Here is a 144,179-nt window from a genome sequence, read left to right as displayed (position 1 = left end):
CACTGTACGTTGTATAGACCAGCACTGTGTGATCCTGTCCTTATATAGTGGGGAGATCACTGTACGTTGTATAGACCAGCACTGTGTGATCCTGTCCTTATATAGTGGGGGAGATCACTGTACATTGTATAGACCAGCACTGTGTGATCCTGTCCTTATATAGTGGGGAGATCACTGTACATTGTATAGACCAGCACTGTGTGATCCTGTCCTTATATAGTGGGGAGATCACTGTACATTGTATAGACCAGCACTGTGTGATCCTGTCCTTATATAGTGGGGAGATCACTGTACATTGTATAGACCAGCACTGTGTGATCCTGTCCTTATATAGTGGGGAGATCACTGTACGTTGTATAGACCAGCACTGTGTGATCCTGTCCTTATATAGTGGAGAGATCACTGTACATTGTATAGACCAGCACTGTGTGATCCTGTCCTTATATAGTGGGGAGATCACTGTACATTGTATATAATGTACAGTGATCTCCTGACTGTGTATAATGTACAGTGATCTCCTGACTGTATATAATGTACAGTGATCTCCTGACTGTATATACTGTACAGTGATCTCCTGACTGTGTATAATGTACAGTGATCTCCTGACTGTGTATAATGTACAGTGATCTCCTGACTGTGTATAATGCAGTGATCTCCTGGCTGTATATACTGTACAGTGATCTCCTGACTGTGTATAATGTACAGTGATCTCCTGACTGTATATAATGTACAGTGATCTCCTGACTATATATAATGTACAGTGATCTCCTGACTGTATATAATGCACAGTGATCTCCTGACTGTATATAATGCACAGTGATCTCCTGACTGTATATAATGTACAGTGATCTCCTGACTGTATATAATGTACAGTGATCTCCTGACTGTATATAATGTACAGTGATCTCCTGACTGTATATAATGTACAGTGATCTCCTGACTGTGTATAATGTACAGTGATCTCCTGACTGTGTATAATGTGCAGTGATCTCCTGACTGTGTATGTAATGTGCAGTCATCTCCTGACTGTATGTAATGTGCAGTCATCTCCTGACTGTGTATGTAATGTGCAGTCATCTCCTGACTGTATGTAATGTGCAGTCATCTCCTGACTGTGTATGTAATGTGCAGTCATCTCCTGACTGTATGTAATGTGCAGTCATCTCCTGACTGTGTATGTAATGTGCAGTCATCTCCTGACTGTGTATGTAATGTGCAGTCATCTCCTGACTGTGTATGTAATGTGCAGTCATCTCCTGACTGTGTATGTAATGTGCAGTCATCTCCTGACTGTATATGTAATGTGCAGTCATCTCCTGACTGTATATGTAATGTGCAGTCATCTCCTGACTGTGTATATAATGTGCAGTCATCTCCTGACTGTATATAATGTGCAGTCATCTCCTGACTGTGTATGTAATGTGCAGTCATCTCCTGACTGTATATGTAATGTGCAGTCATCTCCTGACTGTATATGTAATGTGCAGTCATCTCCTGACTGTATATGTAATGTGCAGTCATCTCCTGACTGTATATAATGTGCAGTCATCTCCTGACTGTGTATGTAATGTGCAGTCATCTCCTGACTGTATATGTAATGTGCAGTCATCTCCTGACTGTATATGTAATGTGCAGTCATCTCCTGACTGTATATGTAATGTGCGGTCATCTCCTGACTGTATATGTAATGTGCGGTCATCTCCTGACTGTGTATGTGATGTGCGGTCATCTCCTGACTGTGTATGTGATGTGCGGTCATCTCCTGACTGTGTATGTGATGTGCAGTCATCTCCTGACTGTATATGTAATGTGCGGTCATCTCCTGACTGTATATGTAATGTGCGGTCATCTCCTGACTGTATATAATGTGCAGTCATCTCCTGACTGTGTATGTAATGTGCAGTCATCTCCTGACTGTATATGTAATGTGCAGTCATCTCCTGACTGTATATGTAATGTGCAGTCATCTCCTGACTGTATATGTAATGTGCAGTCATCTCCTGACTGTATATAATGTGCAGTGATCTCCTGACTGTATATGTAATGTGCAGTCATCTCCTGACTGTATATGTAATGTGCAGTCATCTCCTGACTGTATATAATGTGCAGTCATCTCCTGACTGTGTATGTAATGTGCAGTCATCTCCTGACTGTGTATGTGATGTGCGGTCATCTCCTGACTGTGTATGTGATGTGCAGTCATCTCCTGACTGTATATGTAATGTGCGGTCATCTCCTGACTGTATATGTAATGTGCGGTCATCTCCTGACTGTATATAATGTGCAGTCATCTCCTGACTGTGTATGTAATGTGCAGTCATCTCCTGACTGTATATGTAATGTGCAGTCATCTCCTGACTGTATATGTAATGTGCAGTCATCTCCTGACTGTATATGTAATGTGCAGTCATCTCCTGACTGTATATGTAATGTGCAGTCATCTCCTGACTGTATATGTAATGTGCAGTCATCTCCTGACTGTATATGTAATGTGCAGTCATCTCCTGACTGTATATGTAATGTGCAGTCATCTCCTGACTGTATATGTAATGTGCAGTCATCTCCTGACTGTATATGTAATGTGCAGTCATCTCCTGACTGTGTATGTAATGTGCAGTCATCTCCTGACTGTATGTAATGTGCAGTCATCTCCTGACTGTATATGTAATGTGCAGTCATCTCCTGACTGTGTATGTGATGTGCAGTCATCTCCTGACTGTATATGTAATGTGCAGTCATCTCCTGACTGTATATGTAATGTGCAGTCATCTCCTGACTGTGTATATAATGTGCAGTCATCTCCTGACTGTATATGTAATGTGCGGTCATCTCCTGACTGTATATGTAATGTGCAGTCATCTCCTGACTGTATATGTAATGTGCAGTCATCTCCTGACTGTATATGTAATGTGCAGTCATCTCCTGACTGTATATGTAATGTGCAGTCATCTCCTGACTGTATGTAATGTGCAGTCATCTCCTGACTGTATATGTAATGTGCAGTCATCTCCTGACTGTGTATATAATGTGCAGTCATCTCCTGACTGTGTATGTAATGTGCAGTCATCTCCTGACTGTATATGTAATGTGCAGTCATCTCCTGACTGTGTATATAATGTGCAGTCATCTCCTGACTGTATGTAATGTGCAGTCATCTCCTGACTGTATATGTAATGTGCAGTCATCTCCTGACTGTGTATGTAATGTGCAGTCATCTCCTGACTGTGTATATAATGTGCAGTCATCTCCTGACTGTGTATGTAATGTGCAGTCATCTCCTGACTGTATATGTAATGTGCAGTCATCTCCTGACTGTATATGTAATGTGCAGTCATCTCCTGACTGTATATGTAATGTGCAGTCATCTCCTGACTGTATATGTAATGCGCAGTCATCTCCTGACTGTATATGTAATGCGCAGTCATCTCCTGACTGTATATGTAATGCGCAGTCATCTCCTGACTGTATATGTAATGCGCAGTCATCTCCTGACTGTATATGTAATGTGCAGTCATCTCCTGACTGTATATGTAATGTGCAGTCATCTCCTGACTGTATATGTAATGTGCAGTCATCTCCTGACTGTATATACAGTCAGGAGATCACTGTACATTATATATACCCAGCACGGTGTGATCCTGTCCTGATAATCTATAGTCAGGAGATCACTGTACATTATATAGAGACCCAGCACTGTGTAAAATTGTTATGACTTGTCTTTTAAAGGGGTACTCCAGTGGAAAACTTTTTTTTTTTTTTTTTATCAACTGGGGCCAGAAAGTTAAACAGATTTGTAAATTACTTCTATATAACAATCCTAATGCTTCCAGTACTTATCAGCTGCTGTATGCTCCACAGGAAGTTCTTTTCTTTTTTAATTTCTTTTATGTCTGACCACAGTGCTCTCTGCTGACACCTCTGTCCGTATCAGGAACTGTCCAGAGTAGGATAGGTTTGCTATGGGGATTTGATCCTACTCTGGACAGTTCCTGCCATGGACAGAGGTGTCAGCAGAGAGCACTGTGGTCAAACAGAAAAGAAATTAAAAAAGAATAGAACTTCCTGTGGAGCATACAGCAGCTGATAAGTACTGGAAGGATTAAGATTTTTAAATAGAAGTAATTTACAAACCTGTTTAACTTTCTGGCACCAGTTGAATAATAATAATAAAAAATAGTTTTCCACTGGAGTACCCCTTTAATTCTTATTCTTTTTATCTTCAGGAAACGAGAGGATGAGAAAAGAAGAGAAGTTCTGAAGAACCCTGTAAAAATGAAGAAGATCAGAGAACTGGTATGTGGGATGCTGTAATAATCCCCATACTATACTATACATTAGGCCTATTACAGGTGGTCTGTACAACCTGCTTTTATTGTTCCTATTCAATGTAAGAAGGGAACAGATGGAAGGGAGTTGAACTGCGGGATCAGCCTGCATCCGTTTAACCCACTCTTATCCATGTTGAAAAACTGAGAGAAAAAAAATTCAAGGGCTATTTAGGGCTGGGCAATATACCGGTTCATACCGAATACTGACATTTTTTTGCTTCACGATATGAATTTTAACCCATACTGCAATACCGGTTTGGCCCCTCCCGCTCGGGAATGAATAAATCAGCCCAGCGCTGCGCTGTTCTGCCCCCCCCCCCCAATTAATTATTAGCCCAGCGCTGTCCCCATCAGGGTACTACTCACATGTCACCCGCTTGCGCTGCCCTCCCCGTGCTGTTTGTTGCAGCCGCCGGCGCTTACACTCTATACCAGTGGTCTCCAACCTGCGGACCTCCAGATGTTGCAAAACTACAACTCCCAGCTTGCCCGGACAGCCGTTGGCTGTCCGGGCATGCTGGGAGTTGTAGTTTTGCAACATCTGGAGGTCCGCAGGTTGGAGACCACTGCTCTATACTGTGCGGTATCCCTATGCCCGGGCTGCAAAAAATAAACAAAATAAACTTTAACTCGCCTCCCATTGGTCCGGTACCGGCTTCGCTTGTTTCCTGGGGACGGGAACGTCGGACCGCTGTCAGCCTATCACCAGCCGCAGCGATGTTCCGCCTCGGCCGGTGATAGGCTGAGCCCACTGTCTTGTAAGAAGCAGGCGGAACATCGCTGCGGCTGGTGATAGGCTGACAGCGGTCAGACGTTCCTGTCCCCAGCGTAAGGCCGACGTAGGTGCGTTAAAGTTTATTTTGTTTACCTTCTGCAGCCCGGGCATAGGGATACCGCACAGTATAGAGTGCCAGCGCCGGCAGCCGCAACAAACAGGACGAGGAGGGCAGCGCTTGCGGGTGACATGTGAGTATTTACCCTGATGGGGGCAGCGCTGGGCTGATAATTAATATTGGGGGGGGGGGGCTAGGAAATACCGTTATATAACGTGAAACCACCAAAATTTTTAAAAATACCGTGATATACACATTTGGCCATACCGCCCAGCCCTAGGGCTATTCTCATCTGGACATTTATGGCATATCTGCTTATAACTGCTGGGAGTGGTCGGGAAGTCAAAATCAGCCAAATCGGGTTGTTTTACACTGTTTTGAGCTTTTGGTGCTGCGCTGTTTACATATCTCTATTAACATTAATGGACGGTATGCAAAAGGCATAAAACAGCCTGCTCAGCTTCTTTACCATCTCCAGCAGCCAAAAGCAGGCTGGAGGGAGCCAATCATCTTGAGATAGATGGGGGGTTCCTAGGTGAGGCCTGTCCATATGGGAATACCCCTTTAGGGTGCATTCACATGTACAGTATACAAGTAATAGAAAAAATATTGTTGTACTCACAGCATGAAGGTTTTCAAATCCGGGTTAACCTTCATGCTGTGTCCCGTGGTGAATGCAATGATATTTTTTCTATTACTTTATATAGCTTTTCACTTCGTTAGCACCTCCACTCCTGCCGGCACACCTGGTCCCCCACAGTGCGGGCGTCGGACATTGTTCTAATTATTTCTGGGGCTTTCTGGTGCCGATTGGCTTGTTTCTATACAGACGCATATCACATGTACAGTATCCTGTGCATATTTTATGCACATTATTTTATGCTGCAGATTTCCAATATCCACAGGATACTGTACATGTGAATAGATCCTTACAGATATTTTATTAAGCGTCACTGTCATTTTAAAGATGCAAAATCATAGAATGTTGCAGACTTTGAATTCCATTTTTATTCTAACAGTATTTTGTACCAAAGAAAGCTTTGAGGGGTCCATTAAGGGAGGACTCCTGAAAGCTTGTTGTTACAAAATACTGTTAGTCCAGTACAACTTTCTTCATCACTGAACTTATATGGAGACTCCAAACTACCGTCATTTAAAAAATGTTCACCCGTTATTAAATGTCTGTTTTCTGTGTAAAAAACGGATGTTTAATAACGGATGAAATAACGGGTGCTAACGGCTGAATAAATAATAATCCGTTAAGACCCGTTATCCCTCATGTATATCCGAACACCTCTGCCTACAGACTCCCACAGCCAGGACTACTACTACTCCCATCATGGACCAGACTTGTTTCCATGATGGGAGTAGTAATTCCCCAGCTGCGGGAGGCTGCGGACAGCTGGGGAGGCTACATTAGTGTTTGTACTACAACCCCCATCATGGAACAGTCTGTCCCATGATGGGGGTTGTAGTACAGGGGCTGAGGGATTGATTGCACCGGGTTTCACTTCTGAGACCCGATGCGATCTGAAGTTATTAAGCAGTGGAGCGGGCGGCATGCTCCACAACCCTGCGATGTATGATGTGTTTTTACTTTCATTTTTGAATCCCCCGCGGGGAGCCCTGAATGGCCGGTACTGAGGAGCCAATCAGGGCTCTCAGAGGGAGATTTAAAAATTAACATTGTGACTAGCAGGGGCCATATCTATATTACAAGTGCTGTGGGGGGCAAGATATATAGCGCTGCAGGGGGGGTAGACATATAGCCTATATATCTAGCCCCCCAGCAGCACATTAGATATGACCCCCGCCGGCGCATTAATAAATATATACCCCCCGCCGGCGCATTAATAAATATATACCCCCCCGCCGGCGCATTAATAAATATATACCCCCCCGCCGGCGCATTAATAAATATATACCCCCCCGCCGCACATGTATAATGTAGCTTCGCAGCCTTTCTATATATCTATGCCACTGCAGCGCTATATGTGAAAAGCATTCTAGCAGCAGCATCGGCCGATGGGGAGCAGATAACGCTATATGTCTGCCCCCCAGCGCTTCTATATAAATATATCCTTGACGCGCTCGTAATGAAAAGTATTTCTATTAGCAGCGCATAATCCTGACACCATGTGCTCCTTATAGAAATACTTTTCATACATAGCGCAGTGCCGGCATATGTATATAGAAGCACTGGGGGGAGGGGGTCAGAGAACGCAATATGTCTGCCCCCCCCCCCGCGCTTCTATATACATATACCCCTGCTGCGCTATGAATGAAAAGTATTTCTATAAGGAGCGCATAGTGCCAGGAGACAGCTGCCGGCACTATGGGCTGCTAGTAGAAATACTTTTCAGTCATAGCGCTGCAGGGGTATATGTATATAGAAGCGCTGGGGGGGGGGGGCAGACATATAGCGTTATCTAACCCCCCCCCCAGTACTTCTATATACATATGCCGGCACTGCGCTATGTATGAAAAGTATTTTGCGCTATGTATGAAAAGTATTTCTATCAGCAGCATAGGGGCGGCTGATGCTGCTGCTAGAATGCTTTTCACATATAGCGCTGCGGTGACATATGTATATAGATGGCTGCGTTGCGAGGCTTCATTATGCATGCGCTGCGGGGGTATATATTTAATGCGCCGGCGGGGAGGTATATATTTAATGCGCCGGCGGGGGGGGTATATATTTATTAATGCGCCGGCGGGGGTCATATCTAATGCGCTACTGGGGGGCTAGATATATAGGCTATGTGTCTGCCCCCCCCCCTGCAGCACTATATATCTTGCCCCCACACTGCTTTTAATATAGATATGGCCCCCTTCTAGTCACAATGTTCATTTTTAAATCTCCCGCTGAGAGCCTGAATGGCTCCTCAGTACCGGCCATTCAGGGCTCCCCGCGGGGGGTTCAAAAATGAAAGTAAAAACACATCATACATCGCAGGGTTGTGGACCATGCCGCCCGCTCCCCTGCTTAATAACTTCAGATCGCATCGGGTCTCAGAAGTGAAACCCGGTGCAATCAATCCCTCATCCCCTGTACTACAACCCCCATCATGGGACAGACTCTGTTCCATGATGGGGGGGTAGTAGTACAAACACTAATGTAGCCTCCCCAGCCACCTGCAGACTCCCGCAACTGGGGAATTACTACTCCCATCATGGAAACAAGTCTGTTTCATGATGGGAGTAGTAGTAGTCCTGGCTGTGGGAGTCTGTAGGCAGAGGTGTTCGGCCATACATGAGGGATAACGGGTCTTAATGGGTGAATATTTATTCAGCCATTAGCACCCGTTATTTTATCTGTTATTAAACGTCTGTTTTTTTTACACAGAAAACAGACGTTTAATAACGGGTGAACTTCATAGTGTGAAAGAAGCCTAAGTCTATGGAGCCTGAATCCTGCAACGAGATGGATAGAGCAGAGAGCCAGGGAGTGAAGTGCTCAGCCACGCGCTTCTCCTGGCTCATTTTAGCGATTAGTGGGGATCTTAACCCAGAACCTGACCGAGCAAAACTTTTTAGGTCTGTTTGGCAAAAAAAAAAAAAAAAAAATGGTATAGTTAGTCGTATATACCCATTCAATGAGGTTTTTATTTTTATTTTTTTTCAAATGGCTGCCAGAGATTCCTCTAAATGAACATAGGGGCCTGATCAGGGAAACCCTTTTTTACCATAATTTGCCATGACAGAACGCATATATCAAAGAAAGCTCTCATTCTGGGGGACCATTGGCCTCTGCATTATTCGGACACACATTAAAATGGAAAGTTCTCGTTGCAAGAAAAGGGAGCTCTCGGCAAAGGATAACAACCGATTGTCTGGTCCGGCAGCTGGGACTCCCTGCCACCATTTAGTCACCAGGGGACTTGTTTAATGAAAAGGGTTGTCTGAAATGGATAAGAAAGGGACTGTGATGGTGTCTTACACTCATAAAGATGATGTGGTTGAGAATAAGTATAAACTCTATGGGTTATTATAATTGATGACTGTTTTATCCAGCTCCAAAGTAGCCTGGATAAAAAGAGCAAGAAGAAGAAGAAGGAAAAAAAGAAGAGGAAGAAGGAGCGACGGTCAAGTTCAAGCAGCAGCAGTGAAGAGAGTGACAGCGATCAGGACGACAGAAGCAGGTTGGCCTTTTATCCAAGTTGCTGGGAATTGTATTGTCTCACACTGTAATACATTGAAGTGCATATTGCTCTGTATTGTCTATATTCGTTTAAAAGTCAACTTTTGTTCCCCCTTCTTTTTTTTAAGGGCTCCCAAACACCGACAACATTCCCCGTCACCTCCACTTCATCAGAGGGCATCAGGCTATGGACTACAGGTATTTCACATGACACTGTTTTGTATACTTGCATGTACAGTATGATTTGGCTCTGGTATTGGATATACAGAACCCTTAGACATCAATGCAAACACACATGCATCGATCATCTATAAAGGCCCTCTACAAACTGGACCCCCAGATGTTGCAAAACTACAACTCCCAGCATGCCCGGACAGCCATTGGCTGTCCGGGCATGCTGAGAGTTGTAGTTTTGCAACATCTGGAGGTCCACAGTTTGGAGACCACTAATCTAGTGACAATAGACTCTGTCGGGGGAAGATACATCAAGCAGCAAGTTAACAGTCAGTTCTAGTAGATGTGAGGTGAAGGTTGTCCTATCTGATCCAAACCCACAAAACGGTTACAGTAGGGCAAATTTCTTGAAAAGATACTGCTGGCGATGGAGTCAGATCACACACGGGGCCTTGTAGTCACAGGCCAATCAGAGGGCCCATGCTGAGCCCTAAGCGCCAACAAAAACAGTATTGTGGAACTATGGTGGGCTGGTCTTTTGAATTACGTTTTCTTTTACACTGTGAATGGCATCTGGGTGCACTATGGGAAGAGAAGACAGTGGAGACAGTGTAATTCTCTGGGAAACCTTAGTTTCTGATGTTCACATGAATATTATGGTGACACAAATCACTTACAAAGTTGTGTCTGCCATGAGGTGAGAGACTCAGACGGATCCCTCCAAGGAACAGCCCAGGATAAAGGCAGCGCACAAGACTTCAAAGGTAAAATGGTTTATTTACCCGGCATGCAACGCGTTTCGCTGGATAACCAGCTTCATCAGGCAACGTGAGAGAAGTATCTGAGGTGAGAGAAGTATCTTGCCTCAAGCAGCATATTGCAGAGTCCCTGAGGGGCCGCACTCTTCTATGGAGATTTTCTTATGGTTTTATGAATCAATGCCTTAGACAGCAGAAAAGGTAGAATCGGCCCTGTTACCTACCTTAAAGAAGATGTCCATAGGTAAGAAATGTATCCCCTGTCCAAGTTTCGTACTCAGCACGTCAGCTGGTGGAATCACGTCCCCTCCATTCATCTCTATGGGAGAGGCAGAGACAGGTGCACGGGTGCAAAACGTCACTTCCTCCATTAGAGCTGAAGATTGCGGGGAGATTGCGGGAGGTCCCAGCGGTCGGACCCCCCGCTATCAGACATTTATCCCCTATCCTGTGGATACAAACAAAGAAAGAATAAGTTGGCCAGCACTATTGATTCCAAATTATTTATATGGACCTGTGGATAGGGATATGTTTCTTACCGCTCGACATCATCTTTAATATTGTAGAGATCAAGCCCCTCCTCATGACAGTAGTATCTCTTAATGGCAGTGGCCTCTCTCAGTATTAATGCCCCCGTCACACTGTAAAATCTGTTCAGGAATTGTTTGAGGGCCAAGAAGAAGATTTTAAGTTGGAAACTTGGCCTCCAAATAAAACTGATAATTTGCGGGATATATAGATATATAGATAGATATATATATATATATATATATATATATATATATATATATATATATGCCAAATTCACTACTCTGTGATCATCCCTGCTTGTCCAGCATAATAAAAGTGATTAAGATTTCTGCACCATAAGGTAATGGGTTAAAGCAGTTCTTTCCACACTGTGAGGCAGGCCTAACCAGCGAGGCGCCCCCTAGTTGTTGGTGATGCAAAGCTGATAAGGCAGTTTTCTCAAAAGTGACTATAGGCTGCCCAGTGCTTTCCCTGCCTGCAAGAATCATTTTGACTTATTTTGTACTTAGTCTCAATGACCCCTTTATTAGGTACATCTGTTTAATTGCTTGTTAAAGGGGAACTCGGGTGTCTGATTATGGGGGTCCAACCTCTGCGGCCCTCCGCCATCTCCTGCACGGTGGCCTGACTCTCCTCGTGCATGGAACGCCCCCTTTTATACATCTCTATCGGAGAGCTGGAGATAAATGAGCGATGTAACTCGTGTATCTCTGGCTCTCCCATACAGAGGCATGGAGGGGGTGAGACCCCACATATCATTGGTCTGTTGGGTGAGGCTCCAGTAGAAAAGGTTTGAGAAGATTTGGATTAAAGGCTGTTTAGATATCATGCCATTATGTCTTTTATGTAAGGCTGCTGTACAAAGGTATCTTAACCCAAAGAAGATGATGCCCAGAACTTTTAAATAACAAGTTCAGCTCGGCTTCATCTATATAAATGCTATGATCTAGGAAAAAGAGAAACGTTTTTTGTTTATTTATTTTTTAACCTTGATCCATTTTGATAGATCCGTGATTCCAGTAAAAGTAATAAAAGGGACGTACCAGCAGAACAGGACAGACACAGAGGTCGCTCAAGAAGTCCTCATCACGACAGAGTGCAGTGAGTATCGGAGTCATCCATTATGGACAGGGGGAATTTATAACAGACCCTGCGTGTTCATCCACGACCAATATGTCTATGGGTATGCCATAGCTAAATGCTGGCACTTGTGTGTTTGGGACTTAGATTTTATATATTAGACTCTTGGCTACTAAAATTGTCATGAAAGTTTATTTATAGCTAGTACCGTGATAGATATGTTTAGGGGTTATCCAGGGTTAGAATACATAACTAATATTCTTCATAAACAGTGCCTCACTTGTCCTCAAGTTGTGTGTAATTTTACAACTTGGCTCCATTCCCTTTAACGAAACTGAGCTGCATTACCACACATAAACTGAAGACTAAGGTGGTGCCATTTCTGGAAGAAAGCAGTTGTAGTTTTCTCTTTTTGGATAAACCCTTAAAAGGAGTACTCCGGGATAGAAAAATGTGTCCGCTATCATAAGGATAGAGGATAAGTGTCAGATTGTAGGGGGGGGGGGGGGGGACCTGACCGCTGGGACCCCCAGCGATCACCCGCACACCAACCCCCCCCCAAGCTCTCCTCCTGAATAGGGTGTGTCAACCACCGCACAAAGCTGTGGTTGACATGCCATCTCCATGCAGCTCTATGGGAAATGGATGAGTGCAGGGCTCTGGCTCTACCATAGAGATGCATGGAGGGGGAGTTTCGGCCACTGCTTTGTGTGGTGGTTTACACGCCCCATTCAGGAGGAGAGCTGGGGGGGCCGTGTGGGTGATTGCGAGGTTCCCAGTGGTCGGATCCCCCCAAATCTGACACTTAGCCCCTATCCCTAAATTTTTATATCCCGGAGTACTCTTTTAAAGGAGAACTCCAGAATATAAAAATTGTCCCCCATATTGCCGGCAGTAAAAAAATAAAGATGTACATACCTTTCTCCGCTCCCCCGGGGCCTCCGGTAACCGGCTCCGGTCTCCACCGCGATCCTCTTCCTGGTTGCTGGTGGTAGGAGAGTCATACTGCGCTCAACCAATCACCGGCCGCAGCGAAGTCCCGACTCGGCCGGCGATAGGCTGAGCAACAGGGTGACATTTTCGGCCCCGGCAGCAGGTGCCGGTGTAGTGAAGGATTTTGTGTCCTGAAGCGTTCTCACACTGCCGCTCAGCCTATCGCCGGCCGAGTTGGGACTTCGCTGCGGCCGGTGATTGGCTGAGCGCAGTTTGACTCTACGACCAACGGCAACCAGGAAGAGGATCGCGGCGGAGACCGGAGCCGGTTACCGGAGGCCCCGGGGGAGCGGAGGAAGGTATGTACATCTTTATTTTTTATTTTTTACTGCCGGCAGTATGGGGGACAATTTTTTTTATTCTGGAGTTCTCCTTTAAGGTTGCTAAGTTCTTGGTGTACTGAAGTCTGTTAATATTTCAGGGAAAAATCTAGGACCGATCGGAAATATAGGCGGAGTCCTTCCCCAAAGAAAGAAGAAAAGTATAGAAGACAGAGAGTATCTGGCTATACAAAGTGAGTACACAATACATGTTGTGGATCCATAAGACGTAATCTATGTTTTGTTTTGGGGTTTTTTTCTCCCCCAAAATGAAATGTCAATTTTTTTTATGTAAAATAAAAGCCATTTTCTTTAAAAACATGGAAGTGTTCCATCTGGAATATATATTGCACAGTTACACATTTGACATGTACCTGCTTAGAGTCACTGTAGATTGGAGTGTGGAGTTACATATGATGCTCAGTATAGCGTGTCTCGTATGGGATTCCTGTGCTTCATGCTGGGAGTTGTAGTTTTGCAACATCTGGAGGTCTGCAAGTTGAAGACCACTGCTATAGAGCTAAATCCTCCTTAACATCATTGACCACCAATTGCTATGCTAGGTAGTATGTGACCATTGATCTTGATGGTTATTTGAATCCAGGTGACATCCCTTAGGCTGGGTTCACACTACGTTTTTGCCATACTATTTTCAATCCGTTTTTCTAAAGAAAACCGTATGGCAAAAAAAACGGATGGAACAGTATGGAAAAAAGTAAACCGTATGTGTTTTTAAACAGTATACTGTTTTTAAAAGTGCATACAGTTCCGGCAGTTTTTATAGAAAAACAACCCATACGTTTTTGAAAATTTTGTCCATTTTTAATGGGAGGGGGTCTTGGGTGGGGACTTTTGGATTCAAATGCGCATGTGCAAAGTAAAAACGTATACGTTTTTCCCGTATGGAACCGTATACATGTGCGTTTCCCATTGACGTCCATGTTTAAAAAAAAAAAAAAAAAAAACGTATGCGGTTGCAGTACGATTTTTAAACCGGAGACAAAATCGTGGTCAACCACGGTTTTGGCTCCGGTTTAAAAACCGTACTGCAACCGCATACGTTTTTTTTTTTAACATGGACGTCAATGGGAAACGCACATGTATACGGTTCCATACGGGAAAAACGTATACGTTTTTACTTTGCACATGCGCATTTGAATCCAAAAGTCCCCACCCAAGACCCCCTCCCATTAAAAATGGACAAAATTTTCAAAAACAAATGTTTTTTTTTCTATAAAAACTGACGGAACTGTATGCACTTTTAAAAACAGTATACTGTTTAAAAACGCATATGGATTACTTTTTTCCATACTGTTCCATCCATTTTTTTGCCATACGGTTTTCTTTAGAAAAACAGATTGAAAACAGTATGGCAAAAACGTGATGTGAACCCAGCCTTAGACAGGACCTAACCATGAGAAAGTGTAGTTGTGGGACAACGGAGATTCAGCCTCAGGCTGCATTCACACCACGTTTTTGCAATACGGTTCCCGGTTTTCTATGTGCAAACCGTACGGAACCGTATAGAAAACCGTATGCATTGACTCTCCATTGAAAACCATATGCCAAACGATGCATCAGGTTGTGTCCCTTTTGCATCCTGTAAGGTTTTGTCAGGTTTTTTTTTTAACCGTACCCAAAACTGTAGTCTACCACGTTTTTTGGTCCGGGTGAAAAACTGTATTAAACCGTATACGTTTTTTTTTTAAACATGGGAGTCAATGGGAACCGTACAGACCTGTATGTGTGTACGGTTCCATCCGGTTTTCACCATACAGTTTTTGACTTTGCACATTTTTTTTTTTTTCTTGGAATTTCAATCAAACCAGTAAAACTTTATTCAAAATTGAGTGAAAAGTTAAAAACGTATACATTTTTTTATTAAAAAAAACGGATGCAACCGGACATCATTTTTTAAAACCGTATACGGTTTTTAACCGTATTCGGGTTGAAATTTGTACACACGTTTTTGATACAGTTTAGTCAGGTTTTGAGGAATCCATTTTTCTTCAAAAACCTGATACGGGAACTGTATTGCAAAAACTTGGTGTGAATGCACCCTTAAAGGGGTACTGCAGTCAGAATTAACTTATCCCCTATTCACAGGATAGGGATTAAGATATCAGACCTCCCGCGATTTGGAGCACTTGTCATCTACCTCTACATGGCACGGGCTCCATTTATTTCTATGGAGCGCGTGACGGCTAGAAGTAGCCAACACGCTTTTGACTGACCGGGATGGGGAGATCTGGAGATTGCAATGGGGGGTTGTAATCCCCCCGCAATCAGCTACTTATCCCCTATCCTGTGGATAGGAGATAAGTTTATTCTGTCTGCAGAGCCCCTTTAACCTCTTAAGGACTCGGCGTACCTGTAGGCCCGATAAAAACTGCAAAAAAATGCAAAAAATGAGCCCTCATACCGCCCCCGTACAAGGAAAAAATTAAAAAGTTATAGGGGTCAGAAGAGGACAATTTTAAACATACTAATTTTGGTTCATGTAGTTTATAATTTTTTTTAAAGTATTAAAATAAAACCTATATAAATGATATCCTTATAACCGTATGGACCTACAGAATAAAGATAAGGTGTCATTATTACCGAAAAGTGCACTGCGTAGAAACAGGTGTCCCAAAAATTTACAAAATGGCGTTTCTTTTTTTTATTTCACCCCACAAATATTTTTTTTTTGTTTGTTTTGTTTTAGTTTGTTGTCAGGAACTGTCCAGAGTAGGAGCAAATCCCCATAGCAACTACTCTGGACAGTTCCTGACACAGAGGTGTCAGCAGAGAGCACTGTGGTCAGACAGAAATTGTTTTTACAAAGAAAATAACTTCCTCTGTAGTACACAGCAGCTGATAAGTACTGGAAGGATTAAAGGGGTATTCCAGGCAAAAATATTTTATCCCCTATTCAAAGGATAGGGGATAAGGTTTCTGATCGCGGGGGGCCCGCTGCTGAGACCCCCCGCGATCTCCCTGTAGCACCCGCATTCTCTGCAGGTGCTGAGTCTCCAGTTTCGTAAACATCCAGGTTTCCGGGACTGGGGAAGTGACGCCACGCCATGTCCCCTCCATTCATGTCTATGGGAGGGGGCGTGACAGCAGTCACGCCCCCTCCCATAGACATGAATGGAGGGGGCGTGGCGTGACGTCACGTCCCCAGTCCCGGAAATCCGGAGGTTTCCAAAACTAGAGACTCATTCCCCGCATAGAATGCAGGGAGATCACGCGGGGGGTCTCAGCAGCGACCCCCCGACCCCCCCCCCCCCCCCCCCCCGCGATAAGACACTTTATCCCCTATCCTTTGAATAGGGGATAAAATGTTTTTGTCCGGAATACCCCTTTTAAGATTTTTTTTTGTAGACGCAATTTACAAATCTGTTTAACTTTCTGTTACCGGTTGATTTAAAAAAAAAATAGTTTTTTCCAGTGGAGTACCTTTTAAGTCTTAAAACTTCAGTTCTTATAGACAGGAATACAATCTATAATATGAAGTAAGGCTTTTATATACTATGGGAATTCATTTTAAAAGTGACACTGTTAGAGACATCTTAAAGTTTTGACTGGTCAGGGTATGGGTGTTCAGACTCCCACTGATAAATAGAACGATGCAGGAGAAGCACATAGCTAAGCACTTCTCCCTTGTCACTGCACAAGACTGGCTACATAGCGGTACTATGGAGTCCAATTTGTGCCACGACAAGTGGGAGAGAAGAGCTTAGCCGTGTGCTTCTCCTGCCTAATTCTAGCGATGAAATAGGAGTCTGAACACAAAGATGCCAACCGATTAAGAAACTTTTGACAAGGCAACAGGTAATGACGTAACCATGAACCTTCTTTTCCGTACTCCAGGAAGCTCTCCGCTGAAGAGCTAGAGAAACGCCGGTTGGAGATGATGGAAGACGCTCGGCAAAGGGAGAGAGAGCGTGAAAGTAATGTACGCAGGTACAAACAAGAGGAGGAGAATGAGGAAAAGAAGGTCCATCACAAAAAAGACAGCAAGTTCATACAGTAAGTATAGGAGGGGTGTGAAAGGGGTACTCCAGCCCCAAGGCATCTTATCCCCTATCCAAAGGCTGGGGACCCCTGCAATCTAGCATGCAGCATCCAGCTGTAAGCACTGCAGGAAGCGCTGGAGGCTCTGTGTAATGCCTCCCGACCACGGGGACGGAGTATTGTGACGTCACCAAAGACCCACCTAAAATATAGCTTTTATTATTTCATTTAAAAAAAACTGATATTTAATTTTTATTCCAAAGTTAAAATTATCAGGTTGTGTGGTGAGGTGCTTTTACTTTCAGCCCACTAGGTGGTGCTGTTGTGTAAGTCTCAGCTCCTGATGCCTATTCGCATCCAGTTATCGGCATATGCGAGTTATTGCTGAGGCTATAGCTTGGCGTCTCATCCCACACTTCCTGTCTAACAACCAGCGTACCCCGCGTTAACATTTCGCTAGACGACCTAGCTTTATCAAAAGGAATTCGGGTAAAGCTAGGTCGTCTAGCGAAACGTTAAAGGGGTACTGCGGTGAAAAAAATTTATTTTTATTTTTAAATCAACTGGTGCCAGAAAGTTAAACAGATTTGTAAATTACTTCTATTAAAAAAATCTTAATCCTTCCTGTACTTATTAGCTGCTGAATACTACAGTGGAAATTCTTTTCTGTTTGAAACACAGAGCTGTCTGCTGAATCACGAGCACAGTGCTCTCTGCTGACATCTCTGTCCATTTTAGGAACTGTCCAAAGTAAAAGGAAACCCCCATAGAAAAGATATGCTGTTCTGGACAGTTCCTAAAATGGACAGAGATGTCAGCAGAGAGCACTGTGCTCATGATTCAGCAGACAGCTCTGTGTTTCAATAGATAGAAGTAATTTACAAATCTGTTTAACTTTCTGGCACCAGTTGATTTAACCCCTTAATGGAACGTCATGTGTCCGCTCCCGATCTATAACGCGGGGCCATGGCGTGGCCCCGCGTCATTGCGGGTTGGGGCTGGCTGGGACCCATGGCTAATAGCGCGCAGCATTGATCGCGGTGCCGCGCGCTATTAACCCTTTTGACGTGGCGTTCAAAGTTGAACGCCGTGTCTAAAGTGAAAGTGAAACCATGCCGGTTAGCTCAGGGAGCTGTTCGGGATAGCCGCGGTGAAATCGCGGCATCCCGAACAGCTTACAGGACAGCAGGAGGGTCCCTACCTGCCTCCTCGCTGTCCGATTGCCGAATGACTGCTCAGTGCCTGAGATCCAGGCATGAGCAGTCAAGCGGCAGAATCATTGATCACTGGTTTCCTATGAGAAACCAGTGATCAATGTAAAAGATCAGTGTGTGCAGTGTTATAGGTCCCTATGGGATAACAATGATCAGTGTGTGCAGTGTTATAGGTCCCTATGGGAGCTATAACGCTGCACAAACAAAGTGAATAAAGATCATTTAACACCTTCCCTAATAAAAGTTTGAATCACCCACTTTTCCCCAGAAAAAAAAAAAACACAGTGTAAATAAAAATAAACATATGTGGTATCGCCGCGTGCGGAAATGTCCGAATTATAAAAATATATTGTTAATTAAACCGCACGGTCAATGGCGTACGCGCAAAAAAATTCCAAAATCCAATAATCAATAAGTCCTATCAATGCATAAATGGTACCATTAAAAACTTCAGATCACGGCGCAAAAAATGAGCCCTCATACCGCCCCATACACGGAAAAATAAAAAAGTTATAGGGGTCAGAAGATGACAATTTTAAACGTATTAATTTTCCTGCATGTAGTTATGATTTTTTCCAGAAGTCCGACAAAATCAAACCTATATAAGTAGGGTATCATTTTAATCATATGAACCTACAGAATAAAGATAAGGTGTCATTTTTACCGAAAAATGTACTACGTAGAAACGGAAGCCCCCAAAAGTTACAAAACGGCATTTTTTTTCAATTTTGTCTCACTGACGTCATTACAAAGTAGAATTGGTGGCGCAAAAAATAAGCCATAATATGGATTTTTAGGTGCAAAATTGGAAGAGTTATGATTGTTTTAAAGGCAAGGAGCAAAAAACGAAAATGCAAAAACGGAAAACCCCCGGTCCTTAACTCCTTGGGGACGGAGTCCATTATAACCCTAAGGACGGGAGCATTTTTTGCAATTCTGACCACTGTCACTTTAAGCATTAATAACTCTGGGATGCTTGTACTTTTCATTCTGATACCGAGATTGTTTTTTCGTGACATATTCTACTTTGTTAGTGGTAAATTTATGTCGATACTTGCATCATTTCTTGGTGAAAAATTCCAAAATTTGATGAAAATTTTTCTAACTTTGAAGCTCTCTGCTTGTAAGGAAAATAAACATTCTAAATAAATAATATTTTGATTCACATATACAATATGTCTACTTTATGTTTGCATCATAAAATTGACATGTTTTTACTTTTGGAAGACACCAGAGGGCTTCAAAGTTCAGAAGCAATTTTCTAATTTTTCACAAAATTTTCAAAATCTGAATTTTTTAGGGACCAGTTCAGTTTTGAAGTGGATTTGAAGGACCTTCATATTAGAAATACCCCATAAATTACCCCATTATAAAAACTGCACCCCTCAAAGTATTCAAAATGATATTCAGTAAGTTTGTTAACCCTTTAGGTGTTTCACAGGAATAGCAGCAAAGTGAAGGAGAAAATTCTAAATCTTAATTTTTTTACACTCGCATGTTCTTGTAGACCCAGTTTTTGAAATTTTACAAGGGGTTAAAAGGAGAAAAACTCCCCCAAAATTTGTAACCAATTTCTCTCGAGTATGGAAATACCTCATATGTGTGTGTCAAGTGTTCGGCGGGCGCAGTAGAGGGCTCAGAAGGGAAGGAGCGACAATGGGATTTTGGAGAGTGAGTTTTGCTGAAATGGTTTTTGGGGGCATGTCGCATTTAGGAAGCCCCTATGGTGCCAGAACAGCAAAAAAAAAAAAAAAAACACATGGCATACTATTTTGGAAACTACACCCCTCAAGGCACGTAACAAGGGGTCTGGTGAGCCTAACACCCCACAGGTGTTCGATGACTTTTCGTTAAATTCGGATGTGTAAATGAAAAAAAAAAAAATTCACTAAAGAGCAGGTTTTTCCCCCAAATTTACCATTTCTACAAAGGGTAATGGGAGAAAAATCCCCCGAAAATGTGTAACGCAATTTCTCCCGAGTACGGAGATACCCCATATGTGGCCCTAAACTGTTGCCTTGAAATACGACAGGGCTCTGAAGTGAGAGAGCGCCATGCCCATTTGAGGCCTGAATAAGGAATTTGCAGTAGTGGTGGACCCAGTTACAAGGATGGGGCTTGTCTCCACAAAAACCCTACAGCAGTGTCTCCCACAGGGTGCCTCCAGCTGTTGCAAGACTCCCAGCCTGCCAAGACAGTCTATGTCTGTCCGGCAACACTGGGAGTTGTGGTTTTGCCACAGCTGGAGGCGCCGTTCAGGAATCACTGCCGTATGAGACGTTTTTCATTTTTATTGGGGGGGGGGCGCGACGTGTAAGGGGGTGTATGTGTAGGGTTTTACTTTTTATTATTTGTTAGTGTAGTGTAGTGTTTTTAGGGTGCATTCACACAGGCAGGGGTTCACAGTAAGTTTCCTTAAAGGAAACCTACTGTACACCCGCACGTGTGAATGTACCCTGTACATTCACATGGGGGGGGGGGGCGCCACCCCAAACCTTCAGCTGTGGCACAATGACAACTCCCAGAATGCACTGACAGACCGTACATTCTGGGAGTTGTAGTTTTACAACAGCTGTAGGCACACTGGTGGGGAACCACTGAGTTAGAAAACAGACTCTAGCTCAGTGATTCCAACCCATGTGCCTCCAGCTGTTGCAAGACTACAACTCCCAGCATGTACGGTCTGTCAGTGCACTCTGGGAGTTGTAGTTTTGCAACAGCTGGAGGCACACGGGTTGGAATCACTGAGTTAGGAAACAGACTCTAGCTCAGTGTTTCCCAACCAGTGTGCCTACAGCTGTTGCAAAACTACAATTCCCAGCATGCCCGTACAGTCAGGGATGCTGGGCGTGTAGTTCTGCAATATCTGGCCCTTCAGATGTTGCAGAACTACAACTCCCAGCATGCCTGGACAGTCTGGGCATGCTAGGAGTTGTAGTTGTGCAACAACTGGGGAAGAACAGTGGCCTCCAAACTGTAGCCCTCCAGATGTTGCAAAACTACAACTCCAAGCATGCCCAGACTGTCCAGGCATGCTGGGCGTTGTAGTTCTGCAACATCTGAAGGGCCAGATATTGCAGAACTACACGCCCAGCATCCCTGACTGTCTGGGCATGCTGGGAGTTGTAGTTTTGCAACATCTGGAGGACCACAGTTTAGAGACCACTACACAGTGGTCTCCAAACTGTGACCCTCCAGATATTGCAAAACTACAACAGCCTTTGGCTGTGTGGACATGCTGGGAGTTGTAGTTTTGCAGCTTTTAGAAGGCCACAGTGAAGATCACTTATCGCGATCTTCACTGCAGCCTTCTCAGCCGCACTTTCCGGCCACCGCTCTTCCTCCTGCCGCCGCTGCTTCGGGATGCCTCCGCAGGTCCAAGTCAAGTAAGCCGGGCCATGTCCCCCCGCCGCCCGTGTTCCCCCCGCTCTGTACCGACTCCTATCGGTGCGCAGAGCGGGGGGAAATGAACTCTAACCCCCCGCCCCCCTCCTGCCATTGGTGGTCAGCCTGACCGACCAATGGCAGGGATTAGGAGGGGGTGGCAACACTGCCACCTCGTTCCTATGCTTTAGGCTGGTCGGAGCCGATCAGTCTTATTTTCCGGGAGATCGGGTCACCAGTGACCCGATTTGGCCGGATCGTGGCAAATCGCAGGTCTGAATTGACCTGCAATTTGCTGCGATCGCCGATATGGGGGGGAGGGGGGGGGGTCCTAGGCATTGCCACGGGATGCCTGCTGATAGATATCAGCAGGCATCCCGGTCCGATCACTGCCCGGCGAGCGGCAGTGATCGGAAATGCCGAGGGCGTATGGATACGCCCTCCGTCCTTAAGTGACGGGACGCGAGGGCGTATGCATACGCCCTTCGTCCCCAAGGAGTTAAGGGGTTTAAAAAAAAAAAAAAAAGGTTTTCACCGGAGTACCCCTTTAATAATCCTGAGACCCACTGGGACACTTTTTTTGAATTGATTGTGACGTCACGACTCCGCCCCGTGTGACATCACGCCCCACCCCCTCAATGCAAGTCCATGGGTGGGGCGTGATGTCACAATACTCTGTCCCCGTGGTCGGGAGGCATTACACAGAGAGCCTCCAGCGCTTCCTGCAGTGCTTACAGGTGAATGCTGTATGTTAGATTGCGGGGGTCCCTTTGGATAGGGGATAAGATGTCTTGGGGCCGGAGAACCCCTTTAAAGCTCCGCCTAGTCCTGTTATTTTTTGCTTGGTCTCCCTTGTCCTGACCTCTCCATCTGTTCTCTCTTATTTCTCCTGTACAGTCAGATGAAGCTGGAGAGCGCAGCCTCCTCCTCGCTGGAGGACAGGGTGAAGCGCAATATTCATGGAATCCAGCGGACCACCGCTTCTCTTGAGAAGAATTTCATGAAAAGATGAAAACTTTGACAGTCTGCCACCTCTGCTATAATTAGTATTTTTTTATTTAACAATCTTCCTTCAGTTTTTTTATATGTACAGTGTTCTATTTTACCATTGACTATCGCAATGTCCTCATCATTGTTTTACTGTATTTGTATGAAATGTTTGAGTATATTATAAATGTCTTCTATATTAAACTGTCCTTTTCCATCACTTGTGACCCATTCAACAATTACTAGGAAACAGCATAATTGGACCGATCAGTCGTGTTTTTTGTGGATCTGTATAGATTATATAGATGAGGCATAAGTGAAGAGCTTTATCATTATGGGGCTCGAATTGATGTATTTTTTTGTGTTTTGTTTTACTATTAAAAGGGGTACTCTGGTGAAAATGATTATTATTTTTTTTTTATCAACTAATGCCAGAAAGTTAAACAGATTTTTAAATTACTTCTATTTAAAAAAAAATAAAAATAAAAAAATCTTAATCCTTCCAGTACTTATTAGTACTTAATACTACAGAGGAAATTATTTTCTTTTTGGATTTCTTTTCTGTCTGTCCACAGTTCTCTCTGCTGACACCTCTGTCCATATCAGGAACTACATAGTTAGTTAGTACGGTCGAAAAAAGACATATGTCCATCAAGTTCAACCAGGGAATTAAGGGGTAGGGGTGTGGCGCGATATTGGGGAAGGGATGGGATTTTATATTTCTTCATAAGCATTAATGTTATTTTGTTCCAGGAATGTATCTAATCCTGTTTTAAAGCTGTTAATTGTTCCTGCTGTGACCAGTTCCTGAGGTAGACCGTTCCATAAATTCACAGTCCTCACGGTAAAGAAGGCGTGTCGCCCCTTGAGACTAAACCTTTTCTTCTCCAGACGGAGGGAGTGCCCCCTCGTCCTTTGGGGGGGTTTAACCTGGAACAGTTTTTCTCCATATTTTTTGTATGGGCCATTAATATACTTATATACGTTTATCATATCCCCCCTTAAACGTCTCTTCTCAAGACTAAACAATTGTAACTCCTTTAATCGCTCCTCATAGCTAAGATGTTCCATGCCCCATATTAGTTTAGTCGCGCGTCTCTGCACCCTTTCCAACTCCGCAGTGTCCCTTTTATGGACAGGTGCCCAAAACTGAACAGCATATTCCAGGTGAGGCCGTACCAATGCTTTATAAAGGGGGAGTATTATGTCCCTGTCCCTTGAGTCCATGCCTCTTTTTATACATGACAATATCCTGCCGGCTTTGGAAGCAGCAGCCTGACATTGCATGCTATTCTGTAGTCTGTGATCTACAAGTACACCCAGATCCTTCTCTACCAGTGACTCTGCCAGTTTAATCCCCCCTAAGACATACGATGCATGCAGGTTATTAGTACCCAGATGCATAACTTTACATTTATCCACATTGAACCTCATTTGCCAAGTGGATGCCCAGACACTTAGTCTATCCAAGTCATCTTGTAACCTATACACATCCTCTATAGACTGTACCGTGCTACAAAGCTTGGTGTCATCTGCAAAGATAGAAACAGAGCTGTTAATACCATCCTCTATATCATTGATAAATAAATTAAACAACAGCGGGCCCAGTACTGAACCTTGGGGTACACCACTAATAACCGGGGACCAATCAGAGTACGAATCATTGACCACCACTCTCTGGGTACGATCCATGAGCCAGTGTTCAATCCAGTTGCAAACTAAAGTTTCCAAACCCAAAGACCTTAACTTACCTGTCAGATGTCTGTGAGGGACAGTATCAAACGCTTTAGCAAAATCCAGAAACACTATATCCACAGCCATTCCTCTATATACAGAGCCCCCCTCTATATACACAGCCCCCCCTCTATATACACAGCCCCCCCCCTCTATATCCACAGCCATTCCTCTGTCAAGGCTTCTACTCACCTCTTCATAAAAGCAAATTAGATTGGTTTGACAACTTCTATCCTTAGTAAACCCATGCTGGCTATCACTTATAATACTATTATCCCCTATGTATTCCTGTATGTAATCCCTTATAAGTCCTTCAAACTATTTACCCACAATGCACGTTAGACTTACCGGTCTATAATTGCCTGGCGAAGACCTAGAGCCCTTCTTGAAGATTGGCACCACATTCGCCTTGCGCCAGTCCCTTGGCACAATACCAGACACCAGAGAATCTCTAAATATCATGAACAGGGGTACAGATATTACTGAACTTACCTCTCTAAGAACTCTTGGGTGTAGTCCATCTGGCCCTGGGGATTTGCTTACATTTATATCACTTAACTTACCTTGTACCATCTCTACATTAAGCCAGTTCAGTACATTACATGATGTGTTACCAGCACTGACCTGGTCAATGTCAGCTCCTTCTTCCCTAGTATATACAGAACTAAAGAACCCATTCAGTAGCTCCGCCTTCTCTTGATCGCCCGTGACAACCACCCCATTATCATTATTAAGGGGTCCTACATGCTCTGTCCTTGGTTTTTTTTGCATTTATATATCTAAAAAAATATTTTGGATTAGTTTTGCTTTCTTTGGCCACCTGTCTCTCATTTTGAATTTTTGCTGTTTTTATTACATTTTTACAGATTTTATTAAGCTCTTTGTACTGTTTAAATGTCCTGTCCTGATCAGGAGAAAATCCCCATAAGCAAACATATGCTGCTCTGGACAGTTCCTAAAATGGACAGAGGTGTCAGCAGAGAGCACTGTGGACGGACAGAAAAGAAATTAAAAAAGAAAAGAATTTCCTCTGTAGTATTAAAGGAGTACTCCTGCACGCACTTTTTTCCTTTTATCCCGTCCGGGCTGCAAAATAAAAGAAAACACACTTTCTCTTACCTGCCAACGAGCCCCCGGAGCTCCGGTACACTCCTGTACAGGTGTTCGGTCCCCGGGCTGTATTCTTCTTACTTCCTGTTAGCCCGACACGTCACACGGAGCTTCAGCCTATCACTGGCCGAGGCGGGACATTGCTGCGGCCTGTGATAGGCTGAAGCTCCGTGTGACGTGCCGGGCTAACAGGAAGTAAGAATAATACAGCCCGCGGACCGAACACCTGTATCGGAGCTCCGGGGGCTCGTTGGCATGTAAGAGAAAGTGTGTTTTCTTTTATTTTGCAGCCCGGACGGGATAAAAGGAAAAAAGTGCGCGCCGGAGTACTCCTTTAAGCAGCTAATAAGTACTGGAAGGATTAAGATTTATTTTTTTTAAATAGAAGTAATTTACAAATCTGTGTGTTTTTCACCGGAGTACCCCTTTAAAGGATGAATGCTCAGTATTTGGGTTATTCCACATGACGCTAGAGCCCTACATCTGCCACATACACAGTTATATACTTCAAATGTATTCACAGGAATCCATTCACCTGAAAACATCCATAGGGTGTATTATTGGGAGTCAGTGGTGATGTATCCCTGTACAGTGCTATACATTGGTCATCACATTCTCCCGCTGTATATGTCAAACATAATATAAGATGTATTGTATAGAAAGGATAGCACTCACCACACCTCTTCTTCTTCTGTACTGTTCTTTATTCAGATATTCACATTAAACAAGGTTTAAAAGCGGGCAGCGGCATGCCGCTGCCCGCTTTTGAACCTTGTTTAATGTGAATATCTGAATAAAGAAAAGTACAGAAGAAGAAGAGGTGTGGTGAGTGCTATCCTTTCTATACAATACATGTTTATGGATCTGCCAATATGTACATTAACTAGCACCCCCCACCGATATGCTTATACCTGCACCAGTTAGGGAATCGATGCACCTGGTGGGATAATAACACAGAGCACAAATAGCGCAGCGGCATACCGCTACTGTTTCTACTACTATATACAGTCATGGCCGTAAATGTTGGCACCCCTGAAATTTTTCTAGAAAATGAAGTATTTCTCACAGAAAAGGATTGCAGTAACACATGTTTTGCTATACACATGTTTATTCCCTTTGTGTGTATTGGAACTAAACCAAAAAAAGGGAGGGAAAAAAGAAAATTGGACATAATGTCACCAAACTCCAAAAATGGGCTGGACAAAATTATTGGCACCCTTTCAAAATTGTGGAAAAATAAGATTTTTTTTTCAAGCATGTGATGCTCCTTTAAACTCACCTGGGGCAAGTAACAGGTGTGGGCAATATAAAAATTACACCTGAAAGCAGATAAAAAGGAGAGAAGTTCACTTAGTCTTTGCATTGTGTGTCTGTGTGCGCCACACTAAGCATGGACAACAGAAAGAGGAGAAGAGAACTGTCTGAGGACTTGAGAACCAAAATTGTGGAAAAATATTAACATTCTCAAGGTTACAAGTCCATCTCCAGAGATCTAGATTTGCCTTTGTCCCAAGTGCGCAACATTATCAAGAAGTTTGCAACCCATGGCACTGTAGCTAATCTCCCTGGGATTGGATGGAAGAGAAAAATTGATGAAAGGTGTCAAAGCAGGATAGTCCGGATGGTGGATAAGCAGCCCCAAACAAGTTCCGAAGATATTCAAGCTGTCCTGCAGGCTCAGGGAGCATCAGGGTCAGCGCAAACTGTCGACATTTAAATGAAATTAAACGCTATGGCAGGAGACCCAGGAGGACCCCCCTGCTGACACAGAGACATAAAAAAGCAAGACTACATTTTGCCAAAATGAACTTGAGTAAGCCAAAATCCTTCTGGGAAAACGTCTTGTGGACAGATGAAACCAAGATAGAGCTTTTTTGGTAAAGCAAATCATTCTGTTTCCGAAAACAGAATGAGGCCTACAAAGAAAAGAACACAGTACCTACAGTGAAATATGGTGGAGGTTCAATGATATTTTTGGGTTGTTTTGTTGCCTCTGGCACTGGGTGCCTTGAATGTGTACAAGGCATCATGAAATCTGAGGATTACCAATGGATTATGGGTCGCACTGTACAGCCTAGTGTCAGAAAGCTGGGTTTGCTTCCGAGATCTTGGGTCTTCCAGCAGGACAATGACCCCAAACATATGTCAAAAAGCCCCCAGAAAACGATGGCAACAAAGTGCTGGTGAGTTTTGAAGTGGCCAGCAAATAGTCTAGATTTTAAAATTGATGTTGGGAAAAGGCGCCTTCCAATAAGAGAGACCTGGAGCAGTTTGCAAAGGAAGAGTGGTCCAACATTCCGGCTGAGAGGTGTAAGAAGCTTATTGATGGTTATAGGAAGTGACTGATTTCAGTTATTTTTTCCAAAGGGTGTGCAACCAAAAATTAAGTTAAGGGTGCCAATAATTTTGTCCAACCCATTTTTGGAGTTTGGTGACATAATGTCCAATTAGCTTTTTTTCCTCCCTTTTTTGGTTTAGTTCCAATACACACAAAGGGAATAAACATGTGTATAGCAAAACATTACTGCAATCCTTTTCTGTGAGAAATACTTCATTTTCTAGAAAAATGTCAGGGATGCCAACATTTACGGCCATGACTGTATATATAAACAGGCACTTCAATTTATGGGGCTTATGGCAAGATGCAGGGTGCACACAGGACACCAGGGACTGTATGCATGCTGTCATTTGGGTGGATTAGGCTATGTTCACAAAGGCGAAATCTGTGCGGAATGTCCACACGAAAAAACAGGTGCGGACATTCCGCATATTTGACTTACTGGTGGGTGCTAGTACCACTTGGAAATGTGCTGTCTCATAGAAGGCAATGCATTTCCTTGTGGGCTCCGCAGAAAGAATAGTTTTGACTATTCTATCTGCAGATAAAGGAATATGAATTTCCGCACCAAAACATCTGGCGCGGAAATTCTGCTGCGTGAATAGTGCCGCAGAATCCCATTGAACTCAATGGGACAAGCGGCAGTGGAATTTCCACACAATTTTTGCCCGTATATACATTTGGACTTTATTATACAGTGTTTATGAATGTGTACATATACCGTATTTTTCGCCGTATAAGATGCACTTTTTCTTCCCCAAAACTGGGGGGAAAAAGTCGGTGCGTCTTATACGGCGAATACACCCCTATCGCGGCGGTCCCTGCGGCCATCAACGGCCGGGACCGGCGGCTAATACAGGACATCACCGATCGCGGTGATGCCCTGTATTAACCCTTCAGACACGGCGATCAAAGCTGACCGCCACGTCTGAAGGGAAAGTGACACTAACCCGGCTGTTCAGTTGGGCTGTTCGGGACCGCCGCGATTTCACCGCGGCGGTCCCGAACAGCCCGACTGAATAGCCGGGTTAGTGCTTACAGGACACCAGGAGGGACCTTACCTGCCTCCTCGGTGTCTTCTCCGTTCAGGGATCCCCTGTATGGCCGGCGCTCTCCTTCCTCGTCATCACGTCGTCGCTTACGTGCGTCGGCGTGCGTAGCGACGTTATGGCGGTGACGGAGAGTGAGGATACCCGGCCGGCAGCAGAGACGTTCCGGAGCGACGGGGACACGGCGACAGCGATGGAGCGACATCCAGGGCAGCGGTGACGGGTCCGGAGCGGCGGGGACACGCGAGTATTCCCTCCTATGCAGTGGTCTTCAATCTGCGGACCTCCAGATGTTGCAAAACTACAACTCCCAGCATGCCCGGACAGCCGACGGCTGTCCGGGCATGCTGGGAGTTGTAGTTTTGCAACATCTGGAGGTCCACAGATTGAAGACCACTATTGGGTTCAAAAGCTTTATTTTTTTAGATTTTGCACCTATAAAATTGGGTGCGTCTTATACGCCGGTGCGCCCTATAGGGCGAAAAATACGGTACTATAAGGACGTCCATCAGGAGATAAGGTATGCACATAACATTGGATGAGACAATGGTGCCTGTACACGCCTCCTTAGGCTGATGTTCACAGGGGGGAGTATTTGCCGAATGCCTGCCCTGAAAAACAAGTGCAGACATTCTGCAAATAGTGGTCATCGGGACAAGGGTTTTTGGAACTTTGGAAATTCCACCGTGTGCGCGATGCGCCAGAATTCCATTGAAAACTGAATTTCAGAGCTGAATTTTCTGCTAGGAACATGGCCATACAGTAGCGTGTCCAAACATTGCTTATAAATCAGTGGTTTGCAACCTCTCCAGCTGTTGCGCTCGCTTCATATCGGGTGAGTACTGCTGCTATCAGCAGCCGGGACTCATCGATATTGGCGGACATCAGTGATCATGCTGATATCTGCCATTAAAGGGGTACTCCGCTGCTCAGTGTTTGGAGAAAACTGTTCCGAACGCTGGATCCGGCAGCTAGTGATGTCATAGCCCGCCCCCTCAATGCAAGTCTATGGGAGGGGGCGTGACTACAGCCACGCCCCCTCCCATAGTCTTGCATCGAGGGGGCGGGGCCATCAGGGGTCAAGTCCTGGGGGAAAAAAGTGCAGGAACTCACCCAAGATTTCCACCGAAAGGCGGAATGGGAACTGTGTTCCTGCTGTGGAAAAAGTGCAGGAACTTAGTTCCCACGCGTTCCTGCAGGACTTGAGCCCTGGAGGCCATGACGTCACGAGCTCCTGGCGGTGGCTCCAGCGTTCGAAATAGTTTGTTCCAAACTCTGAGAAGCGGAGTACCCCTTTAACCCTATAGAGGCCGTGATCAATGCTGATCTCAAAGCTCGGCGCTGGTCCGGTGCTGCAGGACTGTCCGGAGAGGAGGTGGTCCGGTGGGATAGTGGTTCCGGGCTGCTATCTTCACCGGGAGCGCCTCTTATCCGCGCTGCGGGCCCGGAATAGAGGCGTTGCCTTGACAATGACGCAGAAGTACGTTGGCAATGAACGCACCTCTGCGCCGTTGTCATGGCAACGTGACTATTCTGGGGCCGGGCCCGAAGCGCTTAGAAGAGGCGCTCCCGGTGAAGATAGCAGCCCGGAACCACTATCCCACCGGACCACCTCCTCTCCGGACAGTCCTGCAGCACCGGACCAGCACCGAGTGGAGGTGAGTACTGTACAGAACTAAAGGGGGTGAGAGGGGGCTGGATGATGTCGAAGGCCGCAGTGGTCTTCAACCTGCGGACCTCTGGAGGTTTCAAAACTACAACTCCCAGCAAGCCCGGACAGCCGATGGCTGCCCGGGCTTGCTGGGAGTTGTAGTTTTGAAACCTCTGGAGGTCCGCAGGTTGAAGACCACTGCGGGTGGGGGAGTTCACTCGAGTATAAGCCGAGGGGGGTGTTTTCAGCACGAAAAATCGTGCTGAAAAACTCGGCTTATACTCGAGTATATACGGTATAGGGAAAATGAAGATGCCAGTGGGTATGGGGGGCATCCTCAGAACCCCACAGTGTGATTTGGGGGGGGGTCTCTTATACCCCCCCCCCCATGCCATCTAATGATAGCATATAGAAGTCCCTTATGGAGACTTAAAGGGGTACTCCGCCCCTAGACATCTTATCCCCTATCCAAAGGATAGGGGATAAGATGTCAGGTCGCCGGGGTCCCGCTGCTGGGGACCCCGGGGATCGCTGCTGCAGCACCCCACTATCATTACTGCGCAGAGCGAGATCGCTCTGCACGTAATGACGGGCAATACAGGGGCCGGAGCATCGTTACGTCACTGCTCCGCCCCTTGTGACGTCACGGCCCGCCCCCGTCAATTCAAGTCTATGGGAAGGGGGCGTGGCCCCTGCCATAGACTTGCATTAAGGGGACGGGCCGTGATGTCATGAGGGGCGGAGCCATGACGTCACGCTGCTCCGGCCCCTGTATCGCCCGTCATTACGCACAGAGCGAACTCGCTCTGTGCAGTAATGATGGCGGGGTGCCGCAGCGGCGATCCTGGGGGTCCCCAGCAGCGGGACCGCGGCGATCTAACATCTTATCCCCTATCCTTTGGATAGGGGATAAGATGTCTAGGGGCGGAGTACCCCTTTAAAAAGTATAAAATAAATATAAAAAAAAAAGCTTTAAAAAATATGTATAACAGCACATTTTTTTTTTCTTTTAAAAACAATATATTTGGTATCGCCATGTGTGAAAATGTCCGAAATATTAACATATAGGTGGAGATTGAAAGCAGCGATCTGATTGGTTGCTATGGGCAACTCAGCAATTTCCCCTCTGGACAGGTTTTGATAAATCTCCCCATAATGTTTATGATCTTGCACAGTGAACAGCGTAAATGTAAAAAAATTTGGTAGTGTGGATTGTGCTACTGACAGCAATGGGATTCTGCTGCGTTGAAATTTCTAAGCAGAATTACCCTTTGAAATTCCCCAGTCTGAACCACGCCTTAAGCTAGGACCAGACTACGGAATTTCTGCCTGTAATTCCGCTTTGAAATTGCAGGCAGAGATTCTGCTTACTAAAATGTATAGTGTAGTGAATGGGTTTTCCGTTCACCAATTCACACTTTGGAATTTTTGAAGCAGAATTTGTGAACGAAAAATCCTCTTTAAAATGTCCGCCTGAAGAATGGAGTTGCTCATTCTTCAGGCGGATATACTGGCGGAACACATTGCAGTCTATTGGGGACTGTAATGTCAATGTGGTCCTAGCGCTGGCCGCACTCGGAATCTCAAGACGGAAATTTTCCATCTGGAGATTCTGCAGTGTGAGCCTAGCCTTAGGGTCAATTCCGCCTCTAATGGAAGCCCAATAGACTTCTATGGGATTCCACACTTCAGAATTTCCGCACCAATTCCACACAAAATCCGCACACGCCAGAAACCACCCAATGAAGTGGAAGCAGAATTGGTGCGGAAATTCCGCTCGTGTGAATAGATCCTTAATGTTGGCTGAACATCCATGTGTTCTTACCACCTTACTCCTCCCTAGTGGGATCAGTCGACATCCTGCCGAAAACGGGATGCTAACGTATACGGTAAACAGGAGCAGCCCACTCCATTGCCTTCTATGGGGGAACGGAGTCACCAAGTGACTCTGTTCAGGAAAAATGCGCTATTTCATAAGTGAATTGGCCCGCGTATTTGAGTCCAATGAAAATAGTGCATATGGCACTAGGTGAATCTGTACCGCCATAGAAAGCAATGGGGTCCGACGGGATTCCGACAGATCCGACTAACGGGGGCACTGACGTAATGTGAACCTACCCTTACATCCCTTTATTATAGTTTCCATTTGGCAATTTAAAAATTAAATAAATAAAGGCAATTCGCCAAGTCACAAAAAGGTTGCAGGTGCACATGACTTGCATTGAAGTCAATGCTAATAAAGTCGCTGGTGACCTGCGAGGAAAAATTGTCGGGTTATGTCGCAGCACAGCTACAATCACTAGATGACCTGTCACAAAGCAACAGTACGGTCTTCACAAAGTCGCCTTAGCCTAAATCACATTTTAATAACTAACATCCTATCTATCTATATATACATGGCTCAAGTCCTGCAGGAACTCATGGGAATGGAGTTCCTGCACTTTCTCCACAGCAGGAACGCAGTTCCCATTAGCAGGAGTCCTACAGGACCGGTCCTTAAAGGGGTACTTCGCCCCTAGACATCTTATCCCCTATCCAAAGGAATGGGGATAAGATGTCTGAATGCGGGGGTCTCGCCGCTAGGGACCCCTGCGATCTCGGCAGTGGCACCCCAGACCTCCGATGCATGGAGCATGGAGTGAACTTTGCTCCATGCCGAATGACTGGCGAAGGGGGGGGGCAGAGGCTCGTGACATCATGACCATGCCCCCTCAATGCAAGTCTATGGGAGGGGGCGTGACGGCCGTCATGCCCCCTCCCATAGACTTGAATTGAGGGTCTATAGCCGTGACGTCACGAGCCTCCGGCGCTGCACCCAACGCTCTAAACAAATGCCAGGTGCAGCAGGGAGATTGCGGGGGTCCCCAGCGGCGGGGGATAAGATGTCTAGGGGCGGAGTACCCCTTTAAGTGGAAATCTTGGGTGACTTCCCACACTTTTTTCCCAGGACTTGACCCGTGTGTGTGTGTGTGTGTGTATATATATATATATCAAATAGATAAAGACAGCACCTCAGTCGTCCAAAGTAGGAGAAGAAAATAAAAATGGGGTGCCCGCATTCCTGGAACCTGGGTCCACTGGTTCCTCAATCAAGAGAAGTAAAGATGATGCAGCACTCCACAAATATGCAAAAGGTGGTTATTTATTCCAGCATGTGCAAAGACAACGTTTCACCAGTCTCTCACTGGCTTTCTCAAGTAACTGATAGTGACATAGGTGGGTTTAAATAGACCTCCCACTTGGTCATGTGACATAATTAGCAAGACAATTTACATAGGTTAACCAGGTGCATACATAATCAAAAGTGAATATCTTACACATTTCATAACGTATAGAACATCATAGTATATATGCATGTATTACAGTGATCAGATATCAAATACTTATAGTAAACGTGTGTATGTATGTATGTATATATATATATATATATATATAAAATATACACACACAAACTATAAACTAATTAGTTTATTTTTGTCCACAATGATAAGAAATCCACATTAAGGCAGAATTAAGCGGCACTGTCCCCCACATTAGGGCAGAATTAAGCAACGCTGTCCCCCACATTAGGGCAGAATTAAGCAGCACTGTCCCTCACATTAGGGCAGAATTAAGCAGCGCTGTCCCTCACATTAGGGCAGAATTAAGCAACGCTGTCCCCCACATTAGGGCAGAATTAAGCAGCACTGTCCCTCACATTAGGGCAGAATTAAGCAGCGCTGTCCCCCACATTAGGGCAGAATTAAGCAGCACTGTCCCTCACATTAGGGCAGAATTAAGCAGCGCTGTCCCTCACATTAGGGCAGAATTAAGCAACGCTGTCCCCCACATTAGGGCAGAATTAAGCAGCACTGTCCCTCACATTAGGGCAGAATTAAGCAGCGCTGTCCCTCACATTAGGGCAGAATTAAGCAGCGCTGTCCCTCACATTAGGGCAGAATTAAGCAGCGCTGTCCCCCACATTAGGGCAGAATTAAGCAGCACTGTCCCTCACATTAGGGCAGAATTAAGCAGCGCTGTCCCTCACATTAGGGCAGAATTAAGCAGCGCTGTCCCTCACATTAGGGCAGAATTAAGCAGTGCTGTCCCCCACATTAGGGCAGAATTAAGCAGCGCTGTCCCCCACATTAGGGCAGAATTAAGCAGCACTGTCCCTCACATTAGGGCAGAATTAAGCAGCGCTGTCCCCCACATTAGGGCAGAATTAAGCAGCGCTGTCCCCCACATTAGGGCAGAATTAAGCAGCGCTGTCCCTCACATTAGGGCAGAATTAAGCAGCGCTGTCCCTCACATTAGGGCAGAATTAAGCAGCGCTGTCCCCCACATTAGGGCAGAATTAAGCAGCGCTGTCCCCCACATTAGGGCAGAATTAAGCAGCGCTGTCCCCCACATTAGGGCAGAATTAAGCAGCGCTGTCCCCTACATTAGTGCAGAATTAAGCAGCGCTGTCCCCTACATTAGGGCAGAATTAAGCAGCGCTGTCCCTCACATTAGGGCAGAATAAAGCAGCGCTGTCCCCCACATTAGGGCAGAATTAAGCAGCGCTGTCCCCCACATTAGGGCAGAATTAAGCAGCGCTGTCCCTCACATTAGGGCAGAATTAAGCAGCGCTGTCCCCCACATTAGGGCAGAATTAAGCAGCGCTGTCCCCCACATTAGGGCAGAATTGAGCAGTGCTGTCCCTCACATTAGGGCAGAATTAAGCAGCGCTGTCCCTCACATTAGGGCAGAATTAAGCAGCGCTGTCCCCCACATTAGGGCAGAATTGAGCAGTGCTGTCCCTCACATTAGGGCAGAATTAAGCAGCGCTGTCCCCCACATTAGGGCAGAATTAAGCAGCGCTGTCCCCCACATTAGGGCAGAATTAAGCAGCGCTGTCCCCCACATTAGGGCAGAATTAAGCAGCGCTGTCCCTCACATTAGGGCAGAATTAAGCAGCGCTGTCCCTCACATTAGGGCAGAATTAAGCAGCGCTGTCCCTCACATTAGGGCAGAATTAAGCAGCGCTGTCCCCCACATTAGGGCAGAATTAAGCAGCGCTGTCCCTCAGAGCCGCTGTTCACACATATTTCACGTACTCCGCTCAATCTGTCAGTCTCTTCTGGACTGTACCATTGATGTGCTCTGCATGGGGGGAGCTGGATGTGCTGCTGTGATTCCAGGCTCCGTTTCATCCGGTTTACACCGTTTTTCCCTCATTGTTCTAACCGATCAGCCAAGAAAAAAAACGAGGAAGCCTCGATTGTAACGTGAATCGCCCCTTCCCGCCGATATCCGCAGTGCCGGCCATCATGTCCCCCCCTGCTTTTTTCCCCTCAACGTGCTGAGGTCCGCACCGCCCGCTGTAGGCAGCCATCTTGTCCGGAGCCTGGAGAACCGGACCGGCTCTGACCGGGAGCTACGGATCGAGGCTAGACCGGGTCCGGGGGGTGGGATAAGGGTTTCGGGGCGGTCGCCCCTCCCCTGAGATCAGAGTTGTAGATGCCATCGCATATGGCTTACTGCGCCCATCATTGACAGCGCACTGAGAACACCGCAGGAGCTAGCGCCATCTAGCGCACAGTCACATCGCTGCGGCCGGACCGGAAGACTAGGGAAGAACATGAGAGCCTGGTAGCTGGGGCCAATGGCCCCGGAGGGGGATCCCGGTGTCTAGATCTGTGCCAAGCAGCCCCCGGGGGGGTCCCCGCTGAGCTTCCCGAGGAGAGATCCGCGATCATGGCCTCCAACTGCAGCAGCAGCATCGCGGTGGCTGGCAGCGCCAGCAAGACCAAGACCAAGAAGAAGCATTTTGTGTGTCAGAAAGTGAAGCTCTTCCGAGCCAGCGAGCCCCTCCTGAGTGTGCTCATGTGGGGGGTCAACCACACGGTAAGAGCCCCCTATAGGCAGAGGTGGGAGTGGTGCCGGCTGTCAGGGCATGCTGGGGGTTGTAGTTTTGCACCAGCTTGATGCATTGGTATGGTCACTACATACATCCAGTGCATTGTGTGTATATATATATCCTGACATAACGTCTGTGTGCATTATATAATGTATATATGGTACACCGCCCCGTAATACCCAGACACACCTATAGGGCGCCTCCTATCTCTACCTGTTTCCTGTGTTTACCATGGCGACGGAAGCAGCAGATGTGAGCGAGGGATGATGGAGCCGTATGTGTGTGTCTCTGTACTCCCCCCGTGACCCGCCGTCTCTCATAGCAACCAATCAGTGGGAGGGAAGGGTGTTGTTGTGACTGGTTGCTATGGGCATCTCTCTTGCAAGAGAGCGCTCTCTTTTCGCCCCCGCGCTCTCTTGCTCGCTTTTCGCCCCCGCGCTCTCTTGCTCTCTTTTCGCCCCCGCGCTCTCTTGCTCTCTTTTCGCCCCCGCGCTCTCTTGCTCTCTTTTTGCCCCCGCGCTCTCTTGCTCTCTTTTCGCCCCCGCGCTCTCTAGCTCTCTTTTCGCCCCCGCGCTCTCTAGCTCTCTTTTCGCCCCCGCGCTCTCTAGCTCTCTTTTCGCCCCCGGGCTCTCTAGCTCTCTTTTCGCCCCTGCGCTCTCTAGCTCTCTTTTCGCCCCCGCGCTCTCTAGCTCTCTTTTCGCCCCCGCGCTCTCTAGCTCTCTTTTCGCCCCCGCGCTCTCTAGCTCTCTTTTCGCCCCCGCGCTCTCTAGCTCTCTTTTCGCCCCCGCGCTCTCTAGCTCTCTTTTCGCCCCCGCGCTCTCTAGCTCTCTTTTCGCCCCCGCGCTCTCTAGCTCTCTTTTCGCCCCCGCGCTCTCTAGCTCTCTTTTCGCCCCCGCGCTCTCTAGCTCTCTTTTCGCCCCCGCGCTCTCTAGCTCTCTTTTCGCCCCCGCGCTCTCTAGCTCTCTTTTCGCCCCCGCGCTCTCTAGCTCTCTTTTCGCCCCCGCGCTCTCTAGCTCTCTTTTCGCCCCCGCGCTCTCTAGCTCTCTTTTCGCCCCCGCGCTCTCTAGCTCTCTTTTCGCCCCCGCGCTCTCTAGCTCTCTTTTCGCCCCCGCGCTCTCTAGCTCTCTTTTTGCCCCCGCGCTCTCTTTTCGCCCCTGTGCTCTCTTTTCGCCCCTGTGCTCTCTTTTCGCCCCTGTGCTCTCTTTTCGCCCCCGCGCTCTCTTTTCGCCCCCGCGCTCTCTTGCTCTCTTTTCGCCCCCGCGCTCTCTTGCTCTCTTTTCGCCCCCCGCCCCCCGGGCTCTCTTGCTTTCTTTTCGCCCCCCGGGCTCTCTTGCTCTCTTTCCCCCCCCCTCCCCCCGCGCTCTCTTGCTCTCTTTTCGCCCGCACTATGGTGGCTCTCGCTCTTGCCTTCATTTCTTTTAACCGTTAAGTTTTGGTCGCGCCCATTTGCAGGTCGCAACACAACCACAGTCACATTCACTTACTTTAGCTGCCAAGCAATCGTGTCCGGGCCTCAGTCCCCCTGTAGCCCGATCCTAGCAGAACAGATGCCCCCGCACCGCAGTTTTGTCGCAGAACAGATGCCCCCACACCGCAGTTTTGTTGCAGAACAGATGCCCCCACACTGCAGTTTTGTCGCAGAACAGATGCCCCCACACCGCAGTTTTGTTGCAGAACAGATGCCCCCACACCGCAGTTTTGTTGCAGAAATTTCTGCAGTTGTAACATCCATCTGAATTGCACTCTGGGTCCATACACCCTAAAGGTGCCAAAAATTTCTGCAACAAATCTACCACGTGGGAATATAAAGATATAACCAAAATGACGGGGTAAAGAACAATACTGTGTCCTTGTAGCGGAATGTGACCCTCCGAACAGGGACACGGCGAAGAGAGAAAGAGAGCGGGGGGTGGGCAAAAGAAGCTGAGCGCGCTTCGTATCTGCGGGGTCCCGGTTAATACCGGACATCGCCGATTGGATTGAGGTCCGGTATTAACCCTTTAGACACCACGATCAAAGTTGATTGCGGCATCTGAAATGGGAGAATATGCTGCCGGTTTGCTCAGCGGAGCTGTTCGGGACTGCCTCGGTGAAGTCGCGGCGTCCTGAACAGCTGAGAGGACAGCGGGAGGCTCCCTACCTGGCTCCACACTGAGATCCAGGCTTGAGCAATCAAGTAAAGATAACACTGATCAATGCTATCCTATGGCAATGCTTTGATCAGTGCTGACAATCAGTGTATTGCATGTTATAGTCCCCTATGGGGGCTATAACATTGCAAAAACAAAAGTGTAAAAAAAAAAGAGTTAATAAATGTGATTTAAAGGGGTACTCCGCCCCTAGACATCTTATCCCCTATCCAAAGGATAGGGGATAAGATGTCAGATCACCGGGGTCCCGCCGCTGGGGACCCCCGCAATATAGCAAGCAGCACCCACCTGTAACTGCTTCCAGAAGCGCTGGAGGCTCTCAGGCTAATTCCTCCCGACCACGGGGACAGAAGATCGTGATGTCACGACTCCACCCCCGTGTGACGTCACGCCCCCTCCCATAGACTTGCATTGAGGGGGTGGAGCGTGACGTCACATGGGGGTGGAGTCGTGACATCACGATCTTCCGTCCCCGTGGTCGGGAGGAATTAGCCTGAGAGCCTCCAGCGCTTCTGGAAGCACAAAAAATGTACGGTGTAGAAATGGAAGCCCCCAAATTTACAAAAATTGTGTTTTTTCTTCAATTTTGTCGCACAATGATTTTATTTTTTATTTTTTGTAATAATAAACCAAAGTCAGTGGGGGCCCCTCAAAGCGCTATAGTGCAGCGCCCCCTCTAGTGACATAATGTCTGTGACCGTATCCTCTGCACCTTGTGGTGCGTCACACTGGTCGGGTGCTGTTTTCTGCATTCCCAAGTGTAATAATTTAGCGCTGTGACTGTGTCTCTACCCCCATGTGCCACTTCATCAACCCCGTGTGCTGGTGGCTGGTGTTGAATATTTGCCATGAAGTATTTCTCAGAGAAAAGGATTGCAGTAACACGTTTTGCTATACACATGTTTATTCCCTTTGTGTCTATTGGAACTAAACCAAAAAAGGAGGAAAAAAAGCAAATTGGACATAATGTCACCAAACTCCAAAAATGGGCTGGAGTTTATTTGCACCCTTTTCAATATTGTGAAAAAATAAGATTGTTTCAAGCATGTGATGCTCCTTTAACCCCTTAAGGACGCAGGACGTAAATGTACGTCCTGGTGCGGTGGTACTTAACGCACCAGGACGTACATTTACGTCCTGTGCATAACCGCAGGCATCGGAGCGATCCCCGTGTCATGCGCGGCTGATCGCAGCCAGGGACCCGCCGGCAATGGCCGATGCCCGCGATCTCACGGGCGTCCGCCATTAACCCCCTCAGGTGCCGGGATCAATACAGATCCCGGCATCTGCGGCAGTGCGCAATTTCAATGAATGATCGGATCGCCCGCAGCGCTGCTGCGGGGATCCGATCATTCAGAACGCCGCACGGAGGTCCCCTCTCCTTCCTCCGTGCGGCTCCCGGCGTCTCCTGCTCTGGTCTGTGATCGAGCAGACCAGAGCAGAAGATGACCGATAATACTGATCTGTTCTATGTCCTATACATAGAACAGATCAGTATTAGCAATCATAGTATTGCTATGAATAGTCCCCTATGGGGACTATTCAAGTGTAAAAAAATGTAAAAGTGAAAAAAAAGTGAAAAATCCCCTCCCCCCAATAAAAAGTAAACCGTCCGTTTTTTCCTATTTTACCCCCAAAAAGCGTAAAAAAATAAATTTAATAGACATATTTGGTATCGCCGCGTGCGTTAATGTCCGAACTATTAAAATAAAATGTTAATGATCCCGTATGGTAAACGGCGTGAATGTAAAAAAAAAACTTCCAAAATTGCTACTTTTTTTATATATTTTATTTAAAAAAAATTATAAAAAATATGCAAATGTGGTATAGAAAAAAAAAGTACAGATCATGGCGCAAAAAATGAGCCCCCATACCGCCGCTTATACGGAAAAATAAAAAAGTTAGAGGTCATCAAAATAAAGGGATTATAAACGTACTAATTTGGTTAAAAAGTTTGTGATTTTTTTTTTAAGCGCAACAGTCCTTAAGGCCAAAATGGGCTGAGTCATTAAGGGGTTAAACTCACCTGGGATAAAAAAGGAGAGAAGTTCACTTAGTCTTTGCATTGTGTGTCTGTGTGTGCCCCACTAAGCAGGGACAACAGAAAGAGGAGAAGAGAACTGTCTGAGAACTTGAGAACCAAAATTGTGGAAAAATGTCCTGGAGACCCAGGAGGACCCCACTGCTGACACAGAGACATAAAAAAACAAAACTACATTTTGCCAAAATCCTTCTGGGAAAACGTCTTGTGGACAGATGAGACCAAGATAGAGCTTTTTGGTAAAGCACATCATTTTATTGTTTACCGAAAACAGAATGAGGCCTACAAAGAAAAGAAGACAGTACCTACAGTGAAATATGGTGGAGGTTCAATGATGTTTTGGGGTTGTTTTGCTGCCTCTGGCACTGGGGGCCTTGAATGTGTACAAGGAATCATGAAATCTGAGGATTACCAATGCAGAGATGTGGAATTCCTATCGCCCGACACCCGGGACAAGCAGTTTCGGGCGCCGGGCAGGTGAATTTTTCCGGCCCTTAGCCCGGCTTCGGGCAAGCAGGGCCGGTGTGAGGTGAAAAATTCAAACCCGTGAAAAAATCAGACCGCCACTCCCCTTCGCTCTCCGAAGTTTGCCGAAGCGAGGGCAGAGCAGGGAGGAGTGAGGGCAGAGCCATGGGTTTAATTTTTTCACCACACGTCTGCAGGAGATAACACACCGGACCTGACAAGCGCTGCGGCTGTGGAAACATGCGTCCTCCGAAGCAGAGAGGGGAGATGAGAAGCTGTCTCTCCCCTGCTCTGCCTTCTTTCTCTCTGTGCAGACCTGCGTCCTTTGCCTTCGCTCCCCCCAGCTCTCGACCCCCCCCCCCCCCCCCGCAACGCGATCGCGGGGGGAGATCCACTATAGAGGTAGCCGGAGGGCTTACCTCTGCTTCCTCCTGTCCCGGCTCTGTCATTGATAGAGCCTGGTCCAGCCAGGATCTATCAATGGATCACAGAGCACACAGATCAATGGAGTTCAATAGAACTCTATTCATCTGTCTGAGGAATCTAATGATTCCTGCTATAAGTCTAATAAAGTGTAGAAATAAATAAATAAATAAAAAAAAGTTTTAATAAAAGTAAACACACATTAACCCTTCCATGTTAAAAGTTCAAATCACCCCCTTTTCCTATATAAAAACACGTAAACATAATAAAAATAAACATATTTGGTATCGCTTCGTACGTAATTGTACAACCTATTAAAATATAACATTATGTATCCCGTATGGTAAATGTAAAAAAAAATACCAAACCACAGATTTGCAATTTTTATAATATCCCAGAAAAAAAAAAGTTTAAAAAGTGATTAAAAAGTCAGATCAATACCAAAATGGTACCGATACAAAAAAAAAAAAAGATTATGGCGCAAAAAATGAGCCCTCATACAGCCTGGTATGCGGAGAAAAATAAAGCTACAGGGGTTTAAAAATGGCAATTAAAAAAATTCAAAAAAGTTCAGAATTTTTTGTTTAACCTCTTTAGGACCCAGGACGTATGGGTACGTCCTGGGTCCCGGTCCTGCGATATAATGCGGGGTCCCACGGCGACCCTGGATCATATCGCAGCGGGCCCGGCATCATAATGAAGCCGGGACCTGCCACTAATAGCGTGCTATTAACCCTTTAGCCGCGTGCTCAAAGCTGAGCCGCGCAGCTAAAAACGAAAGTAAAAGTGGCCGGCTAGCTCAGGGAGCTGTTCGGGATCGCCGTGGTATAATTGCGGCATCCCGAACAGCTGTAGCACAGGAGGAGGTCTTCTTACCTTCTCCTGCGCTGTCCGATCGCCGAATGAATGCTTCAAGCCTGAGATCCAGGCTTGAGCATTCAATCGCCGAAAACACTGATTGATCCATTCCTATGGAGATGGATCAATCAGTGTAAAAGATCAGTAAATGCAATGTTATAGCGCCCCCTATAGGAGCTATAATATTGCATAAGAAAAGTGTAAAAAAAATTTAAATCATTAACCCTTTCAATTATCCCTTCCCCTAATAAAAGTTTGAATCACCCGGCACTTACAAGAATAAAAATAAACATATGTGGTTTCGCCGCTTGCGGAAATGTCCGTATTATAAAAATATACCGCTTTTTAAACCGCACGTTCAATGGCGTACGCGCAAAAAAATTCAAACGTCCAAAATAGCGTATTTTTGATCACTTTTTATACCACAAAAAAGTTAATAAAAGTGATCAAAAAGTCCGATCAGAACAAAAATGAGCCCTCGTAGCGCCCTGAACACAGAAAAATAAAAAAGTTATAGGGGTCAGAAGATGACCATTTTAAACGTATACATTTTCCTGCATGTAGTTATGATTTTTTTCTGAAGTGATACAAAATCAAACCTATACAAGTAGGGTATCATTTTAACCGTATGGACCTACAGAATAAACATAAGGTGTCATTTTTGCCGAAAAATTTACTGCGTAAAAACGGAAGCCCCCAAAACTTCAAAATAGTGTTTTTTCATCAATTTTGTTGCACATTGATTTTTTTTCCCGTTTCACCGTAGATTTTTGGGTAAAATGACTAATGTCATTACAAAGTAGAATTAGTGACACAAAAAATAATCCATCATATAGAATTTTAGTTGAAAATTTTAGAGTTATGATTTTTTTAAGTTAAGGAGGAAAAATTGAAAATGAAAAAAGCACGGGTCCTTAACGGGTTAAATTTGTAAAACATGATGTAAACTATAGAAATCTGGTATCGCTGTAATCAGGCGCCTAAAGTATTAAACTAACATGTTACCTCAACCACAAGGTAAATGGCGCAGAAAAGAAAACCCCCAAATCTGCTAAATTATCTTTTACTTTTTCAGTTTCACTTCACCTAATATATATTTTTTGGTTCAGAGAATATGTTATTGAAAAATGAAAAGGTGTCATTATAGTAGGTAGTTATCATTATAGTAGGTAGTTATCATTATAGTAGGTAGTTATCATTATAGTAGGTAGTTATGGCTATTATAGGGCGAGGAGGAAAAAATTAGAGCGTAAAAGCGAAAATTGGCCCCGACAAGTGGATCGTCATGAGGGACAAGTAGATTTTGCTCCATTTTAGTCCCGTGGACAAGTAGTTTTTTTTATAAAATTTTCACACCCCTGCAACGGATTTTGGGTCGCACTGTACAGCCCAGTGTCAGAAAGCTGGGTTTGCGTCCGAGATCTTGGGTCTTCCAGCAGGACAATGACCCCAAACATACATCATAAAGCTCCAGAAATGGATGGCAACAAAGTGCTGGAGAGTTCTGAAGTGGCAGCAATGAGTCCAGATCTAAATCCCATTGAACACCTGTGGAGAGATCTTAAAATTGCTGTTGGGAAAAGGCGCCTTCCAATAAGAGACCTGGAGCAGTTTGTAAAGGAAGAGTGGTCCAACATTCCGGCTGAGAGGTGTAAGAAGCTTATTGATGGTTATAGGAAGCCATTGATTTCAGTTCTTTTTTCCAAAGGGTGTGCAACCAAATATTAAGTTAAGGTTGCCAATAATTTTGGCCAGCCCATTTTTGGAGTTTGGTGACATTATGTCCAATTTGCTTTTTTTCCTCCCTTTTTTGGTTTAGTTCCAATACACACAAAGGGAATAAATATGTGTATAGCAAAACATGTGTTACTGAAATCCTTTTCTGTGAGAAATACCGTATTTATCGGCGTATAAAACACACTTTTTAGGCTAAAATTTTTAGCCTAAAGTCTATGTGCGTGTTATACGCCGATACACCCCCAGGAAAGGCAGGGGGAGAGAGGCCGTCGCTGCCCGCTTCTCTCCCCCTGCCTTTCCTGGGGTCTAGAGCGCTGCTGTCGGCCCTTTTCACCCCCTGGTTATCGGCGCCGCTGCCCGTTCTGTCCCCCTGACTATCGGTGCCGGCGCCGATAGCCAGGGAGAGAGAAGCGGCGCCGACAGCCAGGGGGAGAGAAGGGGCAGCGGCACCCATTGCCAGCGCCGCTGCCCCGTTGCCTCCCCCCATCCCCGGTGGCATAATTACCTGAGTCCGGTCCGCGCTGCTCCGCTGCTCCAGGCCTCCGTCGTGCGTCCCCGGCGTCATTGCTATGCGCTGAACGGCGTGGCGCATGACGTCAGAGCGCCGCGCCGTGCATAGCAACGACGCTGGGGACGCACGACGGAGGCCTGGAGCAGCGCGGACCGGACTCAGGTAATTATGCCACCGGGGATGGGGGGAGGCAACGGGGCAGCGGCGCCGGCAATGGGTGCCGCTGCCCCTTCTCTCCCCCTGGCTGTTGGCGCCGCTTCTCTCCCCCTGGCTATCGGCGCCGGCACCGATAGTCAGGGGGACAGAACGGGCAGCGGCGCCGATAACCAGGGGGTGAGAAGGGCCGACAGCAGCGCTCTAGACCCCAGGAAAGGCAGGGGGAGAGAAGCGGGCAGCGACGGCCTCTCTCCCCCTGCCTTTCCTGGGGGTATACACGCGCACACACGCACCCTCATTTTTTCATGGATATTTGGGTAAAAAACTTTTTTTACCCAAATATCCGTGGTAAAATGAGGGTGCGTGTTATAGGCCGGTGCGTGGTATACCCCGATAAATCCGGTACTTCATTTTCATGAAAAATGTCAGGGGTGCCAACATTTACGGCCATTACTGTATGTATATATAATATATATAATTGCGTTATATGTGAAGCTTAGCTCCTATGTTGATGCCCTTAAAGGGGTACTCCAGTGGAAAACAATTGTTTTCAGAAAAGTTAAACAGATTTGTAAATTAATCCTATTAAATCTTAACCCTTCCAGTACTTATCAGCTGCTGTATGCCCCAGAGGAAGTTGAGTTGTTCTTTTCACTCTGACCACAGTGCTCTCTGCTGACACATCTGTCCATGTCAGGAACTGTCCAGAGCAGGAGCAAATCCCCATAGCAAACTTCTCTGGACAGTTCCTAAAATGAACAGACGTGTCACAAGAGAGCATTGTGGTCAGACAGAAAGGAAATTCAAAAAGAAAAGAACTTCCTGTGGATCATACTTCTATTTTTTAATAGAAGTCATTTACAAATCTGTTTAACTTTCTGGCACCAGTTGATTTTTAAAACAATGTTGCTCACTTGGTTTGTCATCCTGTGCTCTGGAGGGGGCGTGTCCTCACTCTGCATGACTCCTCTTTCTCCATGAGTCTGCTGTGCTGTATCTCTTCATCCACTTACTGGACTTTGTTTATGCCTGTAGACAAAGATGATGCTGCAGCCAGACAGGGTTGTGTTCTGGATGGTATAGGGACCCCTAGTGGTAATTTTTATTTTTATTTTTTTTTATTTTTTTAAGCCATTATTTCTATAAAAAGGATTTTTTTTTCAATGAAGTATATTAGAAAGGTTAATGTTTTGCCAAGATGTACAACATGTAGGAAGTTTTTGAATCTGACAGTGTCCATTTAAAGGGGTACTCCAGTGAAAACCTTTTTATTTTTATTTTTTTTATTAAATCAACTGGTGCCAGAAAGTTAAACAGATTTGTAAAGTACTTCTATTAAAAAATCTTAATCCTTCCTGTACTTATTAGCCGCTGAATACTACAGCGGAAATTATTTTCTTTTTGAAACACAGAGCTCTCTGCTGACATCATGAGCACAGTGCTCTCTGCTGACATCTCTGTCCATTTTAGGAACTGTCCAGAACAGCATTTGTTTGCTCTGGGGATTTCCTTTTACTCTGGACAGTTCCTAAAATGGACAGAGATGTCAGCAGAGAGCACTGTGCTCATGATGTCAGCAGAGAGCTCTGTGTTTCAAACGGAAAAGAATTTCCACTGTAGTATTCAGCAGCTAATAAGTACAGGAAGGATTAAGATTTTTTAATAGAAGTAATTTACAAATCTGTTTAACTTTCTGGCACCAGTTGATTAAAAAAAATTAAATACATTTCACCGGAGTACCCCTTTAAGGTGCCAATCCTCATTGTTCTAAGTGTTCCCTTCTTCTGGTCTGTAGATCAATGAGCTGAGTAATGTCCCAGTCCCGGTCATGCTGATGCCAGACGACTTTAAAGCCTACAGCAAGATCAAAGTGGATAACCACCTATTCAACAAGTAAGTGTGGTCCTTGACCTTCCTGGATGGAGGTATCACAGCTTTTTACAAATCTCATGTACATTATACCCAAGCAAACATTTCTCCCCACCGATTATAAGACCAGAGTGCACTACGCATCCACGGCCACCCCTCCATTCATTCAATGTGGGACTTCAAGTCCCATAGACAGTCAATGGAGAGGTGGGGGAGCATGCACGTTGCAGTTTCATTCATTCGATGGACAACTGACCTTTGTGGATTTGGGATAACTTCTTTAAAGGGCTGGTCTGGTGATCCCATGATCTCCTGAACAGGACCTACTCTCTGCGAGGAGCGTGTGCATCAGATGTCACGTGCTCCATTCATTCTCTATGGGAGCGCCAAAGACAGCCAAGTGGTTTACTTGGGCATCTCCAGTGCTCCCATAGAAATGAATGGGGCATGCGCTCCTCACAGAGAGCTGGGTCCTGTTCTGGAGATCACGGAGGGTCCCAATGGTCGATCCCTCTGCAATCAGACACCTATCCCCTATCCTGTGAAGTTGTTTACCTGACCACCCCCTTAACGACCACAGGCATAAATGTATGTCCTGGTGCGTAGGTACTTCGCGCACCAGGACGTACATTTACATCCTGCACATGACCGCGACCATCGGAGCGGTGGTCACATCATAACCCATCTCTTCATCAGGCTGTCTGCTATTGTCTGTTTGCACCCTGTTGGTGGTCTGGATCCAGCTGTTGAGTGTGGGGGCATACTGGGAGTTGTAGTTTTGCAACATCTGGAGAGCCACCGGTTGGGGATCACGTGTTGTTCTGTAATAAGTAACAGCTTGGAGGAGAGGAAAGGTTGAGATCTTAGAAGTGGATGTGGGGGGGGGGTTTCTGCACTTTTCTCTAAATTGCACAATCGTCCAGGGAAACGAACCCAGATGTTAAAAGGGTTAAGAAAACTAGTTTTAGTTTTATATACAACCCAGTAGAGTTAGGCTGCGTTCACACGGCCGTCTAGACCAGTCCCGAGCTTCTCCCGTCAAAAATAAAAACGGACTTAAAAAAAAAAAGGCAGACAATAACAAATGCAAACGGATGTTATCCATTATCCATTATTGTTCAGTTAATAAACCAAAAAACATTTTTTGTTGTTCTGAGCATGCTCAGAAGTAAAAACTGATCAGAAAATGGATTGAAAAGACGGATGCAAACGGATGACATTAAAGGCTCATCCGTTTTCCATAGACTTCAATGTTAAATTTACTGTATCTGTTTTTTCTTCTGTTTATTTGAGGGAAGAAAAAATACTGCATGCGCCGTTTTTTCTGCCGTCAAAAAGACGGAAATAAGTGCAGACGGGTATAAATGGATGTAAATGGATTGTAAAAAAAATCCCATTGACATGAATGTGTTTTTTTTTTTTTTTTTAAACAGTTTTTAATCAGTTTACAGCCTGCAAGAATCGAACCGAAACAGGGATAAAAAAACGGGGACAGACGGCCGTGTGAACACAGCCTTATATAGGAGTGGCCAGAGTTATAAAGAGTGTCTCTCCCTGGTGGACCTGTCCTGTCCTGCATTACACGGCGGGCCATTTTTCAATTTAGCATTTTCGTTATTTCCTCCTCACATTCTAAAAATCGGAACGCTTTCAATTTTGCACCTACGGACCCATATGAGGGCTTTTTATAAAAAAAATTTTTTGCGCCACCAATTTCACTTTATAATGACATCAATTATTTCACCATGAAATCTACGGCGAAACCAGAAAAAAAAATTGTTGTGTGGCAAAATTGAAGAAAAATACGTCATTTTGTAACTTTTGGGGCCTTCCTGTTCTATGCAGTGCACTTTTCGGTAAAAAATAACACCTTATCTTTATTCTGCAATTTTAGAATTTATTTTTTTACGTAAACGCCATTGACCGTGCGGTTTAATTAACGTTATATTTTTATAGTTCGGACATTTGTGCACGTGGCGATAACACATATGTTTTTATTATGTTTACATATTTTTTTATATGGAATTTGGGAAAAGGGGGGTGATTCAAACTTTTAATATGGAAGGGGATAATGGGTGTTTTTATTCAACTTTTTTTTACACTTTATTAGTCCCTTAGGAGGAATCAGTAGATTCCTCACACAGGCCAATGTAGTTCTATAGAACCACATTGATCTGTGTGCTCTGTGCTTGATTGATAAAGCCTGGTTCAGTCAGACTCTATCAATCACAGTCGGGACCAGCGCCAGAGAAGAGGTAAGCCCTCCGGCTACCTCCACAGTGGATCGCCTCCCCCGCAATCATGCTGCGGGGGGGGGGGGGGGCTGGGTGTGGATGGGGGGGGTCACCAGGGACTGATTAAAGGTCCCTATAGACACCGCTGTCAAGTTTGACAGCGGCGATCTAAAGGGTTGATAGCCGCATTTCTGCTTTTAACGGCAGCCCCCAGCTACAAGAATTAGCTTGGGGCTGGCCGGTTTGGCCTGGGCCAGAGTCAGGAGCCCGCGCCATACACCACAAGCCGGCTCTTCCTTAGATGGCAACTGGTTAAAGGGGTTAGGGGTGCTATGACATGAGAAAAAGAGGGCTCTAGCTTTCATTCAGAAATGGCGCCACTCATGGGCTGCATCTGGCATTGGAGCTCCGCCTTATTGACTTAGCTGTAGTACCAGCAGATATTCTTGCCATGAAGTGTCAACTCTCCGTATAGTCAGTGCCGCAGATGCCATGTGGATAGGGAGTGCGCCGCCTTATAAAGTGCGTGGCAGACAAGCAGGATACGATTGCTGCGGCTCATTTTCTGGACGCCAGAGGTGACCTTTAGAGCGCGGACAGCCGACCTCCTGTATCTGCATTGTAATTCAAATGAGGGAGAGCGACACATTGTAACGAAATGGCTTTCCTCCCATTGTTATCCACAGTGATTGATGGAGGAAGACGCTGTAGTCATTCCTGGGCCGTTCTCTCTTATCAGACAGGGTTCTGCCAGTGCTTTTCTGCTGATGTAGTAGGCTTCGTTCCAGGTTGAAGTTTCCTCTCGTCGTATGGCGCATTTTTTTTTCCTTAGAAACTTGCGCTTCCTTTCGGACTGGACATCTCTGCTGAAGTTCCTTTTCTGCAGTATATACACGTATGTTCTATAACCAGACATTCACTTTGTACTGGAAGTCTATGTACAGCTAGTGTTCGGCCAGCTATTTCACCCAGTCGCCCCTTACACGTGCATGCTCAGATCGGCCGAGCATGTGTGCGTTTTGCAATGGAGGGGGTTAAGCCGTCACTAGACTCCTCTGGCAGTGGCTTATCTCATCGAGAACAGTATCTTTCCTGATAATTGCTGTTGGGAGGCCACCGTACACATTAGGCTAAGTTCATACTACCGTTGTGCGCTGACCCATTCTCGGTGCGTTCGGCCACTGATGCAGAACAGGTCAGAGCACAACTGACACAGCTGGGTCCCAACAGATCCCAATGACTTAAATGGTAGGGATCTCCCGATACCAATACTGGTTTAAGGACCAATACTGGACATTTGCTCGAGTACTTGTACTCGCGCAAATGTCCCAGATACCTGCCGGCGGGACTCCCGCCGGCAGGTATCACTGAGGTGTGGTAAGCCGCCTGCACTCTCCGCTCCCGAGCTATGCAGTGTGCTCAGCAGCTGAGCGCACATCATTGCCAGGACTCGCATTAACCCTTTAGATGCCGCAATCAAACTTGATAGCGGCATCTAAAAGTCCTGAAGTTAACTGCCGGTTAGCTCAGGGATGCTGATCGGGATCACCGCAGTATAATCGCGATGTCCCGATCATTTTTGAGGACGGCCGGAGGTCCTTTACCCTGATCCATGCGTCCAATCATTGCTCCTTTACAGCCATTAGTAAAGGAGCACTGATAACACTGATCACTGCTATGCTATGGCAGATCAGTTTATGCAATTTACAGATTGCATGTAATAGTCCCCTGTGGGGACTAAAAAAAGTTAATTATTTTTTAAATAATGTGAATTAACCCCTTCCCAATAAAAAAAAATTTAATCACCCCCCCCCCCTTTTCAAAAAACTTTTGAAAAAAAAAATAAATAAATAAATATATATATATATATATATATATATATATATATATATATATATATATAAAAAAAAAAACACCCCTTTTTCCCATTAAGGATTTGTTCACACGGGCGGATCCACAGCATATTTTTGCCTTTAGATGTGCTCGGAGGGGCAATACGCCGCTACAAGCAGACACACTGAAGCAATGTGCCTGCTCCGAGCAGGCACATCTAAAGGCACCATGTAGCGATCCTTCAGCGGCGGATACGCAGCGTAAAATACGCTAGATCCGCCCGTGTGAACATACCCTTTAGGGGAAAAAAAACCCTGTCACATGACATTGAGAAAAGTATCGGTAATTGGTATCGGCGAGTACTTAAGAAAAAGTATCTGTACTTGTACTCTGTATCGGGACATCCCTATTAAATGGGGTCTGTCAGGAATCCGGTAAAGGAAGAAAAATGAAGGCGTCATCATCATTTATATCATATATATATTTATATCATTAAGGCGTCATCATCATTTATATCATATATATATATTTATATCATTAAGGCATCATCATCATTTATATCATATATATATTTATATCATTAAGGCGTCATCATCATTTATATCAGAGACATAACAAAAGTTTAGAAAACTTGGTGTCTCAGTGCAGAGACCCCCAACAATCACTGAGGATAGCCAGGAGACACTTCTCTCCCCGGCTAGCTGCTCAATTTGGCTCATTACAGCAGTGTTTTTTTGCAAACAGTGTGTCTTCAGCTGTTGCAAAACTACAACTCCCACCATCCCCGGACAGTCCGGGCATGCTGGGAGTTGTAGTTTTGCAACAGCTGGAGACACTGTTTGAAAAACACTGCATTACAGGAAACAAACACCATTATAACTCTAAAGAAAATCATAGAATGTGTCGGCAGATTAGAACCCTTTGGCCCATTTAGTCTGCCCAATATATCTGAATCCTATCAATAGTCCCTGGCCCTATGTTATATAAAGGAGGATAGTCTTATGCCTATCTCTATCTTATATGAAGGATAGCCTTATGCCTATCCCTATCTTATATGAAGGATAGCCTTATGCCTATCCCTATCTTATATGAAGGATAGCCTTATACCTATCTCTATCTTATATGGAGAATAACCTTATACCTATCCCTATCTTATATGAAGGATAGCCTTATACCTATCCCTATCTTATATGAAGAATAGCCTTATACCTATCTCTATCTTATATGAAAGGTAGCCTTATGCCTATCCCTATCTTATATGAAGGATAGCCTTATGCCTATCCCTATCGTATATGAAGGATAGCCTTTATACCTATCCCTATCTTATATGAAGGGTAGCCTTATACCTATCCCTATCTTATATGAAGAATAGCCTTATACCTATCTCTATCTTATATGGAGGATAGCCTTATGCCTATCCCTATCTTATATGAAGTATAGACTTATACCTATCCCTATCTTATATGGAGAATAGCCTTATGCCTATCCCTATCTTATATGGAGAATAGCCTTATGCCTATCCCTATCTTATATGAAGGATAGCCTTATACCTATCCCTATCTTATATGAAGGATAGCCTTATGCTTATCCCTATCTTATATGAAGGATAGCCTTATACCTATCTCTATCTTATATGAAGGATAACCTTATACCTATCTCTATCTTATATGAAGGATAGCCTTATACCTATCTCTATCTTATATGAAGGATAGCCTTATACCTATCCCTATCTTATATGGAGAATAGCCTTATGCCTATCCCTATCTTATATGGAGAATAGCCTTATACCTATCCCTATCTTATATGGAGAATAGCCTTATGCCTATCCCTATCTTATATGAAGGATATCCTTATACCTATCTCTATCTTATATGAAGGATAGCCTTATGCCTATCCCTATCTTATATGAAGGATAGCCTTATGCTTATCCCATACATACTTAAACTCCTTCACTGTATTTGCAGTGACCACTTCTGCAGGAAGGCTATTCCATGCATCCACTACTCTCTCAGTAAAGTAATACTTCCTGATATTACTGCAGAAACCTTTGCCCCTCTAATATAAAACTGTCGTCTTGTGGTAATTTTTCTTCTTTTAAATCTCCTCTCCTCCTTTACCGTGTGGATTCCCTTTATGTATATAAAAGTCTCTATCTTATCCCCTCTGTCTCTTCTTTCTTCTATACATGTTAAGGTCCTTTAACCTTTCCTGGTAAGTTTTATCCTGTAATCCATGTACTAGTTTAGTATCTTCTCTGAACTCTTTCTAGAGATACGGCCTCCAGTACTGCGCACAATACTCCAAGTGAGGTCTCACCAGTGTTCTGTACAGCGGCATGAGCACTTTTCTCTTTCTACTGCTTATACCTCTCCCTATACATCCAAGCATTCTGCTAGTGTTTCCCGCTGCTCTATTACATTGTCTTCCTACCTTTAAGTCTTCTGAAATAATTACTCCTAAATCCCTCTCCTCAGATACTGAGGTCAGGGCTGTGTCACATATTCTATATTCTGCCTGAGGGTTTTTATCCACATTAAATTTCAGTTTCCAGAGTTCATTCTTCCAAGAGCCGTCTTGGACTGAGCGGCAAACTTGGGAGTGAAGTGCACAGCTGTGCGCTTCCACTGGCTACATCCAGTGATTGTTGGAGGTCTCAGCATTGACCGATCTAAACTTTTGACATGTCCGTGTAACATCATTTTAAAAATGGTTTTTAACATGACCTAACACTAGAGGCGCTGTGGTGCTTAGTGAATAGCTGCAACCGTTTTGTGTAGATGACCAGGGGGTGCCAGGCGTCAGACCCTACAAATTGACTATTGAAGACCTATCCAGGAGGATGTCATCAAGTTTGGACAGTGGGATAACCCATTTAAGGCTCTTTTCACACTTGTTTGGTGACATTTAATTGTGCCTCCTGTCACTTTTGTAGCATTATTTTTGCCAACATTACTCCGAGAGGGCCTCACAGTAAGTCAATTGGGCGCATTCTGATTCCTCACAGTGCCATTGGTTTCATCGTAAACAGAAGCCATGACGCCTATGTGAACAGCGGTGAAGAGATATAGGGGTACTCCACTGCTCAGCGTTCGGAACAAACTGTTCCGAACGCTGGAGCCGGCGTCGTGAGCTTGTGACATCATAGCCCCGCCCCCTCATGATGTCACCGCCCCACCCCCTTAATGTAAGTCTATGGGAGGGGGCGTGACAGGGAGGGGGCGGGGTGTGAAGTCATGAGGAGGCGGGGCTATGACGTCACAAGCTCGTGACGCCGGCTCCAGCGTTCGGAACAGTTTGTTCCGAACGCTGAGCAGCAGAGTACCCCTTTAAATATGCCCTAAGGTACAACAATAACCTTGGTCCTTTCATGCCTTGTGAAAGAGTGAATTCTGTTTTCCAGAGAGAACCTGCCAAGCCGCTTTAAATTTAAGGAATATTGTCCCATGGTCTTCCGGAATCTGCGAGAGAGATTTGGTATCGATGACCAGGATTACCAGGTAAATGAGATGTGAGGCCTTTATGGAGATGACTGTATTACCGCTCAATTGTCTATGGGCCCGTACTGTAACATATATACATATAATCTAACTATATTAAGATGATTTACTGAGAGATTTTTCCCTAGGTGGTCTTAGTATATTGTCTGATATGTATATAGTAGTGTATACTGTCTATAGTACATCAGCTGATATGTATATAGTAATGTATACTGTCTATAGTACATCATCTGATATGTATATAGTAATGTATACTGTCTATAGTACATCATCTGATATGTATATAGTAATGTATACTATCTATAGTACATCATCTGATATGTATATAGTAGTGTATACTGTTTATAGTACATTATCTGATATGTATATAGTAATGTATACTGTCTATAGTACATCATCTGATATGTATATAGTAATGTATACTGTCTATAGTACATCATCTGATATGTATATAGTAATGTATACTGTTTAGTACATCATCTGATATGTAAATAGTAATGTATACTGTCTGTATAGTACATCATCTGATATGTATATAGTAATGTATACTGTCTATAGTACATGATCTGATATGTATATAGTAATGTATACTGTCTATAGTACATGATCTGATATGTATATAGTAATGTATACTGTCTATAGTACATAATCTGATATGTATATAGTAATGTATACTGTCTATAGTACATCATCTGATATGTATATTTTAATGTATACTGTTTATAGTACATCATCTGATATGTATATAGTAATGTATACTGTCTATAGTACATCATCTGATATGTATATAGTAATGTATACTGTCTATAGTACATCATCTGATATGTATATAGTAATGTATACTGTCTATAGTACATCATCTGATATGTATATAGTAATGTATACTGTCTCTATAGTACATCATCTGATATGTATATAGTAATGTATACTGTCTATAGTACATCATCTGATATGTATATAGTAATGTATACTGTCTATAGTACATCATCTGATATGTATATTTTAATGTATACTGTTTATAGTACATCATCTGATATGTATATAGTAATGTATACTGTCTATAGTACATCATCTGATATGTATATAGTAATGTATACTGTCTATAGTACATCATCTGATATGTATATAGTAATGTATACTGTCTATAGTACATCATCTGATATGTATATAGTAATGTATACTGTCTCTATAGTACATCATCTGATATGTATATAGTAATGTATACTGTCTCTATAGTACATCATCTGATATGTATATAGTAATGTATACTGTCTATAGTACATCATCTGATATGTATATAGTAATGTATACTGTCTCTATAGTACATCATCTGATATGTATATAGTAATGTATACTGTCTATAGTACATGATCTGATATGTATATAGTAATGTAAACTGTCTATAGTACATCATCCGATATGTATATAGTAATGTATACTGTCTATAGTACGTTATCTGATATGTATATAGTAGTGTATACTGTCTATAGTACATAATCTGATATGTATATAGTAATGTATACTGTCTATAGTACATCATCTGATATGTATATTTTAATGTATACTGTTTATAGTACATCATCTGATATGTATATAGTAATGTATACTGTCTATAGTACATCATCTGATATGTATATAGTAATGTATACTGTCTATAGTACATCATCTGATATGTATATAGTAATGTATACTGTCTATAGTACATCATCTGATATGTATATAGTAATGTATACTGTCTCTATAGTACATCATCTGATATGTATATAGTAATGTATACTGTCTATAGTACATCATCTGATATGTATATAGTAATGTATACTGTCTATAGTACATCATCTGATATGTATATTTTAATGTATACTGTTTATAGTACATCATCTGATATGTATATAGTAATGTATACTGTCTATAGTACATCATCTGATATGTATATAGTAATGTATACTGTCTATAGTACATCATCTGATATGTATATAGTAATGTATACTGTCTATAGTACATCATCTGATATGTATATAGTAATGTATACTGTCTCTATAGTACATCATCTGATATGTATATAGTAATGTATACTGTCTCTATAGTACATCATCTGATATGTATATAGTAATGTATACTGTCTATAGTACATCATCTGATATGTATATAGTAATGTATACTGTCTCTATAGTACATCATCTGATATGTATATAGTAATGTATACTGTCTATAGTACATGATCTGATATGTATATAGTAATGTAAACTGTCTATAGTACATCATCCGATATGTATATAGTAATGTATACTGTCTATAGTACGTTATCTGATATGTATATAGTAGTGTATACTGTCTATAGTACATCATCTGATATGTATATAGTAATGTATACTGTCTAAAGTACATCATCTAATATGTATATAGTAATGTATACTGTCTATAGTACATCATCTGATATGTATATAGTAATGTATACTGTCTATAGTACATCATCTAATATGTATATAGTAATGTATACTGTCTATAGTACATAATCTGATATGTATATAGTAATGTATACTGTCTATAGTACATCATCTGATATGTATATAGTAATGTATACTGTCTCTATAGCACATGATTTGATGCCTTTACCATGTACATTAGGCCTTGATGTTCTATAGAGGGAATTTTGACTCCTTTATCACTTAGAATTTCCTGTTTTCTTTCTAGAACTCTTTGACCCGCAGCGCCCCTGTGAACAGTGAGAACCAGGGACGCTTTGGATCGCGATTTCTCATCACATTTGACCGTCGATTTGTCATCAAGACGATATCAGGTGAAGATGTGGCCGAGATGCACAATATTCTGAAGAAATACCACCAGGTAGCTACTCCTATAGTTAACTACATGCACCAATCCGCATGTCCTCATTATATCCCGCTCTTAGGTTTGAGGTGGACCTGTCACAACAGCGGGGACAGAACCTCTCTGAATAAATTCATAAAAGGCTGTAAAAGCACCTCCTGGTTGGGTTCTGTTCACACAGGTGTCATGGTGTCCACTTATTTATTTTCAATGGATACCAGTAAGTCGTGACAGACATCATTGACTTTAATAGGACCATTTGGGTTCAGTATTGTTGAGAGGGAGAAATGCACTGTGCACTGCTCTTTGCGGTTACATGAAAAGGCCAAAGGAAACCCCTTAAAGGGGGCATTCCCAACTCAAAAAGTTATCCCTGCACATGGAACTGCAATGAAGGCTGGAAACAATTTATATAAAAGAGTACCTATCACCATCTAAACTTTCCCTAATCCCCCTGCCCATCTGTCTCTGACCCTGACTAACTCTATCCCTGTATTTATTTTGCTTTAAAACCCCTTAAAACTACCTCTTTTCTGTGCTCTCCAGTAGCTCAATTCAACTACAATGCAAAGGAGGTTGTCATAGCAGCTGCAAGTCCATGGAGAGAGCAGATAAGCAGTGCATATATAATTAGCCATGTGGAAAGTGGATAGAGGGGAGAGGAACTGAGAAAAAGAGAAGAGGGAATGTATCCTCTCTGTTTGCTCCCTGCTTGTGTATGAGCTGAGTGCTCCCCCTCCCTCCTGCCTGTCTGACAGGCTGGGTGCTGCACAGAGCCGATTTCAGACTCACTGAGTCTGAAATGCTTGCTGACAGGATTGCTAGGGAGACCCGTGGTGGAGAAATTTTTAAAATAAAAAAAAAACATGAAAGAAAGAAATTTTTTTTAATAAAAGCTATTAAAAAGTTATTCAGTAGGGCTTTATCTTTAATATATAAAATGTTTGTTTCATGAGAGGTACACTTTAAGGAATTTAGAGAGCAGTTTTGTACACTGGTCTATTTTAGGTTGCATATATCAAAGATTCTTGGTTCAGAGCACATGCTGCAGATTTTTGATGTGGGTTCAGCCTTAAAGGGGTACTCAGGTGGAAAAAAAAATCTTTTAAAATCAACTGTTGCCAGGAAGTGAAACAGATTTGTAAATTACTTCTATTAAAAAAATCCTAATCCTTACAGTACTTATTAGCTGCTGTACACTACATTCTTTTTCTTTTCTTTTTTCTTTCATTTTTGTCTGACCACACTGCTCTCTGTTGACACCTCTGTCCAGAGCAGGAGAAAATCCCCATAGCAAACCTATCCTGCTCTGGACAGTTCCTGACAAGGACAGAGGTGTCAGCAGAGAGCACTGTCGTCAGACAGAAAATAAATTCAAAAAGAAAATAATTTCTTCTCTATTATACATCAGCTAATAAGTACTGGAAGGATTAAGATTTTTTTTTAATAGAAGTAATTTACAAATCTGTTCAACTTTCTGGCACCCGTTGCTTTAACAAAAAATGTTTTCCACCAGAGTACCCCTTTTTAAAAATTTGCACTTAACATGTCACAGGGCAGGTATTAAGGGATTCCAGATTCCCTTCACAAAAAAAGAGCACTTTTTACTACAAGCTGATGTCCCCCTTCCTCCAAACATTAGGTCAGTGTTTCCCAACCAGGATGCCTCCAGCTGTTGCAAAACTGCAACTCCCAGCATGCCCGGACAGCCTTCGGCTGTCCGGGTATGCTGGGAGTTGTAGTTTTGCAACAGCTGGAGGCACTCTGGTTGGGAAACGCTGCATTAGGTCAAGGAATCTCAGCCATGTGGCTCACCAGCTGTTGTGACTCTTCATATCCCAGCAGGTTCTGTCTGCTTGTAGACATGCAGGCATTTGTAGTTCCACAGCAGAAGGGGAGGATGCAGGTTTCTCAGCGCTGCGTCATTTACCATTTAACCTCTAATATCCAGGCCAATTTGGCCTTCTTGCAAGAATAAGCTGCTTCAAAAAGAAGCAGAATGTAGAAGAAAAATGGAGCTCCGATAAGCCGCGTCATGTGACGTGCGACACCCTGGTGGCTCCTAACTTTAGTCTAGCCCTGACTTAGTAGACCATGCTGGATTCAGGGCCTGATAATATGTTGGTTTTACACGAATATACTACAGAACAGAAGTACTTTGATGCACTCCGAATGCAGAGAGGAAAACACTTAAAACGACTCTTTCCTCTAGGTCTGAAATAGCCGCGTCCTCAAGGGGTAAATTGACCTTTGCCCAGAATGCTGTGTCAGATTTCCAGTAACAGGAATCTCTAATCAATGCCATCCTCACTAAATTACAATATTTTCATAAACCTAGCGTCCTGTGCCTTTTCCATAGCCATTTATTTGTAGACTAAGTATGTTTTTTTTACCTGTTTATTCATCTTATACTGATATAATTATAATATCGCTGCATCATTACACTTTGACCATGAGTTTTGTCTTTTTTTGTCCATTCAACTTATCTAAATTCTAGCACAAAGGGCTGTTTTTGGCACCAATTGTGCCAGTTCTCCCACTTGAAAAGATGAGAGGCCTGTAATTTTCATCATAGCTATACCTCAACTATGAGAGACAGAATGGGAGGAAAGGATACAGGAAATCACATTGTAGGAGTTCTAATGAATTAATTGGTAAATTCCTCGGTAAAATAAGTATTTGGTCACCTACAAACAAGCAAGATTTCTGGCTCTCACAGACCTGTAACTTCTTCTTTAAGAGTCTCCTCTGTCCTCCACTCATTACCTGTATTAATTGCTCCTGTTTGAACTTGTTATCAGTATAAAAGACACCTGTCCACAACCTCAAACAGTCACACTTCAAACTCCACTATGGCCAAGACGACAGAGCTGTCGAAGGACACCAGAAACAAAATTGGAGACCTGCACCAGGCTGGAAAGACTGAATCTGCTATAGGCAAGCAGCTTGGTGTGAAGAAATCAACTAAGGGAGCAATTATTAGAAAATGAAAGACATAAAAGACACTGATAATCTCCCTCGATCTAGGGCTCCATGTGGTGTCAAAATGATCGCAAGAACGGTGAGCAAAAATTCCAGAATCACACGCGGTGACTTAGTGAATGACCTGCAGAGAGCTGGGACCAAAGTAACAAAGGCTACCATCAGTAACACACTACACCGCCAGGGACTCAAATCATACAGTGCAAGACGTGTCCCCCTGCTTAAGCCAGTACATGTCCGGCCTGTCTGAAGTTTGCTAGAGAGCATTTGGATGATCCAGAAGAGGATTGGGAGAATGTCATATGGTCTGATGAAACCAAAGTAGAACTTTGTGTTTGGAGGAGAAAGAATGCTGAGTCGCATCCAAAGAACACCATACCTACTGTGAAGCATGGGGGTGGAAACATCATGCTTTGGGGACCAGGACGACTGATCTGTGTAAAGGAAAGAATGAATAGGGCCATGTATCGTGAGATTTTGAGTGAAAACCTCCTTCAGCAAGGGCATTGAAGATGAAAGGTGGCTGGGTCTTTCAGCATGACAATGATCCCAAACACACCGCCTAAGCAACAAAGGAGTGGCTTTGTAAGAAGCATTTCAAGGTCCTAGAGTAGCCTAGCCAGTCTCCAGATCTAAACCCCATAGAAAACCTTTGTTGGGAGTTGAAAGTCTGTGTTGCCCAGCAACAGCCCCAAAACATCTCTAGAGGAGATCTGCATGGAGTAATGTATACAAAATACCAGCAACAGTGTGTGAAAACCTTGTGAAGACTTACAGAAAACGTTTGACCTCTGTCATTGCCAACAAAGGGGATATAACAAAGTATTGAGATGAACTTTTGTTATTGACCAAATACTTATTTTCCACCATAATTTACAAATATATTCTTTAAAAATCAGACATTGTGATTTTATGGATTTTTTTTTTTCTTATTATGTCTCTCATAGTTGAGGTTATAACCTATGATGAAAATTACAGGCCTCTCTTACCTTTTTAAAGGACATCTGCAGCGTTACAAACACTTATCCCCTATCCTCAAGATAGGGGATAAGTGTTTGATCGCGGGGGGGGTCCGAACGCTGGGGCCCCCGGCGATCTCCTGTACGGGGCCGCAGCTCTCCCGTGCAGGGGGCGTGCCAGCCGCAGCATGACGTTGCGGCCGGCACGCCTCCTCCATACATCTCTATGGGAGAGGCGGGGAGGCAGCATTCGTGCCTCCCCGCATCCCCTATAGAACTGTATGGGGATGGGGAGGAGACGGGCATCACAGTCGACCTCTAGGTCGACGCTACGCGCCTTAGCGCTCACCATGAGCGCTTATGGCGGCGCCCCTTCCTTCATAATAAGGACTTACACTTGTATGCAGAGCTGTTTTAGTTTTTATACAGAGGTCTGCTTTTTCTTACCGCATTGACCAGTTCTAATCCCAGCGGGGCGCTTCAGACAGTTCAGTTCAGTCCTGTTCGGTCCACGATGAAGCTCGATCTGTCTCCCATCCCCCTCTGACCGGACTCTCTCGTGTTTATGGACTGAGACCAGGGCTGACTTTCGGAGCGCTCACCCGCAGCTGCACGTACTGAAAGGTCTTTCCCTGCAGTATTTCCCTTTCCCTGCAGCCCAGTATTTTTGCGGCTTGCGATGTGAATTTTGGCTTTATTTTTTATTATTTAGTGTTACATTGATGTCTAAGATTTTAACACTTTGAACTATATAGATATTCTTTTATTGTATCAGAATGTTATTTATTTGATTGTCAATATCATTGTCGGTGTATGATTTTTGTGGGCTTGGGTGTATATATAAAGGACGTCACACCCAGCCTCTAATCAGAGGACCTGACGAAGAGGGTGTCCTGGCCCTCGAAACGCGTTGTTCGTTTGCACATGTATAGCTATTAAATCTTTTGTTTGTTATTTTAACAAGTCCATTTCATGTTGGTTACTTGCTAAAGCTAAGTGCACCTGAAGAACTGAGCGGAGAGGGACGTTCACAACACCTTTTCATTGGGGGAAGATTTCTTTCTTTTCCCATCACCATAATCGGTGACAAAGGGATAGAAATGTCTTTTATCCAGCCTTTTCATGAAGGAAACCAGTGCTGCTCGGAGATGAGACTTAACCATTGTGGTGTATGTGTCCTATCAGATCCGTTGGAATGAATTTCTCTTTTAAGAAGGTAACAATGTTGGTGGCTCTTGTGACCACTCACTGTAGAATTCTCTTTCTTTGCAGTTTATTGTGGAGTGTCACGGTAACACTCTTCTCCCTCAGTTCCTTGGTATGTACCGGCTTACAGTAGACGGAGTAGAGACCTACATGGTGGTCACCAGGAACGTGTTTAGCCACCGTCTCGGAGTCCACCGCAAGTATGACTTAAAAGTAGGTGCCTTTCATTATTCTAGGAGGAGTTTAATGTGGTTGTAGTAGTCATGTGTTCATATGTTTCTATGGTTTTCCTCCCAGGGTTCTACTGTGTGCCGAGAAGCCAGTGACAAAGAAAAGGTGAGCAGCAATATTGGTACTGTAACCATAAAGATAAAAAGGTCCAGATTACAAATGATCCATTCTAACTAAGATGCATGATGATACTGATTAAAGGAATTCTCCGGGACTTAAAGGGAAACAAAATCAGCAGATTTTAGCATCTATATAACACTTGGCAATGCATTTTATATAGTGTGTTTGTGTGTGTGTGTGTGTGTGTATATCTATCTATCTATCTATCTATCTATCTATATATATATATATTTATATATATTTATATATATATATATATATATATATATATATATATATATATATATATATGCTAAAATCCTTATCCTCACCATCCCCGTAATGCTTGTGCCCCCAGGGATGGTGAAGATACTAAGTTAGAAAGTACCCCCTGGCCGCTCGGCGAGTAGTCCCTTGGGCGGGGACTTTTACATGCCAACACCCATTACTCCGGCCGTGGCCCCGCCCTGCCAGCTTGAATGACTGCTGGTGTCATCGCTCTGTTCCCTAAGCAGACAGAGCGGCGACGCGAGACGTCATTGAAGCCGCCGGGGCCACGGCCGCAGAAAACGGAGCTGGTAAGTAAAAGTCCCTGCCCAGTTGAGTTGACCACTGGGGACGGGGGGGGGGGGGGGGGCTTTATGACTTAATATCTTCACCATCCTTGGGGGCACAAATGTCCCCCGGGGATGGTGAGGATAACGATTTTAGCATATATAACACTTTGCCAAGCACTATATATGCTAAAATCTGCTGATTGGTTCCCTTTAAAGGAGTTGGCCCGCTAACATCTTAGATTACCTTTCTACAGCATAGGCGATAAGGTCACACTGCGGAATTGCGCAGAAAAAACGGACATTCCACTACAGCAGAGTCTCATTGATTCAATGGGATTCTCCTGCACTGTTAAACGGTAAGAATTTCTGACGTGGAAATTTCGATCCGGTGTCCACAGAAAGAATAGGCAAGAATTCCGCAAGAAAATGCATTGCTGTCTATAAGACAGCGCATTTCCGAGTGGTCCTAGTGCCGGCATGTTAGTGTCAGTGCGGACATTCCACCATGTGAACATAGCCTAAATGTATGATCACTGGCAGCCCAACTGCTGGGATCCCCATTGATCTTGAATGCATGCCCCTTGTGAATGAAGTGGTAGTGCACCTATGTGATTGCCGTACCATTTATTGTGTGAGATTGACAGGGTTATCCTCCCCCTATCTCTGTGCATTCCATAGTTGTCAATTGAGAAGCATTTACACAGGCGACACTCCCACTCCTGGGGATCGTGGCGGTCAGACCTGAAGCTATCATACGTTATACATACACAGTGGTCCCTCAACATACGATGGTAATCCGTTCCAAATGGACCATCGTTTGTTGAAACCATCATATGTTGAGGGATCCGTGCAATGTAAAGTATAGGACAGTGGTCTTGAACCTGCGGACCTCCAGATGTTGCAAAACTACAACACCCAGCATGCCCGGACAGCCAACGGCTGTCCGGGCATGCTGGGAGTTGTAGTTTTACAACATCTGTAGGTCCGCAGGTTGAAGACCACTGGTAGAGGAAGTTGTACTCACCTGTCCCCGCCGCTCCGGACCGTCACCGCTGCCCTGGATGTCGCCTTCCATCGCTGTCGCCGCGTCCCCGGGGTGTCCCCGCCGCTCCGGCAAGGCCTCTGCTTCCCCGGTATCCTCGTTCTCCATCGCCGCCATCACGTCCCTACGCACACCACTCCTATTGGATGACTGGACGGCATCTGCAGCGACATGATGACGTCAATGGAGAGCGCCGACGATGCAGGGAATCCTGAAGAGGACGCACCGGAGCCCCGAGGACAGGTAAGTGATCGTCAGCGGACCACACGGGGCACCGTAAACGGCTATCCGGTGGCAGCTGAAGCAGTCTGCGCTGCCAGATAGCCGTTTATGCGATGGCCCCGACATACAAAAGCATCGTATGTTGATGCTGCCTTCAACATGCGATGGCCTCTGAGAGGCCATCGCATGTTGAAATGATCGTATGTCAGGACCATCGTAGGTCGGGGGGTGGGGGTCACTATATAGTTTATTACTAAGCTGTTTTCTTAGAAAAATGATGCTTCAATCCCCAATCCCCCTCCTCACTCCACAGGCGAAGGATCTACCCACGTTAAAAGACAACGATTTCTTGAATGAAGGGCAGAAGTTGCATGTGGGCGAGGAGAACAAGAAGATTTTCCTTGAGAAGCTGAAAAGAGATGTGGAGGTGAGAGCGAGCAAAAGGCCCAAAATGCGTCTGGGATCTCGTAATAACATTCTTTGTTTCTGTTTTCTTTTTACAGTTTAATTTGTCTTTGTTATTTCAAAAAAACTTTTGACATTTTACAGAAACATGTCAAAAGTTTTGATCGTCCGGGGTCTCCTTGCTGAGACCCCTCCCACTGATAAAAAAGAATAAGCAGGGGGAACGCAGCACTCCCCAGCTCACAGTGATCTCCTTCTAGCGGCCTCTTAGATTTATAATCTTTCCGCTCTTTCTCCTGATCGGTGGTGGTCTCGGGTTATTGAAATGTCAGGGACACTAAATCTATATAAATAAGTCTGATATTCCAGTAAGGCTGCATTCACACCTCCGTTTTCAGCCTACGGCTGGGGGAGGGGGAAAACCGGGCGCTCCCGTACGCCAGCCTGATCGGCGCTGAAATCCATTCCCTTTAATGAGCCGACCGGAGTCAAATGTTATCTCCGTTCGGCAAATTTTTGACCCGTATCCGGTTTTGTGACCGGACCTATGTGACCTTTGTGACCTAAAACCGAAGTATGTTGTATATGTAGGTTTTAGGTCCGGTCAGGAAACCGGATACAGGTCAAAAATAAAGTAAATGGATTTCAGCGCCGATCTGGCCGGGGTACGGGAGCGCCTGGTTTTCCCCTCCCCCAGCCGGATCCGGCAACCGTAGGCTGAAAACGAGGTGTGAATGCAGCCTAAGTGTGAGAAGGCGCAGGACTCCAAGTAAACCTGCAGGGGGGGGGGGGGAGGGAAGGAGGAAGATGGCCGCTTACCAAAGTTGGTTGTGTAACATACACAACAATGTAAAGCAAGTGTCAAACAAGTTCCATCTGCAGCCGTCCTGTGGAGCAATGTATGTGACAGAGAGGACTTCGGAGTTATACAGGATCACCCGGCGCTGATCGGAACAGGAAGAGCAGGACAACAGAGCCTTTAGGTGAGTAACTTTATTGGTCCAGCATGCAACGCGATTCGCTGCGCAGGCGCAGCGAAACGCGTTGCGTGCTGGACCAATAAAGTTTCTCACCTGAAGGCTCCGTTGTCCTGCTCTTCCTGTTCCGATCAGCGCCGGGTGATCCTGTATAAGGCTTCATTCACACCACGTTTTTGCAATACAGTTCCAGTACCAGGTTTTTGATAAAAAAAAAAGAGATTCCTCAAAACCTGACTAAACTGTATCAAGACGTGTGTACAAATTTTAACCTGTTTACGGTTTGAAAAATGATGTCCGATTGCATCTGTTTTTTTAAGAAAAAACGTATACATTTTTAACTTTTCATTCCATTATGAATAAAGTTTCATTTGTTTGATTTGAAATTCCAAGAAAAAAACTGTGCAAAGTCAAAAACTGTACATGGTGAAAACCGGATGGAATCGTACGGGTCTCTACGGTTCCCATTGACTCCCATGTTAAAATAAATAAATAAATAAATAAATAAACAAATGGTTTCAATACAGTTTTTCAACCGGATTCATCGTTTGTCATACGGTTTTCAATGGGGAGTCAATGCATACGGTTTTCAATACGGTTCCGTACAGTTTTCAAATTGAAAAAGTATACGGGAACGGTATTGCAAAAACGTGGCGTGAATGCACCTAAACTCCGAAGTCCTCTCTGTCACATTCCAGTAAGTGTGGTAGGGACATGGAATCCATTATCAAGTCAAGAGATTTCCTGTTGCGCGTTTTACTTTGTAATGTATGATGGTAGTTTGCCGTCCTAGCAGTGAAAGTGTACCCGTCATCCCAAAAAAAAATGTTTTTTAATATATCACTCAGTACCTAATCCTGACTATGTACATCTAATTTTTATGTGTCTAGCACCTTTATTTATTTTTTTAGTTTAGCTCACTAGTCTGAATTCCTCTCAAAGGGAGGGGGCGTGGCCTCACTGTGCAGGTCTCCACCCCCTCCCTCAGTATGCTGTCTGCTCACATCTCCTCTAGCATTAGCAAAACTACAACTCCCAGCTTGTCCTCACTGACAGTAGCGGGACACAAGATGACAGTGGGAGGATTTTTCCTCCAGCTGTGACCTGCACTCACAGCTGTCAATCAAGGAAGTGTCCATGACATAGGTGATGACTCATGGACACAGCAGGACTAGTATGTGTTCAAGCAGGCAGGGGGGGTGGGGGGCAGTAGATTGACTGGCTTTTTTCAGTATGAAATACTGAAAATTTTCTAATGAAAGTAATGGCAAAACCTATTGGTTATACATGCTTTACAACATATCAAAAGTTTTTGTATCTGACAGTGCCCATTTAAGGGGTGGGATTTGTCTGCTTTGGCATAGGACATATCCTTTTAGCAACTCCATCAGAGATATGTGGTTCCAGCCAGAGAATCCAGTTGATAAAGAAGTTGTCCAAGATTAGAAAAAAGTGTCGGGTGAGCCATGGTTTTTGGAAGAACATGGCCAAGGTTGGGTGAGGAATTACAGCTCAGTCTCAGTTACTGCAGTTTATGTTGTTTATAAAAGCAGTATATTCTGCTGCTCTGTGCAGAAATAACCATTCACATTAAAGGGGTACTCAGCTGCTCAGCGTTTGGAACAAACTGTTCCTAACACTGGAGCCGGTGTCGGGAGCTCGTGACTTCATAGCCCCACCCCCTCATGATGTCACACCCCGCCCCCTCAATGCAAGTTTATGGCAGGGGGCGGGGTGGGATGTCATCTGTCATGCCCCCTCTCATAGACTTGCATTGAGGGGGCAGGGCGTGACATCATGAGGGGGCGGGGCTATGACGTCACGAGCTCCTGGCGCCGGCTCCAGTGTTAGGAACAGTTTATTCCAAACGCTGAGCAGCTGAGTACCCCTTTAATACCCTCCATCCTGACATGAGGTTGAGTCTGGCCTTTCACCTTTTTTTGTCTCCAATAACTATTAGTGTCCCTGTCACTTTAAAAAAAACATTTTTTTATAAAATTTACCTATCACACAGACAAAAGTTTTGATCAGTCGGGATGATTAGACCACCTTACTGATCTTCAATTGCCTATTTATCTCACTGCAGAAGACATGCTCCCTTTAAAAAAGCACTTTGCAAATTTTATATTTAAATTTTTTTTTTGCTTATATAGTGCAGCATAGTGTATCACCCACACTAACCTGTCATACAGCCGTGTAGTGCAGGTGATACTGATCACAATGATACTTATGGCGCCCCGAACCGTCGCCTCGTTCCGCCTTAATCCATCTTTTTTGGTATATGCAAATTAGTTGCTTGGGGCATGGGCAGAGCTATGAACCCTGCTTCGGGCTCTGTGACATCATGTTCGCCGGGTGGGCATATGCATAATCCCCCCTCCCTGCTCTCTCTGCCTGTACTGCGCATGCACTTCTTCCTGGGTACACCTGGAAGCGGTGTTCAGCTGAGATTGGCTCCCGACAAAGATGACGTCATGAGGGACAACATAACACAATATTATATTAATATCAATATAATATTGTGTTATGTTGTCCCTCATCCCCCTAGAAATAGGAGGTCTATATTGATGAGGCAGGGATTTCTGTAGAGTACTCGCCTCTACCTTTTTCCCTTTCCCTTGGCATCTAATGGTGCTGTTTTCTATTCTTTTTGTGTGCTAACACTTTGTATCCGTTTTATGTTCTATTCAAGTAAAAGCTAAGTTTTAACATATCTTGAGCCCAAATTGGTCATTTTCTAATAAACTGGATCAATTCATATTAGTCACCAAGGGACCTATATACCATTTGGGACCTGGATACCCTTGACTCATTTCCAGAGATTGTTATTAATATCATTAATTGAGCATTATTGGTTGAGCACAACCCTGACCTATCACAGTTCAGCAGATCTCAGGATCATTGACAGATCTGCCCCAGCATGTTCCGGTCATAGCTGAGAAACAGGTTTTGACACTATGGAAATCCACCCCAGATATCATTGATCTTAATTGCAGTAATATTTGAAGGGGTACTCCGCTGCTCAGCGTATGGAACAAACTGTTCCGAACGCTGGAGCCGGGAGCTCGTGATATCATAGCCCCGCCCCCTCATGATGTCACTTCCCCTCCCATAGAATTGCATTGAGGGGCGGGGCAATGGCGTCACAAGCTCCCGGCTCCAGCGTTCGGAACAGTTAGTTCCAAACGCTGAGCAGCGGAGTACCCCTTTAAAGGAGTTCTCCGGTGAAAATTGACTTATCCCCTATCCACAGGATAGGGGTAAGTAACCGATTGTGGGGGGTCCGACCGCACACGCTCCATTTATTTCTATGAGAGCCCTGAAAACACTAGAGTACAGCTCTCGGGCACCATCGATGCTCCCATAGAAATGAATGGAGCACGTGCTGTCTACTGGTAGACGACACGCGCTCCTCACTGACCACCGGCAATCAGCTACTTATTCCCTATTACTGTGGATAGAGGATAAGTTGATATTCACGGAGTCCTCCTTTTAAAATGTCTTGACATGGAATTCCTTGCGGTTTCTAAGATCTCTACTTGCTCGAAGTTAATTTAATGGGGAACTCCGGTACTAGACCTCTTATCCCCTATCCACAGTGTCTGATAAGTGTCTGATTGCGGTGGGGGGGGGGGGGGTGTCTGGCTTCTGAGATCTCCCCTGCAATCTCTTGCCCAACACCCCGGTAATCCGCATTCACAGAGCGATCTCCCTGGAGATCTGGATTACTGTGTGGACCACAGCCCGAAGCGCTGGTTGACACTCCCCTTCAGATATCTCTATGGGACATCCGGAGATACACAAATCCTGTATCCACATTACTTCCGTAGACATGAATGGAGGGAGCTTGTCGACCACAGACGCCCGAAGCCTAGCACAGCCGGCGTTTTAAACATAAATGCTCAGAACGCCAGGGGGGCGTGTCGCCGATCGCGGGAGTCCCAGCAGTCGTACACCCGCGTTCAGACATCTTATCCCCTATCCTGTGGGATAAGATGTCTAGTACCGGAGTTCCCCTTTAAGCCTCTGTGACCACTATTACCCATGTACTTTTCTGGCTATTACATTGTTCATAGCAGCCATGTCTATACGCTTTCCCTGCAGTTCCTCGCTATACTTAAGATCATGGATTACAGTCTCTTGGTCGGCTTACACGACGTGGACCGGGCAGAGCAGGAAGAGATGGAAGTGGAAGAACGGGCGGATGAAGAAGAGTGCGAAGATGGCACTGGCAACCCCTTATGTTCCTATGGCACTCCCCCAGATAGTCCAGGGAACCTGCTGAACTGCCCTCGCTTCTTTGGGCCTGGTGAATTTGACCCGTCCGTGGATGTTTATGCAATGAAGAGCCATGACAGTGAGTTCGACTATTCTAGTGCATTTATTTCTGTTATAACTAGGGATGTCCTGAAACCATTTTATTCCCCTTATTAGGTAGAAACCCCCAGAAGATATATATATTGGTAGAAATGCCACGTATTAGGTAGAAGCCCCCAGAAGATAGGTAGGTAGGGAATCCCCCTAAAAGGTAGAAACTCCCAGAAGATTATTATGTAGGGAATCTCCCTATTGGGTAGAAGCCCCATCAGGTAGGGAATCTCCTATTAGGTAGAAGCCCCCAGAAGATAGGTAGGTAGGGAATTCCCCTAAAAGGTACAAACTCCCAGAAGATTACTAGGTAGGGAATCTCCCTATTGGGTAGAAGCCCCGTCAGGTAGGGAATCTCCCTATTAGGTAGAATCCCCCAGAAGATAGGTAGGTAGGGAATCCCCCTAAAAGGTAGAAACTCCCAGAAGATTACTAGGTAGGGAATCTCCCTATTGGGTAGAAGCCCCGTCAGGTAGGGAATCTCCCTATTAGGTAGAAGCCCCCAGAAGTTAGGTAGGTAGGGAATCCCCCTAAAAGGTAGAAACTCCCAGAAGATTATTAGGTAGGGAATCTCCCTATTGGGTAGAAGCCCCGTCAGGTAGGGAATCTCCTATTAGGTAGATTACCCCATTTAGTACTTTCCCCCCAATAAGTCCCCTCTAAAAGAAAATTATAAAAAAAATCCAGTATTACAGTACATCCCTAGTTATTACCCTAGGGCAGTTGTCTCGAAAGCGCAGACCTTAGGATGGTGCAAAACTACAACTGCCAGCATGCCCAGACAGCCGTTGGCTGTCTGGGCATGCCGGGAGTTGTAGTTTTGCACCATCCGAAGGTCTGCACTTTCGAGACCACTGCCCTAGGCACTTCCCACACAAAGTTTATTCTCCATCCAAGGTTCTATGATGTCTTTAATACACCCTCTTTGAAATCCAGAGCTGGGTGACCCTGCCCTTTATATAGGTGGCACTAGAATCAGCTTTGGGGAGAGCTAGCGTACATAATTTTTTTGCATGGCGATCTCCACACTCTACCCCTCAGACCTACTGTCCTATGAATGTCCTATTCCGTAACTCGCCAAGTTTGCTTGGCATTTTTCTTGATCCCTCTGCCCATGCAGTTTCCATTGTGAGTCAATGGGTACATTGATGGTTTTTCTCTAAATCAATTGGTGCCAGAAACTTAAACAGATTTGTAAATTACTTCTATTTAAAAATCTTAATCCTTCCAGTACTTATCAGTTGCTGTATGCTCCACAGGAAGTTCTTTTCTTTTTTTTCTGTCTGACCACAGTGCTCTCTGCTGACACCTCTGTCCATATCAGGAACTGTCCACTAGTTCTGGGTTGTATACCGGTTCATACCGAATACCGGTGTGTGTTTTTTTGCAGGATATAAATTTTTTCCTATGAATGAACTATCAGCGCTGTCCCCACATCGGGGGACTAATCATGTTACCCGCAGGCGCTGCTCTCCTTCTCCTGTCAGCCGTGGCGCTGGAAATGAATGAGTTGTGAGCCGCGGTTGCAGGACGGAGAACGAAAGCTGTCACCTCCCCCTGCAAGCGCTGAAAGCCAGTGTGCCGCGGGCGCTGCAGAAGTTCTGATCTGAAGCTCAGCAGCGCCCGCGGCCCACTGGCTTTCTGCGCTTGCAGGGGGAGGTGACAGCTTTTGTTCTCCAAACAGAAGTCCTGCGCCCACGGCTCACAGGAGGAGAAGGAGAGCAGCGCCTGCGGGTAACATGATCAGTCCCCCGACGTGGGGACAGCGCTGCATCGCGGGGGGGGAGGTGCCCGACCGGTATTGTGGTAAAAGGAAAAATTCATATCCTACAGAAAAAACATTCAGTATGAACCGGTATACCGCCCAGAACTAATGGACAGTTCCTGATATGGACAGAGGTGTCAGCAGAGAGCACTGTGGTCAGACAGAAAATAAATTCAAAAAGAACAGAACTTCCTGTGGATCAATACAGCAGCTGATAATTACTGGAAGGATTAAGATTTTTTAATAGAAGTAATTTACAAATCTGTTTAACTTTCTGGAGCCAGTTGATATGAGGGGGAAAAAAAAAAGTTTTTTCACTGGAATACCCCTTTAAGAGTGTCAGTGAAGACCTAAGGCAGTGTTTCGCAACCAGGCTGCCTCCAGCTGTTGCAAAACTACAACTCCCAGCATGCCCGGACAGCCAAAGGCTGTCCGGGCATGCTGGGAGTTGTTGTTTTGCAACAACTGGAGGCACTCTGGTTGGGAAACACTGACCTAAGGATTCACATGGTCTAGAGCCCCCATTGCTGTCACATGACATTAGCAAAGAGAAAAGTATCGCCAACAACTTCTCCCAAATCAGAAGACTGACAGCACGGACCAGGTAAAAGGAACTCTGCGTGTTAAAGAAATACCTACATATTGTAGTTACCCGACGCGTTTCCAGGTCGGTCTGAACTTTTCATCAGGTGAATGCGCTGTCAGTTTCCTGAGTTGGGAGAAGTTGGTTTGTTGCATGTCCACAGGACATCAGGAGAAGCTGCACCCAGAGTGGTGTCTAGCCTTGCCTACTTAAACCGGTTTTGTTTTTAGGTTTTTAAGGTAAAATGTATGGGAAGTGTGTAATACGTTTATCTCTCATGTGGCAGCGCTGCAAGCCATAGCCTGGATGTCCCTCTCTCTGATCCGGAGTGGAATTAGGCTCCTGTCCTACACTCTGTATACATAAGGCTGCGTTCATACAGCCGTCTAGACCCGCCCCGTTCTTCTCCCGTCAAAAATAAAAACTTACTTTAAATTATTTTATTTTTTTAAATAACAATAATGGATGCAAACGGATGTTATCAGTTTGGATCAGTTATTGTTCAGTTAATAAACCAAAAAATAAAAATAATAAAATATTTTTGTTCTGAGCATGCTCAGAAGTCAAAACGGATGCGAACAGGTGACATTAAAGGCTCATCCGTTTTCCATAGACTTTTTAATGTTAAATTTACTGTATCCGTTTTTTTTCTTCCGTTTTTTTGACGGGAGAAAAAAAAAAAAAGTCTTTTCTCCCATAATAATAAAAACGGAGAAATGAGCGCAGACGGATGTAAACTGACTGTAAAAAAAATAAAAATAAAATCCCATTGACATCGATGGGTTTATTCTACAACCATTTGTGATCTGTTTATAAGCAGCAACAACGGAACCTAAATAGGGGGGGGGGGGGAACGGGGACAGACGGCCGTGTGAACGCACCTTTACACGTTGCGAGTTTTTATTGACACTTGTATAACTTGCTTTCTGTCTCCTGAAAGATGCCCCGAAGAAAGAAGTCTACTTTATGGCAATCATTGATATCCTGACGCCATACGATGCCAAGAAGAAAGCCGCGCATGCCGCTAAAACAGTCAAACATGGGGTAAGCTGGGGAAGACATTTTTCAAGCTAAACTCAAGGATTTTTTTTTTTTTTTATTTTTTTTTTTTTTGCCCCTCAACCACTTTTTCCATCAAATGTTTTCTTGTGTCTTACAGGCCGGAGCAGAAATCTCCACGGTGAATCCGGAGCAGTATTCCAAACGCTTCATCGAGTTTATGTCCAACATCCTTGCCTAGCTCTCTGCACTTTCCCAATACGTGTGCCCAGAGAGATTAGCCACATGCTCCTGGTGTGTCTGTATGTGAGTGTGTGTGTGTGTGTCCAAGCGTCTGCATGAGTGTGAGTGAGCTGGTCTGTGCTGCATGCCCCCATCCTATTTGTACTTCCTCCCATTTTGCTAAAAGATCAAGTGTCTTTATCCTCCTCCTCCTTCTCAGTTATAACTTTGTTATACTGAATTTTAAGGGGTACTCCACTGCAACATTTTGTTCCGAACGGTGGGTGTGGGCGGCGGGGGGCGTGACGTTTAGACCACACCGCCTCGTGATGTCATGCCACGCCCCCTCAATTCAAGTCTATGGGAGGGGGCGTGGCCCCCTCCCATAGACTTGCATTGAGGGGGCGTGGTTCGACGTCACAACCCCCGCAGTCCACATCCAGCGTTCGAAACAAAATGTCCCGAACGCTGGGGCAGTGGAATACCCCTCTAGAGGGGTACTCCGGTGTAAAACTTTGGGTGCCTGAAAGTTAAACAGATTTGTAAATTACTTAAATTAAAAAAATCTTAATCCTTCCAGTACTTATTAGCTGCTGAATACTACATAGGAAATTATTTTCTTTTTGGAACACAGAGCTCTCTGCTGACATCATGACCACAGTGCTCTCTGCTGACATCTGTCCATTTTAGGAACTGTCCAGAGCAGCATATGTTTGCTATGGGGATTTTCTCCTACTCTGGATGTCAGCAGAGAGCACCGTGTTCCAAAAAGAAAAGAATTTCCTCTGAAGTATTTAGCAGCTAATATGTACTAGAAGGATTAAGATTTTTTTAATAGAAGTAATTTACAAATCTGTTTAATTTTCTGGCACCAGCTGATTAAAAAAAAAAAAATTCCACTGGAGTACCCCTTTAAAGGGCAACTGTCATGAGGTTTGGGGGATATAACCTAACCACAGTGTGTATGGTGTGTAAAATATGTCTGCAGCCTTACTTTTATCCCCCTTATTACAGCTTTTATTCGCTCAAAAACACTTTTATATGCAGCCACTGACAGTCGGATAGACGCGGCCAGGGGTCTGCTATGCCCCGCGGCCGCCACGCCTATCCCCCGTACACCAGCGCTGGGACCACTGTGTGATTGACACACAGGTCCCAGCGCGTGCGCCCCTTATCTTTCATATGTAAGCGCCGACCGACATTTCTATACAGTTCGAGCGCCCTGTCTGACACCTCCGTGCGCCCGGGCAATACAAGAGGCAGAGAGTGAGCGCCCTGTCTGACACCTCCGTGAGCCCGGGCAATACTAGAGGCAGAGAGTGAGCGCCCTGTCTGACACCTCCGTGCGCCCTGGCTATACTAGAGGCAGAGAGTGAGCGCCCTGTCTGACACCTCCGTGAGCCCGGGCAATACTAGAGGCAGAGAGTGAGCGCCCTGTCTGACACCTCCGTGCGCCCTGGCTATACTAGAGGCAGAGAGTGAGCGCCCTGTCTGACACCTCCGTGTGCCCGGGCAATACAAGAGGCAGAGAGTGAGCGCCCTGTCTGACACCTCCGTGTGCCCGGGCAATACTAGAGGCAGAGAGTGAGCGCCCTGTCTGACACCTCCGTGTGCCCGGGCAATACAAGAGGCAGAGAGTGAGCGCCCTGTCTGACACCTCCGTGTGCCCGGGCAATACAAGAGGCAGAGAGTGAGCGCCCTGTCTGACACCTCCGTGTGCCCGGGCAATACAAGAGGCAGAGAGTGAGCGCCCTGTCTGACACCTCCGTGTGCCCGGGCAATACAAGAGGCAGAGAGTGAGCGCCCTGTCTGACACCTCCGTGTGCCCGGGCAATACAAGAGGCAGAGAGTGAGCGCCCTGTCTGACACCTCCGTGAGCCCGGGCAATACTAGAGGCAGAGAGTGAGCGCCCTGTCTGACACCTCCGTGCGCCCTGGCTATACTAGAGGCAGAGAGTGAGCGCCCTGTCTGACACCTCCGTGAGCCCGGGCAATACTAGAGGCAGAGAGTGAGCGCCCTGTCTGACACCTCCGTGCGCCCTGGCTATACTAGAGGCAGAGAGTGAGCGCCCTGTCTGACACCTCCGTGTGCCCGGGCAATACAAGAGGCAGAGAGTGAGCGCCCTGTCTGACACCTCCGTGTGCCCGGGCAATACTAGAGGCAGAGAGTGAGCGCCCTGTCTGACACCTCCGTGTGCCCGGGCAATACAAGAGGCAGAGAGTGAGCGCCCTGTCTGACACCTCCGTGTGCCCGGGCAATACAAGAGGCAGAGAGTGAGCGCCCTGTCTGACACCTCCGTGTGCCCGGGCAATACAAGAGGCAGAGAGTGAGCGCCCTGTCTGACACCTCCGTGCGCCCGGGCAATACAAGAGGCAGAGAGTGAGCGCCCTGTCTGACACCTCTGTGTGCCCAGGCAATATAGAGGCAGAGAGTGAGCGCCCTGTCTGACACCTCCGTGTGCCCGGGCAATACTAGAGGCAGAGAGTGAGCGCCCTGTCTGACACCTCCGTGTGCCCGGGCAATACTAGAGGCAGAGAGTGAGCGCCCTGTCTGACACCTCCTTGCGCCCGGGCAATACTAGAGGCAGAGAGTGAGCGCCCTGTCTGACACCTCCGTGCGCCCGGACAATACTAGAGGCAGAGAGTGAGCGCCCTGTCTGACACCTCTGTGTGCCCGGGCAATACTAGAGGCAGAGAGTGAGCGCCCTGTCTGACACCTCTGTGTGCCCGGGCAATACTAGAGGCAGAGAGTGAGCGCCCTGTCTGACACCTTCGTGCGCCCTGGCTATACTAGAGGCAGAGAGCGAGCGCGCCCTCTGCCTCTAATGAATGCAGAAGAGCCGCACAGAGACGTCAGAAAGTGGAAGCGAGTGCTCTGTAAAGAAATGTCGGTCGGCGCTTACATATGAAAGATAAGGGGCGCACGCGCTGGGACCTGTGTCAATCATGCAGCGGTCCCAGCGCTGGTGTACGGTAGATAGGCGTGGTGGCCGCGGGGCATAAGCGAACCCCTGGCCGCGTCTATACGACTGTCAGTGGCTGCATATAAAAGTGTTTTTTGAGCTAATAAAGGGATTTTACACCCCATAAACACACTGTGGTTAGGTTATACGCCCCAAACCTCATGACAGTTGCCCTTTAAAGGTCACAGACAGGCTGGTTACTGAGATGTCTTGGTGAATGTCAAGTTGAAGTGCCCCCCCACCCCTACCCAAAACCTTACACCCCTTTAAGTATTTTGTACTGCGCTCCTGCTCGGTGAGCGGTACACGTCCTCGCTGTTACAGAGCTCTTTCCATGAGCTGCCATTCTGGTATTACGGGCTTCAGCATTAATGCACTATTTATTACCATGAAGGTTGGACGTCCCCTCTATAAGACTATAGTAGGATCAGATTGCGCGTGTCCATGTGCAAAAGTTAAAACTACTATGTTTGGTTTCCACTGCCTCACGATTGAGCCTGAAGCAGAGTTTCCCAACCAGGGTGCCTCCAGCTGTTGCAAAACTACAACTCCCAGCATGCCCGGACAGCCGTTGGCTGTCCGGGCATGCTGGGAGCTGTAGTTTTGCAACAGCTGGAGGCACCCTGGTTGGGAAACTCTGGCCTGGAGTCTTGAAAGATAAAGGTAGGGAATCCATCACCAGAAAGAAGCACTGTAGGTGGCGGTGCCAGGCGGCGACACTTTTGTTTTTAACTTGTGCATATAGCAGTATTGTGTAACCACTGTGCAAGGCCTCTCCTGCCGGGGCGGTTGCTATGGGTTACAGCACATGTTCTGCTTATACTGCCTTTTTATTGATATGAATTTAATCTGGGCCAGGATCACGATATAGACAAGTATTTTACCACGATCCGCGTTCTCTGCAGCCAAAGAAACACAATTTACTGAGCCAAAATCCCATACGCTTCAGAAGCCTCCACAAGTCTTCACTAGGGTCCAGAACACTCGTGCAAACAGCGGGATCGGGCCACTATGGTGCAGAACACACACTCGTGCAAGCAGCGTATTGCCGCTCCGAGCAGGCACATGTAAAGGCAGCACACAGCGGTACTTCAGCGGCGGATCCGCAGCTAAATACGCCTGGAAAATCCGCTCGTCTGAACGTGCAGTGTTTCCCAACCAGTGTGCCTCCAGCTGTTGGAAAACTACAACTCCCAGAATGGCAGGACGGTCCCGGCATTCTGGGAGTTGTAGTTTGGCAACTGCATGAGGCACACTGCCTTAATGTTTAGGCTGCTTAAAAATATGTCAGGTTTTTTTAAGGGCTTTTCCCAAGATTACCAATAAAGAAGAACACTTTGGTTATGACAACCATTTTTTTTAATCAGTTGTGCTCAGACCCTGAGTGATCACAAGAACGGCCGTACGCCTCTCTCCCTGCTCTGTAAGAGCAAGATGACCCCATAGACTTGCATTAGAAGACTGTCTGATGCCCCCCCCACCCCCCCCCCATTATGACAATAGGGATCTCATGAGGACTAGAGCAGCAGCCATTTACATTTACTCTCTAGGACCGCTGAAGAGACTCTTGTCAGTCCCATAGAGGGTTAATAAATTGGCAGTGTGTATGGATGACGGCTGTTCTTCACAATGGGGGGGGGGGGGGGGGGATATGAGGCCCCTGTTTGTGATTAGTGGGGGTCTCAATGGTCCTTCTGCCACCAATCAAAGACTTATTCCCTACGCTGTGTTCAAGGTGTATTCTTTGGATAACCCCCTTAAATCAGTAAAGGGGTACTCCGCTACTACGCTGGAGCCGGGAGCTCGTGACGTCATAGCCCCACCCCCTCATTAAGTCATGCCCTGCTCCTCAATGCAAAACTTTCATTGAGGGGGTGGGGACATCATGAGGGGGCGGGGCTATGGCATCACGAGCTCCCTGCGCCGGCTCCTGGGTTCGGAACAGTTTGTTCCAAACGCTGAGGAGCAGACTACCCCTTTAACTTGGTACAGTCTTGTGTCTGTACTGTCTGGCAGACTGTCCACAGCGTCTACCATGAGGGGAAACCATTCATAGAAATTGGATTTTAACCCTTCGGATAGTGTGCATGCCAGGCTATCCTATTCTTGGCATAGGCATCTTTGGTTGAGGTCATGGCATATGATCCATGGGTATTCAGAGTTGGTAGGTAATACCCACCTTAGTGCATAGAACAGAGGCCTTCAGCCTGGACTGGAAATGTGTGGATAAGTGAGGTGTCACTTGTTTGCATGGAAGCCAAGATGGGGATTTACATAATTGAAAGGGGCCGGTCTGTGTCCGAAATCTGCGCATAAGATAGTGAAATACTTCTCAAAGATCCAGAGCAGACCCTTGGCTTTCTGTCATGTCATCTAAAGCGGTGGCCTCCAAACTGTGGACATCCTGTTGGGGCAAAACTGCAACTCCCAGCAAGCTCATAGTTTTGTATCATTTGGAGGTCCACAGATTAAAGACCACTGCTCTAAGGGGTACAAATGCATGGAAGTGAATGGGGTCACGTTGCGACCTACAAATAGCCACAACCTGGCAGCTGCAAAGAAATCTCTCAGGACTGTCGGGATACAGTTGCGGCCACTTTTAAGTCACATCGTGACCCAATTAACTTACATTGGCTGCCATGCACCTAGCTTGGCAATATGCAATTCATGTGTCAGCCAAAATCAATAGCCTAAATCAATGTTTACACATCTTCATACAATAGCAACTCTGTATGGCAGTGTTTTCCAACCAGTGTGCCCCCAGCTGCTGCAAAACTACAACTCTGGAGATGTAGTTTTGCAACAGCTGGAGGCACACTGGTTGGAAAACACTGCTGTATGGGGTTACCCTCTATGAACAACCCCTTGTCTTTGGGCAGCTTCACCCTGTAGAGGCCACTAGTTCTCTGATAGTTTCCTAGCCTAAACACAAGCCATTCAAAGCCAATAGACATCAGTTTACGGATAAAGATGGCCTTAGGCCGGGTTCACACCACGTTTTTGCAATACCGTTACCGTATACTTTTTCAATTTGAAAACTGTACAGTACCGTATTGAAAACCGTATGCATTGACTCTCCATTGAAAACCGGAAGCCAAACAATGCATCAGGTTGTGTCCGTTTTGCATCCTGTACAGTTTTGTCAGTTTTTTTCCCTGTACCCAAAACCGTAGCCTACAACGGTTTTTGGTCTGGGTGAAAAACTGTATTGAAACGTATAAGTGTTTTTCCTTTTTTACCATGGGAGTCAATGGGAACTGTATGTGTGTGTATGGTTCCATCCGGTTTTCCACTTTGATTGAAATTCCAAGAAAAAAAACTGTGCAAACAAGTGAAACTTTATTCATAATGGAGTGAAAAGTTAAAAACGTATACTTTTTTTCTTAAACGGCTGCAACCGGACATCATTTTTCAAACCGTATACGGATTAAAATTTGAACACACTAATACAGTTTAGGCTGCATTCACACTTCGTTTTTACATTACGGGTGCCGGATCCGGCTGGGGGAGGGGCAAACTGGGCTCTCTTGTACCCCAGCCAGACCAGCGCTGAACTCCATTTACTTTAAAGGGAACCAATCATCAGATTTTACCCTATATAACGCTTGGCAAAGATAATGAAGTTATAAACTAGTCACCGCCGCCGCCGTAAGTAGTCACCTGGGCGGGAAGCTCTTCTCATCTACTCCCGTTCTTCGGCCGGGAGCGATGCCCCCTCCGCTTGATTGATGGGCCGCGTCATTGTTCCGCTCACTGAACAGACAGAGCAGAGTGATGACGCGGCCCATCAATCAAGCGGAGGGGGCGTCGCTGCCGGCCGAAGAACAGGAGTAGGTGAGAAGAGCTCCCCCCCCCCGCCCAGGTGATTACTTACGGCGGCGGCGGTGGTGACTAGTTTATAACTTCATATCTTCACCTTCCCTGGGGCAGGAGCGTCCCCCGGAAATGGTGAAAATAAAGATTTTACCCTATATAAACGTTTTGCCAAGCGTTATATAGGGTAAAATCTGATGACTGGTTCCCTTTAATGAGCCAACAGGAGTCAAACAGTGACTCATTTTTACCCGTATCCCGTTTTGTGACCGGACCTAAAACCGTATTATACTAAGGTTTTAGGTCCGGTCAGGAAACCGCATACGGGTCAAAAAGGAGTCGACCGGAGTCACCATTTGACTCCGGTCGGCTCATTAAAAATTAAATGGATTTATGGGCTGATCCGGCTGGGGTACGGGAGACCCCGGTTTGCCCATCCCACAGCCGGATCCGGCACCGTTAATGTAAAAACGAAGTGTGAATGCAGCGTAAGTGAGGTTTTCAGGAAACCGTTTTTTTAAATTAAAATAAAAAACCTGATACAGGAACTGTATTGCAAAAACGTGGTGTGAACCCGGCCTTAGAGAGGCTTATAACAGCACCACACCGCCTGACTAGGGATGAGCGAACTTACAGTAAATTCGATTCGTCATGAACTTCTCGGCTCGGCAGTTGGTCTTTTCCTGCATAAATGAGTTCATCTTTCAGGTGCTCCGGTGGCCTGGAAAAGGTGGATACAGTCCTAGGAGACTCTTTCCTAGGAATGTATCCACCTTTTCCAGCCCACCGGAGCACCTGAAGGCTGAACTAATTTACGCAGGAAAAGTCATCAACTGCCGAGCCGAGAAGTTCGCGATGAATCGAATTTACTGTAAGTTCGCTCATCTCTACGGCTGACCTATACAGACCCCTATAAACTGCATATAATAGAGTGGACCCTAGTGGAGCGTGGTTCATGACTGCAGAAGAACATGCAATCCTGGGCTGCACTTGGTCAATGCATAATAGATTCTAAAACAAAAATTACTTCAGTCACATAGTAGTACAGCAGTGTTTCCCAACTAGGGTGCCTCCAGCTGTGGCCAAACTTCAACTCCCAGCATGCCCGGACAGCCGAAGGCTGTCCGGGCATGCTGGGAGTTGTAGTTTGGCCACAGCTGGAGCCACCCTAGTTGGGAAACACTGTAGTACAGTTTCTTACCATTGCTAGTGTGGTTGCCGGTGATCCATTTTTAACCTGCCTGGCAGCTAAGCGAAGTTAACCCTACTCTTGCCATAACCCCACCCCCACCCCTCGACTTGTTTGTCTTCTAGCGCCCCCCGCTCCCCGACACCCAGATCTAGAACTGGTTTAATAGAAGTGTTCTGTAATCTGTTTACATATGAGGTAGCATTCTGTTACAAATGCTAAATTGTTTTGACAGTATTGTTTTATTAATGCAATTTTTTTTTTTTTTTTGTTTATATATATTTTTTTTTTATTACGGTATTTTTAAAGTAAAGAAAATTAAAAAAGGGATTTTCTTTTTCTGGTCAATTTCTCTCCTAGCTATATAGGAGTTTGACAGCCTATGGTTCCCATTTGCCGCTGCACTACAACCCCCACAGTGTTCTGCCCTGCAGGGTTGGGGGGGAGCCGAGGCTTGTCAGACCCTGTTAGGTCATCTTTTCTTCATGAAATTATCTGTATTTAAAGAATATTACTCATGATATATATGGTTGTCTGACTTTTTATTTTTTATGATCTGTGGTTTGAATGCCAGTGTCCTCCTTAGCATTGTTTTAGACATTTGGGGGGGGGGGGAGCAAAAAAAAAAAAAAAGTACACAGACGATTTTACAGTTGCTTAAATAAACAAACTGACTGGAGATTATTGGGAATACCTCCTGAACCGACTGAGTCACGTCTTCACAGGGAAGGGGTTAATATTCCCACAGACAGAGTTTTGCCAAATTTTTGTTTTCTTTCATCAAATGTAAAACTTGTCAATAAAAGTGAGTGTTCTTGGTTAATCTTGTATCTTGTTTTACTTCTTAAACAGATTTAATTCCTGGTCAACACCTTTTTTTTTAGAACTAACCCAGTAGGTTGTGTGTGGTATTACAGCTCTTCTCCATTCCTGTGAACAACCCCTTTAAGCATGCTGTTCACACCATTTATTCATTTGCCTCTTTTTTTTTTTTTTTTTTTTAAGTCAAGAATACCACTGTTTGCCCCCCCCCCCTTTCCGAACTGTTAGCACGTGTCAAGACCAGTGATGTGAAGGTGGAGCTGGTATTACTACATTAGATAAGGCAGCAGGGAGTCTGTTCTAATGGAAACTACTGGAAGCTCCAGTCAGCATTACAGCACCCCCCCCCCCCCATCTCACTATAGGGATGGAACAGACTGTTTTCAGAGCCTCTGATGTGATGTCACAGTGCTCAGGTATCTCCATCACTCCATTTCAAGTCACTGTTTCAGATCAAGGAGATCCCACACGTCGGACCCCCTGCCATCACACTTATCCTGTGGACAGAGGATAAGTTTTTAGGGTCTGGAACACAGCGGAACTTCCACCTGAAATTAAAGCCCAATACACTTCTCTAGGATTCCGCACTCCCGTTGACACTTCTCCGAAGTGTCAATGGGAATGCGGAATCCCATAAAAGTGTATATTATAAGGCAGACATCACAAGCTTGGTATTAAAGGGGTACTCCGGCGCTAAGACATCTCCTTTGGATAGGGGATAAGATGTCAAATCGCCGGGGTCCCACTGCTGGGGACCCGCAGGATCTAGCGGCTTCCGGAACCGCTGGAGGGCCTCAGGCTGAGTCCAAATCCATCTCGACCACGAGGACGGAGCATAGTGACGTCACGCTCCACCCCCTCAATGCAAGTCTGTTGGAGGGGCGTGACAGTCTATTGGAGGGCCGTCCAGTAATCAGACCCGGAGCGAACACGCTCCGGGGACTGATTCTAATGGGGTCCCCCGCGATCAGGCATCTTATCCCCTATCCTTTTGGATAGAGGATAAGATGTCTTAGCGCCGGAGTACCCCTTTAAAAGGTTTCTTTACATGTGCAGGTTTTTAATACAAACCCAGGAATGGATTTAAAAAAAAAAAAAAAAGAGGAACCCCACTGTTTTCTTTTAAATGTCCTTCATTTATGATTTGTTAAAAACCTAGACGTGAAAAACACTCAAAAGTAGCCAGCCACATCCAAAGAACAATAGTTTCAGCAGGATGGTTATCAGTTATCTGGGTTGGGGGTAACTTGGAACACCCCTATACCAATTTGATATAAGTGAAGGGTGAGGGTAAGGCATGTTAAGATGCAAAACATCTACATGCACGCTCATCTAAACTGAGCATACATGTGTACAGATGGGTCAAGAGGAACAGCTGTCAGCCAAACAAGGGTTGTCTTTAATGCTGGGAGCTGAAAGAGATGGAGGATACCGTAACCATAAATAGGCTTTTGTGATGGATACTGTGTACCCCAGGGGCCTGTGTAGGTGGTTGGGGTTTTTATTATTGGAATACATTAATTCCCATGAAACATGTATCATTTAGCACTGAGAGGTTTTAGGCTTTGATGAAGAACATCTTTCAAAATGACAAGTGTCTCTGATTAGACTGACACAGAACCACCTTTATGGAAGTCTTTTTGGGTATTTGGCCTCAGCCATGTAAGATTGGATCCTGAAGGGGAGGACAAGTATAAAGAAAAGCCTTGTCCTACCTTTCGTATCAGTGCTGGTTTGGGTCTCCTCCAGTCTAACCTGTTGATTTCAGCAGACTATGTAGAAGGGCCTTCCCTGGCACAGGGTGCAGAAAACCATTCTTTTTGGAACACAGAGCTCTCTGCTGACATCATGGCCACAGTGCTCTCTGCTGACATCTCTGTCCAGAGCAGCATATGTTTGCTATGAGGTTTTTTTCCCCCTACACTTGACAGTTCTTAAAATGGACAGAGATGTCAGCAGAGAGCACTGTGGTCATTATGTCAGCAGAGAGCTCTGGGTTCCAAAAAGAAAATCATTTCCTCTGTAGTATTCAGCAGCTAATAAGTACTGGAAGGATTAAGATTTTTTTTTTTTTAATAGAAGTAATTTACAAATCTGTTTAACTTTCTGGTGCCAGTTTTACACGGTAGTACCCCTTTAAGGGTAGGGTTACATGTGCCATATTTTGGCGCTGCAGACAATACAGCACGTGACCCTCCCCTAAAGCTACAACACAATTATGCACATACCCAATCGTAAATCAATGACATGCCACATGAGAGTATATATTTTCCTTTTTTTTTCTCTTTAATTTAAAAAAGTCATATTGATCATCCCAGGGGTCCACAGTCAGCAAAAGTTAATCCATACGCGCCTTCAGTGTCCGGGTGGTAATTTTATCCTTTTCTCTGGAAACACAAGAGTTGACAATTACAAATCTCATGTAGATCACAACAGGTTAAGAAGCAAACAAAGCCTTGATGGCATCTGCTGCCGCCCAGTTCATCTAGTTTACCATCTGCCACTTCTTCCCCGAGCCGCCATTATTATACTGAAAATGAGGATAATCCAGACATGGAAACTCCAAGTGAAACCACCAGATTAGTTCTTACACACCTACAGTAAGCCTGTATTATGTGAAGTTTAACTATATGGACCACTAGAGATGAGCGAACTTACAGTAAATTCGATTCGTCACGAACTTCTCGGCTCGGCAGTTGATACCTTATCCTGCATAAATTAGTTCAGCCTCCAGGTGCTCCGGTGGGCTGGAAAAGGTGGATACAGTCCTAGGAAAGAGTCTCCTAGGACTGTATCCACCTTTTCCAGCCCACCGGAGCACTGGAAAGCTGAACTCATTTATGCAGGAAAAGTCATCAACTGCCGAGCCGAGAAGTTCGTGACGAATCGAATTTACTGTAAGTTCGCTCATCTCTATGGACCACCCAAAACTCATGTTAACCCCTTGGGGCAGCGGTCTTCAAACTGTGGCCCTCCAGCTGTTGCAAAACTACAATTCCCAGCATGACCGGACAGCCAACGGCTGTCCGGGCATGCTGGGAGTTGTAGTTTCGCAACAGCTGGAGGGCCACAGTTTGAAGACCGCTGCCTTAAGGACACGGCCCATTTTATTTTTGCATTTTCGTTTTTTTCCTCCTAGCCTATATAACTCATATTTTAATCCACAGACTAGTATGAGGGCTTGTATTTTGCGCGACAAGTTGTCCTTTGTAATGACATGACTTTACCTTAAAAAATGTATGGCAAAATAAAAATTACTATATGTGGGGAAATTGAAAAGAAAACCGCAATTTTGCTAATTTTGGAAGGTTTCGTTTTCACGCTGTACAATTTATGGTAAAAATGACGTGTGTTCTTTATTCTGTGGGTCAATACAATTAAAATGATCCCCATGATTGCATATTTGTCTATTATTGTACCGCTTTAAAAAAAAAAATCTCACTTTTAAAATCCCTTTATTTTGACGACCTATAAACTTTTTCATTTTTCAGGTATGAGGGCTCATTTTTTGCGCCGTGATTATTATATATATATATATATATATATATATATATATATATATATATATAATAATTTTTTTTTTTTTATTTAACACTTTCTGGGGGTAAAATGGGGAAAAAAAAAATGATAATTTACATTTTTATTGGGGGAGAGGATTTTATTTTTTATGTCCCCATAGGAGACTATTTACAGCAATCACTTGATTGCTAATACTGTTTAGTGATATGAATAGGGCATAGCACTGATCAGTGTTATCGGTCATTTCTGCTCTAGTCTGCTCGATCTCAGATCAGAGCAGAAGACCACCGGAGTCTCTCAGTTTTGTAGGTCCAGTCGGGAAACCGTATACGGGGCAAAACGGAGCCGACCGGAGGCAGCGTTTCACTCCGGTCGCTCATTGAAATACATTAGATAGGCATGCGGTTGCCCCGCCCCCGACTCTCCCCGCCCCCTCTCCCCAGCCGTATACGGTTCAAAACGTAGGGAAAACGTGGTGTGCATGTAGCCTTAGTCAGGTTTTTTTTTTTCCCCAATTCTGGCACAAATTCTGGTGCACAACCACACAAAACATGGCGGGTTAACAATAGTAAATCAGGGCCAGCTGACTGCTGGAACCCTTTGCAATCTCCTGCATGGCACCCCGGCAGTCCCCAGAAAGGGGACCTTTGGGTATTTCCGTCTCTCCCAGAGATACATGAAGGGAGTATGTCGGCCAGCGTGCCCCCTTCCTGGAGAATGCCGGGGTGAAGTGCAGGAGATCGGAGGGTCCCAATGGTCGAAGCTTTTGATAGGGGATAATTGTTCCTGCACTGGAGTATTTTTTTATTTTGTATGTCAGAAGCGCATTCTACTTACTGAGAAGACAGGATCTGAACACTCAGACTCGGACAGATTAGTAGAACGCACTGGGAGAAGTGCACATTTAGCCTGTTTCTGGCTGTGTGGCACATAACCAGGACAGCCTCACATTAAAAGTATATGGACGCATCCTACTCACAGACACCGAGCGAGGAGAGCAGCGCGCGGCAGCATGGTTCTCTCCCCACACATTCTACTAACAAGTCGGAGTCTGAACACTTAGACCCCGACCCATAAACCTTTTGACAAATCTTAAGGACATGTCAAACGTTTTTATTAAGCCAGGTACAAATTTAACAATATTTCCATCTTAAAAGGGGTACTCCGCTGCCCAGCGTTTGGAACAAACTGTTCCAAACACCGGAGCCAGCAGCTCGTGATGTCATAGCCCCGCCCCCTCATGACAGCCATCACGCCCCCCTCCCATAGACTTGCATTGAGGGGGCGGGGACATGACATCATATGAGGGGGGGGGCTATGACGTAACAGTTTGTTCCAAATGCTGAGGAGAGGAGTAATCCTTTAAGCATTCATTGTATATCCAATTCACATATAGGTGCATGGCCTTGCATACTATATGGTCTCTATGTAGACAGTGGACACGTAAATAATCGTGAATTAAAGGGGATATTCAGTGCTGAAAAACGTTTCCCCTATCCTAAGGATAGAGGAGGAGTTTCAGATCGGGGGGGTCCAACCGCTGGGGCCCCCTGCGATCTCCTGTACGGGGAACCTGCAGCCTGCGGGAAGGGGGAGTGTTTACCATCGTGGGAAGCTGCGGCTGATACATCTCTATGGCAGAGCAGGAGCGCTGCCTTCGGCAATCTCCGACTCTACCATAGCGATGTATTGAGAGGGCGTGTCAGCCGCCGCTTCGTGCGGTGGTAGACACGCGCTATCTGGCCAGTGAGCTGGGGCCCCATACAGGAGATCCTGTGGGGCCCTAGCGAGCTCACCCACCGGGGATAAGTTTTTCAGCACTGGATATCACCTTTAACGGAGACTACTAATGGTGGATTGATATGGGGGTATTAAAGCCGCAAGTCCAGGCCAAACTATGCTTCGGATGACTGACAGCCACCCTATTCAGGTCAGTAGAAGCACGGTTTGACCAGGACTTGTAATACACCCATATAAAAACCATCCTATGGCTGAGTGTGATCTTTTACCATCTTCTTTCCCTCCCTACAGTGCGGCTGCTACATATGATGCCATGAGGGGCATAGTCACTGCACCCAATACCTCCACTAGAGATGAGCGAACTTACAGTAAATTCGATTCGTCACGAACTTCTCGGCTCGGCAGTTGATGACTTATCCTGCATAAATTAGTTCAGCTTTCCGGTGCTCCGGTGGGCTGGAAAAGGTGGATACAGTCTAGGAGATTCTTTCCTAGGACTGTATCCACCTTTTCCAGCCCACCGGAGCACCTGAAGGCTGAACTAATTTACGCAGGAAAAGTCATCAATTACCGAGCCGAGAAGTTAGTGACGAATCGAATTTACTGTAAGTTCGCTCATCTCTAACCTCCACCTTAAAGGCCCATCTGATGGATTCCCCAATGTAGTCGTGGGTCTCTGGCAGATTCTCTTTACAGTAAATGGGATATAGACCACAACATTTACTTACATGATGTGTACAACAACACCCATTCCAGAAATAGCGTCTCTGTCCACAGCATTTAGCATGGCCTGGGAAATGGTTTCAAACAAGTCTTCTGGTTCCTGTACCGGGAGGGGAAAGAAAGTGTAGATAGTAAGTGACACTTTAATACCTGATAAAACATTTATTTCAATAAATTATGGATACTATAAATGGTCTCTCGATAACACGTGCCTTATCAGAGGTTGTTCCCCTGCTTTGGACCCCTTTTAAAAATGCAGTTTCTAGAGATGAGCGAACTTACAGTAAATTTGATTCGTCAAAAACTTCTCAGCTCGGCGGTTGCTGACTTTTCCTGCATAAATTAGTTCAGCTTTCCGGTGGGCTGGAAAAGGTGGATACAGTCCTAGGAAAGAGTCTCCTAGGACTGTATCCACCTTTTCCAGCCCACCGGAGCACCTGAAAGCTGAACTCATTTATGCAGGATAAGTCATCAACTGCCGAGCCGAGAAGTTCGTGACGAATCGAATTTACTGTAAGTTCGCTCATCTCTAGCAGTTTCACACAAGTGTGAAGTTTGTGTTTGTATGACATGTTCTGGCCTGACTGTGGGTCATCAGAAACTAATATGAACACAAAAACACATGTAATGTACTTACTAAGTCAGTGTTCCCCAACCAGGATGCCTCCAGCTGTTGCACAACTACAACTCCCAGCATGCCTGGACAGCCGAAGGCTGTCCAGGCATGCTGGGAGTTGTAGTTGTGCAACAGCTGGAGGCACCCTGGTTGGGAAACACTGGAATAACTCCTCTGCACATGGCTGCAATGTGAAAAAGGTTTCATCAAAGCAGCTTATGACAGATGGGAGGAGACCGGGAACCCCAGTACATACAGACATGTTCCTTGTAGTTATGAGATGCCAATGTATAGTAGTGACTCTACAGGGAGACTGAAAACTCTTCATCTGTATAAGCTGTACCTGACTTAAAAAAAAGGGGTTGTCCAGGAATTGAAAAATAGAGCTAATTTCTTCCAAAAACAGTCCTTGTGTAGTCCAGATGTGTACAGAATTGTTGGTGTCCTTCCCTTATAGGCTGAAAACACTCACAAGGCTCCCTGAAAGAACTAGAAACTGACAAACGAATAGACGTTTACAGAAACTTTTACTGATGAGAATCAGACATTGCTTTTTATTTGTGGTTCAATGAATCATTATGAAAAAAAACAAAATAATGAACCTGTCCTGGGACAGAAATGATGGTCCCCAACTTATTTTGTTGCACAACCTTTTGAGGCAGTTCCTACACTGAAGCGATTTCTGTAATTCTCAATGAGACTTCTGCACTTGTCTCCAGGTATCTTGGTTCCACTCCTCATAAGATCCTGCTCCAGCTGTCTCAGGTGTGAGGGTGTCTTCTCCAAACTGCAGGTATCTTGGCCCACTCCTCATAAGATCCTGCTCCAGCTGTCTCAGGGGTGAGGGTGTCTTGTCCAGACTGCAGGTATCTTGGTTCCACTTCTCATAAGATCCTTCTCCAGCTGTCTCAGGGGTGAGGGTGTCTTCTCCAGACTGCAGGTATCTTGGTCCACTCCTCATAAGATCCTGCTCCAGCTGTCTCAGGTGTGAAGGTGTCTTCTCCAAACTGCAGGTATGTTGGCCCACTTCTCGTAAGATCCTGCTCCAGATGTCTCAGGGGTGAGGGTGTCTTCTCCAGACTGCAGGTATCTTGGTCCACTCCTCATAAGATCCTGCTCCAGCTGTCTCAGGGGTGAGGGTGTCTTCTCCAGACTGAAGGTATCTTGGCCCACTCCTCATAAGATCCTGCTCCAGCTGTCTCAGGGGTGAGGGTGTCTTCTCCAGACTGCAGGAATCTTGGTTCCACTCCTCATAAGATCCTGCTCCAGCTGTCTCAGGTGTGAAGGTGTCTTCTCCAAACTGCAGGTATGTTGGCCCACTTCTCATAAGATCCTGCTCCAGCTGTCTCAGGGGTGAGGGTGTCTTGTCCAGACTGCAGGTATCTTGGTTCCACTTCTCATAAGATCCTTCTCCAGCTGTCTCAGGGGTGAGGGTGTCTTCTCCAGACGGCAGGTTTCAGCTCCTTCCACAGATGATCGATCAGGGCTCATAGAAGCCACTTAAGTGGCTCTTCATTATTCTGTTGCAGAGCCCATGACACTCTTCATATACCACTAACACCATCAGCTATTGTAAAAGGGGACCTGGATATATATATATATATATATATATATATATATATATATATATATATATATAGTTGCATCACATCTCTGGCATAATCAGGAGAATATACACAACTTCTGGAACTATTGTCACAATATCCCTGTGCCACCAGGGTAAAAGTGGGACCAAAAGCAATAGGGAGACTCCAGTGCTGCATAGCACACCTGCCCGACACTTACATCCGATCCCCATCTTACTCAAGATAGTCATTGCACACAGCCCTGTGCCGTCAGGGTACAGTGGGACTAAATCAGGGGGACTACAGCACTACTGAGCACACCTGCCGGCAACCACTGACTTAAATCTCTTGTCTGTAATATGGCATGGGGCTGACCGAGCCATTGCATTGCAATAACGCTGCCCCATCGCAATCAAACATTATAGTGAAAATACATCTTTCTGTTACTACATATGGTGGAAGGACTTTACATTCACATCTCCAGCCCTCCTAGGGAGACCTTATGCCAATGGGAAGCAATCTCCCATACAATTTTTTATTTACTTTTTAGTAATACTTTTCATTTACTATCCTATGTCTGATGCAGGGGACCTGCAGAAGACTTTATACTGTATAAACTGTAATTTATTGGACATATTTTCTCTCTTCTCATTTTTCATCTTCTCTTAACCTCAACCTAGCAGGACTGTTACAATTTTTTGGGTTTTCTTGTACGCTTAGATTTAATCTAGATTGTCTTAGATTTCATTGTGCCCTCTACAGATTCACTTTAAAGAAAAGAGAGAAAGAAATGAACCAGAGTGAGTGCACACCAACCGCTGTATTAATTCAATTGAATAAAATGAATCTTTATTAACAAACGACAAAGAAGGAGGGGGGTACAAATATACCATAAAAACACTTAAAAACATACACAAAAAAAATACATAGAGCCTAGGAACATAACCCCATCTCTGTCCCCTTACTCATGCAAAAAATAGCAACTCGGGTGAATCAAATAGTATAAATATCAGTCCACCAAAAAATATCTATAGATATAACTAAAATTGTAGAAAAAAAGCAGGAAAGGAGCACTCCAGTGTGAAAAAAGGGGTGCACGGGTGCCTACTGTGTTAAGTCTAGGTTGGGGACCCCTCCAAGATATAAAGCAAAAATAGACAGTGGCACACCGGGTATCAAAAAATGAAAAAGTGATTTATTCAAAAAACGTGTAGGCAACGTTTCAGCTGGCTCACATGGCTGGGTGAGCCAGCTGAAACGTTGCCTACACGTTTTTTTAATAAATCACTTTTTAATTTTTTGATACCCGGTGTGCCACTGTCTATTTTTGCTTTATAGATATAACTATAAATCTGAACCAGAACCCTGATATTAGCAGCAATAAACAGCAACAAGCCTATGTAAAGTGCTACGTGCCTACCAAAGAATACCCAATGAAGTCTACCAAATTAGTGCTCTATAGCAATGAAGTCTAAATGTGCAAAACACCAATATAAATACCTACAATACATGTGTGACAACCAAGAGATAAAATCCCTCATGTGAATATTGCAAAAAGATCCCGGCCACAAAAAGTATAAGCTATACAAATGTGCAATAGGACATGAACTAGATATCACCCAGAGTCAGGGGACCCGCTTGCTCCACGCGTTCCGCCACCCTCACCGGTGGCTTCCTCAGGAATCACAGATTCACGACTCCCTATGCCAGAGGCAGAAAAGCTGCCCCAAAACATATCAGACCAAGTCTCCAAGTTGAATACACTGGTGTCCTCCCGGTAAGGAGAGACGCATCTTGTACACCTGCACCAACGATGTTTGAAAAATAAAAGCCTCTGCTGAACTACAAGATTGGCGAGTTGCCCTCTAGCAAGTTTTCTGTCCGTGCTTTGGTTTCCAAAACATACGAGAGCCTCCTCCATGCCTTTCAGTAGGTACAGTGAGCTTTTCTCTGTAGGCTTCATTTTTGCATCTGAACATAGGGGGAGGTCAAAACCTGCGTAGAGGAAAAGTTGCCCAGTTGTCCATAGCGACCAATCAGCTTGTTTCTTTTATTTTTAAAAGGGCCTCTCAAAAATGAAAGAAGCGATCCGATTGGTTGTTATGGGCAACTCGTCATCTTTACTTTTCCTCTGTACAGGTTTTGATAAATCTCCCCCATAAAGCTGATGTGACTTGTCAAAAAGCTCCAGTTTGTCTCATCTGTCCAAAAGGACAAGCCCCAAAGCTTTTGGACAGATAAGACAAAACTTGAGAACAGTGGTGGTTCTGTTTTTAGAAGAAATCTGCAGGTTTTTGTTTTTTTGTTTTTTTTAAGCCTGGCTAAACCCTAGAAGCATTCATTGTCTTGTTTCATCTATTGTGCCATGTACAAATTGGAGGGTTAAAAGGCAATAGCATTTCACACTATACTCACCAGGTCTGGTTCCCAGAGAGACTCGCACATGCCATACATCTGCTCTGAACATGTTCCACTCACTACAAAGTCTTCAGTCACCATGGGACATCCAATCAGGTCCAGAGAGCAGATAAATGGCTCAAAGGTCTTAGGGTCCAGTCCAGCAATAACCGGTTCAATATAGTAAGGGCCAAACCTTAAAAAAGGAAAAAAAAAAAATAGTATATCAATGAATCATCTATGTCTAAATTTGTTTTCTATTGTCAAAAAATAAAGCACTTATCTATTTCTATTTGTCAGTTTAAGTAAAAACTTACAATACCCATTAAAGTTTTCCTGTGCCTGTGAAAAGTAAGACAACTTTTGTCTAGAGATGAGCGAACTTACAGTAAATTTGATTCGTCACGGACTTCTCAGCTCGGCAGTTGATGACTTATCCTGCATAAATGAGTTCAGCTTTCAGGTGCTCCGGCGGGCTGGAAAAGATGGATACATTCCTAGGAGACTCTTTCCTAAGACTGTATCCACCTTTTCCAGCCCACCGGAGCGCCGGAAAGCTGAACTAATATATGCAGGATAAGTCATCAACTGCCGAGCCGAGAAGTTCGTGACAAATCGAATTTACTGTAAGTTCGCTCATCTCTACTTTTGTCCTGGATACATGTCAAAAGTTTTAATGGATTGGGGTCTGAGACCCTGACTGATTCATAATTTTAGCATTTTTTTTTTTCCTCCTAGTCTTTTACAAATCTTCAAATGTTTCACCTACAGGGCCATATGAGGGCTTGTTTTGTGGTGAGCAATTTATTTTTGTAATGACATCTTTCATTTAACCACATAATCTATGGTAAAACTAAAAAGAGAATTATTTGTGGGGCAAAATTGAACACATGGGGGGGGGGGTTGACTTCTACACAAAGCACTTTACAGTTAAAAAGAGATTCTCTAGGTCCATAAGATTACATAGATATCCAATTTATATAGGTTTTATATTACTATAAAAAAAAAAAATTTTTTAAAAGGTGGAATTTTTTGTAAGAAAGCAAGTATGGTTACAAATGTCCTCTTCTGACCCCTATAACACTTATTTTTCCTTATATGGGGCTGTATGAGGGCCCAAATTTTTTGCACAGTGCTCTGTAGTTTTTAGAAGTTATAGTTTAGGTGTTTATGAGACTTTAATTCCTTTATTATTTTTCTGGCAGATGAAGTGATCAAAAATAGGCAATTCTGCAAAACACAAGAAGAAACTATAAACCTAATATTTCATAATAAACGTACAAAAAGAAACTATAAACCTAATATTTCATAATAAACGTACAAAAAGAAACTATAAACCTAATATTTCATAATAAACGTACAAAAAGAAACTATAAACCTAAAAATCAGCAATTCTGGAATTCTTTATTTTATTTCTACTATTCACCATGCGGTTTTATTAACATTATATTTTTAATAGTTTGGACATTTCTGCATGTAGCGATACCAAATATGTTTATTTACATTGTCTTATTTGAAAAACGGGGGTAAATGTATTAGGGGACAGGCTTATTTCCATGTATTAATATTTTTACATTTTTTCTTTACTTTATTATAGTCCCCAAAGGAAACTGTTACTACATGTAAACGTTCGATTGCAAGAACTGAACAATGATAGCATTAGCATTTATCAGTGCAGAAGCAGGCTGGAGAAATAGAAAGAATAATCGGACAGCACAGAGTGAGGTAAGGACCGTCCGGCCATCATGCAGGCTGATTGAGCCGGAGGTCCCATTCGCCTTCCTCTGAGGACACATTTGTAACCACTTTACATGCATCTGAAGGGTTAAAGCATTACTCCACTCCAACGTCCGGAACTCAATGTTCTGAACGGTATGGGCTTCCGTGTTCACGCCCGCCCCCCTCGTGACGTCCCGCCCCGTGACGTCACGTCCCGCCCCCCTCAATGCAAGTCTACGGGAGGGGGCGTCACGCCCCCTCCCATAGACTTGCATTGAGGGGGGCGGGACATGACATCACGGGGCGGGACGTCACGAGGGGGCGGGCGTGAACACGGAAGCCCGCACCCAGCGTTCGGAACATTGAGTTCCGGACGCTGGGGAGCGGAGTAACCCTTTAATGCTGGTGATCAGTATGTCACGGCTACGAAGCGCGCTCAGCTTGTAAGAGCGTTTCATACTCCCTAAGCATGAACGATCTGTGTCATCTAAGGGTTAAGCCAATTTAATAATTTTACTTAATAAAAGCACCTCTCACCTTCTCTCATACAACAGATTTGACACCATGCTCATAAAAGTCTTCGGTTTAATCTGACGTCCTTCCTTCAGCTCATACAGATTCAACCTAAACTTCAGACGCTGGGACCTGTAAAAAAATATATAAATAATAAAAATAATAATGATAGCAGGTTGGACACAAAAACAGGTTAACACAATGTTAGACACCAGCTGCAGATCTGCACCTGTACAATGGTGGGCTGCATTGTGTCCTGCCCTGTTTTAACACACGGATTAAAAAACTTAGGGCCCTGTCTAGGGCCAAAAGAGAAAATCTCCAAATCCCTGTGTCATACACCACCATATACCGGGCCCGAGCGGACAAGCATCTAGTTTAGAAAAATTCCGGCAATAACAACTCAGGTAAGTATATCTCCCTGCCCAGGGGATTAATTACGGGGTGATCGTATCCTCACCATTCTCTGGGGGCAGCCCCAATCAGAGATTCATTAAAACCTTTGTAGAAGAAAAGTTGCCGAGTTGCCCATGGCAACCAGATTGCTTCTTTCATTTTTCACAGGTCTCTTTAAAAAAGAAAGAAGCGATCTGATTGGTTGCCATTGGCAACTGCACCACTCGTCCTCTGCACAGGAAAATGCTTTTATTCTCTGTTGCTAAGTGTCAAAGAGGCGTTCCAAGCCCCTGAAGTGCTGAGGTCTGGAACACCACCACACCCCCTCCCATCCGTTTGATTGACAGCCCGATGAGGGTGAGCTCCGTTTCTAAATCACGTTTGTGTGCTGTGCATAAAGTGTTTGCTCCGTTGTGAGATACGGAATCTGGGCTCAGCTTCCAGGTGACTGTCATTCAAGTAGGTACAGGGATGAATGGAAGAAAATACTCTAGCCCTCGGCAATTCAATGGCTTGGTAACGCAACTTTTACTTTTTGTACCAGAGAATAAAAGCATTTTTGTTAAGTTATAGAAGCAATAGACAGATATGGAGGGTCAATAGTTCAAGACTGAAGCTGTAAACCATTGGAAAAACTGCTGCCATTCAGCTAAGGCTATAAATACTTGTAAACCCAGATTGTTAGCTTAAACTTTAAACATGACTATGGGATTCTACAAGGGAAATCATGTTTTATAATAAATGCCCCTTCCTGGATTCTCCCACTGCCACTATCTTCAGCAGCAGATCAGCACACAAAAAGGAGAAGGCAGCAGCTTCTGCCCAACTACTTCTCTCTGCCAGAAGAGCTTAGAAGAACTAAGAACAGCTTCTTGGATTCAACTGTAAGTGTTTATAAATACATTCGCATATTAATACAGAGGAGTCGGAAGTACAAAAAACTGTGGAGCTGGAGTATTTATCTACTGACTCCACAGCCCTGATAAAATCACATGCGCACTGGACTTAATACTTGTAGGGCCTTAACAATAACTACAATGTTTTGCAACATAAAAAAAAAAAAGTGTGTAACAACTAGTTAACCTGAGGTTAACCGAAGAAAGACAGCAACACCCAAAGGTGTTTAACCCCTTAACGACGCAGGACGTACATTTAAGTCCTGTACATGACTGCGATCACTGGGCGGGTGCTCACGTCATGCATGGCAGGTCCCAGCTGCTATCAGCAGCCAGGGACCCGCCGGTAATGGCACACATCAGTAATCGCATTGATGTGTGCCATTAACCCCTCAGATGCCATGATCTATACAGATCACGGCATCTGTGGCAGTGCGGTCACTAAAATGGATGATCGGATTGTCCGCAGCGTTGCCGTGGGGATCTGACCATCCAGAACGGCAGACGGAGGTCCCCTCACCTGCCTCCGCTGCCTTCCTTGACCAATAATACTGATCAGTGCTCTGTCCTATGCATAGCACTGTTCAGTACCTGCAATCAAGTGATTGCAATAAATAGTCCCCTACAGCAACATAAAAAGTGTAAAAAAAATAAATATAAAAAGGAACACTTAAAGGGGTTCTCCGGTGCTTAAACATCTTATCCCCTATCCAAAGGATAGGGCATAAGATGCCTGATCGCGGGAGTCCCGCCGCTGGGGACCCCCGGGATCATGCACGTGGCACCCCGTTTGTAATCAGTCCCCGGAGCGTGTTCGCTCCGGGTCCGATTACGGGCTACTACAGGGCGGGCGGCGTGTGACGTCACGCCGGCGTGTGACGTCACGCTCCGCCCCGCAATGCAAGCCTACAGGAGGGGGCGTGATAGCTATCACTCCCCCTCCCGTAGGCTTGCATTGAGGGGCGGAGCGTGACGTCACACGCCGCCCGCCCTGTAGTCGCCGGTAATCAGTCCCGGAGCGAACACACTCCGGGGACTGATTACAAACGGGGTGCCGCGTGCATGATCCCGGGGGTCCCCAGCGGCGGGACTCCCGCGATCAGGCATCTTATCCCCTATCCTTTGGATAGGGGATAAGATGTTTAAGCACCGGAGAACCCCTTTAAACATCACAATGTAACTCCAAGTCAATGACACTTCTGTGAAATCACACTGTCCACTCAGGAAGCAACACTGATTGACAATCAATTTCACATACTGTTGTGCAAATGGAACAGACAACAGGTGGAAATTATACGCAATTAACAAGACACCCCCAATAAAGGAGTGGTTCTGCAGGTGGTGGCCACAGACCACTTCTCAGTTCCTATGCTTCCTGACTGATGTTTTGGTCACTTTTGAATGCTGCCGATGCGTTCAATCTATTGGTAGCATGAGACTGAGTCTACTACCCACACAAGTGGCTCAGGTAGTGCAGCTCATCCAGGATGGCACATCAATGCGAGCTGTGGCAAGAAGGTTTGCTGTGTCTGTCAGCGTAGTGCCCAAAGCATGGAGGCGCTACCAGGAGACAGGCCAGTACATCAGGAGACATGGAGGAGGCCGTAGGAGGACAACAACCCAGCAGCAGGACCGCTACCTCTGCCTTTGTGCAAGGAGGAGCAGGAGGAGCACTGCCAGAGCTCTGCAAAATGATCTCCAGCAAGCCACAAATGTGCATGTGTCCACTCAAACGGTCAGAAAGAGACTCCTTGAGGGCCCGACGTCCACAGGTGGGGGCTGTGCTTACAGCCCAACACCGTGCAGTATGTTTGGCATTTGCCAGAGAACACCAAGATTGGCAAATTCACCATTGTCACCCTGTGCTCTTCACAGATGAAAGCAGGTTCACACTGTGCCTTGCCAGAGATAGCCTGACTGCCATTAGGTACCAAGATGAGATCCTCAGACCCCTCGTGAGACCATATGCTGGTGCGGTTGGCCCTGGGTTCCTCCTAATGCAAGACAATGCTAGACCTCATGTGGCTGGAGAGTGTCAGCAGTTCCTGGAAGAGGAAGGCATTGATGCTATGGACTGACCCGCCCGTTCCCAATTGATGCAGTAGGGATGGAAAAAGATGTACCCGACAATAATAAAAATGTAGAAAAGGGTCCATTTAAATGTAAAAATATTATATTTTTTTTTATACATTTTGTTAAAATTTTCTCATTAGTAATTTTTTCATTAGTTTCTGTATTAATAGACAGATCGCCCCGGGTGTCACTCCTGACACCCGATGTCATCGTCCCATCTATTGCAGAGATGCGGAGTGGCTCTATACAGCGCTCGTATTTCTGCTCTGTACTTCGGCCAGTGATTTGAATAGAACATCACTCATTCATATTTTCCACCCAGAGTGGGGATTGGCCGGATGGTTGCAGCCAATCACCGCTCTCAGAGGGAAATATCAATCAGTGATGTGAATTTATATTCACATCACTGGCCGGCTGGAGTACTGAGCAGAGATGCGGAGCGCAGGAAAAAGCTGCTCCGCTTCTCAGGGATGAAAAATGATCGCAGCAGGTGTCAGGAGTGATACCCACTGTGATCTGTCCTTAACTGCAGGTACTACTGCTCCCAACATTGAGTACACTCTGCTCCATGCTGGGAGCTGTAGTACCTGCATTAATAGACAGATCGCAGCGAGTCACTTCTGACACCTGTTGCAATCTGTCTATTAATACAGGTACTACAGCTCCCAGCATGGAGCAGAGTGTGCTCCATGTTGGGAGCAGTAGTACCTGCAGTTAAGGAAAGATCACAATGGGTGTCACTTCTGACACCCGCTGTGATCCTCCTGTATAGATGTGGCCGGCCGCTCTTCTATGGTCCCCTGCACTGACGTTTATATACATCCATTCATATTTCCCAGAGAGTTGTGATTGGCTGGAACCATCTGGGTGTATACACCTATAGGTGTATATATACACACGTCAGTGCAGGGGACCATAGAAGAGCGGCCGGCCGCATCTATACTTTATACAGAGGGATCGCAACAGAGTCGGGGCCCCGTACAGGAGATCGCGGGGGGCCCCCATTGGTCAGACCGCCCGCGATCTGAAACTTACCCCCTATCCTTAGGATAGGGGATAAGTTTTTCAGCACTGGACTACCCCTTTAAATGGACCCTTTCTAAATTTTTATTATTGTCGGCTACATTATTAGTTCCCCACCTGCCCACCCACATAAATTGATCCCTGTTTAAAAATTAATAATTATTCCGTTATAAAAAAGAAAAATTTTGTTGAATACAATTTCCATCACTTCTGTATCTTTTTTTAAATTTAAAAAAAAAATAAAAAAAATTTTAATGGTACCCTACGAAATTTTATTAAAAAAAAAAAAAAAAAAAAAGTGTATCTCCATCACTTTTTTGGATCGCTAAAGTCCAAAAAAAATAAAAATAAAAACCGCCGGCAAAAACGCCAAAATTAAAGCCCACATGGCGTTTTTTCACTCCCATAGACTTCTATGGGAGGAAAATGCCAAGATTTTCCTTTAAAAAAAAATAAATAAAAAAAAAAAAAGAAGAAAAAAAATAACTGCCGAGGAGCCAAAAATAGCTGAAAAACGCCAAAAGGATTTAAATAAAAAAATTCAAAACAAACTGAAAAATGCCAAGTGCATATGGCATTTTGCAGTTCCCCATTGACTTACAGCAAATATCTGGCCGCAGCATATTTTTCACCAAAAAATGCAATGCGGCAGAATGGGCGCTTTTTTATTGGCGTTTTCGGCAAAAAAAAAAGTGGAAACCTTGCCTTTAGGACATTACATAAAGTTGGATCAGCCTGTAGTGGGGTTTTCCACTTTTATTTTGAGTGTGACTCCATATCCAGACCTCCATGGGTTGATAAATTTGATTTCCATTGATAATTTTTGTGTGATTTCATTGTCAGCGCATTCAACTATGTAAAGAGGAAAGTATTTCATACGATTAGTTCATTCAGATCTAGGATGTGTTATCTCAGTGTTCCCTTTATTTTTTTGAGCAGCGTATAAAAGAATTTGTGATTTGCTGTAACTATTGTTAAGTTAATTCAATTGTGATAAGGGATCCATTTGGAACCTTATGACCTTAGAGGACCACTACCTTCCTTTTTTCTTTTATATAATAGTTTTAAAACATGTTAAAAGGGGTACTCTGGTGAAGTGTTTTTTTTGTTTTTTTTTAATCAACTGGTGCCGGAAAGCTAAACAGATTTGTAAATTAATTCTATTAAAAATTCTTAATCCTTCCAGTAATTATTAGCGTCTGTATACTACAGAGGAAATTATTTTCTTTTTGGATTTCTTTTCTGTCACAACCACAGTTCTCTCTGCTGACACCTCTGTCCATTTTAGGGACTGTCCAGAGCAGCATATATTAGTTATGGGGATTTTCTCCTGCTCTAGACAGTTCCTGACGTGGACAGAGGTGTCAGCAGAGAGCACTGTGGTCGTGACAAAAGAAATCCAAAAAGAAAATAATTTCCTCCGTAGTATACAGCCGCTAATAAGTACTGGAGGGATTAAGATTTTTTTAATAGAAGTCATTTACAAATCTTTTAAAACTTTCGGGCACCAGTTGGTTTAAAATAAAAAAGTTTTCCACCGGAGTACCCCTTTAATGTTCAGAGTTCGGAGGGCACTGAATTACAGTAAAATATAAACCGTACACAGTCTGCACGTCTGTCGCTAGCCCGGCCAATCCGATGTACAAGCGATCCCCCATGGGAAAGATTTTCTGGAAGTCAGTGGTGACCATCTGGGCTTGGACTCCAAAGCGTCTATCAGCGGCGATGGCCACGCAGTTCTTCCCTCTCATGGCCATGACGGCCCCACCGTTATACGACATAATAGACTGTGCAAGAAAGAGAAGAACAAAAGTCAAGACCAAGGAATAAGCAGCAACAGCCACATTTACATTATCGGATGATGCGGTCAGGTAACCACGGAGCATGATGGCCGTGTAGGGTTGCTAAGGGTTATATATATATATATATATATATATATATATATATATATATATATATTTTTTTTTTAATTTATATTACAGTCCACCAGAGGAGAGTATACCAGATATATATATATATATATAAAATACAGTCTAGAGGAGAGTATACCAGTCACAGCTATATATAGCTACCGTATTTTTCACCGTATAAGATGCACTTTTTCTGGGGGGGGGGGGGGGGGGGAGTTGATGGGTCTTTTACGGCAAATACACATTAAAACCGGCGGTCCCTGCGGCCATCAACGGCCGGGACCTACGGCTAATACAGGACATCACCAATCGCGGTGATGCCCTGTATTAACCCTTCAGACGCGCCGATCAAAGCTGACTGCCGCTTCTGAAGCCAAAGTGACACTAACCCGGCTGCTCAGTCGGGCTGTTCGGGACCGCTTACCTGCCTCCTCGGTGTCTGCTCCGTGCCGGGATCCCCTGCATGGCCAGCACTCTCCTTCGTTGTCATCACGTCGTCGCGCACGCCGTCCCGTCATCCAATAGGAGCGGTGCGCATAGCGACGTGATGGCGGCGACTTTGAGCGAGGATACCGGGCAGCAGAGACGTTCCGGAGCGACGGGGACACCCCGGGGACGTGGCAACAGCAATGGAGGGCGACTCCCAGGGCAGCGGTGACGGTCCGGAGGGGAGGGGACACGTGAGTATTACCTCCAATACCAGTGGTCTTCAACCTGCGGACCTCCAGATGTTGCAAAACTACAACTCCCAGCATGCCCGGACAGCCGTTGGCTGTCCGGGCATGCTGGGAGTTGTAGTTTTGCAACATCTGAAGGTCCGCAGGTTGAAGACCACTGTCCTATACTTTACATTGTATTTGGTTTGGAATCTTTATTTTCTAGATTTTTATGCTTTAAAATTGTGTCATATATATATATATATATATATATATATATATATATATATATTTATATAATAACATAATGACTGGTATACTCTCCTCTGGTGGGCTGTATGAGATGGTGGACTGAACACAGACTCTGGTGGACTGTGCATATATACACAGTCCACTATATACACACACACACACACACACACACAGTCCACTATATATATATATATATATATATATATATATATATATATATACACATACACACACACACACCACTATATATATATATATATATATATATATATATATATATATATACACATATACACACACACACACACAGTCCACCAGAGGAGAGTATACCAGTCATATCTATCTATAATACAGCCCACCAGAGGGGGCGCCACCCTTCCTACACGAATAGGGCACATAGACACTGGGGGCGCCTTCCTCTAAATGATTTCTTTCCATCTACAATAATCTTCCCTCTGAGTGAAGTGGCTGATAACAGGGAACAATAGACATTCTTCTCTCATGTAACACCAGGCTGGCTGTAATTTCATTCCCCCCACACAATGACCTGTAACAGCCCATATACACCCATACAGCCCTCGGTTCATCTCACCATCCTGGCTCCGGTTACGTCGTCTCGTTATTCAAAAACCGAAAGCAGCACCGGGTTCCTGCAGTGCCGCGGTTAGATACGCCCACCTAATGCGGATAGGCGGCTGCGCCTGACAATCCGTGCGCTGATTGGCTCAATGTCCTGTCAGTCATCGACCATTGGTTCAGTCGCCTGAAGGGGAGGGGACAAGAAGAAATAAGCGAAGTCATAGAGCGCCGCAATGCATCATGGGTACAGGGAGGACCGGGGGAAAAAAAAGAACTGGTGCATTGTGGGACACAGTTGGGTAGAGCGGCGGAAATGAGGGCATGATGGGGTGCTGGTTGATTGGTTGCTATGGCAACAAACTACAAGAAAGATGGATTAAAATTAAGAGCAAATTATATTCTCACTATATGAAAGCTATTGTTCCCTGCTGTCTGCCATTTCACACTGTAGTGATAAATAAGGGAAAATATCTGCCCAAATGGTCACAACTTTACATTACACCCCCTAAGTCCTGAGAGGCTCCTGGGTCACCAGCAGGAATTACATTGGAATTAGAGATGAGCGAACTTACAGTAAATTCGATTCGTCACGAACTTCTCGGCTCGGCAGTTGATAACTTTTCCTGCATAAATTAGTTCAGCTTTCAGGTGCTCCTGTGGGCTGGAAAAGGTGGATACAGTCCTAGGAGACTCTTTCCTAGGAATGTATCCACCTTTTCCAGTCCACCGGAGCACCTGAAAGCTGAACTAATTTATGCAGGATAAGTCATCAACTGCCGAGCCGAGAAGTTCGTGACGAATGGAATTTACTGTAAGTTCGCTCATCTCTAATTGGAATAGTCGCAGATTGCCTAACATACATGAGGAAAACTAACTAAAAAACCTAAAACTACTTACAGGGAGCAGGTTAACTATAGGGGGGGGGGGGTCCTAAAACTACTTACAGGGAGCAGGCCAACTATAGGGGGGGTCCTAAAACTACTTACAGAGAGCAGGCCAACTATAGGGGGGGTCCTAAAACTACTTACAGGGAGCAAGCTAACTATAGGGGGGTCCTAAAACTACTTACAGGGAGCAGGCCAACTATAGGGGGGGTCCTAAAACTACTTAGAGGGAGCAGGCCAACTATAGGGGGGGGTCCTAAAACTACTTACAGGGAGCAGGCTAACTATAGGGGGGTCCTAAAACTAACCAAAAGGAAGCAGATAATGAAATGTTTCACCAAACAAGGTGGCTAATTTTTAAGTTGGCCATTTTGTACGGCCTACGAGTGATTCCATAAATATCAAAATGGCCCATGGCAGAAAAAAAGGGTTTCCAACTTCTGACTTACCAGAATGGGGGACCAACCCCACGTCAGGTTGAATGAAAGGGGTATTCTGGGATTTTTTGTTGTTTAAAAAGAAGACAGGGGCTGCAAAGTTAGTCTAGTTACTAATATACAGTGACCCCCCCCCCCCCCGACCTACGATGGCCCCGACATATGATACTTTCAACATGCGATGGTCTCTCAGAGGCCATCGCATGTTGAAGGCAGCATCAACATACGATGCTTTTGTATGTCAGGGCCATCGCATAAACAACTATCCGGCAGCGCAGACTGCTTCAGCTGCCACTGGATAGCCGTTTACAGTGCCCCGTGTGGTCCGCTGACGATCACTTACCTGTCCTCGGGGCTCCGGCGCATCCTCTTGGGGATCCCCTGCATCGTCGGCGCTCTCCATCGTCGTCATCACGTCGCTGGGCACGCCGTCCCGTCATCCAATAGGAGCGGCGTGCGTAGCGACGTGATGGTGGCGACGGAGAGCGCGGATGCCGGGGAAGCAGAGGCCTTGCCGGAGCATCGGGGACACCTCGGGGAAGAGGCGACCGCGATGGAAGGCGACATCCAGGGCAGCGGTGACGAGCGGTGATGGTCCGGAGCAGCGGGGACAGATGAGTACAACTTCCTATACCAACTTCCTATCTTCAACCTGCGGACCTCCAGATGTTGCCGTTGGCTGTCCGGGCATGCTGGGAGTTGTAGTTTTGCAACATCTGGAGGTCCGCAGGTTGAAGATAGGAAGTTGGTATAGGAAGTTGTACTCATCTGTCCCCGCTGCTCCAGACCATCACCGCTCGTCACCGCTGCCCTGGATGTCGCCTTCCATCGCTGTTGCCGCGTCCCCGGGGTGTCCCCGATGCTCCGGCAAGGCCTCTGCTTCCCCGGCATCCGCGCTCTCCGTCGCCACCATCACGTCGCTACGCACGCCGCTTCTATTGGATGACGGGACGGCGTGCGCAGCGACGTGATGACGACGATGGAGAGCACCGACGATGCAGGGGATCCCGAAGAGGATGCGCCGGAGCCCCGAGGACAGGTAAGTGATCGTCAGCGGACCACACGGGGCACTGTAAACGGCTATCCAGTGGCAGCTGAAGTAGTCTGCTGTTGGCTGTCCGGGAATGCTGGGTGTTGTAGTTTTGCACCATCTGGAGGTCCGCAGGTTGTAGACCACTGTCCTATACTTTACATTGCACGGATCCCTCAACATACGATGGTTTCGACAAACGATGGTCCGTTTGGAACAGATTACCATCGTATGTTGAGGGACCACTGTACTTTACTTACCTGTGGCTGGTATCCAAATTCTTTGTCTTTCTTTTCCCTGGAAGTTCATTCTCAAATGAGTGTTGTCAAGGACCTTTCCCAGCTTGCTGTGTGGCCCGAGACAATACATCACAAGTTAGGTGCTGAAAGGGGGCTTGACTGCTTTGTCTGTTGTGTGGAAGGGAAATATGTCACCTTCCACCTTGAAACCAAAGATCCTGGGAATTGTAGTCTGAGAAAAGCCACAGAAACAGGAAGTAGCCAGTTCCCAAAAACAAGCCAGCAGTGTGATGGGGGACACAGGACATGGCCATTTACCACCAACACAAGCACAAATCCTTGGTAAGCATGTCCATTACTGTATGACACTTAAAATGTACCTGTTGTTAGCAAAAACTTTTTATATAATGTAGAAAATACCATTATATGTATATTTGTCATATACATTGGTTAAAAAAATGTGTATATTTAAATGCTTTCCCAGCAGCTATTGCCTGTGTGTGTCTCTGTGAAGAGACCAAATACCGGGAGTAAGTGCAGGACAAGCATCATACTGCTGTGTGTGAGATGGGAGTATGTCACAGAGCCTCACTGCACAGAGCCTTGCTTGTCCTCACTGCACAGAGCCCTGCTTGTTCTCAGTGTACAGATCCCTGCTTGTCCTCACTGCACAGAGCCCTGCTTGTCCTCAGTGTACAGAGCTCTGCTTGTCCTCACTGCACAGAGCCCTGCTGGTCCTCAGTGTACAGAGCCCTGCTTGTCCTCAGTGTACAGAGCCCTGCTTATCCTCAGTGCACAGAGCCCTGCTTGTCCTCACTGCACAGAGCCCTGCTTGTCCTCAGTGTACATAGCCCTGCTTGTCCTCACTGAACAGAGCCCTGCTTGTCCTCAGTGTACAGAGCCCTGCTTGTCCTCAGTGTACAGAGCCCTGCTTGTCCTCACTGTACAGAGCCCTGCTTGTCGTCAGTGTACAGAGCCCTGCTTGTCCTCAGTGTACAGAGCTCTGCTTATCCTCACTGCACAGAGCCCTGCTTGTCCTCAGTGTACAGAGCCCTGCTGGTCCTCACTGTACAGAGGCCTGCTTGTCGTCAGTGTACAGAGCCCTGCTTGTCCTCAGTGTACAGAGCCCTGCTTGTCCTCACTGCACAGAGCCCTGCTTGTCGTCAGTGTACAGAGCCCTGCTTGTCCTCAGTGTACAGAGCCCTGCTTGTCCTCAGTGTACAGAGCCCTGCTTATCCTCAGTGCACAGAGCCCTGCTTGTCCTCGCTGCACAGAGCCCTGCTTGTCCTCAGTGTACAGAGCCCTGCTTGTCCTCACTGCACAGAGCCCTGCTTGTCCTCAGTGTACAGAGCCCTGCTTGTCCTCAGTGTACAGAGCTCTGCTTGTCCTCACTGCACAGAGCCCTGCTTGTCCTCAGTGTACAGAGCCCTGCTTGTCCTCACTGTACAGAGCCCTGCTTGTCGTCAGTGTACAGAGCCCTGCTTGTCCTCAGTGTACAGAGCCCTGCTTGTCCTCACTGCACAGAGCCCTGCTTGTCCTCAGGGTACAGAGCCCTGCTTGTCCTTAGTGTACAGAGCCCTGCTTGTCCTCAGTGTACAGAGCCCTGTTTGTCCTCAGTGTACAGAGCCCTGCTTATCCTCAGTGCACAGAGCCCTGCTTGTCCTCACTGCACAGAGCCCTGCTTGTCCTCAGTGTACATAGCTCTGCTTGTCCTCACTGCACAGAGCCCTGCTTGTCCTCAGTGTACAGAGCCCTGCTTGTCTTCAGTGTACAGAGCCCTCCTTTTCCTCAGTGTACAGAGCCCTGCTTGTCCTCAGTGTGCAGAGCCCTGCTTGTCCTCAGTGTACAGAGCCCTGCTTGTCCTCAGTGTACAGAGCTCTGCCTGTCCTCAGTGTACAGAGCCCTGCTTGTCCTAAGTGTACAGAGCGCTGCTTGTCCTCAGTGTACAGAGCCCTGCTTGTCCTCAGTGTACAGAGCCCTGCTTGTCCTCACTGCACAGAGCCCTGCTTGTCCTCAGTGTACAGAGCCCTGCATATCCTCACTGCACAGAGCCCTGCTTGTCCTCAGTGTACAGAGCCCTGCTTGTCCTCAGTGTACAGAGCTCTGCCTGTCCTCAGTGTACAGAGCCCTGCTTGTCCTAAGTGTACAGAGCCCTGCTTGTCCTCAGTGTACAGAGCTCTGCTTGTCCTCACTGCACAGAGCCCTGCTTGTCCTCAGTGTACAGAGCACTGATTGTCCTCACTGTACAGAGCCCTGCTTGTCGTCAGTGTACAGAGACCTGCTTGTTCTCAGTGTACAGAGCCCTGCTTGTCCTCACTGCACAGAGCCCTGCTTGTCCTCAGGGTACAGAGCCCTGCTTGTCCTTAGTGTACAGAGCCCTGCTTGTCCTCAGTGTACAGAGCCCTGTTTGTCCTCAGTGTACAGAGCCCTGCTTATCCTCAGTGCACAGAGCCCTGCTTGTCCTCACTGCACAGAGCCCTGCTTGTCCTCAGTGTACATAGCTCTGCTTGTCCTCACTGCACAGAGCCCTGCTTGTCCTCAGTGTACAGAGCCCTGCTTGTCTTCAGTGTACAGAGCCCTCCTTTTCCTCAGTGTACAGAGCCCTGCTTGTCCTCAGTGTACAGAGCCCTGCTTGTCCTCAGTGTACATAGCTCTGCCTGTCCTCAGTGTACAGAGCCCTGCTTGTCCTAAGTGTACAGATCGCTGCTTGTCCTCAGTGTACAGAGCCCTGCTTTTCCTCAGTGTACAGAGCCCTGTTTGTCCTCACTGCACAGAGCCCTGCTTGTCCTCAGTGTACAGAGCCCTGCTTGTCCTCAGTGTACAGAGCCTTGCTTGTCCTCAGTGCACAGAGCACTGCTTGTCCTCAGTGTACAGAGCCCTGCTTGTCCTCACTTCACAGAGCCCTGCTTGTCCTAAGTGTACAGAGCCCTGCTTGTCCTCAGTGTACAGAGCCCTGCTTGTCCTCACTGCACAGAGCCCTGCTTGTCCTCAGTGTACAGAGCCCTGCTTGTCTTCAGTGTACAGATTCCTGCTTGTCTTCAGTGTACAGAGCCCTGCTTGTCCTCAGTGTACAGAGCCCTGCTTGTCCTCAGTGTACAGAGCCGTGCTTGTCCTCAGTGTACAGAGCCCTGTTTGTCCTCAGTGTACACAGCCCTGCTTGTCCTCACTGCACAGAGCCCTGCTTGTCCTCAGTGCACAGAACCCTGCTTGTCCTCAGTGCACAGAGCCCACCTTTTCCTCAGTATACAGAGCCCTGCTTGTCCTCAGTGTACAGAGCCCTGCTTGTCCTCAGTGTACAGAGCTCTGCTTGTCCTCAGTGTACAGAGCCCAACTTGTCCTAAGTGTACAGAGCCCTGCTTGTCCTCAATGTACAGAGCCCTGCTTGTCCTCAGTGTACAGAGCTCTGCTTGTCCTCAGTGTACAGAGCCCTGCTTGTCCTAAGTGTACAGAGCCGTGCTTGTCCTCAGTGTACAGAGCCCTGCTTGTCCTCAGTGTACAGAGCCCTGCTTGTCCTCAGTGTACAGAGCCCTGCTTGTCCTCACTGCACAGAGCCCTGCTTGTCCTAAGTGTACAGAGCCCTGCTTGTCCTCAGTGCACAGAGCCCTGCTTGTCCTCGGTGCACAGAGCCCTGCTTGTTCTCAGTGTACAGAGCCCTGCTTGTCCTCAGTGTACAGAGCTCTGCTTGTCCTCAGTGTACAGAGCCCTGCTTATTCTCAGTGTATAGAGCTTGCTTGTCCTCAGTGTAAAGAGCCCTGCTTGTCCTCAGTATACAGACCCCTGCTTGTCCTCAGTGTACAGACCCCTGCCTGTCCTCAGTGCACAGAGCCCTGCTTGTCCTCAGTGTACAGAGCCCTGCTTATCCTCAGTGCACAGAGCCCTGCTTGTCCTCAGTGTACAGAGCCCTGCTTATCCTCAGTGCACAGAACCCTGTGTGGTAACGGGGTGTGATGAGGGCAGATGTTGTTACCCTAGGGGCAGATTGCATTAACCCCTTGTATTCGTGACGCCAGGGCGTGGTTTATCCTCGATACCACCACAGGGGCAATAATGACTCCGACGCCAGGTCACGGATAACGGTAGCTTTACTGAGGGTAGACAGATGGTAAAGTCTATACCGTTCAGCCAGGGCCCACCGAGGTGACCAGTGACTCAGAGACCTTAACCCCTTAAGGACCAAGCCTATTTTCACCTTAAAGGGGTACTCCGGTGGAAACTTTTTTTCTTTTAAATGAAATGGTGCCAGAAAGTTGAACAGATTTGTAAATTACTTCTATTAAAAAAAATCTTTTTTTTTTGTCCACAGTGCTCTCTGCTGACACCTCTGTCCATGTCAGGAACTTTCCACAGCAGCATAGGTTTGCTATGGAGATTTTCTCCTGCTCTGGACAGTTCCTGATATGGGCATCAGGTGTCAGCAGAGAGCACTGTGGACAAGACTAAAAAAGGAATTTAAAAAAAATAGAATTTCCTCTGTAGCATACAGCTGCTAAGTACTGGAAGGGTAAAGTCCTGATCGGGTCAGTATACCTCCTATATAAATTGCCATGAACTGTACACTGTACACCGTGCCATTTTTGTACAAACATATTATATACATTTCATTACAGCACACCACAAATATTACAGTACACTTACATGAATACCGTATATCCCGGCGTATAAGACGACTTTTTAACCCCAAATTTTCTTCTGAAAAGTCGGGGGTCGTCTTATACGCCGGGTATTGAGGTCCGGGATAGGAAAACTTCTGATTATCTGCCCAGGCCGGCTCCCGTGTGTCTCTGCAAGCAGGGGCCGGCCAGAGCAAGTATATAGATATATTATTCTTTTTGTTCCTAGTACCGCTCCACAGTTCCGGTACACTTTATAGTTTTTTGTAAACAATCACGGCTAAAAGGCGGGCACATACACTTACGCAAATAATTACAAATAAACTTCTTGACAAGTTCATCAGGCACTTCTTCTTAAACGTTGCATAACCTGTAGACAACAAAAGTACTTCACAAAGTAAAGTTAGTGACACTGTCAGGATCCGGAGTGGTATGCAGCGAGGACACTGGAGGTGGATCCTTGTTACGCCGAGCGCTCCGGGTCCCCGCTCCTCCCCGGAGCGCTCGCAACTTCCTCGCATTTGCAGCGCCCCGGTCAGACCTGCTGACCGGGTGCGCTGCAATGTCTCTCTCAGCCGGGATGCGATTCGCGATGCGGGAGGCGCCCGCTCGCGATGCGCATCCCGGCTCCCGTACCTGACTCGCTCCCCGTCGGTCTTGTCCCGGCGCGCGCGGCCCCGCTCCTTAGGGCGCGCGCGCGCCGGGTCTCTGCAATTTAAAGGGCCACTGCGCCACTGATTGGCGCAGCAGGCTTAATTAGTGTGTTCACCTGTGCACTCCCTATTTATACATCACTTCCCCTGCACTCCCTTGCCGGATCTTGTTGCCATTGTGCCAGTGAAAGCGTTTCCTTGTGTGTTCCTAGCCTGTGTTCCAGACCTCCTGCCGTTGCCCCTGACTACGATCCTTGCTGCCTGCCCTGACCTTCTGCTACGTCCGACCTTGCTCTTGTCTACTCCCTTGTACCGCGCCTATCTTCAGCAGTCAGAGAGGTTGAGCCGTTGCTGGTTAATACGACCTGGTTGCTACCGCCGCTGCAAGACCATCCCGCTTTGCGGCGGGCTCTGGTGAATACCAGTAGCAACTTAGAACCGGTCCACCAACACGGTCCACGCCAATCCCTCTCTGGCACAGAGGATCCACCTCCAGCCAGCCGAATCGTGACAGTAGATCCGGCCATGGATCCCGCTGAAGTCCCACTGCCAGTTGTCGCCGACCTCACCACGGTGGTCGCCCAGCAATCGCAACAGATAGCGCAACAAGGCCACCAGCTGTCTCAACTGACCGTGATGCTACAGCAGCTATTACCACAACTCCAGCAACAATCTCCTTCGCCAGCTCCTGCACCTCCTCCGCAGCGAGTGGCCGCTTCCGGCCTACGATTATCCTTGCCGGATAAATTTGATGGGGACTCTAAGTTTTGCCGTGGCTTTCTTTCACAATGTTCCCTGCACTTGGAGATGATGTCGGACCAGTTTCCTACTGAAAGGTCTAAGGTGGCTTTCGTAGTCAGCCTTCTGTCTGGGAAAGCTCTGTCATGGGCCACACCGCTCTGGGACCGCAATGACCCTGTCACTGCCTCTGTACACTCCTTCTTCACGGAGATTCAAAGTGTCTTTGAGGAACCTGCCCGAGCCTCTTCTGCTGAGACTGCCCTGCTGAACCTGGTCCAGGGTAATTCTTCTGTTGGCGAGTACGCCATCCAATTTCGTACTCTTGCCTCCAAATTATCCTGGAATAATGAGGCCCTCTGCGCGACCTTTAAAAAAGGCCTATCCAGCAACATTAAAGATGTGCTGGCCGCACAAGAAATTCCTGCTAACCTGCATGAACTTATTCATCTGGCCACCCGCATTGACATGCGTTTTTCCGAAAGGCGTCAGGAGCTCCGCCAGGATATGGACTTTGTTCGCACGAGGCGGTTTCTCTCCCCGGCTCCTCTCTCCTCTGGTCCTCTGCAATCCGTTCCTGTGCCTCCCGCCGTGGAGGCTATGCAAGTTGACCGGTCTCGCTTGACACCTCAAGAGAGGACACGACGCCGCATGGAGAATCTGTGCCTGTACTGTGCCAGTACCGAACACTTCTTGAAGGATTGTCCTATCCGTCCTCCCCGCCTGGAAAGACGTCCGCTGATTCCGCACAAAGGTGAAACAGTTTTTGATGTCAACTCTGCTTCTCCACGCCTTACTGTGCCTGTGCGGATATCTTCCTCTACCTTCTCCTTATCTGCCATGGCCTTCCTGGATTCCGGATCTGCAGGAAATTTTATTTTGGCCTCTCTCATCAACAGGTTCAACATCCCGGTGATCAGTCTCGCCAGACCCCTCTACATCAATTCTGTTAACAATGAAAGATTGGACTGCACCGTGCGTTACCGCACGGAACCTCTCCTAATGTGCATCGGACCTCATCACGAAAAAATTGAATTTTTGGTCCTCTCCAACTGCACTTCTGAAATTCTTCTTGGATTACCGTGGCTTCAACGCCATTCCCCAACCCTTGATTGGTCCACAGGAGAAATCAAGAACTGGGGTACTTCTTGTCTCAAGGACTGTCTTAAACCGGTTCCCAGTACTCCCTGCCGTGACCCTGTGGTTCCCCCTGTATCCGGTCTTCCTAAGGCTTAAATGGACTATGCTGACGTCTTTTGCAAGAAGCAAGCTGAGACTTTACCCCCTCACAGGCCTTATGACTGTCCTATTGACCTCCTCCCGGGTACTACTCCACCCCGAGGCAGAATCTATCCTCTGTCTGCTCCAGAGACTCTTGCCATGTCAGAGTACATCCAGGAAAATTTAAAAAAGGGCTTTATCCGCAAATCCTCCTCTCCTGCCGGAGCTGGATTTTTTTTTGTGTCCAAAAAAGATGGCTCCCTACGCCCTTGCATTGACTACCGCGGACTTAATAAAATCACGGTAAAAAACCGCTACCCCTTACCTCTTATCTCGGAACTCTTTGATCGCCTACAAGGTGCCCACATCTTTACCAAACTGGACTTAAGGGGGGCTTATAATCTCATCCGCATCAGGGAGGGGGACGAATGGAAGACTGCATTTAACACCAGAGATGGACACTTTGAGTATCTGGTCATGCCCTTTGGCCTGTGCAACGCCCCTGCCGTCTTCCAAGACTTTGTTAATGAAATTTTTCGTGATCTCTTATATTCCTGTGTTGTGGTTTATCTGGACGATATTCTGATTTTTTCTGCCAACTTAGAAGAACACCGCCAGCATGTCCGCATGGTTCTTCAGAGACTTCGGGACAATCAACTTTATGCCAAAATGGAGAAATGTCTCTTTGAATGTCAATCTCTTCCTTTCCTAGGATACTTGGTCTCTGGCCAGGGACTACAAATGGATCCAGATAAACTCTCTGCCGTCTTAGATTGGCCACGCCCCTCCGGACTCCGTGCTATCCAACGTTTTTTGGGGTTTGCCAATTATTACAGACAATTTATTCCACACTTTTCCACTATTGTGGCTCCTATCGTGGCTTTAACCAAGAAAAATGCCAATCCCAAGTCCTGGTCTCCACAAGCGGAAGACGCATTTAAACATCTCAAGTCTGCCTTTTCTTCTGCTCCCGTACTCTCCAGACCTGACCCATCTAAACCCTTCCTATTGGAGGTAGATGCCTCCTCAGTGGGAGCTGGAGCTGTCCTTCTACAAAAAAAATTCTTCCGGGCATGCTGTTACATGTGGTTTTTTTTCTAGGACCTTCTCTCCAGCGGAGAGAAATTACTCCATCGGGGATCGAGAACTACTGGCCATTAAATTGGCGCTTGAGGAATGGAGGCATCTGCTGGAGGGATCAAAATTTCCAGTTATCATATACACTGATCACAAGAATCTCTCCTATCTCCAGTCTGCCCAACGACTGAACCCTCGCCAGGCCAGGTGGTCGTTGTTCTTTGCCCGTTTTAACTTTGAAATTCATTTTCGCCCTGCTGACAAGAACATTAGGGCCGATGCCCTCTCTCGTTCTTCTGATGCCTCTGAAGTAGAGGTCTCTCCGCAACACATCATTCCTCCGGACTGTCTGATCTCCACTTCTCCAGCCTCCATCAGGCAAACTCCTCCAGGGAAGACCTTCGTTTCTCCACGCCAGCGTCTCGGGATTCTCAAATGGGGACACTCCTCCCATCTCGCAGGCCATGCGGGCATCAAAAAATCCTTGCAACTCATCTCTCGTTTTTATTGGTGGCCGACTCTGGAGACGGATGTTGTTGATTTTGTGCGGGCCTGTACTGTCTGTGCCCGGGATAAGACTCCTCGCCAGAAGCCTGCTGGCCTCCTTCATTCTCTGCCCGTTCCCGAACAGCCTTGGTCACAGATTGGTATGGACTTTATTACAGACTTGCCCTCATCCCGTGGCAACACAGTTGTTTGGGTGGTCGTTGATCGATTTTCCAAGATGGCACATTTTATTCCTCTTCCTGGTCTTCCTTCAGCGCCTCAGTTGGCAAAGCAATTTTTTGTACACATTTTTCGCCTTCATGGATTGCCCACGCATATCGTCTCGGATAGAGGCGTCCAATTCGTGTCTAAATTCTGGAGGGCCCTCTGTAAACAGCTCAAGATTAAATTAAACTTCTCTTCTTCTTATCATCCCCAATCCAATGGGCAAGTAGAAAGAATTAATCAGGTCCTGGGTGACTATTTACGGCATTTTGTTTCCTCCCGCCAGGATGACTGGGCAGATCTTCTACCATGGGCCGAATTCTCATACAACTTCAGAGTCTCCGAATCTTCCGCTAAGTCCCCATTTTTCGTGGTGTACGGCCGTCACCCTCTTCCCCCCCTCCCTACTCCCTTGCCCTCTGGTTTGCCCGCTGTGTATGAAGTGACTCGTGATCTCTCCACCATATGGAAAGAGACCCAAAATTCTCTTTTACAGGCTTCATCCCGGATGAAAAGATTTGCCGATAAGAAAAGAAGAACTCCCCCCATTTTTGCTCCCGGAGACAAGGTATGGCTCTCTGCTAAATATGTCCGCTTTCGTGTCCCCAGTTACAAACTGGGACCACGCTATCTTGGTCCTTTCAAAGTCTTGTGCCAGATCAACCCTGTCTCTTACAAACTCCTCCTTCCTCCTTCTCTTCGTATTCCCAATGCCTTCCATGTCTCTCTCCTTAAACCACTCATCATTAACCACTTCTCTCCCAAACTTGTTTCTCCCACTCCTGTATCCGGCTCTTCTGACGTCTTCTCCGTGAAGGAGATTCTGGCCTCCAAGACGGTCAGAGGAAAACATTTTTTTTGGGTGGATTGGGAATGCTGTGGTCCAGAAGAGAGATCCTGGGAACCTGAGGACAACATCCTAGACAAAAGTCTTATTCTCAGGTTCTCAGGCTCCAAGAAGAGGGGGAGACCCAAGGGGGGGGGGTACTGTTACGCCGAGCGCTCCGGGTCCCCGCTCCTCCCCGGAGCGCTCGCAACTTCCTCGCATTTGCAGCGCCCCGGTCAGACCTGCTGACCGGGTGCGCTGCAATGTCTCTCTCAGCCGGGATGCGATTCGCGATGCGGGAGGCGCCCGCTCGCGATGCGCATCCCGGCTCCCGTACCTGACTCGCTCCCCGTCGGTCTTGTCCCGGCGCGCGCGGCCCCGCTCCTTAGGGCGCGCGCGCGCCGGGTCTCTGCAATTTAAAGGGCCACTGCGCCACTGATTGGCGCAGCAGGCTTAATTAGTGTGTTCACCTGTGCACTCCCTATTTATACATCACTTCCCCTGCACTCCCTTGCCGGATCTTGTTGCCATTGTGCCAGTGAAAGCGTTTCCTTGTGTGTTCCTAGCCTGTGTTCCAGACCTCCTGCCGTTGCCCCTGACTACGATCCTTGCTGCCTGCCCTGACCTTCTGCTACGTCCGACCTTGCTCTTGTCTACTCCTTTGTACCGCGCCTATCTTCAGCAGTCAGAGAGGTTGAGCCGTTGCTGGTGGATACGACCTGGTTGCTACCGCCGCTGCAAGACCATCCCGCTTTGCGGCGGGCTCTGGTGAATACCAGTAGCAACTTAGAACCGGTCCACCAACACGGTCCACGCCAATCCCTCTCTGGCACAGAGGATCCACCTCCAGCCAGCCGAATCGTGACAATCCTCTGTGTCAGTGGGGTGATGGCGTGGGCTGTACCAAGGGAACGGAGTCTAAGGGGTTACTTGCAGGATGGACTTGCAGTGGCAGGTAACCCCCAGGTCGTTCCACCCGATAGCGACTCAACCCCAACTGACACCTGAGACAGGCGCGGTACACAGGGTCAAGGCAAGAGCAAGGTCGGACGTAGCAGAAGGTCAGGGCAGGCAGCAAGAGTCGTAGTCAAAGGCAACAGCAGAAGGTCTGGGTACACAGGCTTGGGAACACACTAAACGCTTTCACAGGGCACTAAGGCAACAAGATCCGGCAAGGACAGGAAGGGGAAGTGGGTTTTTATTCACAAGGAGCAGGTGGGAGCTAATTAGGAAGATTGGGCTAGGCACCAATTAACGGTGCGCTGGCCCTTTAAATCTGAGAGCCCGGCGCGCGCACGCCCTAGAGAGCGGGGCCGCGCGCATCGGGACCCAGCAGGAGATCGGGACAGGTGAGTGGAACCGGGTGCGATCCGCGAGCGGGGACGTCCCGCTAGGCGGATCGCATCCCCGCCGGGCACAACAGAGCAGCGTCTCCGGTCAGCACTGCCGACCGGAGCGCTGCAGGGCAGAAGACGCCGTGAGCGCTCTGGAGGAGGAGGAGGAGCCGAAACGCTCGGCGTAACAGTACCCCCCCCCTTAGGTCTCCCCCTCTTTTTGGAGCCCAGGAACCTATGGATGAGTTCCTTGTCGAGGATATTGTCCTTGGGCTCCCAAGACCTCTCTTCGGGGCCACAATTCTCCCAGTCAACGAGAATTTTTTTTTTTTACCTCTGACAAGCTTGGAGGCGATGATTTCTTTTACCGTGAAGACATCAGAGGAGCCAGAGACAGGAGCAGGAACAGTGACCTTGGGGGAAAAGCGGTTAAGAACGAGAGGTTTGAGAAGGGAAACATGAAAGGAGTTAGGAATGCGAAGAGAAGTAGGAAGATGAAGCTTGTAGGAGACAGAATTTATTTGACTTTTGACTTTAAATGGTCCAAGGTAACGTGGACCCAGCTTGTAGCTAGAAACACGAAACCGTATATATTTGTCAGAGAGCCACACTTTGTCCCCAGGAGCGAAGACAGGAGGAGTTCTTCTCTTCTTATCTGCATGTCTCTTCATACGAGACGAGGCTAGTAGGAGCGACTTTTGAGTCTCCTTCCAGATAACAGAGAAGTCCCAGGTTACTTCATATACGGCAGGAACTCCAGAAGAAGTGGGAGTGTGGAGGGGGGGCAGAGGATGATGGCGTACACCACAAAGAATAGGGATTTGGCAGAGGATTCCAAATTTTTGAAATTGTACGAGAATTCAGCCCAGGGCAGAAGGTCAACCCAATCGTCTTGGCGGGAGGAGACAAAATGTCGCAAGTAGTCACCAAGAATCTGGTTTACTCTCTCTACTTGTCCATTGGATTGGGGGTGATAGGAGGACAAGAAATTTAATTTGATCTTTAATTGGTTACAGAGAGCTCTCCAAAATTTCGACACAAATTGAACGCCTCTATCCGAGACGATATGCGTGGGAAGCCTGTGAAGGCGAAAAATGTGCAGAAAAAATTGCTTCGCCGATGGTGGCGCAGAAGGAAGACCTGGAAGCGGAATGAAGTGAGCCATTTTGGAAAAACGATCAACGACCACCCAGATGACGGCATTGCCATGGGATCAGTAATGAAATCCATGGCAATTTGGGACCATGGTTGCTCAGGGACGGGCAAAGGAAGGATGAGTCCAGCAGGCTTCTGGCGAGGGGTTTAATCCCGGGCACAAATAGTACAAAATCAGTAACGTCACCCTCTAGTGTAGGCCACCAATACAGACGGGGAAATGAGCTGAATGGACTTTTTAATGCCAGCATGATCAGCCAGGTGTTAGAGGAATGCCCCGATTTGAGGATCTTGAGGCGAAGGCGTGGAGGAACAAAAGTCTTTCCAGGGGGGGGGTTTCCCAGTGAGGCTGGAGCAGAGGAGACCAGGTACTCAGGCGGTACGATATGCTGCAGAGGGGTTTCAGATTCGGAGGCATCAGAGGAACGAGAATGGGCATCAGCTCTGACATTCTTGTCAGCGGGACAGAAGTATATCTCGAAGTTAAAGCGGGCAAAAAACAATGACCATCTAGCCTGGCGAGGATTCAGACGTTGAGCGGACTGGAGGGACGAGAGATTCTTGTTGTCAGTGTAAATGACAATGGGGTGTTTGGAACCCTCCAATAGATGCCTCCACTCCTCAAGTGCTAACTTGATGGCCAGAAGTTCACGATCTCCAATGGAGTAATTCTTTTCTGCCGGAGAGAAAGTTTTTGAGAAAAAAACACAAGTAATGTTACGTCCGGTAGCGTTTTTTTGAAGAAGTATGGCTCCGGCTCCGACTGAGGAAGCGTTAACTTCCAGGAAGAATGGCTTCAAAGGATCAGGTCTGGACAGCACTGGTGCAGAGGCGAAGGCAGTTTTGAGACGATTGAAGGCCTCATCTGCTTGAGGAGGCCACTATTTAGGATTAGCCATAGGGGCCACTATGGTGGAGAAGTGGGGAATAAACTGTCGGTAATAGTTGGCAAATCCCAGGAAGCGTTGGATAGCGTGGAGTCCAGAAGGGCATGGCCAATCCAAAACCGCTGACAGTTTATCTGGATCCACTTGAAGCCCTTGGCCAGAGACTAGGTAACCTAGGAAAGGAAGACTGTTGCATTCAAAGAGACATTTTTCAAATTTAGCATACAGGTGGTTTTCACAAAGTCTTTGGAGTACTTGACGGACATGACGACGGTGTTCCTCTAAGTTAGAGGAAAAAATCAGGATGTCGTCCAAGTAAACCACAACACAGGTATACAATAAGTCCCGAAAGATCTCATTAACGAAGTCCTGCAAGACTGCAGGGGCGTTGCAGAGCCCAAAGGGCATAACTAGATATTCAAAATGTCCATCTCTGGTATTGAAAGCGGTCTTCCACTCATCACCTTTCCGGATGCGAATAAGATTATACGCGCCCCTTAAGTCCAATTTAGTGAAGATATTTGCTCCGCGAAGACGGTCAAAGAGTTCAGAGATCAAAGGCAGGGGATAGCGGTTTTTGATGGTCATTTTATTTAAACCGCGGTAGTCAATACATGGTCGTAAGGATCCATCCTTTTTAGAAACAAAGAAGAACCCCGCTCCAGCAGGGGATGAGGACTTCCGAATAAAACCTCTCTTTAGGTTCTCTTGGATATACTCAGACATGGCTTGAGTCTCTGGGGCTGACAGAGGGTAAATCCTGCCACGGGGCGGAGTGGTACCAGGAAGGAGGTCAATGGGACAATCATAAGGCCTATGAGGTGGTAAGATCTCTGCTTGCTTTTTGCAGAAAACATCTGAAAAGTCCTGGTAAGCCTTGGGAAGGCTCGGTAAAGGTGGAGCCTCAGGGGTTTGACAAGTGGGAGCAGATGTGAGGCATCGTTTGTGACAAGAAGGACCCCAACTTCAGAGGTGCAGTTGGGCAGGACGAAAAATTAAATTTTTTTCATGGTGCAGTCCAATGCTCATGGGCAGGGGTTCTGTGCGGTAGCGCACAGTGCAGTCCAATTTTTCTCCGTTAACAGAAGAGATATAGAGCGGTTTGACAAGACGGGTTACTGGGATGCTGAACCTATTAACGAAAGAGGCCAAAATAAAGTTTCCTGCAGAACCTGAGTCCAAGAAGGCCACTGCAGAGAAGGAGGAGTTGGCGGAAGGAGAAATCTGCACAGGTACAGTCAGACGTGGAGAGACAGAATTCACACCAAGAGTCGTCTCACCCTTGTGAAGTAAGTGAGTGCGTTTCTCCTGATGTGGAGGGCGGATAGGACAGTCTTTTAGGAAGTGTTCGGTACTAGCACAGTACAGGCACAGATTCTCATTACGGCGGTGAGTCCTCTCTTGTTTGGTCAGGCGGGACCGATCCACTTTCATAGCCTCCTCGGCGGAAGGCACAGGAACAGATTGCAAAGGACTTTGGAAGAGAGGAGAGAAATCGAGAGAAATCGCCTGGTGCAAACAAGATCCTTTTCCTGTCGAAGTTCCTGGCGTCTTTCCGAGAAACGCGTGTCGATGTGGGTGGCCAAATGGATAAGTTCAGACAGATTTGCAGGAATTTCTCGTGCAGCCAGGACATCTTTGATGTTACTGGATAAGCCTTTCTTGAAGGTCGCACAGAGGGCCTCATTGTTCCAGGATAGCTCAGAGACGAGGGTACGGAATTGGATGGCGTATTCGCCCACAGAAGAACTCCCTTGGACGAGGTTCAGCAAAGCAGTCTCGGCTGAGGAGGCCGGGGCTGGCTCCTCAAAGACACTACGTACTTCTGAGAAGAAGGACTGGATAGTAGCAGTGGCGGGATCGTTGCGGTCCCAGAGCGGTGTGGCCCATGACATGGCCTTTCCAGACAGGAGGCTGACCACGAAAGCCACCTTAGACCATTCAGTAGGGAATTGGTCCGACATCATCTCCAGGTGTAGGGAACGCTGGGACAGGAATCCACGGCACTGTTTAGCGTCCCCATCAAACTTGTCCGGTAGAGACAGGTGGAAGCTGGGAGCAGCCACTCGCTGCGGAGGAGATGCAGAAGCTGGCGGAGGAGATAATTGCTGTAGTTGCGGCAGAAGCTGTTGCAGCATAACGGTCAGTTGAGTCAGCTGCTGTCCTTGTTGCACGATCTGTTGTGATTCCTGGGCGACCACCGTGGTTAGGTCAGCGACACTAGGCAACGGGACCTCAGCGGGATCCATGGCCGGATCTACTGTCAGGATCCGGAGTGGTATGCAGCGAGGACACTGGAGGTGGATCCTCTGTGTCAGTGGGGTGATGGCGTGGGCCGTACCAAGGAAACGAAGTCTAAGGGGTTACTGGTTTTCACCAGAGCCCGCCGCAAAGTGGGATGGACTTGCAGTGGCAGGTAACCCCCAGGTTGTTCCACCCGATAGCGACTCAACCCCAACTGACACCTGAGACAGGCGCGGTACACAGGGACAAGGCAAGAGCAAGGTCGGACGTAGCAGAAGGTCAGGGCAGGCAGCAAGAGTCGTAGTCAGGGGCAACAGCAGAAGGTCTGGGTACACAGGCTTGGGAACACACTAAACACTTTCACAGGGCACTAAGGCAACAAGACACGGCAAGGACAGGAAGGGGAAGTGGGTTTTTATTCACAAGGAGCAGGTGGGAGCTAATTAGGAAGATTGGGCCTGGCACCAATTAGCGGTGCGCTGGCCCTTTAAATCTGAGAGCCCCGGCGCGCACGCGCCCTAGAGAGCGGGGCCGCACGCACCAGGACCCAGCAGGAGATCGGGACAGGTGAGTGGAACGGGGTGCGATCCGCGAGCGGGCACGTCCCGCTAGGCGGATCGCATCCCCGCCGGGCACAACAGAGCAGCGTCTCCGGTCAGCACTGCCGACTGGAGCGCTGCAGGGTAGAAGACGCCGCGAGTGCTACGGAGGAGGAGGAGGAGCCGGAGCACTCGGCGTAACAGACACATAGCAGAATTATCACTGGTAGGCTTCTTTAACTTGGGAACTTGTCATCCCAGCCTCACTGGTCGAACTGCTTCTGAGGCTGGGACATGTAGCGGGGTCCACTGGACTGTTCCCCCTCTAATGGACTCACTCGGATGTTCCAGTTCACCCGGGACAAAGTAGACTCTGTAATGGTGGGGCTGATGGTGACCACCATTTGTAATGCAGCGGCTTGCGTCACTGGGGGAATAGCAGTTGGTGCCTGTTGGGCCAGCCAAACCTCCTCTGCGGGAGTAGGCTGAGGCACTTCAGTTAGTGCCCGCTGGTTAGGCCAAACCTCGTCGACCACAGAAGTAGGCCTGGGCACATTCACAGACGACTTTGGCAGGTACTTCGGTGCCATGATAGGCACATCGGGCATGTAGACATCCTTCTCCTGGACTGTACCTCTGACTTTAGGCAACAGCAATCCAAAGGGATCAGCATCCCAGTCGTCTGATGGGAAGTATGCAAACAGAATCTGGGTTGGGTTCTTTGGACGGATCACCGCAGCCGCCCACTCTCCTCTCAAGCTCTGTACAGTAGTATACTTCACAATCTCCCTGCGCTCTAGAGAATGCAGTGGGACTGGGGGATGTGACTTCCCTGGCAAGGGAAGAAGGTGCTCCCTCATATATTGTATTAGTTCAGGCTCTGCGCCAAACAACCACTTTGGTAAAGGTGGGGAAAGGGGACGTGCTGCAGACTTCTGGGCCTGGGGGGTTTGCTCTGGGCCAGGGGTGGAAGGAGGGTTAGAGAAAGTGGCCTCAGCCGGGGTGCTCACTTCTGACTCCTCGGTGTGAATTTTGGCCCAGGACCACCAGGTCCAGTGGTGAGGGGACAGCCTCACCGGCGATGATGCACGAGAAGATGACGGCGTTCCTTCCACCAGGGTCGGTGGCCAGTCTCCATCATCCTCGGGCAGCGAGACTTGATAGCAGGCCTCTTCAGCCCCGATGGAGATCCTCTGGAGACGATCAGCTGACCCTTGAAACAGGTGCGCCGCGGCAACTTTCTGGGCCTACGGCACCATCTTGGGACTCTCTGCATGTGTGTTTTTCTGTTCCGCCATATTGCTCCACTTGCTGACTTCTGGCAAACTGGAAGGATCCCAGGGCTTCAAGAAAATGGCCGCTGGCCGGAAGTGCATCAGTGGTGCAGCGCTGACTTCCGCTCCCCAGGCAACAAGGTGTTACGCCGAGTGCTCCGGGTTCCCGCTCCTCCCCGGAGCGCTCACGGCGTCTCTCTCCCTGCAGCGCCCCGGTCAGTCCCGCTGACCGGGAGCGCTGCACTGACATGGCCGTCGGGGATGCGATTCGCACAGCGGGACGCGCCCGCTCGCGAATCGCGTCCCAAGTCACTTACCTGTCCCGGTCCCCGGCTGTCATGCTCTGGCGCGCGCGGCTCCGCTCTCTAGGGCGCGCGCGCGCCAGCTCTCTAGATTTAAAGGGCCAGTGCACCAATGATGGTGCCTGGCCAAATCTTCCCAATTAGCTTGATTAGTTTCCACCTGTGCACTCCCTACTTATACCTCACTTCCCTGCACTCCCTTGCCGGATCTTGTTGCCCTTGTGCCTAGTGAAAGCGTTCCCTTGTGTGTTCCTAGCCTGTGTTCCAGACCTCCTGCCGTTGCCCCTGACTACGATCCTTGCTGCCTGCCCTGACCTTCTGCTACGTCCGACCTTGCTCTTGCCTTATCCCTTGTACCGCGCCTATCTCAGCAGTCAGAGAGGTTGAGCCGTTGCCGGTGGATACGACCTGGTTGCTACCGCCGCTGCAAGACCATCCCGCTTTGCGGCGGGCTCTGGTGAAAACCAGTAGCTACTTAGAACCGGTCCACCAACACGGTCCACGCCAAACCCTCTCTGACACAGAGGATCCACCTCCAGCCTGCCGAATCGTGACAGTAGATCCGGCCATGGATTCCGCTGAGGTGCCGCTGTCAAGTCTTGCCGACATTTCCACGGTGATTGCCCAGCAATCCCTAATGATCACCCAACGTAATCACCAGCTGGCATACTTGACCACCGTGACACAGCAACTTCAGTCACAGATACAGCAGCTGCTGCCGCAGATACAGCAACTTCAGTCACAGACACAGCAGCTGCAACAGCAACAACCATCTCCTCCGCCGGCTCCTGCAACTCCTCCGCAGCGACCGGCCGCTCCTAACCCCTGCTTGTCCCTGCCGGACAAATTTGATGGGGACTCTAGACTCTGCCGTGGTCTCCTGCCTGGCAAGGCCCTGCCATGTGCCACACCGCTCGGAGCACCTCTCTCACAGTATCCTTTGCAATCCACCCCTGTGCCTCCCGCCGAGGAGGCTATGCAAGTGGATCGGTCTCGCCTGACCCCTGAAGAGAGGACTCGCCGCAGAAAGAAAGAAGACTTACTTCTATACTGCACTGTGCGTTACCGCACAGAACCCCTGCTCTTGAGCATGGAACTTTTTGTTTTGCCCAAATGCTCCTCTGAAGTCCTCCTCGGTCTGCCATGGCTCCAACGCCACTCCTCTACCCTTGTCTGGACCACCGGGGAGATCATGAGCTGGGGTGCTTCTTGCCACAGAAAATGCCTCACGTCTGCTCCCAGTCCCGTCAGTCAAACCTCTGTGTCTCCTCCTTTACCTGGTCTCCCCAAGGCCTACCTGGACTATGCTGTGTCTCCTCCTCACAGCCCCCGTCCTGTTAACACTCTGCCCCGTGCCAAGCTTGACCCTCTTCCCTCCCTCCCCACCCCCACGCCTTCTTGTGTGCCCGCTGTTGATGTGGTTTCCCGGGGCTTCGCCACCATCTGGAAAAAGACTCTAAAGTCCCTCATACTAGCCTCATCCCGGGTAAAGAGGCTTGCCGAAGAAAAAAGAAGAACTCCTCCTGTTTTTGTGTGGCTCTCCACCAAGTATATCCGCTTCCGTGTCCCCAGTTTTAATCTCGGACCACGTTATCTTGGACCCTTTGTACTTGAGTGCTCAGAGGAGAGATCTTGGGAACCTGAGGACAACATCCTGGACAAAAGTCTTATCCTCAGGTTCTCAGGCTCCAAGAAGAGGGGGAGACCCAAGGGGGGGGGGGTACTGTTACGCCGAGCGCTCCGGGTTCCCGCTCCTCCCCGGAGCGCTCACGGCGTCTCTCTCCCTGCAGCGCCCCGGTCAGTCCCGCTGACCGGGAGCGCTGCACTGACATGGCCGTCGGGGATGCGATTCGCACAGCGGGACGCGCCCGCTCGCGAATCGCGTCCCAAGTCACTTACCTGTCCCGGTCCCCGGCTGTCATGCTCTGGCGCGCGCGGCTCCGCTCTCTAGGGCGCGCGCGCGCCAGCTCTCTAGATTTAAAGGGCCAGTGCACCAATGATGGTGCCTGGCCCAATCTTCCCAATTAGCTTGATTAGTTTCCACCTGTGCACTCCCTACTTATACCTCACTTCCCTGCACTCCCTTGCCGGATCTTGTTGCCCTTGTGCCTAGTGAAAGCGTTCCCTTGTGTGTTCCTAGCCTGTGTTCCAGACCTCCTGCCGTTGCCCCTGACTACGATCCTTGCTGCCTGCCCTGACCTTCTGCTACGTCCGACCTTGCTCTTGCCTTATCCCTTGTACCGCGCCTATCTCAGCAGTCAGAGAGGTTGAGCCGTTGCCGGTGGATACGACCTGGTTGCTACCGCCGCTGCAAGACCATCCCGCTTTGCGGCAGGCTCTGGTGAAAACCAGTAGCTACTTAGAACCGGTCCACCAACACGGTCCACGCCAAACCCTCTCTGACACAGAGGATCCACCTCCAGCCTGCCGAATCGTGACACAAGGGGTGGATCTTTACAGTTCCACTTTGGCATCGATACATCAACATGGTTTCCACACCCGGGGCGGGACGCTGACCAGCATGGGACATTTTGGCGCGCTTCTCGGGCACATATTTATGCCTTGTAGGTACAGGCAATACTTGACAACGTAACATAGCTTCTGATCTGATTTTTCACATGATGGATACAGTACTTAAACGTTTCACAATGGCAGACAACAGTTTTTTCTTCACCTCCCCTTCTATTTCACAAGCACCTCGGGTATAACACTTTCCACTGATAAAGTCCCGTACACTTTCTAGCACTATTTTATAATATTATCATTTTATAAGTGGTGTAAATGCTCACTGCACCCCTCATTAAATTCTGTGAGGGGTGTAGTTTCCAAAATAGGGTCACATGTGGGGGGGTCTACTGTTCTGGGACCACGAGGGGCTGTTACGCCGAGCGCTCCGGGTCCCCGCTCCTCCCCGGAGCGCTCGCTTCTCTCTCGCTACCGCAGCGCTTCGGGCAGCTCCACTGACCCGGTGCGCTGCGATACCGTCTCCAGCCGGGATGCGATTCGCGATGCGGGTAGCGCCCGCTCGCGATGCGCACCCCGGCTCCCGTACCTGACTCGCTCTCCGTCTGTCCTGTCCCGGCGCGCGCGGCCCCGCTCCCTAGGGCGCGCGCGCGCCGGGTCTCTGCGATTTAAAGGGCCACTGCGCCGCTGATTGGCGCAGTGGTTCCAATTAGTGTGTTCACCTGTGCACTCCCTATTTATACTTCACTTCCCCTTCACTCCCTCGCCGGATCTTGTTGCCATTGTGCCAGTGAAAGCGTTTCCTTGTGTGTTCCTAGCCTGTGTTCCAGACCTCCTGCCGTTGCCCCCGACTACGATCCTTGCTGCCTGCCCCGACCTTCTGCTACGTCCGACCTTGCTTCTGTCTACTCCCTTGTACCGCGCCTATCTTCAGCAGTCAGAGAGGTTGAGCCGTTGCTAGTGGATACGACCTGGTCACTACCGCCGCAGCAAGACCATCCCGCTTTGCGGCGGGCTCTGGTGAATACCAGTAGTGACTTAGAACCGATCCACTAGCACGGTCCACGCCAATCCCTCTCTGGCACAGAGGATCCACTACCTGCCAGCCGGCATCGTGACAGGGGCTTTGTAAACGCACATGGCCCCTGACTTCTATTCCAACAAAATTCTCTCTTCAAAAGCCCAATGGCGCTCCTTTTCTTCTGAGCATTGTAGTGTACCCGCAGAGCACTTTACATCCACATATGGGGTATTTCCTTACTCAGAAGAAATGGTGTTACAAATTTTGGGGGGCATTTTCTCCTATTCTCCCTTGTAAAAATGAAAAATTTGGGATAACACCAGCATTTTAGTGAATTTTTTTTCTTCATTTATACGTCCAACTTTAGCAGAAATTCGTCAAACACCTGTGGGGTGTAAAGGCTCACTGTACACTTGTTACATGCCTTGAGGGGTGTAGTTTCCAAAATAGTATGCCATTTTGCTGTTCTGGCACCATGGGGGCTTCCTAAATGTGACATGCCCCCAAAAACCATTTCAGCTAAATTTGCTTTCCAAAAGCCTAATGTGACTCTTTCCCTTCTGAGCCCTCTAGTGCACCCACATATCACTTTACATCCACATATTAGGTATTTCCTTACTCGAGAGAAATTGAGTTACAAATTTTAGGGTGATTTCTCTCCTTTTACCCCTTGTAAAAATTCAAAAACTGGGTCTACAAGAACATGCGAGTGTAAAAAATGAAGATTTTGAATTTTCTCCTTCACTTTGCTGCTATTCCTGTGAAACACCTAAAGGGTTAACACACTTACTAAATGTCATTTTGAATACTTTGAGGGGTGCAGTTTTTATAATGGGGTCATTAATGGGGTATTTCTAATATGAAGACCCTTCAAATCCACTTCAAACCATAACTGGTCCCTGAAAAATTCAGATTTTGAAAATGTTGTGAAAAATTGGAAAATTGCTGCTGAACTTTGAAGCCCTCTGGTGTCTTCCAAAAGTCAAAACATGGCAACTTTATAATGCAAACATAAAGTAGACATATTGTATTAGTGAATCAATATAACATTTATTTGAGATGTTCATTTTCCTTATATGCAGAGAGTTTCAAAGTAAAAAAAAAAAAGCAAAATTTTCAAATTCTTAATACAATTTTGGAACTTTTCACCAAGAAATGATGCAAGTATCGACAAAAATTTACCACTAACGGACAGTTCCTAAAATGGACAGCAGAGATCAGCAGAGAGCACTGTGGTCGTGACAGAAGAGAAATCCAAAAAGAAAAGCATTTCCTCTGTAGTATGCAGCCTCTAAAAAGTACTGGAAGGATTAAGATTTTTTTAATAGAAGTAATTTACAAATCTGTTTAACTTTCTGGCACCAATTGATTTAAAAGGAAAAAAAAGTGTTCCACAGGAGTACCCCTTTAAGTCCCCCAAACTTGTTATCCTTTCTAATACTCTCCAATTGACTCTCTTTTTCCCCTCTCCATATACAGCATGTAGCTATAAATAGCATACAATTGCACAATGTTTTCTCCCGATGTCTGAAATAACTTTGATCAGGAGTCTTCTATAATAGTAAAGATTATATATGTCCTGTATTAATTAGTGCAAAGTAACGATGAGTAAGGAAGGAAACTGGTTTATCTGGGTTAGCGGCATCTTCTGGAACGGATCCTAGATGTTCAGGTGCTTGATATTTACTCACGTCTGCCTCCTAGAATTAATGTAACTCGCTGCATTTATGTCACTTGCCAATCTTTCTACATTGCTTGGAGCCCAACACATAGGAGACTTTGCCCTGGGTACTGTTTGCTTTTAACATGGTTAATGCCTCTTCCTCTACGTGTCACCTGAAGACTGGAAATATATAACTAACAGATGTTTGGATTGTCTTTGTCTGCTGCTTAAGGTATTGTAGGCACTTTTTTTTATTATTATAACCACATAACTGTACAGTGACCCCCCCCGACCTACGATGGCCCAGACATACGATCATTTCAACATACGATGACCTCTCATAGGCCATTGCATGTTGAAGGCAGCATCAACATACGATGCTTTTGTATGTCGGGGCCATCGCATAAACAGCGCAGACTGCTTCAGCTTCCACCGGATAGCCGTTTATGGTGCCCCGTGTGGTCTGGTGATGACCACTTACCTGTCCTCGGGGCTCCGGCGCGTCCTCTTTGGAATCCGCTCCATCGTCGGCGCTCTCCATCGTCGTCATCATGTCGCTGCGCACGCCGTCCCGTCATCCAATAGGAGCGTTGTGCGTAGCGACGTGATGGCGGCGACGGAACGGAGAGCGAGGATGCCGGGGAAGCAGAGGCCTTGCCGGAGCGTAGGGGGCGCGGCGACAGCGATGGAGGGCGACATCCAGGGCGGCAGTGACGAGCGGTGGCGGTCCGGAGCGGCGGGGGACAGGTGAGTACAACTTCCTATACCAGTGGTCTTCAACCTGCGGACCTTCAGATGTTGCAAAACTACAACTCCCAGCATGCCCGGACAGCCAACGGCTGTCCGGGCATGCTGGGTGTTGTAGTTTTGCAACATCTGGAGGTCCGCAGGTTATAGACCACTGTCCTATACTTTACATTGCACGGATCCCTCAACATACGATGGTTTCAACAAACGATGGTCCATTTGGAACGGATTATCATCGTATGTTGAGGGACCACTGTATATCAGATCCATTAAGATGAGAAGGCAATCTGAGTTAAAGAGGTATTCCGTAAAAATAAGTTCACAACAATAGGTGCCCTGAATATACAGTATATAGTTTTGTAATTTACCTTTATTTTAATATATAATCACGGATTTGCTGGACTTTGTTCACCTGCACGCCCAAGGGGAAGTTCTGTAGTCCAGGTCACTTTAGCACATTCTACAAGCCAAACAACAAAGGAAGAATCTGTACAGCTTACAATGACGGGAACTGTATACCGAGGCTATTGTTGCACACTACCCTATGTGGCCGATATTGAATAAGTTATACAAAAATCTAAATACAGTCTGACTAGGTATACAAGGGATAGGGGAAGTGTGCTGTGGGGTGATAAAGAAATTAAAGGGGTACTCCGCTGAAAACCTTTTTTCTTTAAAATCAACTGGTGGCAGAAAGTTAAACATATTTGTAAATTACTTCTATTAAAAAATCTTAATCCTTCCTGTACTTATTAGCTGCTGAATACTACAGAGGAAATTCTTTTCTTTTTGGAATGCTCTCTGATGACATCACGAGCACAGTTCCAGCAAGGCAGCAGTGCTAACCACTGAGCCACCATGCTGCCCTTAGCATACATCTGCTATGCATCTGCTATGCATGGTTGCTAAAATGGACAGAGATGTCAGCAGAGAGCACTGTGCTCGTGATGTCATCAGTGTTCCAAAAAGAAAGGAATTTCCTCTGTAGCATTCAGCAGCTAATAAGTACTGGAAGGATTAAGATTTTTTAATAGAAGTAATTTACAAATATGTTTAACTTTCTGCCACCAGTTGATTTAAAAGAAAAAAGGTTTTCACCGGAGTACCCCTTTAACATGAGTGAAAAAATAAATATAGAATTTTTATAGAATGCAAAAAAAGTTAATTTATTTACGCCTCCATCTCACAGCACACTTCCCCTATTCTCTGTACACCTAGTAGGACTGTATTCAGATTTGTGTACTATTTATTGACACTCTACATGCCGCCCCCTAGTGTTCGTGTCGAGAAAGCAGGGACAGAAGGGCAAAGAGGTTTGGCAATCAGTGTAATACAACGGAGGACGTCCAGCTGTTGCAAAACTACAACTCCCAGCATGCCAGGACAGCCAACAGTCTTTGGCTGTCCAGGTATTCTGGGAGTTTTAGTTTTGCAACAGCTGGAGGCACTCTGGTTGGGAAACACTGCCCTAAACCAAAGCATGGATTTCCAAACAGCTTTGGAGAGCACTGCTGTACAGTTTGTAGTTGTAGATGCTTTCTCTTATCCGCCCCTAAATGTAGTGCCTGTATAGGAAGGCTTGTTCATCCTGAGCTCCCTGCTTCACAAATAGGATACCAGTAACACACAGATGCTGCAGAAGAAATAAATGAAAAGAGTAGGGGGTGTTATTCCGCATATCCATGCAGAGTTAAAGGGGTTGTCCTGCAATAGAAAAGCAGAATTAATTTCTCCAAAAACAGCACCACACCTGTCCTCAGGTTGTGTGTGGTATTACAACTTAGCTCCATTTAAATCAGACGAACTGAGCTGCAATAACACAAACAAACAGCTGTGGTGCTGTTGTTTGAAGAAGTGAGCTTTGGTTTTCTAAGGGTGCATTCACTCCATGTTATGAGGACACGGCAGCCGTATCTGGCAGGAAAATTAAATAATTTGTCAGTTGCCGCATCCCTGCTCCGCACCCCATTTATTTGAATGAGCCAGATGGAGTCAGATAGTGAGTCTGGTCACTAAATTTTTGGACTGTATTCGGTGGTCTGCCACGGTTTTCAGTCTGGCAATAAAACTGATACAGTTCAAAACTGAGCCGACCGGAGTCACTATCTGACTCCATCCAGCTCATTCAAATGAAAGTTTATTGAAAGAGCTTGGGTAACCATTCATTTGTCATTACAAATGATACAATTACAATCATCCATAGCAGGACAGTACAATATACAGTACAGGTTCCCTACTCTATACACTATACCACATGCTGCACTAACATTCCGCTCCATCACTCATTATCAAAGGAATAAAGTAAAAAACCAAAAAAAAACAATGCATTACAATCTGTGATCAGGAAGGGGTGTGGGGTCTATGGGGGGCGGATCACAGGGCCAAATTACTCAGCAAATGTATGGGGAGGTGGGGAAGTAGAGGGGCTTTAGTCCTCTTCTTCATCGACGTCTGAACTGTCCAAGATGGAATAGTCTCTCAGCAGACTGCGGATGAACCTACGGCAGTCCCGGACAGGCATGTCCTCCCTGTTGAAGATGAGGCGGTTCCTGGCCAGCTATATAGCGTCCTTATAACAGTTCATAAGGCACCAGGCCTCCTGGATGGCCTCCACGTCGTGAACCCCAGGATAAAGTCCATAAAGCACCGAATGGTACCATAAGTCATTCCTGGGTAACGAGTCTCTAAGTTTAAGTTCCAGGGCACTCAATAGACCCTGTGCAAAGGGGCACTGCCAAAAGACGTGCATAGATGTTTCCTCCACATAGGGGCACCTGGAGCAGTACCTGGTTCTGCTAAGGCCACGGGCATGCATGAATGACCTCAGAGACAGATTTCCCTGAATGGCCATCCACGACAAGTCTTTATGTCCATTGGTAAGCTTTGCGGAGGCCACAATGTCCCAAACAGTCTCTGCAGTGGCCTTGGGGAGCCATGGAATGGGCTCCAGTGAGTCCTTAGCTCTGATGAGCTTGTAAGCAGTCTTAGGCTTCCACAGGTCGGGCTCGAGTCTCTCCAGTTGATGTTCCCTTATGAACCTGACGACATCCCTGTAAAACCAAGGAGTGTACCGGTTATAAGGGATGGAGCTGTCCCACTTGTCCCAGCCAAGCCTCTTCCAGAGGGGCAGGAGAGACAGGCGAGACATGGACCTGCCCGCAGAGTCCTCTGCACTCTGACACATGCAAAAGAGGCCCACAGCAGAGTGGGAATACCGGGGATGCCCTTTCCACCCTTGCTGGGTTCCTTGTACATCAAAGTCCGCTTAACTCTGTCCATTTTTCCCCAGATGAAGCGAAACACAGTCCGGGTGATCGCCCTGCAAACGGTCGTATGGGGGGGGGGCCTGCGCGGCGTACTGTGCTTTGCCCTCGATCGAGAGCTGTCTGGCACTCCAAAGTGCAATCTTTGAGTTCATCTTAGCCATTCGGTCTTGCCAGGACTTGAGGGCCGTGCCTTCCTTTCCGAACCAGACTTAGATGATCAGGATGAAGTCTGGTTTAACTGTGAAGGGGAAGGGGGCGGAAGAAGCCAGGTGCCATTCCCCGAAGAGCATAGCTGAGGCGGGGATACGGCAATGGCCTGTGTTATCGATTCTCCTGCCGGATCCGGCTGCTGTATCCACAATACGTAGTGTGAATGCACCCTAATCCTGGACAACCCCTTTTATTGGTTTGTTCAGCACAGAGCTATAAGGAGCGGAGGGGCACAGGGGTCAGCGGTGGGATTACCCTGTTATTATCATTACTCGGTGGAACGTTCTGTTTCTTTAGGGCACCCGGGTGAGCTGCCCGCATGGTAACGCTAACCCAACCGCTAACTACTGCTCGGCTTATTACTTCTTCTGCTTAGATACATGGAGAATATTCACAATCTGCTATTACAGCTTACGGGGTTTAGGCTGTGTTCACATTAGGAGCCTCTTTTTTATGGCTAAAATAGAACAGAATGGAGCAGTAAACAATGGAAACCAATGTGTACTTGCAATGTGTATCCGTCATGTCAGTGTTCCCAACCAGGGTGCCTCCAGCTGTTGCAAATCTACAACTCCCAGCATGCCCGGACAGCCGAAGGCTGTCCGGGCATGCTGGGAGTTGTAGTTTTGCAACAGCTGGAGGCACACCATTTGAAGTCCACTGTTGCAGTATATGCATTGTAGTAAAAGTATATACGCCATGCTCTTTCGCATCCAGCCCAGTAAAGTGAGAGGCAATGTATACAGTGCTCTGTGCTTTTAATGTGCAGCTGACCATGGGTAAAAGTAATGTGTAGCACCAATTATTTGGTAGCACAATCATAGAGAATAATAATGGTCAGGTTATAGTGCCATATGGTGAAAATGTATAGTGTCCCAACAAATATATCTGGAGTACAGCCTACCCCAGTCTTGGCACGCCGCAACGCGTTTCAGGTCCAAATCGGACCTTTCATCATGCCTCGGTTCGGACCTGAAACGCATTGCACCGTTACAATACTGTACCAGTTTTATTGTCTTAAAAAAATAAGAAAAAAGCCTTTTATAGGAGAAGTGCCTAAGTCGAGGTCCTTTTTTGCGACTACTATTGTCTTCCTGAAAGATGAATGTGTCACTTTGTCCTTGCACCAAGCCGTAAGATCTGCCCAGGTGTGGCCATGTAAAGAATTACAATGAATATACTCCACCTAATAGAGGCTACCGAAACATAACATACTCCAGGCGGGTCTAACCTTATAATCGTGGGTGTGTGCCAGACGCCATGACAATTATAACCTGCATTGTGAATAATGGGGAATCGTCTTTGTGTCTCTTTATACTCCAGAATATAAAATCAACATGTACGCTAAGCAAGTGAGTGTATATTTATGGAGGGCGGAGGAGGTAGTTTGTGTATGGTTAGCGCTACTTTACACCAATACCAATAATATGTGCACATTTGTAGGGCTCCATTCCATTTGTGTATACAGCTCCTATATAGTCCTGTGTGTCTCCATGGTAACTACAATCAGCGTCCATCTCTTTTTCCTTCGAGATGATGTGTAAAGTTGTCACTATAGGCGTAATGCTAAAAAAAAAACAACAAAAAAAAAAAAAACTCTATGGAGTGTGTCTCCATCATGTGACACAGAGTAAGGAGAGGACCGTGCGGCAGTGCAGACTTCTCCCGCCTCATTCTCCTGATCGGTGGAGGTCTGAAAACGAAGACCTCCACCGATCAGCCCTATTTTTCAATTTTTAAGCCTGAAAATAATACAACTTTTTTTTCTTTTTTGACTTATTTTAGCCATTTATTGGGTTGTAGAAAAACATATAGCACCAAAACTTCTATTTCATTGGCGATGAATTGTACGTCTTTTTATAAATTTACATCAAGTACATCGCAAAATACATGCCAAAATATGGTTGTATAAATTACCGTATTTATCGGGGTATACCACGCACCGGCCTATAACACGCACCCTCATTTTACCAAGGATATTTGGGTAAAAAAAGTTTTTTACCCAAATATCCATGGTAAAATGAGGGTGCGTGTGTGCGCGTGTATACCCCGATACACCCCCAGGAAAGGCAGGGGGAGAGAGGCCGTCGCTGCCGGCTTCTCTCCCCCTGCCTTTCCTGGGGTCTAGAGCCCTGCTGCCGGCCCTTCTCTCCCCCTGGCTATCGGCGCCGCTGCCCGTTCTGTCCCCCTGACTATCGGTGCCGGCGCCGATAGCCAGGGGGAGAGAAGCGGCGCCGACAGCCAGGGGGAGAGAAGGGGCAGCGGCACCCATTGCCGGCGCCGCTGCCCCGTTGCCTCCCCCCATCCCCGGTGGCATAATTACCTGGGTCGGGTCCGCGCTGCTGCAGGCCTCCGGCGCGCGTCCCCTGCGTCGTTGCTATGCACGGCGCGGCGCACTGACGTCATGCGCCGCGCCGTGCAGCGCATAGCAACGACGCCGATACCGATAGTCAAGGGGACAGAACGGGCAGCGGCACCGATAGCCAGGGGGAGAGAAGGGCCGGCAGCAGGGCTCTAGACCCCAGGAAAGGCAGGGGGAGAGAAGCGGGCAGCGACGGCCTCTCTCCCCCTGCCTTTCCTGGGGGTGTATCGGCGTATAACACGCACATAGATTTAGGCTAAAAATTTTAGCCTAAAAAGTGCGTGTTATACGCCGATAAATACGGTACACACTGATTTTTGGGATTTATTTTTTTTTAATATTGAACTATATGTTAAAACATCAGTTTTTTTTCACACAACAGAATTTCCACTTGAGGAATTTTGCAAGCGAAAATTCAGAAGTGTGAATGGGAGTGTGGAATCTCATGGAAGTTTATGGGCTTTAATTTGAGGCGGAATTACGCAAGCGGAAATTCTGTCGTGTAAATAGACCCTAAGGCTAGGTTCACACTGCAGAAACTCCGGGCAGAATGAGTAACACCATTCTTTAGGCGGAAATTTAAAAGCGGATTTTCCGTTCACAAATTCCGATTCACAAATTCCGAAGTGTGAATTTGTGAACAGAAAACCCATTCACTACACTATACATTTTAGTAAGCAGAATTTCTGCCTGCAATTTCAAAGGGGAATTGCACGCGGAAATTCCGTAGTGTGAACCTAGCTAAAAAGAAAGGTGATCAAGAACCCAATGGCCACTCTGAACAGGGCTGTCTTTATGACTAGACCCTGGGCAGGCATTTTTTTTTATTTTTTTGCCTGTGGATAGGGGATACATTTTTTACTGCTGAACATCTTCTTTAGAGAGGTATTCTCACCTCAAATAACATAGTTAGGCTAAGTTTCCACTAGTTTTTTTCTCTGGCAGTTTTTGGAATACTGCCACTGCAGTTTTTGAGCCAAAGTCAGAAGTGGATCCATAAGGGAGGAGAAGTATAAGTTCTTACTTTATATGTCCAATTCCTTTTGAATACATTTCTGGCTTTGGCTCAAAAACTGCAGTGGCAGTATTCCAAAAACTGCCGGAAAAAAAAAACAAGTGGAAACTTAGCCTTAAACTGGTAGAGAACGTCAAGTTAAATATTTCTGAGAATTTATGCCGGCACTAGGACCGCACAGAAATGTGCTGTCTCATAGCCGGCTATGCATTCCATGCGGACTCCGCACAAAGAATAAATGTATTCATTCTTTGTACCGACACAGAAAATGGAATTTCCGTGCCGGAAAGATGTGGCACGGAAATTCCGCCATGTGCACAGAGCAGCAGAATCCTATTGAATTCAATGGGACTCTGCTGCAGCGAAATCCAATGCGGAATCCGGCACGGAAATTCTGCCGTGTGAACAGGGTATGGTGCACACTGAGGAATATCCGCACAGAGGAGGCGCTGCTGAATGAATCGGTGCTATGACCATGCGGACCTACCCTGTCTACATTGACGCCAATGCAACCCACACAGTATTCCCTGAAAAAATGAACATGGAGTCCAGAATTTGCACAGTGCAACAGAATTTAAAGGGTACCTCTCATCAAATAAACTTTTGATATATTTTAGATTAATGAATGTTGAATAACTTTCCAATAGCATGTTAATGAAAAATATGCTTCTGTCTATTGTGTTTTTCCCGATCAGTCCTGTCAGCAAGCATTTCTGACTCATGCTGGAGTCCTAAACACTCAGAGCTGCCAGCCTGCTTTGTTCACAGCCAAACAGGTTGTGAACAAAGCAGGCTGGCAGCTCTGAGTGTTCTCCTTTGTGAACAAAGCAGACTGGCAGCTCGTAGTGTTTAGGACTCCAGCATGAGTCTGAAATGCTTGCTGCCAGGACTGGTAGGGAGACCCCTAGTGGTCATTTCTTCATAGTGGAAAATTAAATAGAAAAGCATATTTTTTAATAACATGCAATTGTAAAGTTATTCTGCATACATTAATCTATAATATATCAAAAGTTTTTTTGATGAGAGGTACCCTTTAATTGAAGACTTTTTGGTCTCTGTCTGGAATAAGTCTGTATACCACAAAAAATAATACATAGAGTAGCACAGTAGACTATTCCTTTAGTTAGCCATATGCATTAGACACATGACTGTCCTGTGTCAAATTTACTATGAGGGTACGTTCACACGAGCGGATTTGCAGTGTATTTTACGCTGCAGATCCGCCGCTGAAGGATCCTCTGTATGCTGCCTTTACATGTGCCTGCTCAGAGCGGCAATACGCCGCCACGAGCAGACACAGTGCGATGTGCAAGTCACAGTATACTCGCACTTCGCGGCAGCTCTCGGCCTAGCTCATTGAGCAGGGGGAGCGGCCGCTATGTGTGCGAGTACACCGCGCATGCGCGGCGACTCATACATCACTTCAGTGTGTCTACATGTAGCGGCGTATTGCCGTTCCGAGCAGGCACATGTGAAGGCAGAATACAGAGGATCCTTCAGCGGCGGATCCGCAGCGAAATCTGCTCGTCTGAACGTACCCTAAAGGTGCACGACCTTAAAGGGGTACTCTGCTGCCCCAGCGTTCGGAACATTTTATCCTGAATGCTTTGAGAAGGCATCGGGGGACCTGATGTCACGGCCACACTTCCTTGTGACATCATGGCCACACTCCTCAATGCAAGTCTATGGGAGGGGGCATGGTCGTGACGTCACGAGGGGCCGTGGCCGTGATGTCACGACCCCCGCTGCCCGCAGCCAGCATTCTAAAGAAAAGCTGAGTGCTGCACAGAGATCGCAGCTGGGCCCCCCGCGATCAGACATCTTATCCCCTATCCTTTGGATGGGCAACTCAGTAACTTTCCCTCTGGACAGGTTTTGATAAACCTCCCCCAACGATTGTGTCCAAAGATGCACCTTTTTGCCGCCACAAAAAACGGCATAAATGCAATAGTAAATGTTCCCCATGATCGTAATGATTTTGGCAGGATCAGATGACCTTCTAATGTGTATAGGGGCCTCCGGACTCTCCCCTTAAAGGGTTACTCCGCTACCCAGCATCCGGAACATTGAGTTCCGAACGCTGTTGTGCGGGCTTCCGTTTTCAAACCGCCCCCTCGTGACGTCACGTCTCTCCCCCCACAATGCAAGTCTATGGGAGGGGGCGTGACAGCCGTTGCGCCCCCTTCCCATAGACATTTATTGAGGGGGAGTGACGTGATGTCACATGATAGGGCATGATGTCACGAGGGGGCGGGCGTAAACACGGAAGCCCGCACACAGCGTTCGGAACTCAATGTTTCGGACACTGGGGAGCGGAGTAACCCTTCAAGTCAGCAGAGAGAAGGATCGGACTGATAGATTTCCCCGCCCGATCATTTTGTCCTCCTGCTTACACATGCACACACTGCTGGGCTGAGCGCGCATATGTACAAAAGCTATCGAGCGTGACAGGGGCCATCCATGTGAGGTAAACAAGTCTTTCAAAGACAGCGCCACACCCGTGACACACAGCTTACACATGGTATCGCAATGACATGGGAGTCCAGCTGCAATACCGTACATCACCTGTGGACATGTGTGGCGCTGTTGCCACATGAAGTTAAGAAAAACGCGTCTTGCTTCCAAAAAACACCTGTCCACAGGTTATGTACGGCATTGCAACTTGACTCCCTTGCCATTGCGGCTGTGCTGCAATACCATGCCAAACCTGTGGACACGTGTGGCGCTGTTTTTGAAAGGCATGCTGCAGTGGTGTAGATGGGGCCGAATGTGCACTAACAGGCACAACCAGTTGGACAGATGTGGAGCTGTTTTTGGAAAGAGAACAAATATTCATCACTTTTGCATGCAGCCCCCCCAGACTTTAGTGCATTAGGTGGTCTGCAGATCTTAAAGAGGGGGCTTCCTTAGACACAGTCTGGCAGTGTCTGGCTCTTTGTCCTCAGCACACACATCCCCATCTCCTGTTTTGCACTCCCTCTCCTCCCCCCCTTTTTTTTTTTTTTTTTTTTTTTTTTTTTTTTTTGCTCAAATCCCCAGGGAGGAGGAGGAGGTCACATGACTGGGGTGGGGGCGGGGCCTGTCCTTGTCTGCAAAAAAAAAAAAAAAAAAAGCCATTTTGGAGAGAGAGAGAGGGGGAAAAAAGAGAGGAGAGAAGAAGAAGAAGAAGAAGGGAGGAAGAGGAGACAGAGACAAAGGGAGGGGGAGACAGAGGAGGAGGAGAACTGAGAGACTGGGGGGGAGACAGGAGGGGGAGGGGAGAGCCATTGGGAGAAATAATCCTGGAGACAGGCGGACCGCGGAGAGAACAGCAGCAGCATCACCAGGTAAGGGGGGGGAGGGATGTGCTCTTTGTGGGGGGCATGCTGGGGTTATGGGGGGTGCATTTTCCTGGGGGTCCCCATATGGTAGTGATCATGTGCTGCTGACCTCCCCCCTCCTCAGCCTGGGCTGTGTGTGCTGTGTGTGTGTATATATATATATATATATATATATATTCTGTATATCCCAATCTAGAGGGGACCATACTGATCTCATCCTGCCCTCACCTAGTGTTTTGCACCCTGGGTTGTCACGGAAAACTTGATTTACCTTTTTTTTTTTTACCTGTACGGGAGACGTCCGGTCATCCGGTGAAAGCCGTGGCGGACGAAAACGTCTTGGTCAGGGGGGCAAACTTTTCACACTTACGTGACAGGCGTATATGGTGACGGTTAATTTTACGATATTCTCGCCGTATTTGGGTGCCAATTGATTATTGGGGTACCCCTGCTGTAGACTACAATAGTGGTTTTCAAACTGTGGACCTCCAGCTGTTGCAAAAACTACATCTCCCAGCATGCCCGGACAGCCGTTGGCTGTCCGGGCATGCTGGGAGTTGTAGTTTTTGCAACAGCTGGAGGTGCAGAGTTTGGAGACGACTAAAACTATGTATTTTACATGTGTAATGGTGACAGTGTGTGTCTGACTGATAATCCCCCACTATGGCGGATATACAGGATCAATAAATCCATAGGGTGACCCCCGGTACCAGAGGACTCAACAGTGTGCAGCCCAATCTCCAACCTATAGCCAAAAAGTGCCCCAGTTCTTGAATCCTCCAATTCTGTCAATCTGGTGTATGGGTTATCCAGCCATATATGAGGGACAACCGGATTGGCTGCCGGTGGGGTTGTCACCCAGCTTTGCCAGACTACCGAATAGCAAGTCTACCTAGTAACACAGCCATATGTCCAAACTAAGGAAAGCTGGGTACAACTCCATCGGGCTATGGAAGCAGATTGTGAAGAAGCGATGACATCGAAGAGGACGACTCAAGGACTTTTTTTTTTCTTTTTCGAGTGGAGTTGGTGCTCGAATTGAAGATCGGCACATGCATCTCCAGATCTCGTAGGAAGCCTTGACCTTTTCGCGGGGACGACTGCGAAGCTATAGCCAACCATTCGTGAAATGGGAAGCCTAAATGTCAGTGACCCCTCAACCTGTGGCTCTTTAGCTGTTGCAGAACTACAACTCCCAGCATGCCCCGATAGCCACCAGCCCTGTATCGTCATCATATACGTCTTTGCTTGAGCTGTCGTCTTCCGTTAACTATTCATCACGTTATGTGTGATCCAGACAATTTGGCGTGTGACATAAATAGCCCCGTGCTAGATTAGTTATCTATTAATCCGAGTAATCCCCCTCGGCAAGTCTAGAGGGGGTTGTCCAGGATTAAAAAAATAAAATAAAAAAAAGCCAAGAAAAAGCGCCACTCATGTCCTCTGCTTGCGCGTGGTATTGCAGCTCCTTCCCATTGAAGCAAATGCTCCAAGTTGTAATACCGTACACAACCTGAGGACAAGTGTGGAGCTGTTTTTTCGGAGAAAGCTGCTGTGTTTTTGTAATCACGGAGGACCCCTTTATATTGATTGCTTTTCCTTTGGAATGGGCCATTCATATCCAATTGGTGTGGATACAACTCCCGGTATCCAGTAAGCTGATTAAGGGGCTGCTATAATCCTTACCAGGCTCCATGCTGTACACTGGGTAGTGGGTGTACCTGGTATTGTATCTTGTCACATTTGATGATACCAGGTACGGCCACTACCCAGTCCACCGCACTGAGCCTGGTAAGAAGTGACGGGTCTGTAGCTCTTGCACGAGCACAGCTGCCCCTAAAGGCAGCTGATCGGAAAGGGTGCCAGGGAACAGGACCCCACCGATCATATATTGATGGCCTATACTAAACACAACCCCAGCGATTGGATATTGAGGGCCTATTCCAAACAGAACCCCACAGATCACATAATGATCGCCTATCCCAAACAGAACCCCACTGATTGATGGCCTATCCTAAATAAAACCCCACTGATCACATATTGATGGCCTATCCTAAACAGAACCCCACTGATTGATGGCCTATCCTAAATAAAAACCCACTGATCACATATTGATGGTCTATCCTAAACAGAACCCCACTGGTCACATATTGATGGCCTATACTACACAGAACCCCACTGATCACGTATTGATAGCCTATACTACACAGAACCCCACTGATCACATATTGATGGTCTATCCTAAACAGAACCCCACTGGTCACATATTGATGGCCTATACTACACAGAACCCCACTGATCTCATATTGATAGCCTATACTACACAGAACCCCACTGATCACATATTGATGGCCTATCCTAAATAAAACCCCACTGATCACATATTGATGGCCTATCCTAAACAGAACCCCACTGATCACATATTGATGGCCTATCCTAAACAGAACCCCACTGATCACATATTAATGGCTTATCCTAAACAGAACCCCACTGATCACATATTGATGGCCTATCCTAAACAGAACCCCACTGATCACATATTGATGGCCTATCCTAAACAGACCCCCACTGATCACATATTGATGGTCTATCCTAAACAGAACTCCACTGGTCACGTATTGATGGCCTATACTACACAGAACCCCACTGATCACGTATTGATGGCCTATACTACACAGAACCCCCACTGATCACATATTGATAGCCTATACTGCACAGAACCCCACTGATCACATATTGATGGCCTATACTACACAGAACCCCACTGATCACACATTGATGGCCTATCCTAATCAGAACCCCACTGATCACATATTAATGGCTTATCCTAAACAGAACCCCACTGATCACATATTGATGGCCTCTCCTAAACAGAACCCCACTGATCACATATTGATGGCCTCTCCTAAACAGAACCCCACTGATCACATATTGATGGCCTCTCCTAAACAGAACCCCACTGATCACATATTGATGGCCTCTCCTAAACAGAACCCCACTGATCACATATTGATGGCCTCTCCTAAACAGAACCCCACTGATCACATATTGATGGCCTCTCCTAAACAGAACCCCACTGATCACATATTGATGGCCTATCCTAATCAGAACCCCACTGATCACATATTGATGGCTTATCCTAAACAGAACCCCACCGGTCACGTATTGATGACCTCTCCTAAAAATAAAGCCTGATAATAACTGAGATAATAAAGCCTGATAATAAGTGTATAATCGCAGGGAATAAGACCACTGGGCACTGCCACCATCTCCAAAAAGTGGGCCCCGGCTCTCAGATGCCAACACACGCTCCATTAATTTATATAGGAGCCGAAGATACCCGAGGACAGCACTGTGGATAGAGGATACGTTGTTTTTCACATTTTCAGATACTCCATGAGGATCCTCATCTCTTAGCGGAGAACACGTATAAAGAGCGTCTCTCTCTCTCTCTGGAGGACCTGTCCTGTTCTGCAATACACCCATTGGGGGAGATTTAGCAAAACCCGTGTAGAGGAAGAGTAGTGCAGTTGCCCATAGCAACCAATCAGCTCGCTTCTTTCATTTCTAAAGAGGCCTGCACTACTCTTCCTCTACACAGGTTTTGATAAATCTTCCCCATTGATTTTTAATAGGCACAGTGTAATGCTTCATATCCCCTGTGGTGGCGCTGTAGGGAAACTGAACACTTACCGCCAGGTTTTCCCTGCTGATCAGTGGGGCTCCCAGCAGGTATGTGATCAGTTTATTGCTAAGAGTCCCTTCTAGCATATAAGGATTGTCCAATGGGGAGAACCCCTATAATTTTGACATTAAAGGAGAACTCCAGACAAAACTAACTTATTCTCTATCCACAGGATAGGGGATAAGTAGCCGATCGCGGGGGATTCGACCCCCCCCCCCTGCAATCTCCGGAACGGGACCTGGCTCTCAGTGAGTAGCATGTTCTGCGGAGATCGCGGGGGGGTCCCCAACAGTCGGACCCCCCCTTGATCAGCTACTTATCCCTTATCCTGTGGATAGGGGATAAGTTAGTTTTGGTTGGAGTTTTCCTTTAAAAGTAATTGAGAATAAGTATATCTGTGTGGATGTGTAATATCTGATCATCCGCACCCAGAATTGATAACTTTCCAGGACACTATACAGCAGTGGTCTACAAACGGTGGACCTCCAGCTGTTGCAAATATTCTGTATATCCCAATCTAGAGGGGACCATACTGATCTCATCCTACCCTCACCTAGGGTTTTGCACCCTGGGTTGTCACGGAAAACTTGATTTACCTTTTTTTACCTGTACGGGAGACGTCCGGTCATCCGGTGAAAGCCGTGGCGGACGGAAACGTCCTGGTCAGGGGGGGGGGGGGGGGCAAACTTTTGACGCTTACATGACAGGCGTATATGGTGACGGTTAATTTTACGATCTTCTCATAGAATCGGCTGTATTTGGGTGCCAATTGATTATTGGGGGGTCCCCTGCTGTAGACTTAAATAGTGGTTTTCAAACTGTGGACCTCCAGCTGTTGCAAAAACTACAACACCCAGCATGCATGCTGGGAGTTGTAGTTTTACAACAGCTGGAATTCCACTGTTTGGAAACCACTGCTGTACAGTTTGCTTTCTCCTGTCCGCCCATAATTTAGTGGAAGGGTTGTTCATCCTGAGCTTCCTGCTTCACGAATAGGATACCGGTAATACACTGAAGAAGAAAGAAATGCTTAGAGTAGGGGGGGGGGGCGGTGTTAATAGAAAGTTCATTGGCTTGTTCAGTACAGGGCTGTAGGGAGCGGAGGGGCACAGGGGTCAGCGGTGGGATTGCCCTGTTATTATCATTACTCGGCGGAACGTTCTGTTTCTTTAGGGCACCCG

The 144,179-nt window shown here is 46.4% G+C and overlaps 4 protein-coding genes and 1 long non-coding RNA gene across 6 annotated transcripts in view; 4 read left to right on the top strand and 1 right to left on the bottom strand.

Moving 5' to 3' along the window:
• CWC25 (CWC25 spliceosome associated protein homolog) overlaps positions 1–22,986 on the top strand; it is a 35,280-nt gene extending 12,294 nt beyond the window's left edge. For both annotated transcript variants that reach the window (XM_056547618.1, XM_056547619.1), the window contains 7 exons: positions 4,224–4,293; positions 9,176–9,303; positions 9,431–9,500; positions 11,772–11,866; positions 13,260–13,352; positions 17,014–17,172; positions 22,653–22,986. In XM_056547618.1, coding sequence (XP_056403593.1) covers positions 4,224–4,293; positions 9,176–9,303; positions 9,431–9,500; positions 11,772–11,866; positions 13,260–13,352; positions 17,014–17,172; positions 22,653–22,767 — 730 coding nt within the window. In that variant the 3' untranslated portion in view covers positions 22,768–22,986. The remainder of the gene's footprint in view (positions 1–4,223; positions 4,294–9,175; positions 9,304–9,430; positions 9,501–11,771; positions 11,867–13,259; positions 13,353–17,013; positions 17,173–22,652) is intronic.
• A 12,823-nt stretch (positions 22,987–35,809) lies between these two features.
• On the top strand, positions 35,810–73,794 carry PIP4K2B (phosphatidylinositol-5-phosphate 4-kinase type 2 beta). The gene is made up of 10 exons (XM_056548051.1): positions 35,810–36,492; positions 46,642–46,739; positions 54,183–54,279; positions 56,971–57,123; positions 62,319–62,465; positions 62,550–62,588; positions 64,717–64,830; positions 69,890–70,142; positions 73,442–73,545; positions 73,661–73,794. Exons 1-10 carry the CDS (start codon positions 36,343–36,345, stop codon positions 73,739–73,741), a joined length of 1,236 nt encoding a protein of 411 aa, XP_056404026.1. The 5' UTR covers positions 35,810–36,342; the 3' UTR covers positions 73,742–73,794.
• Positions 73,795–77,238: 3,444 nt separating this feature from the next.
• Positions 77,239–79,304, top strand: LOC130296485 (uncharacterized). The gene is made up of 2 exons (XR_008849223.1): positions 77,239–78,919; positions 79,023–79,304. It is a non-coding gene; the product is annotated as an uncharacterized LOC130296485 (long non-coding RNA).
• Positions 79,305–84,775: 5,471 nt separating this feature from the next.
• Positions 84,776–103,256, bottom strand: PSMB3 (proteasome 20S subunit beta 3). The gene is made up of 6 exons (XM_056548050.1): positions 103,099–103,256; positions 101,291–101,475; positions 95,325–95,432; positions 93,087–93,264; positions 88,496–88,590; positions 84,776–84,895 (listed from the first exon to the last, which is right to left on the bottom strand). Exons 1-6 carry the CDS (start codon positions 103,099–103,101, stop codon positions 84,847–84,849), a joined length of 618 nt encoding a protein of 205 aa, XP_056404025.1. The 5' UTR covers positions 103,102–103,256; the 3' UTR covers positions 84,776–84,846.
• Positions 103,257–139,142: 35,886 nt separating this feature from the next.
• PCGF2 (polycomb group ring finger 2) overlaps positions 139,143–144,179 on the top strand; it is a 24,544-nt gene continuing 19,507 nt past the window's right edge. Inside the window, exon 1 of the mRNA XM_056548048.1 lies at positions 139,143–139,319. The gene's annotated coding sequence lies outside the window, so the exon portion shown is untranslated. The remainder of the gene's footprint in view (positions 139,320–144,179) is intronic.

Source organism: Hyla sarda, chromosome 12 (assembly GCF_029499605.1).
Source record: "Hyla sarda isolate aHylSar1 chromosome 12, aHylSar1.hap1, whole genome shotgun sequence".
Taxonomy (NCBI): Eukaryota; Metazoa; Chordata; class Amphibia; order Anura; family Hylidae; genus Hyla; species Hyla sarda.
The sequence above is the reverse complement of the archived record's forward strand: the minus strand, read 5'-3'. Positions and strand labels throughout refer to the sequence as shown.

Coding starts and splice junctions, on each gene's coding strand:
- PIP4K2B (XM_056548051.1), top strand. CDS start 36,343: ATGGCCTCCAACTGCAGCAGCAGCATCGCGGTGGCTGGCAGCGCCAGC. Junction 46,740..54,182: donor GATAACCACCTATTCAACAA/GTAAGTGTGGTC, acceptor TCTGTTTTCCAG/AGAGAACCTGCCAAGCCGCT. Junction 57,124..62,318: donor TTCTGAAGAAATACCACCAG/GTAGCTACTCCT, acceptor CTTTCTTTGCAG/TTTATTGTGGAGTGTCACGG.
- PSMB3 (XM_056548050.1), bottom strand. Junction 88,591..93,086: donor CTCTCTGGGAACCAGACCTG/GTGAGTATAGTG, acceptor CTCCCGGTACAG/GAACCAGAAGACTTGTTTGA. Junction 84,896..88,495: donor GGTGTTGTTGTACACATCAT/GTAAGTAAATGT, acceptor TTGTGTTTCCAG/AGAAAAGGATAAAATTACCA.